This window comes from Delphinus delphis, chromosome 4, assembly GCF_949987515.2.
Source record: "Delphinus delphis chromosome 4, mDelDel1.2, whole genome shotgun sequence".
Lineage (NCBI taxonomy): Eukaryota > Metazoa > Chordata > Mammalia > Artiodactyla > Delphinidae > Delphinus > Delphinus delphis.
In genome coordinates, this window is record NC_082686.1 from 31671775 (window position 1) to 31815953 (window position 144179).

Genomic DNA, 144179 nt, shown 5'->3' on the forward strand with positions numbered 1-144179 from the left:
TTCCTCCAATGTACAGGGCCCAGAAGACACTCCAGCCATCACATTGGCATTGCCAGTGTTTACATCTTTCCCAATGCCATGGTCACCAGTGCTGCTGCCAACAGTGTTTCTGGCATTTACATAGCGATCACTGCCTGTCTCATGCCCCAACAGTGCTTGCCAACACCATCAGCACCAATCCTGCCAATGTGTCACCCTCTTTATGTCCCATAGCAATTATAGAGCAATGGCTCTTTTAAGTGCCACCTTTTAGTTTATGTTTCAGCCTTCTAGCCTGAGCAGTTGTGTGTGAGATAATGAGATCTGGCCTATGTAATAATCTCAGGGACACAAACCATGCTCAGAATCATTCTTCCCTTCTGTGTTCAATATTTGCCAATAATCCTTCAACCAACCTAACCCATCTTGACCCTCTTTTCCCCTAGGATGAATTTTTACTTTTCTAGGAGTTTTTTTTTTTTTTTTCTTTGCGGTACGTGGGCCTCTCACCGTAGTGGCCTCTCCCATTGCGGAGCACAGGCTCCGGACGCGCAGGCTCAGCGGCCATGGGTCACGGGCCCAGCCGCTCCGCGGCATGTGGGATCTTCCCGGACCTTGGCACGAACCCGTGTCCCCTGCATCGGCAGGCGGACTCTCAACCACTGCGCCACCAGGGAAGCCCTAGAAGATCTTTATTTATCATATATAGCTTTAATGATCACAAATCATATTATGTAATTTGATGTAAGTTATTTCTTACGATACCCATTTAAAGGACATGATGGTTATGGTTTAGTGAGAAATATATCTGGTCTTTGTCACTGGTTCCTGGCACAGAGCTCCTGAAACCCTTGGAATTTCTGAGTGATAAGAGTATCTTCTAGGGCTTCCCTGGTGGCTCAGTGGTTGATAGTCCGCCTGCCGATGCAGGGGACACGGGTTCGTGCCCCGGTCCGGGAAGATCCCACATGCCTCGGAGCGGCTGGGCCCGTGACCCATGGCCGCTGAGCCTGCGCGTCCGGAGCCTGTGCTCCGCAATGGGAGAGGCCACAACAAAAAAAGATCTTCTAATTAAAGTGAGAAAATACAGTCATTTGAGTCAGCAATGCTATAGACATTAAAAAACAGTCCTCTCGTTCCTTTTTTTTCTCTTTAAAGAAGATATGTAGTTCCAGCAATATATCATCCAAATCTCCCTGTGAAACACAAATAAATCAAATTCACTGAAAATGAACGGATATAACACCATTTAATGAATGCTGTTTATTTGAGGTAATGTGGTCCTAGCTACATCACGATTACTTAGAGTGGTTGCTAAACATGAAGATTCCCAGGGGCACTGGGGCCCAGGAATCTTGGTTTCACCAGTATCCCAGATAATGTGATGCACACAAAATTTAAAAGCTACTGATTGAAGTAATTGATAATAACAACATAGACTGTATGCTGGATAAACTGGTACAGATCTAATTAAATTATACTGGAAAGAATATCTTGCATTTAAATGATCATTGAATAAAATAACAAAATGTAATTGAGAGTCAGGAAAATTTTTGCTTGGTGATATTGTTGCCTTGGTATCTGCTTCTGCCCAATGTCACTGCCTGTTCCTTTCCCTTGAATCAAGATTTTACTTTATGTACCAGCTAAAACTTTAATAACTTTCTAGAGATATTAGTCAAAATGTCTAAAGCAACTTGGTTAAAACTGCAGGAGGCAATCCAGATGAGATAAACAGATATTTATACTTAAGTGCTTAATAGATACAAGACAGTAAAAACAAGTGTTTTGTCAATAACTACCAACTTTTTTTTTAAGAAAATTTTTTGGTGTAAAATATTTTCATTTTCTATGAAAGAAAACTAAGTATTTCACACAACTTTAAGCAAACTTCATTCTGTACAGTATGCCCTCTTTTCACTGAAGCATCTTTGTCCTAGCTTCAGCTTTTATACTTTGAAAAGCTTTAAAAATCTTATCTTCTTCCTTGTTGGGATAAGGAATATATATCCAATTCACAGTTAGTGTAATATGGAATACACATCCAGAAAATGAACCAGTCCAGCTAAGCAACTCTTTTTCTTCTTTGTTGGATATCACTGTAGGTTTTTATGAGCTCAGACTCCTGGGGAGCATTTTAACGGTTTTTTCCACCTCCCCTGATGACCATGTTTATGCTAAGTTTTGATACGGTATAAAGGCTTGTGTAGTAATTAGCATTCAAATGGACCACTGATTTCCTTTTCACTGAGTGGGTTGTCTATTTCCAGGCTCAGAAATGGAATCCAATGAGTTAGAGCTTACAATAATCAAGACATATTAACAATTCAAATCCTAAATTAAACATCCAAGGCACAGGGTGCAAACGGGAAGCATCACCCTTGTCACAGACTGGTTAAACCATTAAAAGGGAAGAAAATAATGAAGAGAGCGAACTTTCATGGCTAATGGTCTATGAGCAAATGTGAGTGTAGTAGCAAGAAAAATGAAATTCTATGTATAAAGTCTAAGTGATACTGAAAGATGAAATACGTTGATTTTTTACGTTTAAAACTTTTCAGCGTCTTTAACCACTGTCTGTTTTCAGCGTAGTCACTGATAAAATTCAAGTGAGAGAATAGTGAGGTAAAAATTCAGAGTACCTGCTTGATAGCTATTTTAGTATATTTTAGGGATTCACCTGATGATCTTAATGAGGAGCTGGCAATTATTCCAGACCAACATTGAGATCACAATTATTTTCAAATCTCCTTAAAACCTGTTATAGTATCTGAAAACATTTAACATTTTATATAATAATATTTGGGGACATAGATCTCCTGCAAAATCTAATAAAATCCTTGTGCCTTCTCAGTGCAAACCTTAGAGAAATGTACACCTATTCATACAAACAATAATACTCTTTTTTTTGTTTTGTTTTTTGCGGTATGCGGGCCTCTCACTGCTGGGGCCCCGCCCGTCGCGGAGCACAGGCTCCGGATGCGCAGGCTCAGCGGCCACGGCCCACGGGCCCAGCCGCTCCGCGGCATGTGGGATCCTCCCAGGCCGGGGCACGAACCCGCGTCCCCTGAATCGGCAGGCAGACTCCCAACCACTGCGCCACCAGGGAAGCCCAATACTCTGTTTTTAATCATTAAATTGAAAAGGTGTAACAGATAAAAGTGAAATGGCTTTGCACTTCAAGTGCACTTTGCACTTTAATGAAAAATAGTCATTTAATTTGTATACATATTATTGGTCTGATTATGACTTTCCTTTTTTCTGAGTGTATGCTTATACTGAATGGTTAAAAATTACTAAAACAAAGAACTTGAATGAAACTATACATTTAAAAAGTTGATTTTACCAAATATATCTCTCTCAAACACTTACAAAATAATAAAAGGATAATAGCTTTGTGGACAATAACCTACCAGATTTGCAAAAGCCCAAAATAGTCATTATTATTCACATCTACAAATGAATGGGAAAGCAGAAGAAATTAAACTCACAGTATTTTATTTAAATAAATACTTTTGCTACATTTATGCTCTACACAAATAACGTGAATATATTTTTAGCACAATCAGCCAAATACCTACGTGCCTACTTTCCTCCTCATGGTTTTAGACGTGGTTAATGTGAAATTTAATTTGTGCTAATCTTCTCAAGGTTAGCAAAGTGTGAAATATACTGTACGTTGGATTTACCTAATTTACAGTAGCATTCAATTGGTGTGAAATTTTAGAAAATAATGTCTTAGAATTTTCTAATCAAAAAGAAAAGAAGTAACATTGACGCTCCACTATTAGGGTTGAAACTATGCTAAATTTATAAAGGAGACAAAGTGTCAAGGGTAGGCCAATAGAGACTGCATATAAGAAGGAGCTCTTAAAGAGAATTTAGGAATTATAGAAGGACTCTGTTTAAAGTCACAATCACAAGTTATTTCCTTTTAAGCTGGAACCCAAGAGTTGTGGAGAAATCACCTGAGTGCTGTCCTTAATAAAAAAAAAAAAAAATCTGTTATGGTCCCAGAAACTGTATCATCACGTAACTGTCTAGGATCAGAGGAACCAAAATTTGGAGTTTCTCCTCTGTATAAGAACTGTCTTGACTCTCTCCAAACTACAAAATATGGACCTTATATTTAGGGGACTCTGTGAAACCGTTTAGGTGGCCAATCTAGTTACATACCTGCTTCATCTAAAAAGCATTAGTGGCACATATAAACAACTTTTAAATGCACAGTAGGTGGTAAGAAAAATGGGTGTGGCATACAATTTGTATTCTAAATGCACAAGGTTATTACACTGAAAGAAAATTCTACAAAACGCTTAATGGATTAAACTTGAACAGGAGTAATGATGTGAAAAAATATATAGGAGAAGAAGCAAATTGCACGCAATAAGGCAGAAAATAAAATTCAGTGAGATTTAGGTTTGTACAAACAGAGTTATCTCAAACAAGCCGCTCAGTTTGCATTCTTTTCTGGGAACTCATAAAAGAGCTATGGAAATGCAGTACGGGTTGAATAACTTGATCGTACAAAATGAAAATACGTGTTTGCGCATGTATGTCTATTTAGTTACATGATATTGAAATCCATATTTTAACAATATATCAGCATTTAAAAGAAATACAAGGCAAATAAATCAGAAAATCATTCCAAATAACTCACAGTAGCCCTATTATTCCATGATGAGCTCAATATGTTCAGTTAAAATACACAAAATTCTTTCAAATTTAAATTGCAATGCAAGTATAAGGTAATATGAAAGGTAATACTTTACATGGCAAAGGCAGGAAAAATTAATGTATTGTGAAAATAATTTTATTCTTTTATGTGACTGTGAGTACACATTTGTGGAACAAATAAATATGTTGTCTTCCTGCATAAAGACAATGGTATGAAACCATTTTTAATATAATGAGTACTTGGATTTATTATGGAAGCTAGTCAACCCAGGTATAAAAAGATGGGTAGGAAAAGAATTTCTTAGTTATATTTAGAAGGCTTTATTTATAAGAGAAGGACTTAGAGGGAAAAAAGAAAAGAAAAATCTACACGTTAATTAAAAAAAAAAGAAAGGAAAGAAAAACCTTTATTTCCTGATTTAAAAAGAGCTTCAAATTTCAGATTTATCTTATGATAGATGAAAAATTTCTCCATAATTTGTAGCACTGTGGTCTAACTTGCCTAGAAAAGATGTTGAAAAACATACCACTGGCAGCTTTTAAATTAGACTAGAAAACACACCCAATAATCTGTATCAGAGAACTTTCTAGATCAATCGGCTGGTTGGAATAATTCTCTGTTTTGATCATAATTAGGAAAACAATGTACTATTTTTAGTTTTTTAAGCAATCTCCATACTGTTCTCTATAGTGGCTATATCAATTTACAATCCCACCAACAGTGCAAAAGGGTTCCCTTTTCTCCGCACCCCCTTCAGCATTTGTTTGTAGATTTTGTGATGATAGCCATTCTAACCGCTGCAAGGTGATACCTCACTGTAGTTTTGATTTGCATTTCTCTAATAATTAGTGATGCTGAGCATCTTTTCATGTGTTTGTTGGCCATCTGTATGTCTTCTTTGGAGAAATGTTTATTTAGGTCTTCAGCCCATTTTTTGATTGGGTTGTTTGGTTTTTTGATATTGAACTGCATGGGCTGTTTGTATATTTTGGAGATTAATCCTTCGTCAGTTGCTTCATTTGCAAATATTTTCTCCCATTCTGAGGGTTGTGTTTTCATCTTGTTTGTTGTTTCCTTTGATGTGCAAAAGATTTTAAGTTTAATTAGGTCCCATTTGTTTTTTTTGTTTTATTTTGTTTTTATTCTCATTACTCTAGGAGGTGGGTCAAAAAAGATCTTGCTGCAATTTATGTCACAGAGTGTTATTCCTATGTTTTCCTCTAAGAGTGTTACGGTGTCTGGCCTTACATTTAGGTCTTTAATCCATCTTGAGATTATTTTTGTGTATGGTGTTAGGGAGTGTTCTAATTTCATTCTTTTACATGTAGCTGTCCAGTTTTCCCAGCACCACTTATTGAAGAGGCTGTCTTTGCTCCACTGCATATTCTGGCCTCCTTTGTCATAGATTAGGTGATCATAGGTGCATGGGTTTATCTCTGGGCTTTCTATCCTGTTCCATTGATCTATATTTCTGTTTTTGTGCCAGTACCATACTGTCTTGATTACTGTAGCTTTGTAGTATAGTCTGAAGTCAGGGAACCTGATTCCTCCAGCTCCTTTTTTTTTCCCTCAAGATTGCTTTTGCTATTTGAGGTCTTTTGTGTTTCCATATAAATTGTAAAGTTTTTTGTTCTAGTTCTATGAAAAATGCTATTGGTAATTTGATACAGATTGCATTGAGTCTGTAGTTTGCTTTGGGTAGTATAGTCATTTTCACAATATTGATCCTTCCAATCCAAGAACATTGTATATCTCTCCATCTGTTTGTGTCGTTTTTGATTTCTTTCAACAATATCTTATAGTTTCCTGCATACAGGTCTTCTATCTCCTTAGGTAGGTTTATTCTTAGGTATTTTATTCTTCTTGTTGCAATGGTAAATGGGATTGTTTGCTTAATTTCTCTTTCTGATCTTTCATTGTTAGTGGATAGGAATGCAAGAGATTTCTGTGTAATAATTTTGTATCCTGCAACTTTACTAAATTCATTCATTAGCTCTAGTAGTTTTCTGGTGGCATCTTTAGGATTTTATATGTATAGTATCATGTCATCTGCAAACAGTGACAGTTTTACTTCTTCTTTGCCAATTTGGATTCCTCTTATTTCTTTTTCTTCTCTGATTGCCACGGCTAGGACTTCCAAAAGCAATCCCACTACTGGGCATATACCCAGAGAAAACCATAATTCAAAAAGACACAATGCACCCCAGTGTTCACTGCAGTACTATTTACAATAGCCAGGACATGGAAACAACCTAAATGTCCATCAACAGAGGAATGGATAAAGAGGATGTGGTACATATATACAGTGGAATATTTCTCAGCCATCAAAAGGAACAAAATTGGGTCATTTGTAGAGACGTGGATGGACCTAGAATCTGTCATACAGAGTGAAGTAAGTCAGAAAGAGAAAAACAAATATTGTATATTAACGCATATATGTGGAATCTGAAAAATTTGTTATAGACTATCTTATTTACAAAGCAGAAATAAAGACACAGATGTAGAGAACAAACGTATAGATATCAAGAGGGAAGTGGGTGTGGGATGAAGTGGGAGATTGGGATTGACATGTATACACTACTGATATTGTGTAGAAAATAGATAACTAATGAGAACGTACTGTACAGCACAGGGAACTCTACTCAGTGCTCTGTGGTGACATAAATGGGAAGGAAATCCAGAAAAGATGGGATATATGTATAGCTGATTCACTTTGCTGTATAGTAGAAACTAACACAACATTGTAAAGCAACTATACTCCAATAAAAGTTTTTTTACAAATTCAAAGATGAGAAGATCAGCCGACAGGAGTGGAGTGCAGGCTGGTGGTCCTTCTAGGGCTATATCCTAAGAGGTGAAGCAGAGGAAATCAGGTGAGGAGGGAAACAGATCAATAAAAGAGTAGAGAGATACTGAGATAAGAAAGAGTGTGTGGCCTCAAGCAAAGAAAAGTTGCCTCGATGCTTTCCTTGATTCCTGACTAGCTTCCAGGTGCCTGTTTTATGAGGTCTGTCTGTACTTCCCTCCTGTGTCTTCTGTATTTCCATGCTGACCTACAGCACGCAGTACCACCCTGACATTTTACTTGTTTTTATTTTTTCAAACAGAACAAGAAATGATCCTAAGTGAATATATCCAAATATGTGTGGGTGGATAGAGGGTGGGACAATACTGTATGTATTAAGACGGCCATCCGGCATATGTGTAATAGTGCAAAATTGAAGCTGGTGTAAATAAATACTGTTACATCTACAAAACTGAATATTACAAACTTGTACATACATGCATTGAGTTTGAAATAAAGGCTAAAACTGTAAAAAAAAGAAAAAGAATGTACTATATCAAGATGTTCAACATTTAGCTACGGCTGTACTTTTATTGTCTTCATAATTACTTATATGTGTTATGTAGCTGTTGACAACTTATTTATATGTGACCATGTAGTAATCATGTAATTGTCTAGCTTAACGAGTGATTCAGATTCTCATAACACTAACTACATGGGATTTCAATGATCCATCTCTGCAAGACAAAGTAATATATATGCAATGCATCTTCTCAAGCATGACTCCAAGTTAAAAAAAAAATGAATTACAACTCCTTTTTACCCATTTAAATTCTGTTTATCTTTCAAAGATCAGCATTGAGTTTCATCTCCCTTTAGAGGCACTTTCAATATTTTTTAGCCAACACTGATTATTTTATTTCTGATCATCTAGATCAATTTTATTTAAAAATTATGATACTTATTGATTCATTAGAAATACTAGGAGAAAGTCTAGTCTAGTGGTAAAAGAAATCTGCTTAAATAAGATTGCCAAACCAGACATTTGAAAAGAACAAATAGATACATAATGGCATAAAATTTGACAAAGGAGATAAGAAAGTCAATAGACAAAAATATTTATGGAAAATTTTTACAATGCAATGACGTAAGATTGATACCTATAAAATATAAAGATCTTAGTAGTTTACTGAAGACTAAATCCAAATGTCAATAAATGTAAGGAAAGATAATCAAGCTCATTAAAATTGAGAATATACAAATTAAGTAACAATGAAATGAGGTAGGGTGGATGCATCACCCTGTGCCCCGACTTGTCAAATTTTTTCCTTCAGAGCACTTAACATCGTATGACATATATTTACCTGTTTACCTGTTATTTGTGTTTCCCTCCTAGAATATAAGCTCCATGAGAATGCAACTTTTGTCCACTATTTTAATATAATACCTAGAGCAGTGTGTGATATGTAGGAGGAACAGAAGAAATATGAACATAAAGATATTACTTTACTCGCATCAACTGGTAAAATTTAGAGTACAATTATATCTATTGCTAACTAGAATGTGGGGAAAATGATATTCATCACATTGCTAGAAAAATGTGAGTTATTAGTCATTTTGAAAAGCAATTTCATTATAGCTATTAAAATTAGACACTGTGATCTCACTCTGAATTTTATCTCAGAAAAATGAAAATATGTACAATATACATACCAGGACAGTGTTTAATGCAGCACTATTGATAAATACAAAGCAGAAAGAATTAAAAAATAGATGACTGTTCATCAACAGGGAAATGGTGGAGTAAATTTCTATACATCATGGTTATGGAACCTTTTCTTAATATAAATTTATTTATTTATATTTGGCTGCATTGGGTCTTCGTTGCTGTGCAACGGGCTCCTCATTGTGGTGTGCGGGCTTCTCATTGCAGTGGCTTCTCTTGTTGTGGAGCACGGGCTCTAGGCACATGGGCTCAGTTGTGACACACGGGCTCTAGAGTACAGGCTCAGTAGTTGTAGCACACGGGATTAGTTTCTCCGCGGCATGTGGGATCATCCTGGACCAGGGCTCGAGCCCATGTCCCCTGCATTGGTAGGCGGATTCTTAACCACTGTGCCACTAGGGAAGTCCAACAGTTATGGAACTTTAAGCAGACAAACAAACAAACAAAAAACTAGTTGAAGCTCTACTAGTTGAAATGCAAAGATTTCCACTAGAGCTGAATGGGAAAACAGGGCAAAAAAGTATGACTATATCATTCCTTTTAAAAATAATAATGCCCCCCCCAAACCTGTATGTGTACCTATACATGTGTGTTTATGAATATATGAGAAATGCAACATCAATAATGGTCTGTTAACATGGGTTATGTGTGAGGAGCATAATGTGGGGAAAGAAGGGAGGAGTGAGGAGGGGAGTGACAGGCAAAATAGGAAAAGGGTTTTTGAAGAATATACTGACAAAATTAGCATGTGATACATTATTAAGTTGATATATTTATATCAAATTATATATGGACATATAAAATATCTGAATGAAAAATATCCCAAAGCAGACAAATAATCAGTGTACTGGATTTAACAGGAGAAAAGAATAGCGTCAGAGGAGAAGTCCAGGGAAACAAACACTCAGAACTTCACTATATAGTCTATTATCTTTCAACAACCCAGCTTCACATCTGAGCTATACTTCTCCCATCTTTAATTTTCTTTACTTCCAGTATTTTCCAAATGGTATTCTAAACATGGTGTTTCCATCTCCTCTCAGCCAGCGCTCTACAAACTCCTTTCCAATCTGAGAATTCTACCAGATGTGTTGCCTCAAAAGCACTCATCCTCCTAGATACCCACATCCTCCCTGCAGTGAAACCTCCACCTTGCATGACTTCTGTGGTCCCTTGTGCTGCCTCTTTCTCTGAGTCCACTTATTCTCGGTCACGTTTGATAATTTTTCCTCCTCTGCCCACCTTACCCAGAGTTGTGTATGATCAAAAGAGAATGTCTACCTAAAAAAGAAAAAGAAAATGGTAACTATGTGAGGTGATAGCTATGTTAATTAGGTTGACTGTGGTGATCATTTTGCAGTATATACATATATCAAAACATCAAGTTGTACACCTAAATATATACAATTTTTATTTGTCAATTATACCTTGATAAAGCTGAAGGAAAAAAAAAAAAAAAAAGGTTTAGAAGTAATAGCTCCAAACTCTAAGAAAAGAGATATAGGTAAATGGAAATTGGAAACCTAATGACAAAACAAAAAACATACACTTCAAATTACAAGACCAGGAAAAAAAGTTTTCAGGGAAGTTAATATCATCTTTTTGCTTAGGGAAAAAAAAAAAGAAAAACACTGGAGATCTTTTATGATGAAAGGCTCAACAAAAAGCTTAAAACCAGCTTGGAAAATTGCCTATAGAGTAGTTTTGCTGGTATTTTTAGAAAAAGAGCTCTGAATAAGAATATTTTTTCATGGATCAGCAGAAGCAAAAGAGATACTTTTAACTGACTTTAGGAGTTAAAATTTAAAAAAGGAAAATTAAAGAAAACCTTATGAAGACAATAGTGTCAGTAAGATTGAGGCAAAGAAGAAATTAAACTCTTCCAACTTCATTGTGTACCTAGAATGTTATTGCCTTTGTGTTGCTTGTACTATGAGGCACTATTGTGATTTGGCATTTGAATTATGCAAAGAAATCAAAACCAAGTAAGCAATGTTTCTCTTTGATATGCTCTTCAAATTTTTAATATAGTTAGCCTCTAACACAATATTTTAATGCCCAATCTTAATATAGGAGTTTGGTTTTATTCTTAGCCCCAAACATTCCACTTACTACCTCCTTCTTCTAGACCCATCTCACTCCTCAACTTAACATCTATTATTCATCTATTTATCTACAGCTTCAGAGACTGTTAAAAAATAATTCAGAATGAAAGCTGATGTTTTCATGGTAAGTCAGGAGGTTTGTTCTAAAATTACCCCTCAAAGGGTTTGTTCTGAATTTTTGGAATTAAATATTTGGAATTAAAAGTGAACCCCAAAGTGGAGCAGTTTTCACACTGAACATAGTTGTCCGAAATTATTTGCTTTGTATTGTTGGCCAATATGTTTGTATATCTCTCTGGAGAAAGAACCTAACTTAAACATCTTTTTTTTTTTTTTTTAGTAACAGGAATTCTGGTGCAGAACTGGATATGGACAGACATGACTTGTTCATGGCCAAGTATGGAAGCAGATGGTCTAAGAATAGTGCCCTCTTCTCACAACAGGTGTTTGATGATTTCATGATATTCCCCAGATATTTAAATTTCCTCTGTTACATAACTTTCCAAGAAGATATCTTGATCTTCTAGCCTCTCCTAAGTCTCACAGCACAATTAAATCACTCCATGTTCTGTATCTTTCCCTCACTTTCAAAAGGTAAAAACTGCTAATCTGATCAAGTAACTTATGCTATTTAATGAAAACCGAAAGCCACTAATTTTTTTTTTTTTTTGAGCAAGGCAGAATGCAGTTATCTAATACTAGTAAACATAAGCAATACAGGCCAGCAACCTGACCCTTTTCTCTGGTAACACACACTCTTTATAGAAAAGTGCTTTAAGTCCATACATGATCTGGGTTGAGCCTGCCTGAACCGAGCTTCACTGGGATAGAACATTCTTCCTTCTCTACCTCTGCCCCTTGTTAGAGGGACCAAGGTCTTAAAAACAACTCGGCTGGAACAGATACCACACTCCCAAACCACAACCAGATTTCGAAGAAGCCATTATGTGTGAATAACGTCTTTCATATGAAAAAAAATTGTCTTTATGTGTAAAAATTCTACACCACCATCTGATAGGAGAAAAAAGATGATTCTGAGGACTTGTTTATGTGTGACTTTCTTCAGTCTTCAACTCAAAGCATATATTGAACATACAGTTAGTCCTTTCAGTTTATGTAGTTCAAGTCAATATTCTCTCCCAAATTCAGTATAGCAAGTTAAGATAACAAATAGATTTGCACTATTTTTTTTATTGTTTAGAATGTGGCATTAACCCTGGTGGGCATAGTTGTGTGAATATATGAACACTGTTTTTTGAGAGAAAGGCTCTACTCTTTCTGTGAAGAAGTTGAATGTACTAGGTGCAAATATGAACTTGAGTTAAATCTTCCTTCATTATTCATTCCCAAGAGAATTTGAAATCATCACTTTTTCCCCCTTCATGAGTTCTTTTGGGAAAAGGAGACTGATTAATTCATTTTGATTTTTGATTTTTTTCTTCTCAAATAGCTCTATAACAAGGAATAGGCATATTTCTTTTTCTATTACAACTTTGAGAATTTTTGGTCATTAAAACTATTTTAAGTTGAAGTTTAGAAGTATTGCACATATAGATTTCCTTTTGAAACATGGCTTTGAATGAAATGAGGGTCATATAACCCATTTAAAGCATTACTTTATGCTCTCTCTTCTGTTTCAAGACTTTCAAAGAATTAATTAAAACATGATAGGATTGCCCCTAAAACCAATTATCCCTTTGGTCTGAAATGCTGAGTACACATTATTGAGTTTTCAAATAAATTGAAAAAAATTTCAGTCAGGCAACAGCATTATCTTAATTTATAAACATTAATACGAGAAAATCTGATTTGTTTTAAACGTTACTCCACACTGTATTACCAGTATTATCTCTTTCTGCCCATTTAGAAGTATACCAGAATACATTCCCAATCTGTAATAACAATGCACCACCATGCATAATTTCTCTGATATTGAATAGAGTGCTCTAGCTGAGGTGCTTCCAGAATTTAGAGACAGCATTTCACCAGATTTATACTGTGTTTCAATTTCTCAGTTTATGAAGCCCTCTAACCTGTTTGTCTTTTCAATCTTGCAGTATGGAGGACTGATGGCTTCAGGGACCTTTGACTTTTAAATCCTTTTTCTTATCCTTCTAACACGGCTGTCCTACTTTCCATATACACATTTAATTTTTCTTCTTTGACATATATGCACACACACACACACAGTATGAGATTAATGAAAGTTACAGGCAGCAATTGAAATTACTTGCATTGTAGGATTTTTTCTTTTCACGATATTCTAAAAAAAAAAAAAAGCAAACTCCTTGAAAAACAGCAGCTAGTATATTTTGATGTCCTTAGCATGGCAAGAAACTGTGCTAAGAGCCTAATTGTAATACTTTTCATTTAAAGATGATAGTTAAAGCTCAGAGATGTTGAGTAACTTACTTTACGGGAGAGAGTAAGGGCAGGATTTGAATCTACAAAGTCTGATTCCAAAATCTCTCCCTATATGACTATGCCTTAGTCATAACAAACACACTTTGTACCCAATACAGAGCTGGAGGAAAAGGTTTCAAAGAATGACATGATACACTGCCTTTAAGACCTCCAGGTTCTAAGAATAATGAGAGGTCAAGAAACTTAATTACTACAGTAATTTGAAAATAGTTTGGCTCCATAAACATTGCTAAATCAGTGAATGACCGAAGAAAGAAATGAGATCTGTACAGGCAATTCTCATTTTAGGAACAGATTCAATTCTTAATGCTCAGTATTAACTCCGTTATTTGAACTTCAAATCCATTTTCATATAGAGGCTTTATCTACAGGGGTTGGAGTATGGCTTCAATAACACAGGGAGATTGTTCTTGACTTGTCACTTAAACATTGGCTTCAACAACATTGAGAGACAGTTCTCCAGTAATATTAATATATCCAATAATATTAAGATTTATGAATGTCTTAACAACTGAATTTTAGGAAATGTCCCATGTTCACTCTGACTTTATATTACAACTCCCTACATAATCTCACGTAACTCTGGTGATGTGCTCATTCATATTTGAGAATCAAAGTGATAGGCAATGGGCAGCCAAAGTAGCAAGAATACAACGTGATGAAAGTTCAGTGAAAAATGCCCCTTCTATTTCCAGTGGTTATGTTATAATATGTATCAGCGTATATAATTGCTTGGACATGATTTATTTTGTTAGTTCTTGTTTTAGAGTTTTGGGGTTTTTTTGTAGTTGATAGAAAGGATGTTGGAAGAATTTCAAGATGTTGGAAGAATTTCTTACTACTTTCATAAATCTTTGATAAATCTTTCATAAATCTTTCCAATAATTGGTTGAGAAAACAAGAAAAAAATTGCCCTAATATTTCTCTAAATTTTCACGGTTCCTTGTCTACATAACCCTGCCATATAATTTCAATAAATCTTTGAAATTTTGACAACAGAATGGTTGATTTCCACAAATACATTTTTGTCTCCTCCAGAATGGGGGGCGGGGACAGTGAAAAATATTGTCTAGCTTCCTATTTTGTCACATCCTAAAATTTCTCCATGTATATCTTCATTTTTAAACATAGTGGGATCTTCTGAATTACTTAGTTGTTTCTGGTATGTTTAGCTTTTTCCTCTGTGAGCCACCTGAGAATTGCATCAATGTGCTATTCCTGTTCACTAATGAAAATGTCAAAGATCAGGCTTAAAGATGTTAAATAAAACTAAGCTAATCAGTCCCCCACTGCTGTTCATTTTGAGGCCAACTTTATTCAAAGACTGCTTTACTCCCTGTTGTTACTTCTTAGCTAAGCCTGTAATTGTCAGTAAACATTATCACACAGGTTTGGGGATTGTCACTGTGAAATAGATGCTCCTGACTATGATCAAAAGTAACCATTCAGGGCTTCCCTGGTGGCTCAGTGGTTGAGAGTCCGCCTGCCGATGCAGGGGACGCGAGTTCGTGCCCCGGTCCGGGAGGATCCCACGTGCCGCGGAGCGGCTGGGCCCGTGAGCCATGGCCGCTGAGCCTGCGTGTCCGGAGCCTGTGCTCCGCAACAGGAGAGGCCACAACAGTGAGAGGCCCGCGTACCGCCAAAAAAAAAAAAAAAAAGTAACCATTCAAAAGCAGGATGAAGTCGAATATCATTAATTCAAACTGCTAACCAGAGTAGTGCTGAAAATACCCAAGCCACCCTCTCGAACTTGCTAAAATGTCCTCAAGGATTGATTCTATTCTATATTTCTGTTGAAAACCATCAGGAAAATAATAAAAATTTTAAAAAGAAAAATTTTAATTATAAAGGATAAGATATATTCCTCTTAAAACTTTGCTAATTCAAGAAATCACACCAGTAGAGATAACCACTGTTAACATGTCATATTCTCTTCCAAATATATTCATAAATTTGATGTTATGTATATAAAATTGTGTGTTTATATCCTGTTTTTTTCACTTAACATAGATACTGTGAAGTTTCTCACATCCTTAAAAACGTGTAATCTGTAATGTCTATGTAACTCAGGGTGTCCACAAAGTTGGGGAACAGAGAATAAACTTATTTTTAAATAATATGTAAGTTACATATTCATATAATGCTCAACATGTTTTCAGCTTAAGTGCCCCTTAATTTATAACAATGGGTTCAATGGTTAATCTAAAAACAGTACAGTAAGTATAATACAGGGTGTCAAAAGTGTCTAGAAACACAGAGAAAAAAGGTGTATTTATTGCACTTCTGTCAGATTAACAATTACACCCACTGCTTTAAATTTAGGGATGTTTCATCTGAAAAGTATCTGGAGGCTAATGAAGAATGACTGGAGTATATTATTTAAAAATATAGCCAAGATATGATTTAAAAATAAGTTTATCTTACAGTTCCCAGAAGTAGTTTCTTTAGTTAAAATTACACACCTGCATTTGGATATCAGTTTTTGGTATCTTTTTTCTTAGTGGTAAAACACATGATCTGCCATTTTATTTTTATTGGGAAAGCAAAGATAGACAAACTTCCACTACACTAATACTGGCTCTCACCCTTTTCTCTGTAAACTCTGTCTGGAATGAGATGTACCAAAATGTAAAGTGACATTTGAACTACATTCTTGGAACTCTCATGGATCCCATCCCATCCCATTAAATTGATTATTTTAATTGTCTTTTTTTTAAAATCCTCTTTGTAATACTCTTAACTGTAGAAAAGGCAGGCAGATATAATTATCAGAAAAAAAATCTTACCATTGGATCATCAAACATAAACACTGAACCAAGATGGAGTGCAAAAGAGTTGTTTATTTTGGTTTTTAAGTCCCTTATCATATCATAATTAGGCATTATTTTCACCAGTATAATAAGAACCCCACCTTCACTTTCTTGTAAAGGCTCTCTTCTGTTAGCTTGGTTAAATGTGGACCAGGACCCCGGAATAGGGCTAAACACTTCACCCCACGATGAGAAATGCTGGAGGGAAAACTCACCTGGCTAAATTTCATTTAAAAAATGATGCCTGCCATGCACCAACCCCTCTACCGAGTCATGAAGATATGAAGTTAATTAAGACACAGTCTCTGCCCTCAGGAAACTCACAGTTTGATGTGGAATATAGATAAGTAGGTCTTTGATTATACAGCATCATGATAACAAAAGAACAAGTAACACAGTGGATGAGCCTAAATCAGACTGTGAGGTTAAGAACGAATTCCTGTCACTTTGAAAGCAATTAATAGTTAGAAAGAGAAACCATATGTATCCTGTGTATGCATGTATATATGTTTGTGTGTATCTGTGTGTGGCTTGTATTGCATGGGGACAAATGACAGAACATTCCAGTCAGAGTAGAGGTGAATTTAGGGAAACCAAAGGACTCCTTATTTCTAAGTAAATAAAGTATTAGTGGAGGAGCAGAATATAAAGCAGGTAGACAGATGCTAGAAGAAAAAAGGACTTAGAACACTTGGTTAAGAAATTTATCTTTTCTCTGAAAGCTCTGAGGAAAAATTTAGGAGTTTTAAGGAGAAGCATCATATGTTTATATTTACATTGTAGCTGCAATATGGAAGGTGAATTAGACAAAGGGAGCTCTACTGGAGGCTGCAGACCATTCAGGAGAACTGCATTATACCAAGAAGGCAGGGCTGGCAGTTGAGAACAAGGCTGGTTGGCTGGTTAAGAGAGGGATTTAGATGTTGAATCCTCAGTCCTTGGTGAATGAGTGAGTTTGGTGGGGACAGTGAAAGAAAGTGGGTGTCCAGAATGATTGCATGTTTCTAGCTTGGCCTCTCTGGGACGTTAAAATAGACAATACAGGAGAGAGTGTAGGTTTGAGGGGAAATACAGTGAGTCCAGACTTGGATGTCATACTGAGTTTGAGTTGCTCACAGAACCTCCACATAGAGATGTTCTTCAAACAAATCTATGGGTTTGCAGCACAGATCTGAGATCCCTAAGAATATCAACAGTGATTAAAGACATGAGAGATATCTGATAAGGGGTTAATATCCAAAATATATAAAGAACTCATACAGCTCAATAATATACACACACACACTAAAAAACAACTGATTGTGGGCAGAGGATCTGAATAGACATTTTTCTAAAGAAGACATACAGATGGCCAACAAGCATGTGAAAAGATGCTCAGCATCACAAATCATCAGGGAAATGCAAATTAAAGCCACAATGAGGTATCACCTCACAACTGTTAGGATGGCTATTATCAGAAGGATAATAAACAAAAAATAATTGACGAGGATGTGGAGAAGAGGGAACCCTCCTGCATTATTTGTAAGAATGTAAATTGGTGCAGCCACTATGGAAAACAGTATGTAGGTTCCTCAAAAATTAAAAATACCATATGACCCAGCAATTCCACTTCTGGGTATTTATCCAAAGAAAACAAAAACACTAATTCAAAAGATATATGCACCCCTATGTTCATTGCAATAGCCAAGATATGGAAAAACCTAAATATCCATCAGTGATGAATGGATAAAGAAGATGTGGTATATGTATACAATGGAATACTACTCAGCCATAAAAAAGAATGAAATCTTGCCATTTGCAACAGCATGGACAGACCTTGAAGGTATTTTGCTAGGTGAAATAAGTCAGACAGAGAAAGATAAATACAGTATGATTTCACTCATATGTGGGATCTGAAAAAAACAAAACGAACAAAACAAAACTCAAAGATACAGAGAATAGATTGGTGGTTGCCAGAGAGGAGGAGGGATGGGGGTTAGGCAAAATGGTCACCCATTTTGATCAAGAGGTACAATCTCTCAGATGTAAAATAAATAAGTCATGGGGATGTTTAAAAAAAAAAGACATGAGAGGGAATGCAATACTTAGGAGGGAAAAAAATCAACAAGATTGCAATAAGGGAACATTAATAAGGTATGGATGAAGAAAAAGATCTTGTGGCAGAAGTAGCAAGAAAAAAATAGAAGATAAGGAAGGCAATTAGAAAAGTAGGATTTGCAACTGAAAAACTAATTTCTTTAGATTTAATATTAAAGAGGTCATTGATGATTCAGGTAGAACTGTCTTTGTAATTAATAGTTTTTTTAAAAAAAGGAAATAAAGGTAGAAAAGAGAGATGATATTTGGTGGAGAAAGGTGCCAAAGTAGGCAGGAGGGGATTGAACCAAAATCCAGGTGGAGGTATTCCTTTGGATTTGGGGACACTGCTTCCACTGTTGATATGGGTTGAAGGAGAAGAAGATGCCTCTTCCCATTTACAGCAAATCTGCACATCTCATTAGGCAACAGTGGAGAGAGAATGAAGAGCTACATAGAAGAACTGTGTGAGCTGCTTAACTCTTTCCTATAAGCCACCTTCTACATCCTGAATATCAGAAAGTTGGAGAGATATGCTACCACTTGCTTGTACTCAGGATGCACATTTATTTTACAGTGAGGCTGAACTGAAACCACTCTGAAATAAGACAAAGCAGGCCAGTTTAGAAGAAGCATTTAATGAAATAGTGGTATCTTCACACTCTGTCACTGGTTGCAGTGATATACTCTTCATCAAAATCCTTTTCAGGACCATTTTTGAAACAGAGAAATCCCAAGGCACAGTGAAAATGAAGTCACAAAAGTTGAATTATGTGTGTATTGGTGGTGGTCGGGGTAAGGGGACAATTCTGCCCTAGTTTCGATGGGGGAGGGGAGACTGATTACATTGCGCTACGCTTCCTTTCAGGGTCATTATTCGTCCATCAACAACCTTAGTCTGGAACGTTGACCCTTGTTTATTCTGCTGTAGGGAGAGCTCTCTCTAGAGTACAGAACCAGTTCTTGCATAGAAAGAAAAACTGTCCTTTTCAAATCACATGGCCCCCAAAATAGCTCTGTCAGTAGAAGATCAAATATGTCTTCCCAGACAAGCAAGACCCTCAAGGTCCTGGTTAGGTTGAGATACTGGTGATGAAGTCAGATGGCTGAAAGGAGTCGTATTGGTCCAATGGCTGTAGGGCAGGGAATACAAGGAACAGTCCAAGAGGTAGAATCTTGAGGAGAAGCAACATGCAAAGCCATGCCAATCATCCATGAGGGAACAGCCTGACAAGGCTATAGAGAATCCTAGTGGAAGGCAACATGACACAAACCAGGGGAAGGCAGAGAGTTGTGGGTCTCTAGAGAAACGTCCCGATTAGAAAAGGTAGCTAGAGGACATGTTCTTTACAGGGAGGAGGAAGTCTATAAAACTTGAGGTTCTAAACAGAACACCCAGGATGAAGTGGAAAAGTTACTCATTTTTCAGTTTTCCCTACACAGTTGGGTGTTTGATACCATATACAGATGACACAGATAGATGACAGTTTCAATTTTCATCCTGATGTAAACTGCCCTACAGACAGGACTGAAATGTGGGAACAAAACATTTTCACCAGTAGTTTAATCCTTGGTATTAACGGAAGTCTGACGATAATATTTGCGTGCTTTCATCCAGATGCTAGACTTATCATAGGTTTTTGTCAGACCTCCCCTTCTCCCTGATGGATAGTAGGAAGAAATCAGCCTAGTTCATGGGAACCTTATAGGCTTCCCCTGGACAGCTGTAGGAATAACTTTCAAAAATTAGCCCATAAGCCTATACTTCAAAAAATAGGACACACCATGGATATGTTTGTGGAAGTGTTTGGATATGTTTGTGGAAAAGTGGAAGCAAATACTGTTAAGCAAAGTTTACCCAAAGCCACAAAGCTCAAGAGAATACACTTTTGAAAAAAATAAATTTCTAAGTTACTCAGGATGGGCTCCATGTAAATTAGCATTCTCAGTGTACCTTTAGTGTTGGAAACAATCATAGAAAAAAAAAAAAAAACAGAATTTTTATGGAGGATCCCGGTTCCTAAACACTCTCCTCTTAATGATCCATAATGCAGGGTCATGAATCCCCTGGGAAAATAACAGTACACAATGTACTTTGTCAAGAACTCACAGTGGTCTGGCTATTGTTCTTGTCATGTCTTGTCCTACCATGTCTTAACTCATCTTTTAGGAAGGGAGTCTAGAAAGACAGAGCAACCCACAGAAGCATTTGGTTCATTTTATTTGCTCTGGATTTTGTATGAGTATGTACACACACACACACACACACACACACACACACACACACACACACACACACACAGGTGCTTTGAAACCCAAAGGAAAAAACAGCTCTACTGCTGCTCTTCATTTCTATTAAGAATACAATCAAAATGTATCCAAGCATTTCAGAATTCTTCCAATTAAGATCTTGTATACTTCATTCTGTAACGTACTTGTTTCTTTCCTGACCTCGCGAGTATTTTTAAATGAAGGTTATTGTGATTATAGTGTGGAATAGCAACTGTCTTCTATTTCAGCCTTATTTATCCTACTCAGAGCCATTTCTAGGCTATAGTCCAAAACAGCCTCTAACCACCTAAGCTGTTCAATGAAGTGTATCAGAAAGCAATCCTTGAAATAACTCTCGAAATATGTTCTCTTCCTTCATTTGAACATAGTTGCATGCCAATCACCAGCAAAGCAATTAAAATCCTGCCAGGATCAAAGAACTTGCCTTGCCACAGCTTTTGCCAATCTATAAAAACATTTCCCCATCTCCTTTTGTTAAGGCCCTGGCGACCTACACTACAGCAATATCCAAGAATCTATTTATTCTCTTTATAGTTCTTAATTTGTTTCCAAATATATGTCAACAAATTTCTTGCTACAAAGTACATGCTGTCAGTTTCCAGTTTTCCCCACACTGCCTTCCTCTGTTTTGTATTTCCCCATCTTTTTGTAAACCACCTGTCTTAGCAACTTTTAATATCCCACCTTTCATCTTGGATGTACATGCATTTGATTTTAAAATTTTCATTGAGGCTACAGTGCTTGAGGATTTGTCATGTACTCCTATCTATTGTGTATATCAATTTTCTTTATGTGTTCTCTCTCAGCTAATAAGATAATCCTTTTGCAGACTTTTCTGGTGCAATCTATTGAATCCAAGTACACTCTGGTATCAGCTTCCTTGAGTTAATCAGAGAATACATTGCTGTGGGAGGTAACACAGTCCCTTCCTGGATTATTCTGCCTTCTCATGGATAATCGAAAAGACCAGCTAAGCAATTTTCCATATTCTCTCCTAATCCTTTTGCTCCCCTCTGAGTGCAATTGACATGCATCTCATACTATTTTACTCAAGAATTTTGAACTTTCTGGGGGGCTCTGAGCACAGCTGCGTGACAGAATGTCAGGGAACAGACCAAACAATTTCTCTGAATCCCAAACTGTCTATGAATGCAAAGAGACACATAGAATTGCTGCAATTAAAATGAATAATTCAAACCAATAATATGTCAGCTGAAAAACCTAGGTAATTGAGGCAAACTTATGTTTTGTTTTAAATTACATGAATAATAGCTTACATGTAACATTTCGTCTATGGTTACATTCTGTATCACTGACACTGTTCCATTCTCATAATTGCTGGGGCCTGGTAAACTCTATTTTAAAGGCTTTTGCAACCTAGGCATTAGTCTAACCCCACCGCTCCAGCATTACCTTAGACTTCTAGTGTATTTCTATAAATTTATTTATTTATTTTTGGCTGCGTTGGGTCTTCATTGCTGCGCGCGGACTTTCTCTAGCTGCGGCGAGCGGGGGCTGCTCTTCGTTGCCGCACGCAGACTTCTCATTGCGGTGGCTTCTCTTCCTGAGGAGCACAGACTCTAGGCATGCGGGCTTCAGTAGTTGTGGCACATGGGCTCAGTAGTTGTGGCTCGCAGGCTCTAGGGCGCAGGCTCAGTAGTTGTGGCACACGGGCTTAGTTGCTCTGCGGCACGTGGGATCTTCCTGGACTAGGACTCGAACCCGTGTCCCCTTCATTGGCAGGCGGATTCTTAACCACTGAACCTCCAGGGAAGTCCTTCTAGTGTATTTCTAATCATTGCTTCCCAACTTTACTATCAGTCTATTTGTCTAAAGTATATTCTTCCTTGTTTATAGTTAATCAAATGTAACACCCCAGAATGTGCTTAATCCTTCAACTCTTTCATCAGATGAGCCTCAATATTAACTTTAAGAAAAAATAAACTTCTTTAAGATTTAAACATTTTTTGAAGATGAAATATCTTTTGCTTTCAATTTAATTTTAATTCCGCAAGTCTGAAACACTATGTCTTTTGGCATAATGATATTTGTTTTCATGTACGCAGATAAAATTCAACCTTATTGAGTCTTCCTCCCCCTCCTTGTCTACCCCAGCCTAATTTTCATCCTGTTATTCTACTTTTCCCTTGGAGTTACAGAAGGGGAAAAAATTTGGTCCACCTGGACCAGCAGTTCAAAACTGGGGGGTAGCATGGGTCCATGTAGAGGCATTTGGAATGTGTGTGTGTGTGTGTGTGTGTGTGTGTGTGTGTATGGGGGGTGGAATTTGACCTTTTGGTGGTCAAATTAACTGTGAAGGCAGGTACTTATTGGACAGGATCAGGCATACTAAAAAACCTTTATCTCTAATTATTGAGGTATTTTTGTTTTAAATGTTAAAAAAAAAGTGTTTGAGAAAATGTAAACAACTGTAAGTTGAAGTATGAGAAATTCAGGTTTTATATTTAATCTCCTCACTTTTCTCACAAATGTAGTCTCATTTATGGAAGTGCCAAACCCTGATATTTTATTCTCCTCCACTTGTCTCTCAGACATTTTCTTCTTAGAAGGTCGATACTTTAAAAATTATATTTCTCCAGAGAAGTTCCTGTGTCAAATTCATCTTGAACTTGTGACACTAGAAGTTCTCCACAGCTGCTGTCATTTCTTTAGAGGCTAAAAGTAGATATGTGCCATGTCACCAATGACCCTTTCATGTCCATTGTTTTTTCTGAGAACATCAAACTGCCTCAATAAATAAGTGCCATAGCTGACAGTACTCACATTATTTTTAGAAAAACTTAGACTTCCTTTTTAAAAAGCAACTACAGGGCTTCCCCGGTGGCACAGTGGTTGAGAGTCCGCCTGCCGATGCAGGGGACACGGGTTCGTGCCCCGGTCCGGTAGGATCCCACATGCCGCAGAGCGGCTGGGCCCGTGAGCCATGGCCGCTGGGCCTGCGCGTCCGGAGCCTGTGCTCCGCAACGGGAGAGGCCACAACAGTGAGAGGCCCGCGTACAGAAAAAAAAAAAAAGCAACTACATTACCTCCAGTATACTATTCCTTACTTGTTAAAAATTTCATGATCATGCTATCTTATTCTACTATGTACTATCATTTCTGTTAGATTCTATATTGAGATAAACCAAACAATTCTTTTTTGCTCTGAAAAAAAAATGGCAAACAACTTTTTTGTGCTGCTTGAATTCCTTTTAAGACTTTTTATTTTTTAATTTGTAGCAATAACATTAACTATAGTCTGAGATATTAACAAGTGAATTTTACCTTTATAATGACTTTCTGGATTCCACTGATAGAACAAAATATATTTTATGAAAATTGCAATGATTGACAGATACCTACAATACACTAATACATAGAACATCAGGAACTTATAAAATGTCTGTATATAATAATACCATAAATCTAATACAAAAGCCTTGCTGATAATCAAAAATATATTGTCTTAACATTTATCTTCACTAAATAATTACATGGTTGACATACATGATACCCAATGCTATGGTGGAGGCTGTTATTCTCCCCTGATCACTTTAAAGGGAGGGATCTTCAAGATGGCTGTATCGTATCACTCCCAGACAGAAACTGTCAATGGTTCTCCTAGTCCACAAGATGAACTTCAAGTTACATGATGTTGTCATCACGGCTGTTCATAATCTCTATCTGCATTGTCCTCATGCTTGGCAAGTTCTGTCCCAGCCCCAGTCTGCCTAACTCCAGTGTAGAGTTTATGACCATGTTCCTCTCTGAGCTCCTGCATTATTTAATTTTTTTATTCATCTAGCCAACAAGCTATGGAGCAACCATGAACTGAGACCTAAACAGCAAGGGGGGGGCAGCTGTGTGGAGAAAAGGAGGAGAGTGGGGACCATAATAAACCAAGGGAGCATCTAATTCAACAGCTTTAAGGCAAAAAGGAATTAGAATATTTGAGAAACAGAACGAAAGCAAGTGTATTAGAAGCATAATATTTCAGGAGAAAAGAGGTTAGAGGATACAGGCCTTGTAGGCAATAGTAAGGAGTGTAAAGAAATGACAGTCTAAAAGCAGCAGAGAATAGAGGAAACAACCCTTGTAGCAATATCAATCAAAATTATATTTGTATGTCCTTTGACTTAGCAATACCTACCTCTCAGATATTCTAGCACATATGTGAATGAAGTTTGAACAAGGTTATTTATTGTAGCATATTAGCAAAAGATTAAAAGCAGCTCAAATAGCCATCAATAGGGACCTACTCAAATAAATTAAGGCATATCATACAGTGAGGTATTATGCAGCTGATAACAAGAATACAAAACTCTCCAGTACTGTTATATAAACAGCTCCAAGATACACTGTTTGGTGGAAAAAGCAAAATGCAAACTGTATGATGGTATGTTGCTCTTTATACAAAAAGGAGAGGGAAAATAAAAAATATTATACCCATTTTCCATTGTTGCCATACAAATTACTACAGACTCAGCAGTTTAAAACAACATAAACTTATCATTTCATGGTTTCTGTAAGGTTACTTATGTTAAGGTCTTACAAAGATGAAACCAGTGTGTTGGCCATCCCAGTCTCTTTGGAGATTCTTGGGACAAGTACACTTCAAACTCATTCAGGTTGTTGGCAGAATTCAGTTCCATGAGCTTACAGGACTGAGGTCTCCGTTTCCTTGTTAGCTTTTGGCTGGGAGTCGTTTTCAACTCCAGAGGCCACTCACATTCCCAAGCTTAGGGGCCAGTTTATCTTCAAGCAAGGAATGGCTGCTTAGTCCTTCTCACTGCTCAAATCTCTGATTTCCCCCACTGCCTCACTTTCCTGCCTCCTCTTCTCTGATTTACTTTTATGCCATTCTCTTCTGTTCTTAAAGGGCTTCATGACCTTGGGTCCAGAATAATCAAAGATAATCTCCCTATTCTAAGGTTAGCTGATTAGTAACCTTAATTACATTTGCTAAATCTCCACAGTAGTACCTAGATTAGCATTTGGTTAAATAATCAGGGGACAGGAAATTGATGAGACATCTTTAGAATTCTGCCTTTCACAGGTATATTCTTATTTGCTTTTATATGCAGATGAAAACTCTGGAAAAAAATAGATGAGAATGTAATAACAGTGGCAAACTGGGTGTGTATGTGTGTAGTAGTGCGAAGAGGGGAAGGATGGGAAAATGGAAGGCAGGACAGAAAGATTCTTTTCTAATATTCTTTTTGTCATGTTTGGACCATGGAACAATTCAGTAATACAACATACGAGATTTTTAAAGTATAACAAAACTAGTCAAATCACATTTAAAACATTTTATTTTGCTGAAGTTAAGATTATAAGTAGGGCTTCCCTGGTGGCACAGTGGTTGGGAGTCCGCCTGCCAATGCAGGGGACATGGGTTCGTGCCCCAGTCCGGGAGGATCCCCCGTGCCGCAGAGCGGCTGGGCCCATGGGACATGGCCGCTGGGCCTGCGCATCGGGAGCCTGTGCTCCGCAGCGGGAGAGGCCACAGCAGTGAGAGGCCCGCGTACCGCAAAAAAAAAAAAAAAAAAAGATTATAAGCAACATGTATATCAAACTGAGAGACATGGCATAGTTCTTTCAAGTTTGGTATACTTTTATGACAAACAGTGTGTTACAGCATAGGTCTAGTAGTTTTCTATATTTAAAGTTCTGCAAATCCTTCTTACAGCATGCTATAATATCACTTGATTTTAAACTTGGGTAAATGGATCTTTTACATATCAACACTGGCTCTGTTCTCTTCTCTTCAGCATATGTCAACTAAAGTAATAACATTTGAGACATCCATGATGATCAAATGTGCAGAGAGAGAGACTGAAATAAGATGACTACATAAGATAGTTAAACAAATAATTCAGCATATGTTTACATCACCTTTTCTAGAATACATTAAAACTGAACAAGGAAATTAAAATTATATAGAGAAGTCTCACATCTCAAGCATAAGTCCAAATCCCTGAGAAAGTGAACTCCAATTTGTGGAACATTTACCTCAATAATACCAAATAGGAAACACATTTACATTAAAAGATTACAAAAAACATCTAATGGCCGAATCCATGAGCTTCTTTCCAGAACCATCCTATCTTCTTGCATCACGTGATATGCTGACCATACTCTCCTTCTTGAAACTTTCTGTTGGGAAACAGTCTTCCATGGGACTCTTATACATCTTGCTTATCCACACCAAGAAGGTAAGGCCTTGACCACTCTTCATAGGGCCATTCCTCAGGTTTCTGTTTGCAGCCAGCAATCTTAAGGGATGAGGTAATGTCTCCCCCTTGAATAAAAATACAGGCTTCCTTACAGGCTGCTATAAAGTGGCAAGTTCCTGAAGTTCAGAGTCTCTCTCTTGTAATATAGTCTAATGTGTGAGCAGACATCCATCTAGGTCCATAGACAATCTGGCTAGTGCTTTTTTTTTTTTTTTTTTTTTTTGCATTATGTGGGCCTCTCACTGTTGCGGCCTCTCCCGTTGCGAAGCACAGGCTCCAGACGCGCAGGCTCAGTGGCCATGGCTCACGGGCCCAGCCACTCCGCGGCACGTGGAATCTTCCCAGACCGGGGCACGAACCCGCGTCCCCTGCAGTGGCAGGCAGACTCTCAACCACTGCGCCACCAGGAAAGCCCTGGCTAGTGCTTTTTTTTTTTTTTTTTTTTTTGCTTGCGTCTCCCTCCCTCCCACCCTCCCTATCCCACCGCTCCAGGCGGTCACAAAGCATCGAGCTGATCTCCCTGTGCTATGCGGCTGCTTCCCACTAGCTATCTACCTTATGTTTGGTAGTGTATATATGTCCATGCCTCTCTCTCGCTTTGTCACAGTTTACCCTTCTCCCTCCCCATAGCCTCAAGTCCATTCTCTAGTAAGTCTGTGTCTTTATTCCTGTTTCACCCCTAGGTTTTTCATGACATTTTTTTTTCTTAAATTCCATATATATGTGTTAGCATACGGTATTTGTCTCTCTCTTTCTGACTTACTTCACTCTGTATGACAGACTCTAGGTCTACCCACCTCATTACAAATAGCTCAATTTCGTTTCTTTTTATGGCTGAGTAATATTCCATTGTATATATGTGCCACATCTTCTTTATCCATTCATCCGATGATGGACACTTAGGTTGTTTCCATCTCTGGGCTATTGTAAATAGAGCTGCAATGAACATTTTGGTACATGACTCTTTTTGAATTATGGTTTTCTCAGGGTATATGCCCAGTAGTGGGATTGTTGGGTTATATGGTAGTTCTATTTGTAGTTTTTTAAGGAACCTCCATACTGTTCTCCACAGTGGTTATATCAATTTACATTCCCACGAACAGTGTAAGAGGGTTCCCTTTTCTCCACACCCTCTCCAGCATTTATTGTTTCTAGATTTTTTGATGATGGCCATTCTGACTGGTGTGAGATGATATCTCGTTGTAGTTTTGATTTGCATTTCTCTAAGGATTAGTGATGTTGAGCATTCTTTCATGTGTTTGTTGGCAGTCTGTATATCTTCTTTGGAGAAATGTCTATTTAGGTCTTCTGCCCATTTTTGGATTGGGTTGTTTGTTTTTTTGTTATTAAGCTGCATGAGCTGCTTATAAATTTTGGAGATTAATCCTTTGTCAGTTGCTTCATTTGCAAATATTTTCTCCCATTCTGAGGGTTGTCTTTTGGTCTTCTTTACGGTTTCCTTTGCTGCGCAAAAGCTTTTAAGTTTCATTAGGTCCCATTTATTTTTGTTTTTATTTCCATTTCTCTAGGAGGTGGGTCAAAAAGAACCTTGCTGTTATTTATGTCATAGAGTGTCTTGCCTATGTTTTCCTCTAAGAGTTTGAGAGTTTCTGGCCTTACATTTAGGTCTTTAATCCATTTTGAGCTTATTTTTGTGTATGGTGTTAGGGAGTGCTCTAATCTCATACTTTTACATGTAGCTGTCCAATTTTCCCAGCACCACTTATTGAAGAGTCAGTCCTTTCTCCACTGTACATTCCTGCCTCCTTTATCAAAGATAATGTGACCATATGTGCGTGGGTTTATCTCTGGGCTTTCTATCCTGTTCCATTGATCTATATTTCTGTTTTTGTGCCAGTACCATACTGTCTTGATTACTGTAGCTTTGTAGTATAGTCTGAAGTCAGGAAGCCTGATTCCTCCAGCTCCGTTTTTCGTTCTCAAGATTGCTTTGGCTATTCAGGGTCATTTGTGTTTCCATACAAATTGTGAAATTTTTTGTTCTAGTTCTGTGAAAAATGCCAGTGGTAGTTTGATAGGGATTGCATTGAATCTGTAGATTTCTTTGGGTAGTAGAGTCATTTTCACAATGTTGATTCTTCCAATCCAAGAACATGGTATATCTCTCCATCTATTTGTATCATCTTTAATTTCTTTCATCAGTATCTTATAATTTTCTGCATACAGGTCTTTTGTCTCCTTAGGTAGGTTTATTCCTAGATGTTTTATTCTTTTTGTTGCAATGGTAAATGGGAGTGCTTTCTTAATTTCACTTTCAGATTTTTCATCCTTAGTGTACAGGAATGCCAGAGATTTCTGTGCATTAATTTTGTATCCTGCTACTTTACCAAATTCATTGATTAGCTCTAGTAGTTTTCTGGTAGCATCTTTAGGATTCTCTATGTATAGTATCATGTCATCTGCAAACAGTGACAGCTTTACTTCTTCTTTTCCGATTTGGATTCCTTTTATTTCCTTTTCTTCTCTGATTGCTGTGGCTAAAACTTCCAAAACTATGTTGAATAAGAGTGGTGAGAGTGGGCAACCTTGTCTTGTTCCTGATCTTAGTGAAAATGCGTTCAGTTTTTCACCATTGAGGACGATGTTGGCTGTGGGTTTGTCATATATGGCCTTTATTATGTTGAGGAAAGTTCCCTCTATGCCTACTTTCTGCGGGGTTTTTATCATAAATGGGTGTTGAATTTTGTCAAAAGCTTTCTCTGCATCTATTGAGATGATCATATGGTTTTTCTCCTTCAATTTGTTAATATGGTGTATCACGTTCATTGATTTGCGTATATTGAAGAATCCTTGCATTCCTGGAATAAACCCCACTTGGTCATGGTGTATGATCCTTTTAATGTGCTGTTGGATTCTGTTTGTTAGTATTTTGTTGAGGATTTTTGCATCTATGTTCATCAGTGATATTGGCCTGTAGTTTTCTTTCTTTGTGACATCCTTGTCTGGTTATGGTATCAGGGTGATGGTGGCCTCATAGAATGAGTTGGGGAGTGTTCCTCCCTCTGCTATATTTTGGAAGAGTTTGAGAAGAATAGGTGATAGCTCTTCTCTAAATGTCTGATAGAATTCACCAGTGAAGCCATCTGGTCCTGGGCTTTTGCTTGTTGGAAGATTTTTAATCACAGTTTCAATTTCAGTGCTTGTGATTGGTCTGTTCATATTTTCTATTTCTTCCTGATTCAGTCTTGGCGGGTTGTGCCTTTTGAAGAATTTGTCCATTTCTTCCAGGTTGTCCATTTTATTGGCATAGAGTTGCTTGTAGTAATCTCTCATGATCTTTTGTATTTCTGCAGTGTCAGTTGTTACTTCTTTTTCATTTCTAATTCTATTGATCTGAGTCTTCTCCCTTTTTTTCTTGATGAGTCTGGCTAATGGTTTATCAATTTTGTTTATCCTTTCAAAGAACCAGCTTTTAGTTTTATTGATCTTTGCTATCGTTTCCTTCATTTCTTTTTCATTTATTTCTGATCTGATTTTTATGATTTCTTTCCTTCTGCTAACTTTGGGGTTTTTTTGTTCTTCTTTCTCTAATTGCTTTAGGTGCAAGGTTAGGTTGTTTATTCGAGATGTTTCCTGTTTCTTAAGGTAGGATTGTATTGCTATAAACTTCCCCCTTAGAACTGCTTTTGCTGCATTCCATAGATTTTGAGTCGTCGTGTCTCCATTGTCGTTTGTTTCTAGGTATTTTTTGATTTCCTCTTTGATTTCTTCAGGATCACTTCGTTATTAAGTAGTGTATTGTTCAGCCTCCATGTGTTTGTATTTTTTACAGATCTTTTCCTGTAATTGATATCTAGTCTCACAGCATTGTGGTCAGAAAAGATACTTGATACAATTTCAATTTTCTTAAATTTACTAAGGCTTGATTTGTGACCCAAGATATGATCTATCCTGGAGAATGTTCCATGAACACTTGAGAAAAATGTGTATTCTGTTGTTTTTGGATGGAATGTCCTATAAATATCAATTAAGTCCATCTTGTTTAATGTTTCATTTAAAGCTTGTGTTTCCTTATTTATTTTCATTTTGGATGATCTGTCCATTGGTGAAAGTGGGGTGTTAAAGTCCCCTACTATGAATGTGTTACTGTCGCTTTCCCCTTTTATGGCTGTTAGTATTTGCCTTATATATTGAGGTGCTCCTATGTTGGGTGCATAAATATTTACAACTGTTATATCTTTTTCTTGGATCGATCCCTTGATCATTATGTAGTGTCCTTCTTTGTCTCTTCTAATAGTCTTTATTTTAAAGTCTATTTTGTCTGATATGAGAATTGCTACTCCAGCTTTCTTTTGGTTTCCATTTGCATGGAATACGTTTTTCCATCCCCTTACTTTCAGTCTGTATGTGTCTCTAGGTCTGAAGTGGGTCTCTTGTAGACAGCAAATTTATGGGTCTTGTTTTTGTATCCATTCAGCCAATCTGTGTCTTTTGGTGGGAGCATTTAGTCCATTTACATTTAAGGTAATTATCGATATGTGTGTTCCCATTCCCATTTTCTTAATTGTTTTGGGTTCGTTGTTGTAGGTCTTTTCCTTCTTTTGTGTTTCTTGCCTAGAGAAGTTCCTTTAACAGTTGTTGTAAAGCTGGTTTGGTGGTGCTGAACTCTCTTAGCTTTTGCTTGTCTGTAAAGGTTTTAATTTCTCCATCAAATCTGAATGAGATCCTTGCTGGGTAGAGTAATCTTGGTTGCAGGTTTTTCTCCTTCAACACTTTGAATATGTCCTGCCACTCCCTTCTGGCTTGCAGAGTTTCTGCTGAAAGATCAGCTGTTAACCTTATGGGGATTCCCTTGTGTGTTATTTGTTGTTTTTCTCTTGCTGCTTTTAATATGCTTTCTTTGTATTTAATTTTTGACAGTTTGATTAATATGTGTCTTGGCGTATTTCTCCTTGGATTTATCCTGTATGGGACTCTCTGTGCTTCCTGGACTTGATTAACTATTTCCTTTCCCATATTAGGGAAGTTTTCAACTATAATCTCTTCAAATGTTTTCTCAGTCCCTTTCTTTTTCTCTTCGTCTTCTGGAACCCCTATAATTCGAATGTTGGTGCGTTTAGTGTTGTCCCAGAGGTCTCTGAGACTGTCCTCAGTTCTTTTCATTCTTTTTTCTTTATTCTGCTCTGCCGTAGTTATTTCCACTATTTTATCTTCCAGGTCACTTATCCGTTCTTCTGCCTCAGTTATTCTGCTATTGATTCCATCTAGAGTATTTTTCATTTCATTTATTGTGTTGTTCATCATTGTTTGTTTCATCTTTAGTTCTTCTAGGTCCTTGTTAACTGTTTCTTGCATTTTGTCTATTCTATTTCCAAGATTTTGGATCATCTTTACTATCATTACTCTGAATTCTTTTTCAGGTAGACTGCCTATTTCCTCTTCATTTGTTAGGTCTGGTGGGTTTTTATCTTGCTCCTTCATCTGCTGTGTGTTTTTCTGTCTTTTCATTTTGCTTATTTTACTGTGTTTGGGGGTCTCCTTTTTGCAGGCTGCAGGTTCGTAGTTCCTGTTGTTTTTTGTGTCTGTCCCCAGTGGCTAAGGTTGGTTCAGTGGGTTGTGTAGGCTTCCTGATGGAGGGAACTAGTGCCTGTGTTCTGGTGGATGAGGCTGGATCTTGTCTTTCTGGTGGGCAGGTCCACGTCTGGTGGTGTGTTCTGGGGTGTTTGTAGACTTATTATGATTTTGGGCAGCCTCTCTGCTAATGGGTGGGGTTGTGTTTCTGTCTTGCTAGTTGTTTGGCATAGGATGTCCAGCACTGTAGCTTGCTGGTCGTTGAGTGAAGCTGGGTGCTGGCATTGAGATGGAGATCTCTGGGAGATTTTTGCCATTTGATACTATGTGCACCTGGGAGGCCTCTTGTGGACCAGTGTCCTGAAGTTGGCTCTCCCACCTCAGAGGCACAGCACTAACTCCTGGCTGCAGCACCAAGAGCCTTTCATCCACACGGCTCCTTAATTTGGGATGATTCGTTGTCTATTCATGTATTCCACAGATGCAGGGTACATCAAGTTGATTGTGGAGCTTTAATCCGCTGCTTCTGAGGCTGCTGGGAGAGAATTCTCTTTCTCTTCTTTGTTCTCACAGCTCCCAGGGGCTCAGCTTTGGATTTGGCCCCGCCTGTGCGTGTAGGTCGCCGGAGGGTGTCTGTTCTTTGGGGGTTAATGGAGCAGCCGATTCGGAGGCTCTGGCTCACTTAGGCCGGGGGTAGGGAGGGTCACGGAGTGCGGGGCAGGCCTGCGGCGGCAGAGGCCGGCGTGACATTGCCAGCCTGAGGCACGCCGTGCGTTCTCCCGGGGGAGTTGTCCCTGGATCCCGGGACCCTTGCAGTGGCGGGCTGCACAGGCTCCCCGGAAGGGGGGTATGGATAGTGACCTGTGTTCGCACACAGGCTTCTTGGTGGCGGCAGCAGCGGCCTTAGCGTCTCATGTCTGTCTCTGGGGTCCACACTTCTAGCCACGGCTCGCGCCCATCTCTGGAGCTCCCTTAAGCAGCGTTCTTAATCCCCTCTCCTCGCGCACCAGGAAACAAAGAGGGAAGAAAAAGTCTCTTGCCTCTTCGGTAGGTCCAGACTTTTCCCCGGACTCTCTCCCGGGTAGCCGCGGTGCACTAATGCCCTGCAGGCTGTGCTCACGCCGCCAACCCCAGTCCTCTCCCTGCGCTCCGTCCAAAACCGAAACCCGAGCCTCAGAGCCTCAGCTCCCAGCCCCGCTCGCCCCGGCGGGCGAGCAGACAAGCCTCTCGGCTGGTGAGTGCCGGTCGGCCCCAATCCTCTGCGCTGGAATCTCTCTGCTTTGCCCTCCGCACCCCTGTTGCTGTGCTCTCCTCCGTGGCTCCAAAGGTCCCCCACTCCGCCACCTGCAGTCTTCTCCCGCGAAGGGGCTTCCTAGTGTGTGGACACTTTTCCTCCTTCACAGCTCCCTCCCACTGGTGCAGGCCCCGTCCCTATCCTTTTGTCTCTGTTTATTTTTTTCTTTTGCCCTAACCAGGTACGTGGGGGGTTCCTTGCCTTTTGGGAGTTCTGAGGTCTTCTGCCAGCGTTCAGTGGGTGCTGCGTAGGAGTTGTTCCACGCGTAGATGTATTTTTGGTGTATCTGTGGGGAGGAAGGTGGTCTCTGCGTCTTACTCTTCCGCCATCTTCCCGGAAGTCTGGCTAGTGCTTTTGAAGGAATACTAAAGTCCTTCATCTCTGACCCAGCAGTCTTGTATCTTCTGTCAGCACCCAGAAAAGAGTGGAAGGTTAATTTGTTTGCTTGCAAGCAAGGTAAAAATGTCAGATTCTTCACAGTTCTTGCCACTTTCTCAGTACATTTCTTTGAAAATGTTCTTTCATTTTCATTTATCTCCCTGATTACTCCTCCACTCCCTCTTTCTTCCAATCTTCCTCAGCCATTTCAGAAATGTTAATACCATGCAGGGCTCTGTCCATGGTCCTGTTTTACTTTTATGTTATACTTTTGCCTTGGCAACCCTCTCTTTATCCGTCAGTTCTACTACTATATGTATACTCAGATTACTTTCAAGAATACATTCTTCAAAATTCATCTATTTCTTTAGCTCCAGCCATCTTTGTCCAACTTCTTAATAGATATTTTCTATCCAATAGGCTATAGACTCATCACACTTAGTATCATTTAAAATAATTACCATTATTTTATGTAATGTTCACTATGTTTCAAAGCGAAAAATATTGGGGTCATCTTCAGCCTCTCTGAAAATTGTAGTCATACATCTAAGTGTCGTAAGCGTCATCTTTATTTCAGGGCCATTCCTCTCTCACCTGATCTATTACATTAGCTCCTGACCAGTCCTCTTCATTTTATTCACCTCCCCCATACATATTTCATGCTCTGAACTGCTCCCAGAGTTATCTTTATTAAACACAGATTTGAATATCTTACTGTAAGTCTCCTCTATATTACCTATTAAGTAGGCTACCTTGAAATGGAAACCCAGATGCTTCACAACATTCCATATTAAAATTCTATAATTTCACTTCAAATCACTTTATTATCACCATGTTGACAGGCGCACACACAGTCACAAGGGTGCACATTCATCTTGTACTATACCTAACGCCCTTACAAGTCACAACAACCATGTCACTATTCTCACTATATTCTCTTCTCTCTTCTGCCTTTGTGCATGCTGTTCCTTCTGTCGGAATTACAGCGGCCTTCTGAATAATTGCTACTCCTCATTTAAGTAATAACTGAAATGCAATTTCCTTGCTTCTTTAGCCTCACAACTTTCTTCCTCATCTATTATCTCACAATACCATATTCTCATTTTTTATTATAAGGGCACCCAAATCTCTTACTGTTGCCCTTCAAATATTTCCACTCTAGGCCATGGCACAAAATAACTTGTATCCTTAATCTATTTTCATATGGTCTATACACTAGATTTTAACTAAACTCTACTTCTTCCCCACATCATATAGCTTCTATCAGTGCTTTCAGAGATAGCCTACTCATTATCTTATGTTTGAGTGGAGAGATGTCTGAACTGTCTTCTAGATCTCCAGGTCTGTCTCCACAAATCTATGTAAAAATACTCATGTCTTTCTGCTCTATCTACACTTATCTCTACAATTTTCTAAAGACCTATTCATATCACCATATTAATCAAAGACTCTGTCATAGTCTTCGTCTCCACCCCAAGTCTAATTGTCATTTGGGTAGCTTCAAAATCTATGTAGATAAATTTTTTTCAATACTTATTTATTTATTTTGGCTCTTAGTTGTGGCATGCAGGGTCTTCTTTTTTCTTTTTTAGTTGTGGCATACAGGCTTCTTAGTTGCAGCATGCAAACTCTTAGTTGCAACGTGCATACGGGATCTAGTTCCCCAACCAGGGATCGAACCCAGGCCCCCCGCACTGGGAGCAATGGAGTCTTACCCACTGGACCACCAGGGAAGTCCGCAAAGTGGATAAATTTATCCAAATTTTAGCCCACAGTTTGGTGGCTCCTCATCTATATCTGAGTCATTCACTCTCCTGGCCATACCTTATAACATTTTTCACCTATAACATTTACTTCTGAAATCCTGAACTCACCTAAACACTGACCACAACTTTCTGCACTTTGTAACCTTTAGTTCACGAATCACACAACTCCTGCTCTTTAACTTTATAAAGACCTATAATCCCTTGATGTCTCAATTTTCTTCCTCAAAACATCTGTTCTTTTCTGATATACCCTAAATCCTATGAATATTAAATTACTTTTCCACCACATTCTAAACTTCTTTTCTATTTATCCTAAAATGTATTCACCCAGAAAAAAATATCATATTGGCTGACATTACTATTCACTTTCATTGGTCCAAAGCCTAGTGGCTGTGTACTATGGAAGAAAATTCACACAGAGCTATCACTCCAAATGTCTGCCCTTCAATCACAGTTGGGTATCAGAGTACTGTCTGTCAAACCTTCCACTGATCCTCACTTATTTCTCTTTCAGGTGTTCTCCAATAATAATTGCTTACAGTTCTCTTCAAACCCTTTACTCAGTCCCTGATCCCAGAACTCTCAGAAGGTAAACTTGCCTATTATTTTAGGGACCACCACAATTTCCACTCTGCTATTCAAACATTTATTGATATCTCCACTCATCTTCAACTTTCTTCTAGTTTCGGAGGGTGAATTTCCCTCCAACATTTTAACACAAATATGTTTCATCTTCAGCTTTCTGTAGTGCTTAATTTTTTTATGAAAACCATATTTCCTTTCATGTGTTCTCTTTTTCACTTTCTTTCTTTCTTAATCTCTTTCTACATTCAACTTCTTTTCATCCTATTTGCACCCTCAAGACTATCACTTTGAAAAATCATGTCCCCAGACACAAAATTACCACTGAGCTCATCTTCAAGTCTTTTTCTTTCCAAAAGAGTAATCTAAACTTGCTGATTTTACTCCCTGACCTCTTATTTACTGTTCAGTACTTATTATTCGATCTGGTTTCCTCAATTCCACTGAACTTGATTTTTCCTAATTATCAAATCTAAAACACACTTTAAATCATGTCCTAGACTCTCTCTATTGTATTTGATATAACCAAACTCTCCTAAAACCCTTACTCCCTTATGTTTATGACAACAGACTCCTCTGGTTCTCTGATTCTCCCTATAACTCTAGGACTACTTCTCTGTCTCTCTCTCTCGTGTGTGTGTGTGTGTGTGTGTGTGTGTGTGTGTGTGTGTACTTTTGCCTACCCCTTAAAGCTTGGTGTACCCAAGGAATTTTTCTCCCTTTAGCCCATTGAAATTAGCATGATTCACTCTCTCTGATACCACCCATTCTGTTGGTTTTGATCACCACCTATATGCTAATGGCTCCCAGTACAAGTCTAACCCAGACTTCTAAGTTTTACATTCATACGTCAAATCATTTCTTTGTTTCTAAGTTTCAGATACATATATGAATACACTGGTAAATATCTGAAATGAATATTGCAAATACACTTTCATATCCATTTGTTGTTATATATATTGTATATAATATATTAAACGCCTAAAATGTAGCGTGAATTGTGCTAGTCACTATGTCTATGGTTACTAACAAAATAGACTTTATTCTGCCCTTCTGAACTTTACAGTCTATGTCTAAAATCAAACTCATCATTCTTTTCCATTTTCAAAAAGAAAAATCTATTGCTTTTCTTGATTTTTTTTTCCCTTGAGATCTAGGCATGAAACTGGTTCTTTTCTTTTCCTTATTCCCCTAATCCAGTTGTAATCAATCACAAATTCTTGCCATATTGGCATGATCCTTTATAATTTCTAAACCTTTTATTCATACATTCTACCACTCTCTTTAATCTGTGGTCATCACTGGCCTGCTCTAATGCATCGGTCTTGGAATTCAGCTCTCTACTTTGCATCTTGTACCAAGAAATTCAATGTCTAATATACTGGCATGATGGTGTATGAAGATGCAAATATAGTTATGCTGCTCATCTCTTCAAAACCATTTTATTATTTTTTGACCAAAGGACAAATGTCAATCTCTCTGATATGACATTCAAAGTCCTTCAAAATCTTGCCCTGCTTAACTCTCTGGTTCTATCTCTCACCACTCCCTGTATTGTGTTTTACACTATGTCAACCACAACTGCTAGTAGATCCCCCATGTACACCATGTTATTTCTCACTTTATATATATCTTTATATACAACTTGTGTTCTACCACTTGTGTTCTAACTTGCACTTGTGCTCTAACTTGTGTTCTACCACTAAGGTAATAACTCTTCCAGAAAGGTTCTCCTGATCCTTCAAGTCTGAAATAGCTCTTCCTTCTCTGTGCACCCTTCTCTGTGCACCATTTACATATCTCTACACTTACACATAATCACAATATATTACATTGATCTCTGTGTATGTCAGTTGTCCCAATATATGGTGAAATTGAGGACAGACACTGTACTCTATTTATATTTGTATCCCTGGAAACTAGCAGTGCTTAAAATGTATCATTTAGTAGATTATGGTTAAATAAATGAGTAAATGAATGCCATTCACCTTTCATAATATTACCTTCTCTGCTTTATTAGTTCCCTGAGTACATTAACTATGGCCTATTAATCTTTATACTTCTACTACTTAGCACAGTGATTGGTGCATAGCAGATACTCAGCAAATGCTTGTTCTATGAAAAGTTGTGGATGAGAATCAAAAGTAGTACAAAGCAATGATATATAGAATAGAAAAGAAGAGTTACCTCTGAAAAAAAAGAAAAAGTAGAACACTGACAACAGGCAAACGATTCTAGTTTGGTATATTAATTATTAGAAGTCATTATTTGATTATATTCTAAAAAAATAGCTCCATTATCTTAATTGTACTGAAGAGAGTTTAAATAAATCATGACAATGCCTTCACTGAAAACAAAACTGAATTATAAAATTGTTCTTTTGGAGTGGCCATTTTTAGATAGATTGATACCTGTTAGGTATTTGGTTTTCTATAAAAAACACTGACAGCTTCCATGTTTCCAAACCAAACCTATTCACTAGGTAGAGAACAAACGAATGAACACCAAGGGGGGAAAGTGGTGGGAGGGAAGGGGGTGGTGGGATGAATTGGGGGATTGGGATTGACACATATACACTAATATGTATAAAATAGATAACTAATAAGAACCTTCTGTATAAAAAAATAAATAAAATAAAATTTTAAAAAACCCAAAAAAGTTGGTCCAATGGCTTTCTCAATTATATTTCAAATCTCACATTTTATAATCTTATGAAAACCCTAGGGAAAAAAGGTGAACTGCCATTATAAATTTTTAAATAAAGCATTTAGATAATCAAAGGTATTTTTCATGCCCTCATCTCGTCAAGGGAAGATCTTTCATTTCAGCATGAATAAATAAGCAGCCTAGTCAAGAACTGTAGCTCTGACTGTTAGTAATAGGCTCCAATGGAAAATGTAGTGTAGCAACCATGAGCAACCTAAACAACCTTAGGAAAAGAATTCTGAATCTGCTGCCTCTTTGTTCTTTGTTCTTCATCACACGGTAAGGAATTTGGGTTTTATTCTAAGTGTAATGGAGAGCTATTAAAGAGTTTTAAGCAGGAGAAATTTATAATTTTATTGGTTTAAATGATTCTGATGTTGGGACATAAGCATGCACAGTTATGGAATGAGTAGCTGGGACGCTACTGAAATGGGCCAAGTGAGAGGTGGCTTAGAGTAGTGTAGTTTCAGCAAGATGAAATTAAAAGGAATAATTTTGGCTATATTTTTAAGGTACAACATGCCATTTATTGCTAATTTGTCCTATTGACTCTCAAAACTTTTTCATCCTTCTCTGATCTACTCTGCATTTAGGAGGCTGATCATCCCTACTGCATCATCCATGCTCCCTTTGTAGGTGTCTTCCATTTGGTTTTAGCCAACAGGAGATGCTGGTAGAAAATTGGAAGGTGCGAAGGTATTTCTCCCTCCCCTACACACTCCCTACTTCAGGCCTCAATCTCTGAGAGTATCTGCATTTCCCCGTGACTATGATTTCTCCCCCATATGCTCTACTTCACCTTCTCAAGACTTCCTGATTCTGATAATATTCCTTTCTCCCTTTATCCATTCAGCCCCTGGGACTTTATTGACTTCCTGCTGTTATTAATCTGTTTGCCTCACCGTTCTTTGTCTTTTTCATAATTCTTCTCACATCACCAAAACTCATCCTTTCATTCAACTGTTTTTATTTGCACCTTTTGGGATGAATTCTGTTTCCTCTGGGGACCTTGAATAAATGAACAATCGGGGCTTGTTGATACGCCACATGTGGGGAAGTGAGGAAATGTAGAGTCAAGGTCACCTCTCATATTTTAGGCTTAAGCAACTGGGTGCATAGTGGTTGCATTTAATGCAATGAAGCAGGCTGGCAAAGAAATGAATCATTTGTGGAAGCAATATATCATCATACAACAGTATACATATCACTAACATATGCCAGATGGATACTGATACAAGCACAGGATGCTGACAGCTGAGGGTCATGGCACTCAGGCTCATACTAAGTTTTGGAAGAATCTGATGTGAGTTTTATATAATTACTACACCAAATATTTCATATGTGTCCTTTTCTGCTTTTTTATATTACAGTATTTTCACAGGACATTTTTCAATGTTGCATTAGATTCATATGATCCTAATAACGTTAGAAAGCACGTGAATTTAGCATTTGATGAAAAGTGTCGAAAGAAAACACCAAACAAATTTTAACTTCTATCACATAAAGTTTAGGAAGACATATTTGTATCACATGACCTAGAGTAAGGAGAAATGTAAAATTATTGCCAAACACAAGGGTTGAGAAGGTCAGATGCGTATTTACTGAAAACGTTCAACAACAATCTAATGAGTCACTCATATCTCCAAAAAATAAGTGACATAGGGTCTTTTTATTTCTAGCTAAAATATTTACTAACACTTAACCATGGTTAGGAGTTAGGTCTAAGAACTCTTGGAAACATTTGTTCTATTTCCCAAGGAATGTTGATCAAACACTCCTTATCACAATCTTACATGATTTCATCAGAAACCTCATAAAGAGCAGTATATGTATGTTATTGCTTAGTCTAACTACTCCCACTTGTTTGCCTGGTTCAGTCTTTGTTGAAACAATCTTATCATCCCTAATTTCTTTGAACTTTATTATCCACAGTGACCTAGATTTCTTAAACACTGAATATAACTAGTGATTTTTGATGTCACGTGATAATTAATGTTTATATAAATAGGGCTAAGATAATGTTATAGAAAAGTAGTGAAAAAATTATGTACTAAAGAGATTTAAAGAGTTAACCTCCAGATATCAAAAAACAGATTTCCATATTTTATCTGATTTCTAAGCTTCCAATATAAACTCTGTCATCAAATTAACATTTAATCCAGCTTTGGTAGCTTAGACGTCAACTGAGAGCACTGTATTATCCTGGGAAGTGGTCTGATAGATTTGGTAAGTATATGAAAATCAGTTGATTGCCATATCATAGCTCCTCCTCCTCTAACCCCTATAATTCCACAAAAGCAAAGAAACTACACCAAGTACCACTCTCTCTGACAACTACTGCCAAGTTCATTGCCAGCAGGTTTCCATATTTAGTATGTTGTTTTGTCAGTTAGGGTTACAGGTACTTGGGGGTGGAAATCACCATAAATATTTGCTTAGGGATCTGAGATTAAAATGTTTGTTGAGTGTTTTGTCTTATAAAATCCATCCCAAATTCTGTTATGCTCGTCAAAAGTGACCAGTGTCTAGGGAATAATATGTGATATTTGGAGGTATTTTAAAACTTTAACTGGCAAGAAGCATTTGGCAGAGTAAATTTAAGAATCTTTTCTTGTTCATTTATTCTCCTGTTTTATTCAAGACTCTTTTTTAAGCTGATATAAAAACATAAGTATAAACCTGCACAGTAAATACAATTCTTCTAGCTCAGACTACTGCCTTATTAGTGGAGGTCCCAGCTGGGTCAATAATCATGCTTTGGGGAGAAATCTCAATATTTTCCCAATTCATGTAAGCTAACACAGGCGATGCCATTGAGGCTTCACATCTTTTTTCTGCCCTTCAAATGTTGTGACATTGCATGGGCTTTTCTAAGATGATTAATGACAGGTGTGACTGGGAGAAGTAATTACAGGGAGTGACTGGAAGTTTAAGACTTTGGGGATGAAAGTGAATGATATGAACATGAAAGTTTTAGTGATGAAGTCAACTTCTGACAAGCACAACATGCTCATTATGGAAATTCTGAAATAGAATAAAGATCTGAAGAGTAAGTTTGAAATGGAAGAACATAATTTAATCATTAACCTCTTTACTGTGGAGACTAAAGTCATATCCTGTGTTGAAAGCATTTGTGATTTGGAAACCTAATTATTTATACTCCTATAATTTTATTCTATTTCATTCCTAAGCTCCTTGTACATTCTCATGGACTGTGCAATTTTCTCTGGTATTGAGGTTGTGTAGGTGGTGGCTGACATGGTTTGGAAATACTAAATGGAACACTCAAATCATTTAATTTTATACTAGTTCTTTATAGGCATCAAATTAGCCCACATGAAGAAGCCCTATAGAGAGACAAAGAGCACTTCCAAGTATCTGTTGACTTTCTTCTTGGTTGGTCCTTTGACAGCACTGAAAACTTAATTAGATTGTAAACATCTGGAGGGCAAAGATCATATCTTATATACTCTTTCTCAAATAGCATCTAGCTTTGTGTCTCATGAATAATAGCTTTAAGATGAATGTATAGAATGAGTAACTGGCAAGATCAGATTCCTTGGAAGAAGATTTAAGAAGAAATTGAGCACATCTGAGCATGAACTTTAGACAAATGAGTTTTAATGATTTCGAAACAAAATTATTTTACCTATTTTGAATTTGCCAAGGACAGGTTTGCTTCTCACTTACTGCTTAACTTAAAGTCATAAAACTACATATATTTCTATACTAATCATTTTCCACTAATGCAAACTAATAAGAACATGGGTACCAAATTTAAGTTTTCATAGAAATTATATATATCCAGAAACAACAAAAAGATAGGAGAGTAATAATACTTTAAAAACAGTCTTTTTTTTTTTTCCTGGGGGGAATCAGGAGGGAACAAATTTACTGAGATTGAACTTCAGTTCTTCATGGCACATCTCATTTCATAGCTAATATCCAGTCACTTAAATATTTATCAGTCTGAATATACTATTTCTTTCTGGACTTCAGTTGCTTATGCCACCAGCACCCATCCATCCTAGTCCTTGAATTAATAACTGAAATTTTCTCTGGAAACTGACACACTTCCCACTTTTAACCCATGTGTTTAGGTGAGGTTTCACTCCTAGCCCCAAAGGTAGAGAATGTGAATCAAGCCTACCTAGCTGCCCATCACATTCCAATGTCTTCAGTTCTTGGACCAAGTATGTAAAAAAAATCCAATCCACTGGAACATGGTTTTGGAAGTAGTTTGGGAAAATAACAGACTGGACCCACATGAACCAATACTGCTGACACCAAACAACTTATAAGCAAGAAAAACCTAGTTCTGATCACACCATTTTAACCCTGATTCCAGCTGGGCCTGAAATTAGAGCTAACTTAACCTTTTTCAATTTTATGAATCATAAATTTCCTTTTATTTCTTAACCTAAGCTAAGTTGGATTTTCTGCCAACTGGTGCTGAAAGTGCCCTAACACTGACTTGCTCAAAGGCAACATGACATGTAGTTGTCTGTCTCTAACCAAAACCAATGACTAATGTCAACTGCAGGCATGACGGGATGGCTATGATTTTCTGAGTGAAGGATCTCCCAGAGTGAAGCTCTATTTGTCATGCCACTTGTGAACAGAATCTGGAGAGAAGCAGACAGCATGTGATTTTGGCTGCCTGCCACAAATTAGATCTAGATGAGAAACAGCTCCTTTGCTTCAATGACAACAACACTTCTCCACAGGCGACAAATTTGTCTATTATCTTTGGCATAAGCAGTTAGTAAGCAGTGAGTGAATTGTTGGTGGTCCCAAACAGTAGTGATTTCAGAGGTCCGAAGCTGGCTGGAAACTGTAGGCTTTCCTAGAGTCACCTCATGAGCATTCAAGGCAGGGTAAATTAAACTCACAGGAGAGGGTATAGAGCAAGTGACCATCAGCATCATTTCTCAAAGGAATGTCCATTGGCCATGGATCATGTGTAACTCCAAGAGTGGACATTTATTAATATCCCTTGTTGGATCAAGCATGACAAATTAAAACTTAGTCCTTAAAGCTTCCAGAAATCCACAAGTTTATATATTACTTAACTTGAAATCAAGACTCCACCCCTTAGAGAGTTCTGCTCAGAAATACTACTTCTTCAGTAAGCCTGGGATTAAAAGTTGAAGACAGAACTAGTGTGTAACTTAGCTATTACAGCCAGTGGCTGAAACCTTATTTTCAGAGAACTAGAAGTTCTTTGGCTCTGATAGGTGTGTTCCAAGAGCTGAGATTAGACTGGAGGGTGGAACTAGCCCATGGGCTTTAAAACTTGAAGTCAGGTGTTACTGAAAGATAGTTTAGTAAAAACCAAGTTCAAGAACAAGATCACCCAAAAGAATATCAACCCAAAGACTAGGCAGTAAGACTAATAAATTTGAAGTTATGGAAAAGTAAGAGGAACCATCAGGATACAGAAAGCTGGTAAGGCAGCACTAGTGGAAGGTAAATTTTTAAATCTTTTAAACGTGGGTGCAGAGAATATTTTATGAAGAATTTGGGCCTCGCCCATACTCTGGGAGCAGCTAGCAAGTTTTTGCAACTACCCTGAGCTCCAGATCATTCTTCCTTTTAGATTAGAATTAGAGTCACGGTAGTAGTTTATCTCACAGCTCTCCTATATGTGTAAAAAAGATGTGTATCCACAAGAAAAGTAGAAGTATAAGAAAAGATATGGTTCCTGCAAAATGAGCCATCCAGCTACTCTCTGAAGGATTAATAGTTTAATAGTAGTGTACCCCATTGCTATTATACGTTGTTTATTTGCTAGTATTGAGATTGCTATCAGAAATACTGCATTCATGTCTTTAGCAGTCTGTGATGAAATGGAAGAAATAAGAACAATATATGAGGTTGTAACAAAGCTGAATGTATTGAACTTAAAGGAGAGTGATGTTCTAAGATGATCATTCTGAGATGATGTTCTTTCTACATTTTCGTGTTTAAACTGTCTTTTTTATATAGAATAATAGTGATAGGAAATAGTTGTTGGCAAAATAGTCCTTGCTGTGTAAAATATAAGCTGATAACTCTGTATTGGTTTCCAACTCACACACACACACAAACACACCCCACAAGCACATACGCTGTAAGGTTCAGATATATTCTGGAGAACTCAATATTGTGACAGAAAGAAAAAAAGGAGGGTTCAGAACTGGTAGATTGATTGAATTATTCTACATGAAGTTGGTAATTATGTTTTGAAGTAGAATTGCCAGTCATCTAGGAGGTCAGAAACAATTGTTTGAAACAGATTCCTCCAAATCAAGTGAAATAAATCTCCACCAATCCCCGTATGATGACATAATATGTATTGAAACCAGCATTGCATAAATAACATATTCAATTGGCAGGCTGTGAATACATTCACAAAGTTATTGATGACCTTTCATCATGATTTTCTAACTTTGCTTTGCCCTAGCACTCTTGAGTTATAAGCTCATCAATAACTCATAGAAAACATGATGTATGTAGAGTCAGTAAACAAACATAGGTCTCATCTAGCTGGTAAGCAATGATGTCTCTATATACTACTCTTGACAAAAATTTGAGGGTCATGTTGATCACCCTCACTGTATAAATATTATTTCACAACCACATATACTTGCCTTTGATTTACAAATATTTTTAAGGTATAATGATTTGAGACTTGACAAAAATGAATATAGAAATATTAAATATACTTTCTGATACAAGAGAATTTTATTTTTAATTATCAGTTCCAATGAGTTAGTGACATTAATCCAAAACATTCTATGTAGACTATGTCTAAACATGTGGAAGAAATGAAAAAGTAAGTCAATTAATTTTTTCCTTAGCCAGATATTTTTGATTCATGTAGATACATTTCACATACATTATATTTGTGATGTTTAGTGATTTTATTATGAAAATTGAAGAAGTCTATGTTAAAATTTATTTTTTGACATCTTGTAATACCAGAAAATAAAGAAGTGCTCAGAAAATGATGAGAGTATGTCAAAAGGATACAGGAGCCAGATTGAAGGAATTCCCAATAGCCAAATCTGGGACAATTTGAGCAAGATAAGAATTAAAAATAGTACTGATTGTAATACTATAACCCTTAAAATAATATAAATATCCTTTAATCCAGATGAAGTAAGATAGGCAGATAAAGGGACTGTACTTCCTTATAGTGGAATTCTGACTAACAAATGTAGAAAAAATGACATAAACAGAAAATCATTATTTGGCAAACACACATGATTGATAGTGATGATTTCTAAATTTATGATTTACAATCATCAATAGTTGCTGAAATTAGCAGGTAAAAGTAAAATGAGAAATAGTATTTGTATAGCCTCAAAGCATCTCTTCACATAACACTTATTAATTACAATGGAAAAAATACCTTTACAGTTGGGAAACCTGCTAGACACCACCTTAACCAACTGATCAAGATTAATATCCAGTAGTGGGACATATTGATTCTATGAGATATACTGAGACATGAAACAGTGAGAAAGAATAAATACCACTTCTTGAGGTATTATTGCCAAAAATTCACAGCATGATTTCCACCTCAGACAAGTGAAAATTGAGGCACATTCAACAAAATATCTCTTTAGCACTCTTCAAATGTGAGAACTTCATTAAGACAAAAACTGAAGAAACGTCGCAGATCAGAGGAAACTAAGGAGAAATAGGACATTTGGGGAAGTAGAGAAATCTGAATAAGGTCTGTAGATTAATTAACAGTATTGTGTCAATATTAATTTCCTGGTTTTGATAACTGTGCTGTGGTTATATAAGATGTTAACATTTGGAAAAGCTGGGTGAGGGGTACAGAGAAATTCTTTGTATTCTTTCTGCAACTTCTGGTTAGTCAATTTCAAATTGGAAATAAAAGCATAAAAGGAATTTGTTACTTTTTTTGTAAGTTTTTAAGAAAATTAATGCAAAGCTCTACAGGATCATGCTAAGTAAGGACCTTGATAGGAATTTAGAGGAGGGAGCAATCCTGCTCAGCTGGAGCAAGCCAAGTTCTGTCTACAACCTAGGCCCTGCGGCCCACCTGAGGCCGATTAATCCATATCTACAAGTTCACCCAGGGAACGTCTTTAGAACCAAACCTTATCTTGGACAAGAAGGTGGTACTAAACTCTAAATCAGCACAACCAGATTTAGCATCACATCAATTGTACTGTACTGCTACTCTGGTCCTGAACCTGTACCCTAGTTCTGGTAAGAAGGTTTCTGCTTGTTCCATTAAACTCCAGGTGGCATTTCAGTTCTTCAGTCCCTTCAGCACCACAGTCCTACCTTCCTCTTGCACTGTCACTTATTTCTTAATGATAGCTTCCCAGATGCCAAATATTTGCCAACATGTTTGGGCAGACCTGATCCCTCTGATATTCCCATCTCCTATGCCATCTCCATTACTTCACATTAACCCTCACCACAAACCAGTTCCTTGTCTATGTTCCATGTTATTCCTTGTCTATCTTCTTTCAAAATCTATGAATGTTTGCCATTGTAAACTTTCTGTACCTACATCTATTTCCCCAGGTCATGCGTTATCCTATTAAGTAGGCCCACTATGGCTGGTGCCCAGACAAGTTTTAAGGCTTTACCCACTGCCTTCACATAGGTGTTATGGTTCTTCGTGTATGCAAGATGTATCCCTAACAAGCTAGACATGCAACTCCCGTAAGATGACAAAACTCATCATGACTATTCATGAGGAGCCAATCTGATAGGCAGTGGGGAAGGATTCTGTGACCATAACTTTTAACATTACTGTTCAGAACTTCCCTGGTGGCACCGTGGTTAAGAATCCACCTGCCAATGAAGGGGACACGGGTTCGAGCCCTGGTCCAGGAAGATCCCACATGCCGCAGAGCAACTAAGCCCGTGTGCCACAGCAACTGAGCCTGCACTCTAGAGCCCGCGAGCCACAACTACTGAGGCTGTGTGCCACAACTACTAAAGCCCACGTGCCTAGAGCCCATGATCCACAAGAAAAGCCACCACAATGAGAAGCCTACACACCGCAACAAAGAGTAGCACCTGCTCATCACAACTAGAGGAAAGCCCACAAGCAGCAACGAAGACCCAACGCAGCCAAAAATAAATAAATTATTAAAAAACATTACTGTTCATAACCACATTATGAATCAAATAGCTGCTGTTAATGAAACAGGTACTAGAATTAGATAACTCAGCAAACAAAATCAGGAGCAGAGGTGATACTGTCCTCAAGAAAGATATGTACTTTACATTTTCCATATAGAAATTGTATTCAACGAGCAGTTTAACCTTCTGTTTGGACTGTGAACAACTTGAACGTAACACACAGTAATTTGTACTTTTTCTGAGTTGTAGACATTACTTTGCACAAAGACTGAATTGACTGCTGAACCTGTGAATTCCAGCATGACTTTACTGTGCTCTAATACAGTGCATATGCAGCAACTCTCATCAAGGATGTGAGGACTAACATATTGCTCAAAGATACTCAACTGCAATTTAGACACTCAATTATTTGTTCTAGGGGTATTTTGGAAATGAGAAAATTGAGATTTCTTTCTCATCATACATGACTTATGTGTAAGAGCCTTGTGCTTGGCTGTATTTTATTTTTTCGCATTTCTATACACAGATATTTTTAAAGTTGACAATTTTTTCCAGGGGTAAAACGTCAATAATCTGAGAGGAGCTTTAACCTCTGCACTCTGCACTGTTCAGTACAGTAGCCACCACCCATGTAGGGCTATTTCAATTAAAATTGAAACTAATTAAAATTAAATAAAGTTATAAATTAAATTCCTCCATTGCATTAGCTACATTTCAAATACCCAGTAGCTACATGAACCTAGTGGCTACCATATTGTCAGTACACTTCCATAAATGAGAAAGTTCTATTAGACAACACTATAAATCTGGAGTGGAAAGAACTCCAAGAAATTTTTTTTTTTTTTTTTGCGGTACGCGGGCCTCTCACTGTTGTGGTCTCTCCCGTTGCGGAGCACAGGCTCCAGACGCGGAGGCTCAGCGGCCATGGGTCACGGGCCCAGCTGCTCCACGCCATGAGGGATCTTCCCGGACCGGGGCACGAACCTGTATCCCCCGCATCGGCAGACGGACTCTCAACCACTGCGCCACCAGGGAAGCCCCCACCAAGAAATTTTTGATGTCCGAAATATTTGAATGATGTCACAAAGAAATGGTTAACTCTCAAAAGACCTTGGTAACATCGTAGTGAGAAGGAGAAGCTATATAGAATGCTAAAGGCCCACTTTTTCCCTAAAAAAAATATTAATTCACTTATAGACTGAATTATGCTAAATTTCACTATAATGTCATATACTCTACGAAATGATTTTCTCTGTAATGATGTGAGTCAAAGCATATCTTTTTCTAGAAGTTTTAAACATCTAATCACAATTTTTTCCCTGATTCATTAGCAGCCTACAGTAGCTTGAAAACATAAGGTGCCTATCTTACAAAATCATGGTATAACATGTAGTGCCCCATTTACAAAAGTATATCTAGATTTTGTTCCATACAAATGTGTGTAGGTCAATTTTCTAATCTTTTCCAGTGCTGAATCCCATATAGCATTGAATTAAATCAGATCTAAAAGTAATAACTATAATAATAATAACTTTTCATATCATCTTAATCTGCAGAAAGAGAACTTGTTTCACACACGTAGCTTAAAATGTTAAACACATTGAAGATGCAAGTAAAGCAATTAAAATAAATGTGAAGCTAGAAATTTTAAAAATATATATGTATAGTCATGCCACGATTGTACTGCAGAAAAATCATTTTGGTTCTTTAATACTATTTCTCAAGTAATTTTAGTTTTGCAAAACAAATATGCCAGGCAATCTCTTGGGCTGAGAATCACAGAGGGGAATACCACACAAAAATGTCTTTTAAGAAGCTCGCATTCTGCTGAGAGACGCAGACAAAAGTGGGATGTTTTGTCTGTTCAGTGATGCTGATAGACCATCTATGAAAGTCTGGCTGACTAGAAGTCTAACAGTTTGTGTATTTTGACTAGCTGCAATTGTCAAGTTATGCTAAGAACTGACAAGTCGGGCCTAATATGTCATGTCTCAACTGAAGATAAATAATTTTTTTAACTTCTTTTTATTGATGTATAGCTGATGTATATTATATAAATTAGAGACATACAATACCTCACAATTTTTAAAGGGTATCTATACTCCATTTATAGTTATTATAAAATATTGGCTATATGCCCCGTGTTGTACAGTATACTCTTGTAACTTATTTTATACCTAATAGTTTATACCTCTCTTTATAACTTTTTGTAAGCAGAATTTTTTTTTTTTTTTTTTTTTTTTTGCGGTTCGCGGGCCTATCACTGCTGTGGCCTCTCCCATTGCGGAGCACAGGCTCCGGACGCGCAGGCTCAGTGGCCATGGCTCACGGGTCCAGCCGCTCCGCGGCATGTGGGATCTTCCCGGACCGGGGCATGGACCCGTGTCCCCTGCATCGGCAGGCGGACTCCCAACCACTGTGCCACCAGGGAAGCCCAGCAGAATATTTTTAAAGAAGAATTTTTCAAATATTCTAACAATCATTTCTCTCTGAACTCTAATATTATGTATCCCATAGATAGTTCATTTAATTTCTCATTGAGGTGGATCAGCCCTACTGAACACCCCTCAAATAGAATTGGTATTTCCCTCCTTAATTTTCTGTTACAACTTAATACAGATCACAGTTGAGGTATTTTGTATTGTATTTATTTGTTTGGATGCTTATTTCCTACACTAAATAACAACATCTCATGGAATGAATTATGTCTTAGTAGCTTTGTTCCTTACGTTTGTCAGTCTTAGTTCTTTGAATGCATAAATCAATGAATGAACTGCTACAATTAACTTATTATTTCTTTAGGCTAGATTCCTCTGTCTCCTTTGTTGTAGTTCTCACAATTATAGTTAACACTTTTACAAATTTAGGAATTTATTGTTTGTTTCCTAACTTGAAAATAGGTCCTTGAGAGCACACACTTCACCTGTTGGAAGGAATAGTAGGACAATTAATTAATGTTGTCATGTGAAAAGTGGAAATAAATAAGAAAACAGCAAGAAGACCATGACTAGGATTATAGGTTGGAGACTCACCTACTGATATTTGCAGTCTTGAAAATGTATTACTGCATGGAGGAGTGAAAAGACAGGATCAAAGGACAAGTACCGGAGGCTTGGGTAACAGCCACATTTAAGGAATGGGGAAAGAAAAAGAAAATGAATGAGAGAAGTAGAAGCAGTGATTAGAGAGGGTGGAGAATGGGAAAATGCAGAGTCATGGAAGGCAAGGAAAATATAGTTCGAGGAATGGAGATTTAATGATACCACGTGCCACAGACAGGTCAAGTAGCACTGAAGAAAGGTAATTAAATATGAAGGTTATGAGTGACATTTGAGAATTAAATGCAATATAGAAGTGGGAGTTTAACCATATACAATGAGATTTATGAGGGGACGGATTGTCCAAAGGAGTACATATTAAAGGATTTGGGGAGTAAATGGAAATAAAACATTATACTACTTTACTATTTAGTAAGAAATTAGATCAAAGATTCTAAAAGTCAAGTCAGTGGACTGACCAGATCAATCTTGCTGTGGTAGGGATGAGGCTAGTGGTAAGGATGTTTACAGCATCTCTAATGTCAGGGTCATGATGTTTATTTCCCTTACTTTGTGATCCTTCTGGAGACAGAGGAAACTCTATCACTGAACTTGATGAGTTATTTCCACATTAATGATTAGTATATTACATACGTGCCAGGAGTGAATAAAAAATCTAATTTTCTGAAAACTTATACTTAACTATAAGCAATGTAGGATATATAATTCAAATAAAAATAAAAGTTTGAAATTTATTAGCAAGTGGTGCAGTCTTTTTTTCCCCTGACCAAAGATTATAGAAAAATCTAATAAGTTACCTTGGAAATGCTTACAAGGTAAAAGTTAATACTTAATTTCAAATATGTACCATTTTAAAGGTACATATGTGCCATACAATGGAATATTACTCAGCCATAAAAAGGAATGAAACTGGGTCATTTGAGGAGACATGCATGGATCTAGAGACTGTCATACAGAGTGAAGTAAGTCAGAAAGAGAAAAACAAATATCGTATATTAACGCATATATGTGGAACCTAGAAAAATGGTACAGATGAACCGGTTTCCAGGGCAGAAACTGAGACACAGATGTAGAGAACAAACGTATGGACACCAAGGAGGGAAAACTGCGGGAGGTGGGGGTGGGGGTGGTGATGGGATGAATTGGGCGATTGGGATTGACATGTATACACTGATGTGTATAAAATTGATGACTAATAAGAAACTGCTGTATAAAAAAATAAATAAAATTAAATTTTTTCAAAAAGTACATATGTGCCAAGTTTTTAAAGTTAAAACAAAGTATATTTTGTAAGTTCAATATACATTATTCATTCAAAAAAAATTTTTTTTTTGTAAGCTTACTTTGTGTCAGGTATATCAGTGAACAAAAACAAGTAAAGATCCCTTCCCTCATGTACCTTACCTTCCAAGGAGAGTCAGACAGTAAACATAATAAATAAGCAATTATATACTATCCTAGAAGGTGATCAAAGCTATGGCTAAAAAAGTAGAGCAGAGGGGCTTCCCTGGTGGCGCAGTGGTTGAGAGTCTGCCTGCCAATGCAGGGGACACAGGTTCATGCCCCAGTCCGGGAAGATCCCACATGCCGCAGAGCGGCTGGGCCCGTGAGCCGTGGACGCTGAGCCTGCGCGTCCAGAGCCTGTGCTCTGCAGTGGGAGAGGCCACAGCAGTGAGAGGCCCGAGTACCGCAAAAAAAAAAAAAAAAAAGTAGAGCAGAGTAGGAAAGATGGGGAGTAATGGGGTAGGAAGGCAGAGTGTAGTCTCAAATGAAGTGGTCAGGGTAGGTCTTAAGGGAAAGTGAATTTGAGCAAATGCTTAGAGGAAGACTGCAAGGAAGGTAAGCCAAGGTAATACCTAGGGAAGCGCATTACCAGTAAAGGAAACAAAGGTTTTGTGATGTTTGAGAAACAGCAGAGGCCAATGTAATAGAAGCAGGGAGCAAGGAGAAACCGGGAAGAGGGGGCAGAAGATCAGAAAGGTACTGGTTAGCAGGTGTGCGTGATCTAGATCTTTGAAGGTCATTGTAAGGACTTTGGTTTTTATCACAAAGATAATCAAGTCTCCTTCTCTTTTACTAGCTCCAATCAAATCCCTGAGAGTTGACTTGGGGATACATTGTTTGGGCTTAATGGATATGTTTATGTATGTTCCAATAACTTCTGCTTCTAAGAATGGTATTCAGGAATCTTCCTACCTACACTGCAGTGACTCATCACGCTTTGAAACAGCAAGCTATATAATAATATGACAGCGTCCTATGGCACCAAGAGGTGAGATGAGGATTGAGATATATGCAGCTAGAAGCTAATCTATGAGACTGAATCTTACAGCACATCTGTGAAAGAAACTTAGCAGAAGTTTTTTCAAACTCAATCAGAAATTGACATGCACATATCAATAAATAGTTGTGAAGCTGAAAGAGAAAATTTAATAATAAAAAACAAAATTCAACTAGAGGAAAGACTAAATTATCTCTTTAGATGCTCTATAGAACATGGTAGTACCAAATTATTATCATATGAAGAGATAAAAGAATATGAAGCCAAAAATAGAGAAAAAATTGATCAAGCAGTTAATAAAACATGTTGCTTTACTGATTTGGTGATATTTGTGGTATTAGCTTTTTTTAAGTTTATAATTTGGTTGTGATTTTTTTTTGTTTACTAACTTCAGAAGATAAATTCATATTTGTTTTTTTTGAAGAGAGAACTATATTTTATAAGCTTCAATCCCTTAAGCCCTAGACCTATCCTTGCTCTGAGTAAAATGGAGAGGTATTTCAGGATTTTTAGCTGAGGAATTGGTATAAACAAAGGGCATGAGTGAGCAAGATCTCAGGTGAGCTGTAACATTAAGAAATGCCTAGAGATTATCATTCCAAGTGAAGGAAGTCAGAAAGAAAAAGACAAATACCATATGATATCACTTATTTGTAGAATCTAAAATATGGCACAAATGAACGTATCTATGAAACAGAAACAGACTCACAGACATCGAGAACACACTTGTGGTTGCCAAGGGAGAGGTGGAATGGGGGAGAGAAGGATTGGGAGTTTGGGATTAGCAGATGCACGCTATTATACATAGGATGGATAAACAACAAGGTCCTACTGTATAGCACAGGGAGCTATATTCAATAACCAGTTTTAAACCATAATGGAAAAGAATATGAAAGAGAATATGTATAACTGAATCACTTTGTTGTACAGCAAAAATTAACACAACATTGTAAATCAACTATGCTTCAACAAAATTAAAAAAAAAAAAAGAGGCAAGAAAAAAGGAAGAAGCAGCAAAGACCTAGGAGCCTCCACAAAGAAAAGCAGGAGAGGGTTTTGTGCTGGAATCCAAGTGAAGAAAACGTGTAAAGTAGGAAGTGAGCAACTGTGTCTGCTAGTGGATTTAATTTCAAATGAATCAAGAACTTGCTGTTTCTTTATTTCAGAATATTTTTGATAGACAAATAAAATGTCTTACGTTTAAATTTATTTTAAACTTTCTTAAGGGTTTTTTTTTCTTTCAAATTTTCACTCACTGTGTTTTCAAAATTATCTTATGTGTTGCCTTATAGGCTTCCCTCATTTGGCTACAAGCTCCTTGAGGAAAAAGATATGATATCATCATTTTGTATCCTCAGCCTATAGTTTGATGTCTAGGACATAACAGCTATTCATTCAGTGTTCAGTGAGTGAGAGAATAAAGGGACAAAACAAGTAAAACTGTTAGGTTTCCCATTTCAATTAAGCGTTCAACCTGAAGAGAGATAGTTTCTGGAAATATTTTTCACACTTTACCAATTTCAGAAGTCACGAGCCAGGAACACTGATATGTGCACCATCCAAACATGCCAATAAATGCATTCATGAAAACGTCCCTTTGTTCCTATTGATTGTTAATTTTGTGACTGCATTGGGTCAGGGATGGGGGAGAAGGAAGCTGGTCAGGTAGACAGCTAGTGGCCTTTAGATGATTAAAGTGGCTTATACTTCCAGAAGTTCCTTTTGTGCTTTAGATGCAAACCTTCTGTTCCCCTTTAAAAAAAGAAAAAGGAGGAGGAAAGGATGTTACATGAAGAAGCTTGGAGACCCATAGTAAAGCTACCTTTTATCTCGTGAGCTTTCTCATCTCCTCCATTGGTTACTTCCTCCTGATGCTGCCCTTTCTGCTGCATATTCCATTTCAAGGTCACCTTTCTTACATTTCTCTTTAAAGTCAAAGGTCCGTTTTTACTCTGGTTTCAAACACCATCCTCAATTGCTTACTTCTAAGGCTTACTGAAAGAGTATGTCTTCTGAAGACTAAGAGAACTGTAATCTTTATATACAGATTCTAATGCATTAAATACAGAATTTTAAGTATAGTTTAAAGATTACTGAGTTGTATGGCTTCCTCACTATTTATGTCTGGAATTGTATTTGCTATACCCAGGCATAGATATAATGTAATTTAATTAATAAGTTGCAGGGGGACAGGTACTAAGTCTTGTTCCTTATTTTCAGAGTCCTTAATGCAGGTCATGAATACGCAGCTATTTAATCATAAATTCGCAGCTTTCCAATTACTACCTGTGTGACCCTGGCAAATTATTTAACCTCTTTGTAGTTTAAAGATTCATGCTGAAAAACAGATGTTAACTAGGGTAACCATGTAATTTATTTTCCAAACAGAGACACCTTTGTGAATGGCAGAGAATGTTAATGATTTTACTCTAAGAAAACAGGCATAAAAACCAGGCCCATTCAAGAGAATCCAGGACATATGGTCTTCCTACAAGTAACAGTACCTACCATTATTAAATGAGAAAGCACAAGGAAAACACGTAGACTTAGAACTGTAGGTGCTCAATAAATATTATTGTTGCTAATATTTTAATTTATTATTATTGACCTAGGAAAACCCTTGAGCCATCTTTGGTCAGTAAGTAAGTGTAACCTTCCTGAGACAAATAAACCATCTAGGACAGTGCAGTTGTTTTCCCACTTTTGCTTCTTTTACATTTTCTTTTGATAGCATATTCCAAACTTAAGCCATTCTCACCATTAGTAATTTCTGTAATCTGGATGCAATAAATGAAATATTTTGCTGCACTGAATGATTGTTTGTTAAAATTCTATCCCCAGTAGAGATTTAGAAGAGCTGATCAGTTTTTTGAGTGAGCCCTGAAGGATTATTTTGAAACTGGTCTCAGTTTCTCACTTTAAAGGCAGAATCATTTCAATTCCTTTAATGTCTCCTCTTAAGTATAATTTTCCAGCTCTTTCATTTATATGGCTCTCCAATGAATCCTACACGAAGTTCATTAAAACCCTTAAGAAGCCTCACATTGGGCATGGTCCTCTAATAAAGATAAAATGTTAAATATAGCAAGAGGATAACATTGAAATCGCCATATGCTAATTTGGCATTGTAGTAAAACATTTTTGTGTGTATATTTAGGATCATGATTGATTTGCTACTTTCCACTGAAATAAACTTAGTCTTTGTGCCTTAGGAGCTTACAATAAAAAAATACAGGCTTCTTCAGGTAGTTAAGATCTTTATGGTAGTGTAGATACTAGATACTAGACTGCGAGTTCCACAAGGGCCAAGAATGTGTTTGTTTTTATCGCCAGTGTATAACAAGCTCCTAGCAGAGGGCTTGCCACATTATAGGCTGCTAGCAAATATTTGCTGAATAGGTGAATGAGTGGATGAACATATGAATAAATGAAGATAGACACAAATGAGAGAATACTAAATAATGCAGTGAATCACATATTAAAGTTATGTACAAATAAAAATATCAGATACTAACATCTATTTATCCATTTATTCAGGGAATATTTATTGAACACCTCTTCTGCTAAATACTAAGAATATAAAAGAATATTAAGATTCAGTCATTGCTCATTCATAGAGAAAATATTACGGATTAGATAAAATAACAAATAACCTTAGTATACACTAAAATAATAATACACCATGAACAATAAAGTTTATCCCATAAATGCAAAAATGGTTTAAAAATAAGAATTTTTTCATTCATTACATTATTAATTGAAAGGGAAAAAATCATATAATCATAGAAATAGATAACAAATGTCTTTTGATAATATCCAAGTATTTCTGGCATTTGTTTTGGCAAACTGGGAATAGAAGATATTCTTAATAGAAAAAGTAAAAATTAGAAATAATTATAGAGATTATTCTGAAAGGGTGACTCACTAAAGAGAGTCTCATTCAAGTCACAAACAAGTTCCCTATATTGCCACTATTATTCAAAAGCCTAGAAGTTGTAAATTTAAAAAAGAAAGAAAAAAAGAAAGGAAACAATGCAAAAAGAAGGGTACTTTTTTGGATACTGGAGAGGAAGAGAAAAAATCATAATCATTAGTATACCTCTGTATTTGTTTGTGTATGAAAAACTATGCAAAGATGTTCATCAAACTGTCAATAATATCTTGAATAGATGGGAAATTGAAGGAATGAGAAATTGCAACTTTCTCATTTTTCTGTTTACAATTCTATATTTGGTATGATAAGAATGGTTATAACTATATATATATAATACATTCCCTGCCCTCAAAGAGCTGCACTAAGGAAAAGAGACATAGCCATGACCAGACAATTGCCTTGTAATACCCACCATAATAGAAGCCCTTACATTGATTTAAAGAGAACAGAGAAGGAAGTAACCAACTAGATGTCAGGGAAGACTCTGGAGAGGGATGAGACTGAGAAAAAGGAAATACTTTCAAGGCAATGAAAATAATGATTGTGAGATTAAGAAGTATAAAAACAAAATTTATTTTGTGAGAGCAAGTCATACCATGTGGCAAAAAGCATAGGGTGCAAGGCAAGAAGAGAAGAAAATGGAGAGTAGTATGGTGAGAAAGAAGGATCTGATCAGATTGTAAGACTTGCTTACCATGCCAAGGAGATAAGGCTTAATTTCATTCCAGTGGTAACCATACATTTCATTCATGTTCACCCAAAATATTAAAAGCTATTTACCCTTGTAATGTAATATGTATATGTGTACTACACACTATATATAAAAATATATACTATATTGTTAAAAAACTATTTACCTGTTTTATATTTCCAATTGATATCTAAAAAATTTATCATAATTTTAAATTGTTTCAAAGAATAATTTCTGGTATATTATACACATGCATTAGTTATACAGTTGACTCTCGAACAACATGGGTTTGAACTGTACGGGTCTACCTATACACAGATTTTTTTCAAAAAGTATAGTCAGCCCTCTGTAACCTCGGGTACTGCATCCTTGGATTCAACCAACCATGGATCACAAACTTGATACACCATCAGTCGTTTGTGACTCCACAGTTTTGGAACTCATGGATACAGAGGGCTAACTATGGGACTGGAGCGTCCAAAGATTTTGGTGTCCTCAGAAGGTCCTGGAACCAATCCCCTGCAGATACAAGGGATGACTGTATTTGCAAATCTTTGAGTTCCAGAGCACCTCATTTAATTTAAATAAAATATCCTCCATGTAAGCTAAATGAAAAAAGAAGTCCTCTCATTAAAACCCATCATCCATATCAGCAAGGTAAGCAAGTAGGTATTTAGGTAAATGTGTAGGTAGACAGATAAATAATCAAGACAGACGGATTATAAAATAGAGCCTTGACAAAAATAAACTATCTGGTTGAAATAAGATAAAGCCTCCCTTTAACATTTCTCAATGAAGCCCTTTTGGCTTTTTTCTTAGGAAAATCACTCTCAGAAGCTATGCATTCTTGAAATGTCTCTTTGTTGATAACCCTGGAGATATTCATATATAGGGAATGTGAGAGATGGATGAGAAAAAAGACAAGGATAATTATGAAAAGAGTGTTGGGAAAGGAGAATTTCTAGACAGCAAGATCATTTTCTGGAAGATATACTTTAGGAGAAAATATACATTGAAGTTGAAGATCTGGAAATATGTTTCATTAAAACCTCATATTCCCTAGAAGGTCTTCCTGTGGCCAAGAGGTACAAATGTCTCAGTGTACAGATCACTTCCACTGACAAGAAAGAGTCATTCTAAAATTTTAAATTTGTAATAGAAGTGACCTGATGTTATTTGTGATTTAGGAAGATAGCTGACTATATCATCACTATTGCACTCCAGCTGCCTAATATGGTGCCAGAAACATAGAAAGGAATCAATAAATATATATAAATAGGCATCAATAAGGTAATCAACAAATGAACTAACAAACAAGTAAATTAGAAACTCTAGAGAATAGGGAGGATGTGTTTCCTATTCTTGGAACTCTCCCTGCCACAGTCTTACTTGTCTAACTATAGTATTTCTATCTTCCTACAAACTTTTATCTCTTTTGAAAAAATTTCGCTCAGATTAAGCTGCTTCTCCCAGTCTTCTTGTTAAGCCTGTTGCTCCTCGTGAATATCTCTGTCATATTATCACATCACACTGTAATTGTTGACTTAATGTCTGTTTTTTTCCTTTTGCATATGATAATATGAACCACTCTGGTCAGTGTTTCCTCAGTGCCTGGGATATAATAGGTGTTCACTAAAAATTCAACAAATAAATAATATAAAAACATAAGTGTTGCATACTTAGATCCCCAGCGTTGGTGCTGACAAAACAATTCTCTGGGTTCTTATGGGGAGATGTAGGTAAATTTAAATAATTGCACTTTCCAGAGTCTTGAGGATCTGCAGGAGACTTTTCTTTCTCATTTGAACACACAGCATAGTTATGTTCTTTCCAAGCTATTAGTCTGCCTTTGTCTTTGAAAACTGTGAATCATACATGATTACGTTTTCCTCTTTGTAATGAATAATAAAAGACTTTGAGCTGAAGAAGTGTTCATCACTAGAAAAAAAACAATACATACATATTTTATGTAACTTTATCACTGGTTTTATCTTATCTTATCTTCATTTTGCTTTTTCTTCATTTTTTCATTCATGAATTTTTAACAATGAAAAAATATCTTGTATGAAAAAATAATTTTTAGAGGTAAATAAAAATAAAATTATTATACATATAAAAGTAAAAATTTCTCTCCTACTTCTGACTCAGAGGCCTCCTCTCCAGAGTCAACCATTCTCAGCAGTGTCTTGGGTATTTTGTCCATAGGTTTTAAAGGTAACTTACATGTACAGTTGGCCCTTGAACAAGTAGGGGTCAGGGGCCCCAACCTTCTGCGCAGTTGAAAATCTGATTATAAATTTATAGAGGACCCTCTGTATCTGTGGTTCCACATCCATGGATTCAACCAACTGCAGATGATGTAGTACTGTAGTATATTTTTAGTGAAAGAAATCCAAGTACAAGTGGATCTGCACAGTTCAAACACGTTTTTCGAGGGTTGCCTGTATATAATAGCATGTGCACACTATATCCCTTTATATAGATTATGGTGTAACAACTATGACACATCTTTATGTTTTCTACTTTAGCAATAGATGCTGTATATTTCTATAGCTCATTTCTATTCTCTTTCTGTAAGAATCTATTTGACATGTTTTGGATCTTCTTATTCTATTTCTTACATTCCTTAACGTCTCTACCACATTAACGATCTGCTCCTCTCTTTTCACTTCCTTCTGGGAAATTCCTTCAGCTCTAACTTTCAGTTTATTAATTATTTCTTCCCCTCTGTCTAATCTGCTATACAAAACCTCTATGGAGTTTTTTAATTTGATTAACTATTTTTTTTATTTCTAGAAATTATACTGGATCTTTGAAAATCTGCCCATTTTCCCCATATTTAATAGATCTAATATGCAAAAGGATATCTTGATTATCATATATTCTTATTTAACTTAAAGTGCTTTGAACTAAAAAAAAATGTAGAGAACTATGTGATTTTTGAACATACAGTATTTTGATTACGTTGTAAGTAAACCTGAACTTGAGTTAACCTGAGAATCTAATCACAATTTTAAACATTTTAAGTTTTTTTCTATCAAAAAAAAAAATTCTGTGAATTATGGAGAAAGAAAAAGAAGAAAAAAGAAAGAAAAAGAATGGAAAACTTCCATTACTGATTGCTATGGTAGCATCTATTTAGTCCATGGTGTGAAAAGTTACTTTTTCTTTCAGATGCTTACTCTTTCCTCTATCTCTTTATCTAAATAGATGAAACTAATAAGAAAATAATGCATAAATATTGCAAGTCATATACTGTCTGTTTAAAACCTTGCCTGACATTGACATGTCTTTTATTGTATTTTTAATTCCCATGTTTATATTTCAGTAAAGAATGCTACCCCTTTATTTAAATATTTACTTAAATAAATATACTTATTTTATAGGTATGTTTGTGATCTTTTCAGCACTTAAATTCTCCTACTGTTTATCGAGTGATGATCACAGAGGGTTTTTTCCCCATGTGCCCTGCGACTTTTGACTACGACTTCATCTTCAGAGGAAATTTAACTGAGGCTTCTTGTTTAACCTGGGGGTTATTCCAAAGCAGTTTTGCACTTGTTTCTTCCAGTTGCTCGCATATGTAAACTACTTGGGACCACTTTCTATGTCAAAATCAGTTGGGAAAAACTGTGGAGCAATGTTTTGTTTGGAGAAATGTTTTGTTTCCGTCAAAACTCTGGCATAAAGAGAAAACTTCCTTGTCATCTTTTTTAATCTGAAGTTGTTTTATTTTTTTCTAACTCACATTTCACTCAATGTGCAGCCCTACCAGGGTTCTGGTTTATGCCAGGATCTTTGCTTTGATTTCCCTCCTATATTGCTGCAATGCCTGGTCTCTGGTCCCCATTTAAGCATTTAAACCTAAGTCAGTTGGTTGTCTAAACAGCACTTCATCTTTTCCACCTTATACTGTCTACCACCACACTGCTGAAGCACCAACTTAATGCATTTATACTCTGGCTTGCGATTTGTTGGTTCTTTTGTTAGTTTCTGTCACCTAGATATTCCTTTCATCTTTCTAAGATTAGCAGGTATTAAGTTAAAGTTTTATCTATATTTTATCCAGAATTTCTACATATTTGTACTGAAAGAATTTTTAACTTATCTTATTCCACTAAGTTGTCATAACCAGTTATAATTCCTGGCTCTTCTTACATGTTAACTCTTTCATATGAATTTTACAGTTTGTCAAAATTTTTATACTACAGTTTATTGATTAAGTTTAAACATTTTATTAGAGGCATTATTTTCCAATGTTTAATTTTCTCTTATTATAAATTGAAACTTGTAAATAATACTAAGCACAGATCTATAATTGAAACCACAGATCTTTCATTTGTAGAAACTTGTTGTTGCTACATTTAAATAGAAGTTTTACTTTCTCCTCTTCATCAAGATACTTTCTTGGGCTTCCTGGTTCCCCAAAACAGTAGTAGACCTTGTTTTGACTTTCAAGTTTTCTATGGATTCACTAAAGAACAAGTAGTCAGGACTGACCACTTGAATACATATTTAACAAAAAATGTCTTATTTCCAGCTTAGTTTATTAGATTCTAAGTTTAGGCTAGCCCAGTTCCAACTAATTATTCCTAATCATCACCAGAGTTTTAATCAATTCATTCGATCTTCTATTTTAGTTCCAGCATCACCTTTTCATTCATATCTAATAAAAGTTAACTATTTTCATTTTCCAGAATATTTGACTGCATTTGTATTCTAATTTATTCCCTTAGGCCTAATTTTCTGCTTAAGCTGCACCGTCCTTACCATTACAAGTCTTTTCTAGTTATTTGTGCACTGTTGTGTTCTACTTTACTCGCTCCCTTTGAAAAGATGTTCATTGCTACTTTAGCAATTTTGGCGTTTTCTTTCCACTCCTAGATCTCCCAACTATCTCCTGCTTTTTTTTTTTTTTTTTTTTGGCAGTACGCGGGCCTCTCACTGCTGTGGCCTCTCCCGTTGTGGAGCACAGGCTCCGGACGCGCAGGCTCAGTGGCCATGGCTCACGGGCCCAGCCGCTCCGCGGCAGTGTGGGATCTTCCTGGACCGGAGCACGAACCCACGTCCCCTGCATCGGCAGGCGGACTCTCAACCACTGCGCCACCAGGGAAGCCCTCTCCTGCTTTTTATATAAGGATATGGAACGTTCTATTCCTTCATGCTAAATTCATTTTTTACCACTCCTACACTAGGAATGGATCCCTATTTGCTGCTTTAAAATGTTATTCGCAACAATTTGTGTTTACATTCTCCCATCCCTCAGCTGCTTTTCAGACTTTTTCTTTATCTCTGATTTTGAGCAATTTGATTATGATGTGCCTTAGGGTAGTTTTCTTCATACTTTTTGTGTTTATTTTGTTTCTTGGATCTCTGGGCTTATAATTTTCATCAAATCCAAGAAAATTTTAGCCACTGTTTCTTCAAATATTTTTGTTGTCCCTGCTCTCTTCTTTCCTGCAGGGATTCTAGTTACACACTTGAATTACACTTGAATCATCCCATAGATTACTGACACTCTGTCCATTTTTTTTTTAAGTCTCTTTTCTTTCTCTATTTCATTTTGGATAGCTTCTATTATGTCTTCAAGTTTACTAGTCTTTTCTGCAATGTCTAATCTGCTTTTAATCTCATCCAGTGTATTTTTCACCTCATAGTTTTTGTCTATAGAAGTTCAATTGGGGTCTTTTTTTTTTTTTTTTACTATCTTGCATCTCTCTTTATATTTTTGAACATATGGAATACAGTTACAATAACTGTGTCAGTGTTCTTATCTGCTAATTCTAAAATCTGTCAGTCTGGATCAGTTTCAATTGATTGATTTTTTAATTGAAATTTTTATTCACTTAATTGTAGGTTCCCATACAATTGTAAGAAATAATACAGAGAAATCCCATGTATCCTTTACCCAGTTTCCCCCAGTGGTAACATCTTATAAAACCAGTATAATATCAACCAAAATATACTGATACAAAGCACTGATGTTGTTCAAATTTCCCTAATTTTACTTGTACTCATTCATGTGCGTGTATGTATGTTTAGTTCTATACAATTCTATCCCATGTGTAGGTTCATGTATCCACCACCACAGTCAAGGTACAGTTCCATAACCACAAGAATCCTTCATGTTGCCCTTTTATAACCACACCCACTTCTATCCTGACTCCACCATACATTTCTAATTCCTGCAACAACTATTCTATTCTCCATTTCTAAAATTTTGTCACTTCAAACATGTTATATAGGGCTTCCCTGGTGGCGCAGTGGTTGAGAGTCCGCCTGCTGATGCAGGGGACACGGGTTCGTGCCCCGGTCCGGGAAGATCCCACATGCTGCGGAGCGGCTGGGCCCGTGAGCCATGGCCGCTGAGCCTGCGCATCCGGAGCCTGTGCTCCGCAACGGGAGAGGCCACAACAGTGAGGGGCCCGCGTACCGCAAAAAAAAAAAAAAAAAAGTTATATAAATGAAAGCATACACTTAAAAAAAATTGTGTGTAAAGTAATGAGGCTGAGAATTCATGACCTTCTGCTCTTGTTGGAGACTAAGATGACTACAGAGTTATTATTTACTACTAAATTCTGTGCCTCAAAAATTAATCAATTCTAAGAGAAAATCATAAAGTTGTATTCATGAAGGGACTCATCAGAAACCAGTCATCACTATGTGGATTTGCCTGGGATGGGTATCTAAAATAATCTGAGCTCTGATTTTAGAGAATGCCTGCACAAAATGAGAGCTTGGATAATTTATATTTATGCAAATACCTGCTAGTAAAATATGTCTTTTCCAAGATTTTTTCTAGGTAAATAAAAATGGTAAGCAATTTAATATCAGGAGTCATGGTTTATTAATATATTTTCCACATCACCAACTTCACTGACATATTCACAGTCACCCTTTAATAAGTACTAATTGAATTAAATTCTTTTAGAATTAGCCCACCGAACATTCACGACATGCTCTAGATTCCTGAGCCCTTCAACTCAGGGGTATTGAGTTAGGAAGGTCAATTGTTAGGTACTTTACACATCTATCTGGACCACCATAACAGCTTTTGCAAAACTGAAACAGATGAGATCTATATGGAAAAATGTCCTGAAATCACTTCTGAGTAGCCGTACATTTATTTTTTCCTGATATGCAACTTACCCAATGATTCTCATATAGAATCACCTGTAAAGCTCATTGAAATACTGATCGCTGGGCCCCATCATCAGAATGTCAGATTCAATCAATTTGAGTTAGGACTTGAAAACTTGCTTTTCTGACATGTTCCAAAGTAATGCTGATGCTTCCCGTCCTAATGTCACACTTTAAGAATCACATTACAACCATATGCACTACTTTTTAAAATTTTATTCTTCTCATTCCTGAACCTCCCCATATTAATTTCTTTTATAGTGCTATACTTTTTATTTGAATATAATATTTAGGACTCCATTATTCAAAGATTAGAACTTTTCTTTCTATTCTTTTCTTTTTAACCCCCAGAACATTTCTGAGATAACTGGTCACTATACAATGGATCAAAGATGACTATGGATCAAAGTTTGTATTAGGCTCTTATTATTTAGATATTTATTTCCCATCCTGTTCCAAAATTTGAGGCAGATAGATCAAAGCAAAGCTAATTAAACCACAAAGTTATTGAAATCAGGACCTGATTTCCTCAGCCCCTTATTGTGGACTGAGTCATCTTGCTTCTAACTGCCTTCCCACAACTCAAGTAACCACACTGGCCAAGGCAACAATCATGATGATGATGGTGGGGCTGGTCTGAGACTCTGGCCTCATTTTCTAACATATTCCAAATACACTGTCTACAGAGTGCCTGATTTTACTACATTACACTCAGCAAGAAAGTCACCTTAACGCCTCCATCTATCTGCTGCCTGCCACAGAGGAGCTGCAATGTATTTACCGTCAACTGAGAAAGAAATCTATATTTATCCGGATATGGAAGATGCTGAATTTACTGACAATTGACAAATTAGTCTGGAATGAGAATGCATATGGAAATAGCCTGCAGTATGCCATTAGGTTGTGACATAAATATATGGTCTCTTCCTTCAACTTATGCCAGAAGTAAATGAACAATGTTTCTTCAACATGAGTAATTTCTCATCTACATTAGTCTGCCTTTATTGTTTTTCTCTCAGTTCTTAACAGCTATAAGGGGATATCCTAATAACCATAGTGAAATTTACACTTTGAAATCCATGTTAGCTATTAGTAAAATCTCCAAACGCTGTGTAAAATTACAATAGAAAATTTGATTTAAATTTACTCTTTCTCTCTCCCTCTCGCTCTATATTTAGGTGTGTTGTGTATATATATACATGCATATATGTATACACACATAGCTCTATAATAGCAATATACTACACATCTTAATATAGACTGGTTAGGCTTTTCATAACGTTGTCAGACAGATTTTTACTCTAACTGTAAATGGATTTATGTCCCAAATCTAGTCATTTCCAATGAGGTGATATGGTCTAGCAATTAGGAACATAAATCAGAAGTCCTTGTATTAAAAACCAACATTGTTCCTTGCTCTCTGTAAGGAGCAATGACTATCCTTTCACAATCTAAATGGACTATCCTTTCACATAAATTGACTATCCTTTCACAATCTCCCTTTCCTTACTTTTGAAGCAGGTATTAAATATGCAACCTTATTTTAGCTATTAAATTCATACTATATACAAAGTGATAACAATGGCTGGTACATTGTATTTAATATTACTGAGTTATTAATAGTACTATTAGTAATGATTATTGGGTATTATTAGTAGTCGAATAAATATATTAAATATATGGCCTTATTCAGTATATTAGTCATCCTGTCCATTGATCTCAGTGTGATGAAAATTTTGTTTATTTTCCTTAAGGATCAGCTATGTGTAACAACTCTGATACCACTCTATAAACTAGAAACCCATCAGCCTTGTTCTTTTTGATCTTACACAGCTTTGTTCAACAGATATGTAAGTTTAGTTAACTCAGTAATAGCCAGTTCCTACTGAAGCCAACGTGATAGATCTTTCCTATTACCCCTTCCATAGAGTATACACTGTACTCTTTTTGTTCATCAACTACATAACAAACACTAAAGTTTACAAGACCTTCTGAATACCACAGAGACCGCCTCAGTGAGTGCTCATTTCAAACACTTATTGACTAGTAAAAGAGAAGCAAAATCAGCACAAATATACTGCAAACAGGAAAGAACACACGTTTTTATTTTTATTGTGCACACATTCTTTCTGGGTAATTGTCACTGCACAACTGGAAAAGAAAGCATTTTCAACATACTAATGATAGTCAACTTTAAGTCAAAATTTTTCTGTCTGAGGCAGGACAGTTGCTTAATTTCAGAGTAATTTATTAATCATGAGAGCTGTTTGTAGAAACTGGGCATTTTTTTTGAGAAATAATTTATCTAAACCTCAGTAGAAGGATTATGCCTATATTTTGATCCACTTTTGTGAGTGCATCCAGACCTCAGACAACATTTACAATAGTTCCCAGCTTTGAAACATCTACCCTCTGTTGATCCAACTCAGCATGAATTGCTTGTCTTTCAAAGAGCAAAGGTAATCTCATAAACTGGTACGCTATGTTTAGGCAACTCTAAAAAAATCATTTTAATTTTGTTTTAAAAATACAACCTACATTTGTATTTTAAGATGCATTGATATTTTCAATTTTTCTTGATTAAATACATACAAATAAACTTCCCAAGTCATCTTGCCAAAGATATTCATGAAGGAAAAAAAAAAAGTTAAAAAAAGAAAAAAACATTGAGCACACTTAGCATTCAGAGCTTAGTTTCTAATTCCATTCTCCAATACAAAAAGCCAGGGCTCCTTGTAGAAATGTCTGATTCTAGCACTGGGCAGGAAATATATAAGAAGAGCCTGGAGCATCTTGTAGTTCCAGAAAGCAAGGAAGTGCAAAACAAAAACAGACGAATCAAAAATCCCCGCACAATAATAGGATATATAAAATGGGTATCGGTGCCAACTGAAAGAATTCCCAATGGCCAAAACTGGAACAATTTCAGCTAAATACAAAACGTACATATATACGTACATAAAAGTAAAGGAATAGTATTGGTTAATATCCCAAGGTATAAAACGAACATCCATGAGTCTGTACTGATATAAATAAACTACTAAATAAAAAGGTAAATGAGATGAAGATACAAATCTCCAGTGCAGAAGAATTCCAAATGATGTATGTAGATACTCTGCCCTCAAGGAGAAAGAGCACAACTTCCCATTCCTTATGTATGGGCTGCTCATTGTTAACTTCCTTCTGAACAGTACACTATGAGAAGGAAGGAGAAAAAGAGTGACTTTACAGTGGAGAAACTTGACAGAACTACGTCAGCCAAGTGATCAAGGTCAACGTCAAGAGTGGAAAGTCATGCTGATAGTACGTACCCCTGATACGACATGATGAGAATGGCCCTTCTGTGGTTTTCCTTCCTGAAACCCATAATCCCAGTCTAATCATAACAAAAACATTAGACAAATTCCAAGTGAGGGACGTTCTACACAACACCTGACCAATACTCCTTGAAATTATCGTTATCAAATACAAGGGAAGTCTGAGAAATTGTCATAGCCAACAGGAGCCTAAGGAGACATGATTTCTAAATGTAATATGGTATTCTGGATGGGATCCTAGAACAAAAAAGGAACATTAGGGAAAAACTGAGGAAATTTGAATAAAGTATGTAATTCAATAATATATCAATGTTCATTTAGTGATTGTGACAAATATACCATGCTAATGTAAGATGTTAGTAATAGGAGAAACTGAGTCTGATGTATATGGGAACTCTCTGTACTATCTTTACAATAATTCTGTAAATCTAAAATGTTCTCATATAAAAGGTTATTTTTTAAAAGAGTTATATTTGAACAATTTAATATGAATTTCATGAGTTTCAAATTCAGGCAATTTTCATCAAAGGAAGAATTTTCTGTTGTTTTCTAAAGTCACACAACTATATAGGTAGCAGTCACTTCCATATATTGACTCAATGGCATGCAGATATTTAACAAATTATTTGAGTGTGGTGTAACTGAGCAGAAATAGCAGGGGGTGCAATTTTAAGCATCATAAATGAAACAGCAATTGATTTCCAGTAACTCTCCTTCTGAGCTGAGTGGGTTTTGTATTTGAAAATTGCTCTGAGAGAAACTAAAGCCAAAAACTGACCTGATATATTATTATTGATATTTTAAGGGAGAGGTAGAACCTCCAAATTACAACTAATCGGATTTCTCTCTTCCCTCTTTTCCTGAGTTACACTGAAGGTTAGTATTGAGAGTGTAAGCAGTTCTATGTGTAAAGCCTTTAAGAAAACAATTCATAATTCTCTTAACAACAAGAATCCTCTTCTACATTACTCATTTTCCTGAAGCAATTTCCCTCCTTATTTGGTTATACAATTAACTAGAACGATAGTGAGTGTTATGCCTTTAAAATAAAACTAAATTAAATGGTAATGCAGTAATCCATCAATTACAGTGGGGCTACTGATGGATCCAAATGGCTTAGTATGAAAATATTTTGTTGGATTAATAATATATTTAATGCTATGTACTCACCATTACAGCAGGGAATAAAATACTGTTTTAGTTAATCTCTCACTGTCAGTGCCTGGAAATTTTTACAATCAAAAGGATTATTCTTTACCAGCAAATGAAGATGGGCAACAGTATTTGACAGCCCCCTTTAAAATAACACAAATTCTGGATTCACAGCAACAGTAAATGGTGGGGGGGAAGGCCATTTAAACTTAGTATCAATTACCAAAATGACTATTTATAACCAAATGAATTATGTATTACATTCTCATTTTTTTCCACTGCAGTTTTTGTAAGAAGTGTTTCTAATAGTTTTGTATTTGTACATATATGTAACATAATTCTAACATTTAAAATACAGCTCTGCAAACATACTGTACAAGCAAACTCTTGTCTTCAATATGCTTTAGCTTCACATCAGACAAAAATACCTAGCCATGCACAAATGACTTTTCATCCATAGATGAAATGGTTTCATTGATGTTTCTCCACTTCAACTAAACAAAAGTCATTTTCATCTGAATTTTTAGGAATTCTAAAATTGTAGCACTTAGTTCAGCAAAGGCAAAATAATATCCGCCACAGTCTAGAATTTCTGGGAATCTTCAAAGCCGTAAGTTGTCTTTAAAGTATCTTTAGTCCAGAACATTCAACACTTAAGGCCACATTTTATTAGCTGTGTTACATTTCCTGCAAAATTCAAATGGGGATACTTCAAATAGCAAACCATATGGTCTGCTCCACATTCAGAAGTTCTTTTTTTTTTTCATTTCCAGAGGAATTTCTCTGCATCAAATATGTACAGAAATATCTGAAAGTACTTTCTGTACAGAAAAAGAAACAAATTTGTGTGGCTTTACCTCTCCTTAACATTAAGACTATGAACCACAGGCGGAGAGTCAGGAGGAGGGGATCAACTTCCCAATTCTTTTCATGGTTTACAGGAAGCCTTACAGAGCCCTCGCACCCACTGTAAAAGACATGCTCTGAATAGTGTGGTCATATATTTTTTTCCCCAGTGAACCCCAATTATGGGTCACTTACACTGAAATGGAAGGAAGTCCTTTTCTTTCTTAATTGAAGAACACCAAAGGAGGAAAGGAGACACAAGAAAAATGACTACCATGAAAAGGAAGTTAAAATGATTTTATTGAACTGGCTGCATTCCTAGCCACCTAGCGTATGAAGTAATAACAATCAGTCACATTACGGTACATGATTAATAACAATGACTGATCCTCAGATCTCCCACCATCTATCTATCAGTATCTAAAGGAGGCATATTCATATTGATTCTCAGCTGTCTTCTGTCGCACCATTGTAATTTCCTCTTCTTGGTATCATACACTCTGCAAAATGCAGCATTTAACTTCGATAAGATTGGTGGAGAGTGGAAACTATCTTTAAATGGTGTGTATAACTTTTTAAGAGACAGTGGCATCTGTCCCTTAAAAAGAGACACCTTGATACACCTTGATTTTGAGGTGCATCTGAATTGTGACATATGGCTGTAATTTATCACAAAAGAACATGGGGAGAAAAAATAAATTTTAAAAAATCTAAGTTCTCTCTTCGGCGCTCTCACAACACATTGTTGCCCTCATTGCACCTCATTTCCTTTCCATTTTTAATAAGAGTTTAGGAATAGGTTTGCAAGTGCCCCAGAGTTCAGGTCGCAGCATCCTTTAATATTTCAGGGAATAGCAGCCCATAGTAGCCTTTAAAATTTGGGGGAACAATAACCCATAAGTTATGGGAGTACTGATATTAGATTTCATCCATAATAATAATGCTGCTTAAAATTTCACAGTACTGAAGCATATATTATCTGATTTGAGGGGCAGGTTTTATTTTTCCCTTTTTTTTTCAGAAAAGTTTTATGGTTTAATGGATGGAGTTAGATGATCCGATTTGCATTAAGCTTTGCAGAGTACATTATTAATATTATTTTTATAACTCCAGCTTTTCTTACCTTTTATACATCTGCATCCCTGGTCTATATATTGGAATATAAGTTTGAACCGTGGCATGGGTTTTGAGTAGACCTTTAGTGTTAACCACCGTGCATTTGCCAAGAACCTCAGAGGGCAACCGTATATTCCCCCACCGCATCCTCAAACTCTCCCAGCCACAGAGGTACAAACAGCCCATTAGGGGTGTCCTTCCAGAGGAGGACCTCTGAGTAGCCGTGCTCTCCTTTCCCATTACAGGAAAAGGCAGTGTCTTCAGTGGTTAAGAGGAAAGGTCTTGGAATCAAATGAATCTGAATGCAGAGTATGAAAAAAAGGAAGTTGAGAGATCACACAACTAGGAAAGTGTGGGATTATATTAAATCTCAGATCTTAACTATAAATTTTGAGCTATTTTTACTTCCGGTTTCTATGCACTGTTAAGAGAACAGCATTAATTATAATTCCACAAGCCACCTTCATTCAACAAAAATACCTTTATCATAGAGAAACTGTTAGTAAGTGCCAGAGCCATGATCCTTATTTAGTATTTCCACACGGATTGAATTAACTGGAGATCGACCAAATTATTCTTTAAGAAATGTCCTATTCCACGATTTTAAATAGTTGTAATGGCAGCAGAAAGACAGTTCAGCATTTGTGGTTCTATGTAAGAATCCAGTTTTCCACCACACGGCACGGACTTTTGCAAGTTTGAGAAAAGCACTGTTACACTACTCTCAGGCTCTCAAGTGAAGCTCTACCTCATCCACAAAGAGCTGTCCAAGAGAAGTGCACGAAGTCTTAAGAGCAGCTGCTTGCACATGCTGCATACAAATTAAGACCTAGAATTAAAATAAAAACTCTCCCAAACCTTTTTTTAAAGACCCGAGTTAGGAGTCAAGATATCCCATCTCACATCCTTCTCACTATGCCATTTATCATCATTGAAAGTAGGGGCTGAGTCCTCACCTTTTTCTGTTTGTCTTGCCTTTAGCAGAATCAGACAAGATACATTCTTGGTGGTGGGACAAGCAGTGACCAAAGTCAACTCTGTCTTTTTTTTGTTTGTTTTGTTTTGTTTTGTTTTGCGGTACGCGGGCCTCTCACTCTCGTGGCCTCTCCCGTTGTGGAGCACAGGCTCTGGATGTGCAGGCTCAGTGGCCATGGCTCACGGGCCCAGCCGCTCCGCGGAATGTGGGATCCTCCCGGACCGGGGCACGAACCTGCGTCCCCTGCATCGGCAGGCGGACTCTCAACCACTGTGCCACCAGGGAAGCCCTGTCTCTTTTTAAGTGATGCAAGTTATTCTTTGGCTCTAAGAATGCAGTGTAATATCACCATTTGTGATTTTGACTTCATGGAAATAAGAAACTTGAAATAATTACAGTGCTTCTGTCATTGCTGTTGTTACTCATATTGATCTGAGAAAAGACCAGAAAAACAACAGAGGTAATATCCTAGATAAAAGCCGTACTTTTGGCATCAAGATTGGCCCAGCTTTGATTTGCATTTCTTTAATGATTAATGGTGTTGAGCATCCTTTCATGTGTTTGTTGGCAATCTGTATATCTTCTTTGGAGAAATGTCTACTTAGGTCTTCTGCCCATTTCTGGATTGGGTTGTTTGTTCTTTTGAAATGGAGCTGCATGAGCTGCTTGCATGCATTTATTTTTGATGAGAGCAACTAGTCTTTTCTCTTCTCTATGTTACTTTATTGATTAATTGGGCAGATAATGAGGGTGATATGATAAATGACTCCTTCTTCAATTAGCTCTAATTCTTGTGAAGTACAGTATTCCAGTAAACTTTTTAAGCTAAAGTTGCTTCCGCTATTGTGACTGGAAAGTTTTCTAGAATGTAGAATCCTTGTGGAATAGATCTTTTTTAGAAGTGTAGTTCTAGTCTATAGCCCATCCCCATTCTTCCCCTAAGTGGCACTCAAAACCATTTCCCTATCCCAGCAATGAGGCCTTGGCTGCCTTGATTGTACTAAATGACCCCGAGGAGCAGAAATGGGTGAAACATTGGAGAAGTTGGCAGAAAACCTCCAATATTCTTTGTGAAGAGCAAGAGAGAATAAAAGCGTTGAATAGTAAATTACTGTAACATTGTGTACTTTGATGAGGTCCAGTTGACAGTACACTTTGAGTTCCCTATTATGTGATTTTATTTTTTCCCCCCAGCAGTATTTATCTGACCAGGGCAAGCACAGAGAAGACAGATACCTGATTTGGGGTTTTTTTTCCTGGAAAATGAGACTAAGGAAATTCATAAAGATATTCAGACATACAGAAAAATGCATAGAGATGGAAGATAACTCAGAGGGGAGGTAAGTAGAGGAAAAGAGTCAATGACTAGGACAGTCCAATGAAGTCAAAGAACAAGAGTTGCAGGAGTGGCTGAGCATAATCACTGGGAGGATAGAGCTGCTGCTGGAGAATAAGAAGTGGTACGTCTTTAATATTTCAAAGATGCAGCAGTTTCATGGGATAGAAGATTCAGGTTGTGACTCTGTCAATGAATGAAGAAAGTAAAATAAAGTTTGTTGCCATTAAATGGCTGTTGAGTAATTGGGATGTTAAATTGGTCATCCCCATGAACATGATTATCATCCACAAGATTCTTTTGATAACCGGTCATGTTATCAACATAGTAACTTAACATCTTTTGCTTCTTTTTTCCCAGCATTACAACTTCAGTTCAAGCCCTCATAATCATTCATTTTAATCTGACATTTTATCCTAACTGGTATCCCTGATTCCTGACTTACCCATCTCCAATCAGTCTTATACATAGCTTTGTCCATGAGCTTTCTAAAATCCAATCATTTACTTTATTCCCAATTAAAATCTATATTGTATACCTAGAGGAAAAAGTCCAAATCCATCAGCATGACATGGAAGACTCCAAACCAAACCTTGTTTCCTATCCAACAGACTCTTCTTTCCTTCTCCCATGTCTATTTCCAGTGCTGTCTGTACCTGGATTGATGCCACTCTCAAATCCTGGCATGACTTAAGACTTGCAGATAGGACCTCCTTTATCTGTGGAGTATTTCCTGTGTACCCCAGTCCTTTCCTATTGTCAGGAAGTGACCAACATGCCCTTCTTTCAGTCTTCCATCATACTGAGTACACATTTCTTTTGTGGCACTACACTGTACTGATTTATTTCCATGACTTTTTCCCAGCTAAATGGTACCTTGAGGCCAGAAATTTATATTATTCAACATTTGACTTTGAGCACCAGCACAGTGTGGGGCATGACAGACACTCAATAAAGTTTCAAGGGGTTCTTTAAACTGAAATAGCAGGATAATGGAAGGAATGTGTTCAAATCAACATAAATTTGAAGCCTGTGAAATTGGAAAATAGATGGTGGTTTTGAAAGTAATGTGGAAATTGAGGGTTGATACTGATTTGAGGTGTAACATGAGTGCTTTAGGGCATGCTGAATTTACGGAGAAAAAAACCATTTTTGAGTGAAAATGAGAGACCAATGGTATTGGACAGGGAGAGAATGCAAGGTGTCTTGTGCAATTAAGAGTCCCAGGGAAAACTCTTAGTAATAGTCACGTGAATACCTTTTTCTCTGAGACACTAGGATGCAACAATAGGAGAAATGTTACTTCTTTCTGAATTTCAAAATCTCCCACCTGATTATTTATAATTGAATTATGATTACTATGGATCTAAATATTTGAGATTTTTTCATGGATACAGAAAACATAATTCTCATCATTTTTTGGCCAAAAACATGCTTAATCAGATATTTGAGATCTATCAGAGAATCTACAAAATGGATACAAAAAAAATCCAATTATCCTTGATCATAAGCCATTTTTTTTTTATCAGTAAAGTCTATCTATAGCTCTAACACAGCACTGCTCAACTCTTTTATGGGGTTTTACTGGAGAAGATGTTAATAAAAGTCCTGCGGAAAATGTGGCTCAGAAGCAGAGTGCTGATCAAACAACTTTAGAACTCTATAAGGGTTCCAGGAAATAATGCTGTCAATAAAGCTCTTTAACTTTATAATTTCAACCTTTTTTTTCAAAGTTCTTCTATTAACATTCTAGAACAATTTTCTGAGGACTTTATCATATTAAATTTATCAAGTGATCTTCTTTCATTTTACATTCCATCATCAGGAAAAACCATCCAAATAACTAAAAATATTCATTTCTTTGATGATGTTTGTTGTTGGAACTTAACCCCCCAAAATGGATTTTCTATTGTTTCTGTATTGAAAACCTTATTTTTATAAAACGACCCTGTGTTATAATTGAGAATGATTCGGATTTGAAGTATTTTACTAAGTGCTGCTTATTCTGTGCCCTAGTGTTTTCACTTGCGTTGAAAAGAGAGAAAGAGGAAGAGAGCTATAAAAAGAGAGAGAGCGAAAGAGAGAAACAGAGAGAGAACGGGAGAGAAACATATACATATTTCAAAAGGCAGTACTTTGAATGATAAAACCTAGTGATGTTACCTAAAGAGGGACATGAAATAAAATGTAAGGCATGAATTTAAAAAAATAAAGTAATAACAAATGACAGTGTGACTTATGAACTAAAATTAAATCTAACTAAGACAAATATAAGAACATCAGTCTCTTCAGACATACAGACAGATGCAGAGTTATTTTATATATTGCCATGCAGAATTTGATTAGCCAGCCTTGTTTCTGTCTGTGCTTAAGGGCTTTGAATTAAAGTTTTATTGCTTCAAAATTTTAACAGGAGACTAAGCTTCTGTTTTCACATGCAATCCATCTTTAAAAAACACCCATTTACATCTCAGAATTATTTCACTACTCTTTCTAATAATTAAGGCGTCCCATCCGGATCAGCAGTATGACATGGTGAAAGGAATGTGGCTACCAGAATAAGAGGACCTGGGCTTAGCACTTGCTTTTTGTTTATCTTTGGCTTGTCAGTTACTTTATCTGAAACACAAACTCCTTATCTATAAAAAATGTGATAGAGAATAAAAATAGTTTCTAGGTGGCAGAATTTTTTTAATGCATATGTTAATTTAATGAAATACTTTGAAAACTCTAAATTGCCAAACAAACATGAGTTATTGTCATACCAGAAGCAATGGTTGTACAGAAAAAAGAATACAGTATTTGAAGAAGGAAAACTGGCTTTGAGCTCTGGCTCTACTTCTTGCCAATTGTGGGCCTTTCTGCTCTGCTGTCCCATCAGTGAGGCTGATACTACCACTCACTTTATAGGTTCCTGGGGCTTCCCTGGTGGCACAGTGCTTGAGAGTCCGCCTGCCGATGCAGGGGACACGGGTTTGTGCCCCGGTCCGGGAGGATCCCACATGCTGCAGAGCGGCTGGGCCCGTGAGCCATGGCCACTGAGCCTGCGCGTCCGGAGCCTGTGCTCCGGAACGGGAGAGGCCACAGCAGTGAGAGGCCCGCATACCGCAAAAAAAAAAAAAAATAATAATAATAATAAATATAGGTTCCTGTAAAAATCAAATGAGATATTAGTGACAGGACAATCACCCCCTGAAGAACATTTTAGGAACCCTAAGTCTAGGCAGAACTCAGTTTTAGAAACACTGTAGTGAGGTGGACCTCAGTTGAAAGCCACACATTGAAATAATCTATCAAAATTGTAACCATTTTTGAAAATATTGAAATTCTTTATTTGTTAATTAAAGATAAGAATTTGGTGGTCCACCAGCAAGATAGCCTCACAAATAAAAGAGTGTTAGAGAAATTTTAAAAGGTGCTCTATGTACATTTTAGTTGATTTATTAATCACAAAATTTTACCTTTCCTTCTCTGTCATTTCAATCTCCTTCTCTTGAAATGGACACACACACACAAATGTGCCTACATATGATTTATGGTTCCTATATGCTACCAAAAATGGTCTGCTCTGTTGAGGCAAAAGGCAAGAGGCAGCCTGTTGTAGTTTCAACATATCCTTGAGATATTTAATTTTCATGGGTCTTTTATATGCAGTCATTGCAGAAGCCAGCCTCATGTGCAGAGATGCTATGTGCTGCTTATGGGTCTCCTTTGTTTCCTAACGTGTATGCTTATTGTCTCTACAGCTTGTACCATCCTAGCCTTGACGCAAGATCCCCAGGTCTAACTGGGTGACAGCTTTATATCCGTGGTGGCTTGTCAGCTGATGCGTTTTTCTCAGAATGTGAATCTGAGTAGTATTTTTTAGAGGAATAGGATCAACAGAGTGTTAAAATACTGCTTTGACTTTTTCTGTTTTCTATTTACTTTCCACACCCATATATACTCTCATACACTTGCAAATTCACTCTCCTGGTAGACACTTTAAAATGAAATTGCTTTCTAATTCATGCTTGCAATAGTATAATGCAATATGACTATAACAATTTTTATAGCATCTCACATTGTTATCATTCCTATTATCCCAAATATTAATGTTGAACTACATCTATCATTCCAAATCAGCAGCACAACTAAATTTTCTTTTTTTGAATTTTTAACCATTTTTTTCATTGAAGTATAGTTAATTTATAATGTGTTAGTTTCAGGTATACAGCAAAGTGATTCAGTGATATATATATTTTTTTTTTCAGAATCTTTCCCATTATAGGTTATTACAAGATATTGAATACAGTTCCCTGTGCTATACAGTAGGCCTTTGTTGTTCATCTATTTTATGTATAGTGGTATGTATGCATTAATCCCAAATTCCTAAGTTATCACCCCCTGACTCCCGCTATCCCCTTTGGGAACCATAAGTTTGTTTTCCATGTCTGTGAGTCTAATTCTGTTTTGTAAATAAGTTCATTTGTATAATCTTTTTTTAGATTCCACATATAAGTGATATCATATAATATTTGTCTTTCTCCGTCTGACTTACTTCACTTAATATGATAATCTCTAGGTCCATCCATGTTGCTGCAAATGGCATTATTTCATTCTTTTTTATGGCTGGGTAATATTCCTGTGTGTGTGTGTGTGTGTGTGTGTGTGTGTATCTCACATCTTCTTTATCAATTCATCTGTCGATGGACACTTGGGTTGTTTCCATATCTTGGCTATTGTAAATAGTGCTTCTATGAACACTGGGGTGCATGTATCTTTTCAAATTATAGTTTTCTCCAGATACATGTCCAGGAATGGGATTGCAGAATTATATAGTAACTCCATTTTTAGTTTTTTAAGGAACCTCCATACTGTTCTCCATAGTGATTGTACCAATTTACATTCCCAGCAACAGTGTAGGAGCCTTCCTTTTTCTCCACACCCTCTCCAGCATTTACTATTTGTAGACTTTTTAATGATTCCCATTCTTACTGGTGTGAAGTGATATCTCATTGTAGTTTTGATTTGCACAACTAGATTTTCTTTACCCTCAAAAAATATGGCTTGGGCTTCCCTGGTGGCGCAGTGGTTGAAAGTCCGCCTGCCGATGCAGGGGACACGGGTTCGTGCCCCAGTCCAGGAAGATCCCACATGCCGCAGAGCGGCTGGGCCCGTGAGCCATGGCCGCTGAGCCTGTGCGTCCAGAGCCTGTGCTCCGCAACGGGAGAGGCCACAACAGTGAGAGGCCTGCGTACCGCAAAAAAAAAAAAAAAATATGCCTTCATCTTTGAAAATTGTTTAATAGAATTGGAAAATAGTTTGTTCTCTACTGTTAAAAAGCACACATCTGTGGGAATATAACAGAGTATGCATGATCACTCATTCCAGGACCAAAGAGGCTGATCCTGTTGCTCTATAAAGAGTACTAAACACTGCTCTGAGGCCAGCAAGAACAGTATCCAAAATGCTTAGACAAAGCCTGCAGACAGGACATCTCCTAAAGATGTTTCACTGAAGGGCCATAACAACATTTGCAATTTAAGAAGAAGCTAGATCTGAGACAGAGTGAACTGTCTGAAACGAAGTCATCAAAACTAAGAGGAGGAAATGAATGGTGAACAAGGAAACAGGGTGATTAAGGGTTAGTGGTTGGAGCCTTGTAAGACATTTGGTCCTATTCAAAACATCTTTTTATAAGACATTTTGTCCATGCCAAAAGGTCCTTGATATTCGGTCCTATCCAAAACCATTTAACATGGACCAAATATGCTCATGAACATTTTGGATATGACCAAATCTCAAGGACCTTTTGGCGTGGACCATTTTGGACAAGACTAAATATCTGCTAACCAGTTGGGGAAGAAATAGCTACAGTGTAATTTTCCAAGTTAAGCACAGATGACTGAGATTGCTTTTTTACTTGCATGAAGATAAGGAGCGAAGAAAAAATGGTAAGCAGACAAATATGAAGAATAAGTATCCAAAATGTATTAAGAGCAAGTGGAAAGATCATCAATAGAAATTTAGAAGCCATTGCTAGAGGGTCACTTTATTGCTCAGCGTTGCCCTGTCTTTCAGGCCACCTTGAAGATCTCCTAGTACTGCCTTGTCCTCTGACTTCTAGACCCTTGTTCAATGCACTGTCATTTTTATTCCCTACCAGTCCCCAGCACCACTACCAGAAGCCATAGGAGATTGAGGCTTAACCTTATACAATCAAACAGTCCTGACAACCAACCAGATTGACATGACTCTGTTAAGAAAGAACGTGTGCCAACATCGCAATGATAAAATCAACCACCAAACTGAGAAAAAGTCTAGACCTCTGTTACTCTGAGACAAGTAAGTATTAATTCCTCCATAAAAGTTTTATAAAGTATTTCTATGATTCAGTCTGTCTTTTAAAAAGCAACCCTTTACAGCCCTTGAGGAAGAAAATGCTGAAACTAAAGGCAGTGGTTAAAAAAAGGAAAGTCTCGATTTTTAAAATCTAGTCCCTCACAGACATTGGTCCCAAAGGAACTCTGTGATAAATCACCTGCATACCAATCTTATATTTTCAAAGTCTGTCTTATTAATCTGACTTGCAGAAGTTGGTCTGAAAAATGGTACTAGAAGGCAAATACCAAAGTAGGATTTTGGTGTTGGATGACCAACCTCTAGACTTTTACGAGGATCTCATCACCCAGGTGAAGCACTGAGACCATCCTGGCATGCAATGCTGGTATAATTATTAAAATATTCACCAATAATGCACTGGGAACTGATACCAGTGAAAGGGAAGGGAGTGATGATTACAGTGCTTCAGGTGTTTAAGAAGTGCTAGAAACAATAGTAATTATAAGAACATTGAACTTGGGGATAATCAATGCACTGTTAAAAGGCACTAATAACCAATTAAAAGCTAACTGTGAAAGTCAGAGGGTTTTCCTGGCAGGAAAGAAAGAAATTCCCTTCTTATGTAACCAGATGACCATTTTTTCCTGGTTGAGGACACTGTTTACCAAAATAATAAGAAATGCCATGGTGAGATGGGCACGAGTATCACCAAGAAGCTCAGTCATGGTACTCCTTTGTAGGGTAAAACTAACAGTATGAGATGCTTTTATAAAACTAGGCTCAATTGGACTGATAGATTCTCAGAATAATAAAGGCCAAGTAGTACACTTAGCTGCAGAAGCCAGGTGTGAGCAATGATCCTGCTGAGTGATAAGGTTGCAGTGTCAGCCTTGGGGGCCTGACCCACAGATTGCTATGGAGATGCTTAATAGGACTAAAGAAACCTAGGATGCCCAATAAGTGTTTGCTCAATTTGTACAAACATAAGAATTCAAGTGTAGGTCAGAAGGCTAATGGAAGCAATCCCATTTAACATTCATAATAATTTCCCGATATCCAGAACTGAGTTTTCAGACCCAGACCCCCTGAATGAAGCACGGGCTTTATCCCCGAGAGGAAGGACCTTGTTCAACCCTTATACGTGTATTTTAATTCCTCAGACTTATTCCAAAGGGCTTGTAAACATATTGGGGTAAGGGATAAACTCATACATTTCAAAGACTGTTGGACATACAGTTTGAATCATTACAGGTTGAGTTCCTTGAAAAACAGACATTAAGATGGAATTTAATGTGCAGGATGTTTAAGGACACTAAGAATCTAAACCTATGGAAATGGGAGGCAAGAAACAAGAGCGTCAGAAGTAGAAGTCAAGTGTTATGATGGTCCAGCAACAGACTAGCCCTTCAGAGTTGTCTTAAGTTGACCCAATATGGTACAGTCTTTATACACTCTCACTGATGAGAAACTGGAAGTGGACTGCCCAGAGAAAGGGGATGACTTTTGGTAAAGTGGCTTTCTAGAGCTAAGGCTGTTCCTGAAGACACACTCAGCAGCTGGGGCAACAAGTTCCTTACTGAAGGGGATATGGATGGCATTTCGCCATGTCCACCATAAAGCTGACTTTGATACCTGGTAATGATTCCTCCAGTCCTTCCACAAAGGGTCCTAAGCAATTTATTCAGATAACATCACACTGGGGTCAAGGGACTACCTCGTCATTCTGAGGACATTTAGACACAATTTTCTCTGACAGTGATATTTGGATATTTGAAGGATCTGAAGCATCATCACTGACCCTCTGTTAGAGTAGACACATATAGGATCCAAATAATACATTAGTGAGTTCAGACCCAGATCCAACTCAGAGCAGCTCCACTAGTTCCACAGACCCAAGGTTCATTTCCCAGTTCCAAAATGTAAAATTAGGATGAACATACTTAGAGGTGAGTAGAACCCCCAACACTGGCCCCTTGACCTCTGTGGTAAGAACCATCACAGTGAGAAAAGTCAAGTGAAAGTCTCTATCAGCACCTACCCCACCTCTGGCCAAGAGAGTATATCAAAGACAATACTGTATCCTACAGGGAATAATAGAGATTATTGTCATCTATTAATATCTGAATAATGCAGAGATAGTAGTTTTCAATATACATCCATTTAATTTACTATCTCGAACTCTATAAAAGCCAAAGAGATAGAGAAGGATGACAGTGGATTACCGTAAACTCAGCCAAATAGGAAACCCATTAAACCTGCTGTACCTGATATGATATCTTTGCTGGAGCAGATTAACAAGTTCTCCAGTACATAGTATATGGCCATCAATCTGGTAAATGCATCCTGTTCTATTCCTCTCAAGAAGCAGGATCAACAGTATGTATTCATGTAGGACAAACAAGAGTATGTGTACATTTACCATCTTTCCCCATAGCTATGATTAATCTTCTTAGCCTCTATTAAAACATAGTCTGAAGGGACCTGGAGAATCTGTATATTATTCAGAAGTTTATAATGGTCACATTTTATATATGATAGATTGATGACATCATGTTAATTAGAGTGGATGAGCAAGAAGTAGCAAGTATGTTGGAAATCTTTATAAAACATAGGTGCTCCAGAGTGTAGGAGATTTCACCAATGATGCACTGGGAATTGATATCAGTGGAAGGGAAGGCGCCCACAAGATCAATGAAATTTTTAGGGCTTCAGTAGTCTGGGGCATGCTGAAACATACCCTTCAAACTAAAAGAAATAAAGTAAAAGAGGATAAAAGGATAAGCCACAGACTTGGAGAAAATATTTGCAAAAGACATAGCTGGTAAAGTTTTACTATCCAAATACACAAAGAACATGTAAAACTCAACAGTAAGAAAACAAACAACCACATTTTAAAATGAACCAAAGACCTTAACAGAAACCTCACAAAAAAAGACATACAGATGGCAAAGTTATATTAAAAGATACTCCATATCATATGTCATCAGAGAAATACAACTCAAAACAATGAGATACCACTACATACCTATCAGAATGGCCAACATCCAGAACACTGACAACGCCAAATGCTGGTGAGGATGTGGAGTCTCATCTTCCTGCTGAGACAGGAACTCTCATTCATGCTGGTGGGAAGGCAAAGTGGTACAGTCACTTTGAAAGACAGTTGGGGAGTTTCTTATAAAACTAAACATACTCTTAACCATATGATCCAGCAATCACATTCCTTGGTATGTACCCAAAAAAGTTAAAAATATATGTCCACACAAGATATATGCCAGCACACAGATGTTTATAGCAGCTTTATTCATAACTGCCAAAACTCAGAAGCAACCACGATGATGCTCTTCAATAGGTGAATGGATAAATAAACTGAGGTAATCCAGACACTGAAATAGCAACACTAAAAAGAAATGAATTATCAAGTAATGAAAAGACATGAAAGAAACTTAATTGCATATCCCTAAGTAAAAAGAAGCCAATCTCAAAAGGCTATATACTGTGTGATTCCAACTATATGGCATTCTAGAAAAAGCAAAACTATGGATACAATAAAAAGAACAGGGGTTGCCAGGGGTTAGGGAGGAGAGAGGGATGAATAGGTGGAGCACAGAGAATTTTTAAGGTAGTGAAGATACTCTGTATGATACCATAGTGGCAGACACATTATAAATCTGTCCAAAGCTATAGAATGTACAAATCCAAGACTGAAATCTAATGTAAACTATGGAGTAGGGTGATAATGATCTGTCATTGCAGGCGCATCAATTGCATCAAATGCACCACTCCAGTGGGAGATGTTGATGAGGTGGCTATGCATGTGTAGGGGCAGGGGAAATATGGAAAACCTCTGTACCTTCCACTCAATTTTGATAATTCAGAACCAAAAACTGCTCTAAAAAATGTTTTTAATTTTTTAAAAGATAATAATACTTATGTAGACCTTGTCTCATGCGCCAACAGCAGACTGCACCACAACTCTGGGAACATCGAAGACCTCAAGTGGAAATTATTTGTAAATACTATAAATGTGTGAATAAAGTTAAAGACTTTTTCCCCTCAAAATATTATTTCTTAGGAATAAAAAAAATATTCTGTATTCAAATCCTTTTTATATAAAAGGATAGACTCATTTTAATACAATAGCTTCAAAGAAACTAAATCTGTGCTAATTTCAGATGCTTTAGAAATCAGTTCACAGAATTGTAATGTACATTTATGGTTTGGAATACTCCACTACTAGGAATAATCAGTGTGTAGTCTAATGCCAGGGAGCCACAGTCTATTTGGCAAACAGCAAAACTTGCTGCAAAGCATGAGCCCAGTCCTTTAAAATAAAATAAAATGTGTGGGTGTGTATACGTTTATGTGTGTTATGTATAGAATAGCGACTGAGAGAATATATGCCAAAATACCGACAGTGGTTACCTTTATCCATAATTATATTTTATATTAAATTTCTATGTATTCCTTTCATCAGAAAACAATTCATAATAAATGTGATGGTTAAAGTGCAAAAAAAAATTAATTCATAGAATAAATTAAAAAGAAGACTAAAGGCTTAATACAGGTTTATTCATTTTTTCTGTGGTTTGAATTCAGAATTGAAAATGTTGAACTATATTGTAAACAATTTTTAAAGGTCATTTTCAAAAGTACCACTGTGAGGGTTATAATGGAAAGATCACAAATATATACCTACTGGATGAATTCTTAAAAAAGACAATGTCCTAATCCAAAGTTTTTCAGTCTTGGCTCTATTGACATTTTAGACCAGAAAATTCTGTGTTGTGGGAGACTGTCCTGTGCACTGCAGTATGTTTAGGAGTTTCCAGGCCTGTACCCACTAGATGCCAATATCACCCTGCTCCCAGTTGTGATGTGATGGTCAAAAATGTCTCTAGACTTTGCCAAATGGTCCCTGGGGCACAAAATCCCACATACACCCCACTGAGAACTAATGCCCTAAAGTTACGGAATAAATTCTGTGACTTGAGTTAAAATTTAGTGACAGCATGAGATACAAATTCAAAAAGGGCTGTTATCTCCATCTACTCAGGCGATAGTGAAGCTCCTGTGCTCCAGAAAGTAGAGGACTCTAGGGATGACAAAGACATGAATATCGAGGTGAACAGGAAAAGTCTGAATAAACTTGTTTTATGAAGTATGAGTTAAAAGTAATATTTTAATTAATATATTTTTAGAGCATGTAATTTTAAACATATGATGCAATTAAACTAATAAATTATCTATCAGAAGTAGATATTTGACTCTTTTATTGATACCTCTAAATTTGAAAGTCTTTTTTACTGGGGAAATAAAGAATCAATTTGTATTTTGGTTTTTCCTTTATTGAGCAATGTAGTTTTCTGTTGCCTTGAAATCATGGAATTTAAGCAGTTAGAACTGCACTGTCCAATACAGTAGTCACTAAGCCACATGTGGCTATGAGCAAGTCCAAATTTAGATATGCTATATATGTAAAATGTACCCTGGATTTCAAAGAATTAGTATGAATAAGAAGAATGTTAACTTACATTTATAACAATTAACATTTATAATGTTAAATTACCATTATAGTATCATTTATATTGCTATAAATGTTGAAATTATAATATTTTAGATATATTCATTTAAATCAAGAATAATATTAATTTTACCTGTTTCTTTTTACTTTTTTAATATGTTTCCACTAGAAAATTTAAAAATCATACATGTGGCTCACATTATATTTCTTTTGGACATCACTGCATAAGCTCTAGTTTGAGAACTATTAAATGGACCCCCTGAACCTTACAAGAAGCCATTTAATTCACAAATAGCAATTGATTAAAACAAACAAAACAAACCACTGTACTTTCTCAGTGAAATATTCCACTCCAATATACTTGTTTTTTAAATCCAATTTCAATATGAAAATTAGTCACTCCTGTTTCACCAACCCCTGCAATCAAATTATAACTAATATTCACGCCTTATTAAAAAATTATAACCACTATTTGGTGAGAGATTGGAAAATAAAGACTGTCTTTTCATGGAACACCAATAAAACATATGCTGTATAAATAAAAATAACACTCATGAAAAAAACTGTAATCAAAATCTTTTCTGAATATATTACGATAAATTATGTACTCTTTTTAAAAAATGAATTACAATCTAAGTATTTAAAGAATTCTAGATCAATATGCATAATATTGTAACTCTAAAAAACTAAAAGGAGATGCATATAAATAAATAAATATGATTTATTGGATAACTGTGAAATAACTATTATAAATAACTATTAAATAACTGTGATAACTAGTATTTATTGGATAACTGTCATTGATTGGATAACTGTGAAATATAAAAATCTCTGTAAAATGAGATATACCATTAGGCACTAACTAATATCTAGACCTTTTTGTCCTACAGCTCATGAGCATGGACACAAAAGAAACACACTGACTAAGGCCTATACAGTAAAGGCATGGCTTGCAGACAAAAGATAAAAGCCAAGTGGAAAAAAAAATGAATGCTGCTGCCAATTACATATCAAGTAGTATTTTTTAAATGCTTAATGCTTTTAAACTAAGACTTTAGAAAAGAGGCAAGAGTGCCTGGAATCTCATAATTCCATGAAATCTTAACTTTTTACCAATTTCTTTTTCCGTGCTTCGCGAAAATGGAAAACACTTCGCAAATTAAAGTGTTTTATACAAGTCAGATTTTATTCAGACTCTGTCCTGACATTTCCTTCTCCAGCAGATTAACCAATAGCCACCTCTGTACAATAATTTAATCGTGTTGATTTCCAGGTTTTGGTTTGATTGTGCCATGAAATTGGTCCACCGCTCAGTAGAAAATATACAAAACCCTCCTGACTGAGACAGTTATTTGACTTGGTTACAGGACAACTTCTTCCCTTTTTTTCTCGTGTCTACTGCTTGGGTTATTTCCATGAATTCTTCTGCATTATTGTCTTCAAGATTACAAGATTAGATTCCAGATCCCCTGTTGCAGATACTGCTGGTGGCCCGCCCAATATCCTTTCCTCCACTCCTTCTTCCACACTAACGGATTTCTTTCTTTCCAGAGTGGCAATGAGACCAGTTAAAACATTCTATTTCCCAGCCTCTCTTGAAGCTAGGGTATCTATTAGCAGAATTCTGGTCAGTAAGATGTAATTGGATTTCTCCCGGGAAGACATAAGATCCTACATTTTTTCTAAGAGAAAATCCTTTGGGTTTTTGCTCTTAGCCCTTAACCCTTGTTCCTATTTCTTATCTAAAATGTTAATGCAATGCCTGGAGATATAGCAGACACCTTGACATCATAAGCATGTGAGCTAAGTGTAAGGAAGGTAGAGAAAACAGAAAGATTCTGGGTCATTGCAAAATCTTGAACAGTTGCACCAATTCTCAACTCTCTACTGCAGATTCTTTGTTATGTTATTAAAGTCACCTCTGACCTGCTTACACTCTGCATGTTATCTGATACATAGGTAGTGCAGTCCCTCATTGGTCTACTATTCATTTCTGCTTTCCTGTGTTGTGACTTCACCCTGGCCCTATTCAGTGAGACATGTAAGTATACCCTGTTCTGGGAACCATCATTATTGTACATCATTTCCCTGCAATGCACCTCTGATGCCACATGGGCAGCACCCGGCACTGGTTGTTTTACAGTGAGTCAACTTTACACACGTTGGATCCCTCTTCTTCAAGCACCTGAACCGGGCCAGCTTCCCCAGTAGTTACCCCACACAAGTGGCCAGAGTCAGGTTTCTATTCCACCTAAGTTATGTCCAACATGTCTTGAAAGATGTCAGCCCCTGAGTCACTTGGTCTTCCTCATTGCTTTATTTTAGAATTCCAGTTTCGTAAATAAACTTTTTATCTGACTGTGTTCTAGCTGTAAAACTGTAAGTTCTCAAATGGGGGTAATTTTGACCCCAGGAAAACATCAGGCCATGTCTAGTGATATTTTTTGTTGTCACATGGTTGGGTGCGGGGAGTTACTACTGCAGCTAGTGGGTAGAGGCCAGGGGTGCTGTTACATATCCTATAATGAACAGGAAGAACAGCTTCCCACAACAAAGAATTACCCAACACAAAAGATCAATAGTGCTGAGACTGAGGTAGTCTGCTCTAGGGCAATGATTTCTACCTCAGCTGCACTTTAGAATGAAATGGAGAATTTTAAAACAGTCTCTCTACACCTGGGCTCAACCCCCCGAGATTGTAATGTAACAGTTCTGGAGCGGGGCCCACACATATTTGAAAGTGCCCCAACTGACAGCCAAAGTTGAGAACCACTGAGGCAAGCATAACCCTTGAGTCTAGGGTACAGGCTGTTAAGAGAGTTGGCCAGGACGGTGAAGATAGCATCTGGGCCAGAAGCAAGGAAGGAAGTCAAAAAGTGCAAACACAGAATCAGAGCCATAAGAGGGCTTTCTGTAAGAGAATTAATCCAAGGTGAAAAGCCAGGAAGGAAAGGAAAAATTACCAAAGAAAGTGTTGTGTGTGTCACGAAAAAAAGTTCAAGAATTAAGTTAGAGCATAAATAACTCAAAGGTGTTGGAAGCCCTCTTTTTAAATTATGAAAATATATGTCTGGTTATACATCTATAGTTATACTTTTATGTTTATGGCTAAAACTATCTAGTTGTCCTTCTTTAGCCCTGATTATAAGAGTGATGCAGATGGATAATTAAAAGCAGTTGTATGCTAGGGTAGAATTTGGACTAGGCTCTTTTTTATTAAAAAAGTTCTTTAATATTGTTGTATTATATGACATCAATTTTATAAAAATTTAAAAGTCAAAATAATATGGCTTAGTGTTAAAAATCTGAAAAACAAAATAAACAAAAAATAGAAATTAAATAGAATACCAGCTTATAGAAATACCCATCAATTTTTTAATTAATTAATTAATTAGTTCATTCATTCATTCGTTTATTCATTCATTAGCATAGACAGTGTAACCTAATGGCTTAATGGTACAGAGCAGGAGCCAAAATGTCTTCTCCACGTTCATTTTCACATTCTGACTCCAAATAATTCTGCCATAAATACCTCAATATCTGAAACTGGTATAATGTTTCTATCAGCTTATAATCACCAGCTTATTTTCATCTCATAAAAAAAGCTGAGTTTAATGTCACATTCTCCTAGTGTAATATAGAATATTGCATGTACTCTGAGTATAAGATTTTTACCAGTGAATCCATGCCCTGAGTCTCTGTGCTCAGGGATTTTTTTTCAAATTCACAGTAACCTGGTTCGGTTAAATATGGTGATTGCTTTTGCAAATTCACAGGAATGCAGTTCAGTTAAGTTTGTTACATGGCCAAACCCATCTTAATTTTGCAGTATCTACAGCCTGTATTACATCTTTGACTTCTGTTTAGTTTCATAATTCATCTGAAATATGGTTATGAAATGAAAACCTGTGCCTGTAATATTCCAATGCTAATTTAGTAATAGCCAGTTTCTTCTCTCAAGGATGTTTTTCACTAAGGATTGATACATAGATCCCTGACAGTGAAATGATTAAGTCTAACACTTCATTTTTCATCCTTATGAGCAATTCATCAACCATCAGTGAAATCTTGTTCTCAGCATTGAAAGTGGGCCACTTGATCATATTCATTGTATATATTCTAAAATATAGATAAAATACAGTAAATGAACTACTGACATAAGTAATAAGAGTATACACACAGTGTTCTTCAGTTGCCTTTCATCCAGTCCAATGGCTTTTCAGTAATGTCTTACCAAAACATACAGTAAGAAATTCAGTTTTCCTTGCAACCTAGTATATATAAGTGAAGCAATTTTTTCCATGAAACATATCCTTAAAGTAATGCATGAGAGGCACTCTAATATTTTGTTCTGTAGTTATAAATTTTTAAAATTCCCTGCTGCTAATTAGTGAATTTCAACCTGTAGTTGGAAAAACACTAAACAAGATCACGTAAAGGAGACTTACAAACCACGAAGAAAAATTTTTAAAGCAAACAAGGAAAAACAGTGAATAATGGAAATGGAGATTACTAACACTGAACAGTGTAATGAATAGTTCAACACTTTAAAAATTGTTATAATTCCTTCAAAACTCAACATTATGTACATAAGTGTAATAGAGTTATGTATAAGCTGCCCATAGGGTGATGTACTATACCAATTACATTTTAACCTGTTGTTAATATCTTCTAAATTATTCTGTTTAATTTTCTATGTAGTACCAATATTTATATACTCTTATTTATTCATACATAAACTCCAAAACTGAAACATTGAGATTTTCCTTTCATTCTGACTTGCTATCTTCACTACTTCTAATTATGGTTAACAAAGGACTGAAAAAACAGAACAATGTTCATGAAGAAATACCTAAGGAAGAGAATAGATACATCCTCAGTATTAATTAAGAAGATTCCAAGTCACAAAATATATGCTTGAAGAATGCATTACATTTGACAACAAAAAAGAATCATTAGGACACACAAATCTGAGAGGAAATCTTATTAGTTTGTCTTATTGATAAACATATTTGTCAAATACTAAATGATTTCTTTTCATGTAATTGATAGCCTATTGTGAATATTTTAATTAAATATGAAACATTCACCTGTCCCAGAGAAAGTGTTCAGTAAATAAGTTGATATTATTAAAATTAAATAATATTAAGATTCTTGACATTTTTCTTTCATTAAATGTACATACAGAAATTAACAGCATAACTATTTCCAAAAGAAACTAATTATAATCATACAAACAGCTTAAAACTATGCCTGTAACTTCCTCTTATTTAAATTCTTACAGTATCAAACATTCTACACATGTATATGTGAAATTACAGGAAAAAGATTCCCTAAGAGAGTTCAGAGCAAAAGAATAGGCAATTTTTAGCAGCAGCTTCTTAACATTCATTTTAATTTAGAGTAATCTTTTGAAAGCAAACTACTGTCTTATCCTCTGCTTATGAGTCTTTTTTACTTAGGTAGACTCTCTGTGATTTTATACCTTTCATATCTTTCTATGGATTTGTTTTCATTTCTTCATATCTTCATTTCACATTAGTCTATCTCTCCAGAGTGACACCAGATTATTCAGATAAGAACTTATGAAAATTTAAATTATGTTTTAAGAATCGTTCTCTTTAATTACTGAGGTAAAATTCAAAGTACTATTTGATATAAGGCAAAGGATTCATCTGTTTTCTTTTTCTATTTTAAAACTATTGAGTTATTTTTAAATAAAAAAAAGTTTTAATAAGTCAGAATTTATGCATCAAAGAGTGTTGAAGTTTTAGAGTTGGGCAACATTCAACTAAAAATTTGTGACGGTGACTTGTGTAGGAACAAGAAATCCCTAGATGGTCTTTTTGTCATTTTCATACAGAAATTTAAGAATATGTTTCCCTTTAGCTGAGAATTTAGAGTAAAATAAATAATTTGAAGGTACACCAATTTCTTAGCAGAGAATACCTATTGTAAGCTGTGTTTAAGAACAAAAAAAGAACATAGAAGTATCCAAAGACAACACCATTTACCTGGCACAGCAATGAAAATGTCAAATATGTGAACCTCCAGAAAAGATGCCACTATTCTCAGGTAATACACCTACGTTTACTTAAAAAGTTTGTATATTTTCAAATACATGCATATATACGTGAATGTGTGTGTACAAATACATATTTTTTAGCCTTTATTTTGTTTTTGAAAGAATTATTGCTTGTTGGTTAATAAGTTTCAAGTGCTTTCATATTTCAAAATACATATGTGATTGTGCTAAAGGTAAAAGCTGACAAGCAAGGTGTAAGTTCCACTGGACCTTGGAAGTAATGACTGTTGGCCTTTGTATAACCTCCTACTCTCAACACTTGCACACACACAAACACACTGAGTCAACCTCTGTCATCAGTTACTCACTCACAACTCCAAAGCTGATTTGGGCCCTCAGCGGCACAAACTGAGATTCCCCAAGGAGTCAATTAGAATTACATTGCAACTGCACAGGGCAACATCCGGACATGGAATTTTACCTAAGATAGTGGCAGCTGACTTTGTCCTAGCATGTCCATATTGTTCTCATGACTCCTGACAAAGGGAGAGGTAAGATGTTCAAGCAATTAAAGACTGTGTTTGCAGCTGACATTTAATATTGACATTGGAGATGTGCTTCAGCATTTGAAAAACAGAGATGCTATTTAAAACTTTACCACAAATTTAATTTGATGACTTTCCCCCTATGGCAATTCATAAGGAGAAACCAATCTCAAAACTTAAATGAAAACTATTGAATAGAGTCAGAGAAAAAAAAAAAAATGCTTTTTCCATGTCGAGTCACAGACGTTTACTAGTCCAGCAGAGACCAACCTATGTTGTGTAAAATCATTTACGGCCAACTCAATTTAGTTTCACACATAATTAAGATTACTTTTGTCTAATATAAGTTTAAAATTTGTTTGGCACGTAACTTTAATAATTTAATGGTATTTAATAAAGCACCTGTGACTGAGATAACTACAACTTTTAACTGAATAGATAATTGTATAATATATATATACACACACAGAGAGAGAGAGAGATCTCCTCAACTTCGTCTGTTTCAAATCCAGTTTTCAAAGATAGTGATCACAATTTGCACAATCAAATACCAATCTTTCTTCACTCAAATATCCCCTTTTAGGTGATAACTTTCCTCATGATCCTTTTAAAAGCTGCATTACCTCTTTCCACAAAACTTCAAATCACCTGCCTCCACCTTAGTCTTCTTTATTGCAACTACCACCACCTGATGTATTACATCTTTTCAGTTGTATTTTGTCTATCTCCTACTAGAACATAGTCTCGAATGTTTTTGGTGTTCTGTTCACTGGTATATCCTCCATGCCTAGAACAGTGCCAAAACACAGAAGATGCTAAGTGAATGTTTGTGAATGCATAAATAAAAGATCACTTTCTACAAACAAAGGATTTTACCTAAAATCAGGCATGTTTGATTTTGGAGATGGTGAAACTGATAATAATTTAGCTCAATAACTCTTTCACTAGTTAAGATGAAGTAAGCACATCCTACCCCTTCTCTCCTAATGACTGCAGCTATGAAATCTGGAGAAAATGAATGAAGCCACCATTTGAGAAGTCTGGAAAGGAAATAATAGCAGGAAATTGTAGTAGAACAGAGTTAAAGGACCACAAATCCAGTAGTGAATTTACCTTTTTTTCCCCCTTTAGTATCTTCAAGCTTGGTCTCAAGGCAGTGAGAGCCCAGAAGTATACATTGGAACAGACAGAATACTAGGAGAAGCCCTCCTATTCCAGTTTGAAACATAGAAAATAAGTGTTAGTTTCCAGTGCATATGGAACATTCATCATAACAGATGGTGCCCTGGGATATTAAACAAACCTTAACATATTTAAAAGAATGTATATCATACAAAGTATGTTTTTAAACCGTAATGGAATTAAACTTGAAATCAATAACAAAAGATACAGAAGAATCATAGAAATTAAAATGCACATATGCTTTTAAATACCACATAAATAAAACAGGAAGTCTCAAGGGAAATTAGAAAATATTTTGAACTGAAAAAAAAAATGAAATGCAACACGTCAAAATTTGTAGGATGTAGCTAAAACAGTATTTCCCTGTTAAACTGTTAAACAGAGAAACGGTGTTTTAAAAAGTCAAATGCTTATATTACAAAAGAAGAAATGTTTCAAATGAATAACCTAAGTTTCCACTACAAGAAACTAGAAAAAAGAAGAGGAAAAAAAGCCCAAAGAAAACAGAAGAAAAGAAATAAAAGAGAGCAGAAATAAATGAAGTGGGTGCCTTTATGATTCCATTTATATGACGTTCTCAAAAGACAAAACCATAGTGATGTTGAATAGATCATAAGTTGCCAGGGGTTAGAGAAGAGGGAAAGAGTAACTACAAAGGTATAGTACAAGGAGTTTTGGAGGATGATGGAAATTTCTGTATCCTAATTGAGGTGGTGGTTATACAAATCTATACATATATTGAATTTCATAGAATTGCACACCAAAAATGTCAGTATTACTGTATGTTAATTTAAAAATAAATTTTAAAGTAATATTCCTTTAAAATTCTTACTCATGTATTCATTCTGTCTAAGAGGGGATATGAGAATTTTATAAATGTAAAATATGTTATTAATTCTCTATTCAAACACTGGCTTTCAAATTACTAACTTTAGAACCCTTCTGCAATCCCTTCACTCTAAGCTTTGCATCCCTCATTCTAAAGGCAGGGATAGTACCAGTTGCATACAGGGTGGTGATGAGCAATCCTGATCTGAATGGTTCCTGGCTGAATGGAGTTTTACCTCATTCTACTACTCAGGAAATCTTTCCAATGTATCTGAAAACCTTATATTTAAATCACAGTCAAGAAAAACTCACCTACATTTATTTTAGAGAATACACTGTTGTCATATTTTAAAAGAAAGTTAAAGTAAGGATGTTTCACCAAATGGCTACCAAAAAGTTTAAGAGAAAACTGCCCAGTGTGAAGTTTTATATAGCCACAGGTGTGGTATAAATTAGTAAAATATGTTCCTTCTCTAGAAAGAAATGTAATCAATAATAAATAGTTTCATCCAGCTGTTTTTTTGTTTGTTTTTGTTTTTTGTCCTGAGACATCCTTCTGAATCACAATTACAGTATTCTAAATATGTGTTTAGAATTGGGAAGAGTTTCTGTATGATAGGTTAACTGCCCCTGCCGTTTTATGGTTTCTTTTTTTCAATAGCTTCAAAATGTGGACAAATGCCTATTTTTCATTTATTACCACAAGATTTCCTTCCTAGACTCTTTAACATTCTCTATCTTCAGTCTTATTAATCATAAATAGAAGTCTCCTTTAATCCTGAGCAAAGGCAAATAATTATTTCAGCTGCCTTTCAACAAACCTTCTGGGTTAACATGTGACTTGTAGAGTTGAAAATTATGCTAAACAATTCAATAAACTTCACTGGTGAACAAGAGAGCTAAATCGTCAACTAACTGTAAATATGGACTGGAAAATTATTTTAAACTGATATTTTTACTCACACTGGAACTGAATTTAATACATATCTCATTGTAGTCTGTAAAATCAGCACACAAAATAAGCTGGTAAAATTACACTTTCAAATTTTATATCCCCTAATAAATCATTCAATACCAAACTTTATTTACAGTTATGGATTTATACAGATCAATTTTTAAAGCATTCTACCAGAAAATGAAAACCAGAAGTTGGCTCAAATAAAAACTAAATCAAAGTAATTACCTCCTGAATTACTTCTTTACATATGTGTATTATATTTTCCAAAGACATTATAAACTGTGTTTGGCAAAACAGGAGAAATCATGTCTGAACTATAACATTTAGTACTTATTGTGTCACAAGGACAGATAAACTGGATTTAAACTGGAAATTTATTTACCTTACATGAGTAAAATTTTAGAAGTAGTGCAGGTCTTTCATCATGACTTCACAGCTGAACAATGTTACCATAGACCAAATTCTCTCTGCCCCTCCACATTGCTTTTCATGCTGTTGCCTTATCCTTAGGCTCAGTAAGATGCCTCTTCCCAAAAGTTCTAGACACTCCCTCTGATTGGAATCAAAATGGCTGTAATAACATCACAGTTCATATCCACATATCATACAATCCTATCCTAGGGAGGAAAAAAATCTCTTCTAGTAAGTTCTTTGAAAAAAGAAGAAATTTTCTCTTTCCCAGGATTCTTCTTGCTTCTCATTGCCCTGATTGGGTTATAGGCTTATTTATGGGGGGTGGGGAGGGGTAGTCACTTTGGCCAAGACCTATCGTTGCTCCTTGACTGGAGTCAATAATACTCCATGCCTAGTACTTGGGTGGATTCAACCTACCAAAAACCATATTGATTTTAGAAAACAAAAAATTTTAGAAGATAATTGTGTGTGAGCAATACCAGAATATATTCAAGATTCATAATGTTTGAGATTAACTTTGCCTGCTTCTAGAATTTATAGTCATTATGTGACAAAAGAATCAAGTAAACAATACAAAATTTATATTCAAATCTCTTTTATCAAAAAACATTTTATTGTGAAAAAAATATTTTATTTTGTGTATACTGACATGAAATCCTAATTACATATGTTGACTGAACTTTTTAAATGCTGTAGTTAAATAAAACATTTTATACTTTTCTTTAAACAACATATGTTCAAAATTATTAATTTATCAAATATTTATTGTGTACGTACAATATGTTTTTCACTATTATGAGTGCTATTGATGTAGTGGTAAACAAAACATTCCGTCCTCACAGAGCTTACATTCTTATGGTAAGGCTTATATTCTAATGAATGACTTGATTGTGTTAATACAGGCATCATTATATAAAAATCTAAAAATTATGGTGAGCTTATTGAAGATGGTAAATTTGTTGGTAAATTTTCCCTATTAAAACTCTGAGGTTCGTTTCTTTAATCATTCTTTTAACAGGTAATATGTTATACTGATTATGAGTTCAAACATCCTCAATACCTAAGGAAACAAAGGGGAACAAGTGAACAATATTTTTCCCAGAAATAATTGTTCAAGAGAAAATATATATTGCAAATCTAAAAACATTACAAGTAATTTCATTTACTAAAATATTAGTTTTAAGTTTTTCCAAAAGTAATTGAAAATCTAAACAATTACAATTGTCACCTTAAATAAGATATACGTACATCTAATACATTTTTACATATAACAGAAAATATATACATATATATTAAAAGTCTGTGGATCACTTTTATATGAAGGTGTTGCTTCAGCTATTCACAAACCAACCTCATCCCTCTTTTCCTAAACCCCTGTGTATCCATATGTAGTACACATATCAACAGAGGTGCTAGGACAAACACTAGTATCCATAGTTCTTATAGAGGAATTTCCAAAAGGGACATTCTCTTGGATGGACTCTTTCTAAAGAGGGTGTAATTATCATTGATATAGAAAGTTAAATTCAGAAAATCAAAATTTTATCTACACACAAGACTTTACATTTGGAAACAAGAAACATTTTCCACCTTTGTCCCATTAGTTGACACTATGTTCAGGAAGCCAAAAGAATAGAACCTTTGTGAAGCCCCTATTTGCACAACTACAATTTTCAAGGTCAGGAAAAAGTCATAATTGTTCAGTATGGATTAAAAGGGTACATCATAACTTATTATAATTTAGCCAATTATATTTTTGTCCATGAAATAAAATGCAGCCATTAACAAGAAAAGGTAAATTTTTATGTGCTGAGATATAAATATCTACAGGATATATTACTCAGTGAAAAAAAGCGAACTGAAGAACAATACATGTAAAACTATTATATTTCTCATTTTAAAGAGAGAGGAGCAAGAGAATTTTACCTCTGCTACATATACAAATTTCCTGGAAGACTGGGGTATAAGGCAAGAAAGCAGGCAGGAGCCAAATTATACAAGGTTCTGTGGCATTAATGAGAAGTTTAGAGTTTACATTAAGGACAAAATGAGCCACAAGAGGGTTTTAAGAGGAGGTCAATACAATCTGACTTTAAATTTTGAAGGAAAATTGTTTGAATTCCACTTCTGGCCAAGTTGGAAAAACAGGAACTGGTTATAGCCTTTGCCTGAAACAACCAGAGCAGGGAAAAACTGTCAAAATATATGAATCAACAGTTTCCAAGGCAAAGGATATTAGGAGTGAAGGACAGTGATGCCCAAGAAATAGGAAACATTCAAATCCACCCTGTGATTGCTCTAGTTTACTATCTTGAGAGAGATTCCAGGCTACATTGAAGGGAGGGGGAAAGCCAGTAGATACAGGTAGCTGCCTTGAGTTTAGGAAATGAAGCTATGTATTTAGGGAGACCAAGGAGGCTAAAGTTTGCAGGACGTAGTACTGGATAGAAGAGGACTATACACAGAGAGAATCCAAGAGATCTGCAGAGAGTCCCTTTTGAATATTCAAGAGAGTATTGATCATTGCATGCATGTGAAGAAACTACTCAAGTTTGGGGAAAGAACAACCCAAAAGCATGGGAGGGAACAGTGACCAGATATCACAAAGGGTTAGGAATAGTGCCTTTTTCCACTATCCAACTAGAATAATTCATAATTCACGAAGGATTGAGTAAAGTATTCTAGAAGATATTGACTCAGAAGTCCTAGACTGATCACTATTCTGGAACTGCCTAGAAAATTGTAAAAGCAAGCCTAGAAAGGATCAAACTCTTTCCTAGAAACTTGTCTGCACTCCAGAACTCAAGAATATTTATAGGAATACAAAAATATCTAGCACTCAACAAAATAAAATTCACAAGCCTGCCATGTAACCAAATATTACCAGGCATACAAGGAAGCAGGGAAACAGAACTTGTAATAAAAATGATCAATTAGTTGAAATGGAGCCAGAACTGACACACATGCAAGAATTGAGACAGGAAAAGTAGAAGTTACTCTAATCATATTTCGTATATGCTAAAAGTTAGGTAGAGACATGAAAGCTATAAACAGCACATATAAAACTCCTGGAGATGAAAACTACAAAGTCTGGTATAAAAAAATGCACTGAATAGAAATAACAACAGCATAGACAAATTCATAAGATTAATGAATTTGAATACATAATAATAGGAAAATGAAACACAGAAAAAGGAGTTTTTAAAAAGTGCATCAGTCTCCTGTGAGACAACTTCAAGTGTCCTAATAAATGTATAATTGTAACCAATGATAGAAAGAAGGAAGGAAAATAGGCAAAATATTTGAAGAAGTAATGAGGAAAATTTGTCCAAATTTGATGAAAACTATACACCCACAAACCCAAGAAGCTCAACAAACTCCAAGCACAAGAAACAAGAATAAAAACACAATAAGGCACATCATAATCAAATTGCTCAAAACCAATAACAAAGAGATAGTCATATAAGCAGCAAAACAAAAAGACACATTACACACAGGAAAAAAGATAAGGATACAGTAGATTTCTCATTGAAGATGATGTAAGCAAGAAGATAGTAGAGCAACAATTTAAAGTACTAAAAAAAAAATACCATCCACGTAGTATTTTATGCTTGGAAAAAAATATTTTTCAAGGACAGGGACAAATAAAAATAATCGCAGATGCACAAAAGCTAAAGCAATTCACTGCCAGCAGATGATTACTATAAGAAATGTTAAAGGAAATCCCTCTGGCAGAAGGAAAGTGACCCAAGGTAGAAATATACATCTACCAAACAAAAAACTACAAAATAATAATTATGTGGATAAATATGTATGATTTTTCTTATTATTTAAATATCTTTAAACAATAATTCACTATAAACAAAATGTAAGTAATGTAGATATTACAACATATACAGAACTAAAATTTCTTACAATGGGGCAGTGGTTGGGAGGGGAGAAACAGAAGTATGCTGTTAAAAGATTCTTTTACCATAGGTAACACTTTATATATATCACTATATATATATATATATATATATATATATATATATATATCACTCTCTCTCTCTCTCTCTCTATATATATATATATCACTCTCTCTATATATATATCTCACTCTCTCTCTCTCTCTATATATATATATCACATGAAGGGAGACGTTAAATATATAAGTGAGAAAAAAATAAGTGAGAAGTTAAATATATATATTACAAACCAAATAACCATCACTGAAATAACATAATAAAAAATTACAGCTAATAAGTTAACAAAGAGATAAACTGGAATAATAAAAAAATATACAATCCCAAAGAAGTCAGAAAAGGAGGGAAAAAAATAACAAAAAGGAAATGGAACAAGTAGAAAATAAATAGCAAAATGATAAACTTAAAGCTAACCATATAAAAAGTCACATTAAATATAAATAGTCTAAAAACTAGAAAACTTTTGGGAATGATGGACAGGTTGACCACCTCAACTGTAGTTATGCTTTATCATGTTGTACACCTTAAAAATGCAGTTTACCGTACATAAATATACCACAATAAAGGTGTTTAAAAAAGAATACACAAGAAACCATTAATAATAGCTATAACTAGGATATGAGAATGGGAGTAGATACGGCTAACAAGATTTCTGCTGATATTTCTAGAGTTTACCTTCTACTTTATACATTTTAAAATTGTTTATAAGATATACTCTTTATTATTCAAAAAATTTTAAACTAGTACAGAAAATGCATGACAAATTAGGAATATATTCATAAGTCGCTATACATTATATATTTTATATATAAAATAATATGCATGGCAATAACAATATTATTGTAAAAAATTTCTTGAAAAATAAGAAAAAAGTAGCAAAATTTCAAATGGCTAAAGAACATGAAAAATAATCCAAGATGAACACAAATGGTCAATAAAAATATGAAAAAGCTGCTCTGCTTTTTATTACTAAAATTATACATTTAGAAAACAGTGAAATAGCCTCTTTTACCTATCTAATTGTCAAAGATTTAAAAACTAATCATGTCTAGATATCAGTGAAATTGTAAAAGATACACAATTCTAAAGACAATTTTAACTTTTATATCAAAAATTTTAATTAACATGTTGACAAATTATTTTCTCTTTCAAGAATTTTTAGAATCCAACAGAATAAGGGATGCTCATTGAGTACTGTATAAAAGAGCAATAAAATTTAAACAATCCAAATGTTCATTAATAGGACTTGGTTAAATAAAGTGTGATATCCTTCTATCCATAATATGGAATACTGCAGAGTGTTATAAATAGGAGAATGGGGGTGAGTTAGACCTAGATCTATAAACCCACAATATACAATTTAGTGAATGGCTTCTGAAATATCAATAGTATGTATTTCATGATCTTATACATGAATATGTGTGTATATACATTTGTAGGTAAAGCTGAAATATATATACTTTCCAATCTTTTTTTTTGGTGGTACATGGGCCTCTCACTGCTGTGGCCTCTCCCGTTGAGGAGCACAGGCTCCGGACACGCAGGCTCAGCGGCCATGGCTCACGGGCCCAGCCGCTCCGCGGCACGTGGGATCCTCCCAGACTGGGGCACGAACCCGTATCCCCTGCATCAGCAGGCGGACTCTCAACCACTGTGCCACCAGGGAAGTCCTCCAATCTTAACTGTAGCTATTTCTTGGCAGTAAGGAGAGGGTTGGGCAGGAAGAGGGAGTAGCATAACAACAGAATTTTCATTTGTTACATATTTCTCTATAGTTAATTTTTACAATGGACAGATACAATAAATATATAAAGATACTTTCATTTTAGGGGGAAAAAAATCAATCCAGCAGCCTAATGAAGACAGAATAAGACAGCCCTTTTGGGAGAATGCAGGCAATCTACCTTTGTGAAAATAGAGCAGAATTTAGAATCACACAATGGAATGCAATCTTTCTCTACCACCTACTAGCTGTGTGAATCTGGAAATTTATTTAAATTCTCTGAATCTCAAATTCTTTGTACAGAGGAATACCACTATCTACCTCAGAGAGTTATTGCAATGATTACATAAGTCAGTATCTATAAAGTACCTACTGTGGGTGTTGAAGAAATGCCACTTTCCTTTTAATGCCAAGAGGATACCATTTAACGTCATCATGAAGTCTTTAAATAATCGAAGTATTTCCTAAATATCTGAAATACACCCAAGAAAAGTCTGAATAATACACTTGAACTTCCTTAGAATGCCAGGCTTTAGAGGTTAGACAAGGAAATAAGTTCACAATGTAGCATTTTGATTTCAGGAGCTGTATCTGGAAAATGGGATTTAGGAAGTATAGGCTCACACTGAATTCCATCTATACTAATGACATTAGGCAGAGTCCCAGTGGGAGGAGAAATGTTATTGAATTCTCACAAACCGCATACGAATAAAGGTGGTACCAAAACTACAAAAATATATAACAAAGAGTAAAAGTGTCTATCTTTTACATGGACACATGCCCTTTTCCTGCTGTTGCCCAGAAGCAGGCAGCATACACTGGTACAGGTGGTCCTTTATAATTGTGTGCATAAAATAACTGAGTCATTTTCTGATTGGTAAATAATATGCAATGTCAGACTCTCCACACCATCTGTGTCACTCACCACCACAGTTTTCTGCAAAACTGCCAGCAGCACAGGCCCAGCACCTCACTGTCGGGGAAGTCACAGGAAGAACTACTTGGCATCCTTGGCAAAGCTTAAATCTGCTCTCAGTATTGAACCTGACATATGCCCCAAAGCAGAACGTGTATGCTACTCTAATGATCTCTCCTGCTGTTTTATAATCAGAGACATAGATGGAAGGAGTGCTGCCATTTTTTCATTTGGCATCAGTCAGCCTCCTGGACTGTCTTTTTGGCCAAAAAAAAAAAAAAAAACCTCTCATATTTAGGAAAATTAATGTTCAGATCACTAAACACAACCATTTCACTAATTTTCATCGCTTCCTAGATGTAAGATTTGTGCTTATTTCTAAAACCTTGCTTCAGCTTTCTTCAATTTTGGGGAATCCTCATCTATATCGTTTGAAAGAAGAGTTGCTAACTAACAAATCAGACAGACTTGAAGTCTGGGAGAGCCTAGCTGGTAGCTGCCTTGTCAACTTCTCTTTTCATTTAAGGGAAGGAACACTGAGTCAGAGGGCGTCTCTTGGCTTCCTTTTTAAGACGTCTGGTATTGACAGAAGCTAAAAATCAAAGCCTCAGCATGCATCATGCAGGGAAGTCCTGGAAAGACTTCTCCTTCCATCCCTCTTTTTTGTTGTTTTCTTTCTTGAGCCATATCCATATGGTGGTAGCCCCAGATCCAGGAGTTATTAATTCTGCAAATCTCTTTTACACCAGGGTTTTCACTTTGTTTTTTGGTACTAAAATCAGCTAAAAATGTTAATATGCTTTTGAGGGGTCCATGATTTCTATGTAAAAACTCCGTACAAAAGTTAATTCAATGGAGAAAAATGGAGCTTTGATCATAATTATTTTTTAACAATCCACACAGAATTCATACAATTCTAAATGATAGATTCCATAGGCTAACGCAATAGCTAAAACAGCTGATGATCTAGATCCAAGAAAATTAAAAACCAGGCAAGGGACACATATATACTGTAACAAACCTGATATAAAGGCTTGCTTTGGAGATCGCTATTCACTTTATTTTTTTAGTGTGATAAAAGTACATGTCATGATTATTATTTTAATCCATCTAATGCTCAACACGGTTTGGAGTTTGCTTTACTAAAGATAACTCTGCAAAAAAATGATATCTGGAAAAGAAGCCATCATGATATCACTGTACAAAATTCCATGTTCCTTATAATATGGACTAATCCAATCAAAAATAAGGAAATAAAATTAAAGCTGCAATTAAAGTTAAAACAAAAGGTACAGGAAAAAAGTTACAGCTCTCAGCTTTATAAACTTAATATCATACTAGTTATAATCCACATTATCACACGTTATTTTCATATAAATCAATAGAGATGATCTCTAGAAAGTGCATACTCTAAAGACAGAAATTATGGGAATTCCCTGGTGGTCCAGTGGTTAGGACTCCATGCTTCCACTGCAGGGGGCCTGGGTTCAATCCCTGGTCGGGGGACTAAGATCCCGAAAGACACGCAGCATGGCCAAAAAATTAAAAAATAAAAAATAAAGACAGAAATTATTTGACTCTGATTTCTATCAGGCTGTGGGACTGTATCCTTGAACATGTGTTTATGAATATCTAGCTCCTATATTCTTATTCTCTCATCGAATTGCTGGAATTTTGTTGTTATTTTGTATTTGTGGGTTTGTGAAGCAGCTCTTTCAGAACTTTTAGTTAATGATCTTATGCAATCATTAGCTGAGTGTCAACACTAACTTGGTCCAGGTCTTAACTGTTCACTTCTCCAAGACAGCTCCTTAGAACTGCCCCTATTCAGTTCACAACCTCCTTCTGCAATTAGCTCTTCAGACAAGCATCTTACAGGTGAGGATGGTGTTGCCCGTGTTAAGATGCAGTTGAGATGTAAATACCCGCAACATTCTAGTGCATGCGGAAATAGCTCTTACCCTAGGCTTGCCCACAACCAAAAAATCTTTGAGGAGACCAAGAACTGAGGGCCTGTAGGTAAACCAGGTGTGACACAGAGAGGTATATGAGAGCCATCAATAGAGACGAGTGGTGGAAAAGTATTCAGCTCCTCCGGTTACCTACAGTAGCGGGTGAGGCCATTAGCCCCAACAGAACTGTGTGAAACCTAAACCGGTACAGCAACTCACCACTCAGATCAATCCATTACTGAATTAGAAATATGACTGAATTTAGCAACAAATTTGTGCCAACATTACTTCTAGCAGCAGTAGGTTTTCAGCAGCAGATTGGCACTGTGACAGGGTCCATAATTTTCACAGTATGTGTTTCATAATTTGTCATGCACACTCTGATTGCTTGGCATATTGGCAGAGTCCACAGTGCTCTCTAAATGTCACCAAACGCATTTGAGGATTTGTCATGCACAGTCTGAGTAAGTGACACAACACAGCAGAGTGGCCAGGTTCAGAGCTGATTTTTGCACTCACTGTAAGTAAGTGTTCTCGAGCTCAGCCACCAGTGATGAGGGCCTGGTGGGAGCTGCATAGCCCTTCTCTTGGAGCTGCTGATTTTTAATTCTGTGTCAAGTGATCATATGCCAGGAGAAAATACTATTACACTGCAGGTGTGACACACACAGCATAGGATTTCTGCCTGATAATACTCTTTTCAAATCATTCCTTGTAGCGTACTTAACATTTTTTCATACAAGCACAAAGAGCATTTCACAAATTCGGAGTAAGAAAAAGGAGAGTAATAAATATGAATAGAGGGTGGAGAAAGCTATATTCAAGAAACTATCCAGTTAAGAGACTAAAAAAACAAGATGTCTGCTGTTTTTAACAGAAAGGTGGAATTGTGTCAGGATCAGAGAACCCTGGGCTAGTTGTCACAACACCTGGTTTCTGTAGGAACAACTTCTGAGTTTAGGCAAAACATCCATCCTAGTTTTGGCCTCAGTAAATGAAGAGGTTTGATGAGAGCACCTCTAAGGGTGCTTTCATGTCTAAACATTCCATTGTTCTAAGAGAGGAGCATGAGTTTATTAATATCTTTCAGTCATCTTGCCCGTTTGCCTGCAATCATTGCATAATGCTCTTCCAGCGTTTAGTAAAAGCTTCAAGAGCTACATCTGCTGGAAGCTTTTAGTTGTCTAGGATTCCAGCCATTATCTTATCACTTTTAGTCACTGTCTTTTAGGAGGAGGAAGGAAATTAGTCTTTTTTATACATTTAGGTCCCATGGATGCACCTGTTACTATGAAATCTGTTTGATGATAAATAACTCACATATGCTCAAGAGCGTTGTCTTGACATGTGCAGTGAGAGACCTTCACAAACATATGTTGTAAAAAGCAATAGCTGTGACTTTGTATTGGCTCATAGATCAGTGAAAGTAGAGGAGTGAGTAGAGGCTAACAAAGACTGTTTTGGCAGGGAGAGAAGCTGAGGCTTTTACTAGGAAATTTGGAAATTTTGAAAATTTCACACCTATATACTATGCACAAAAAACAGCTATAAAAAGCACACAATACTCACAAATATACACAAATACTCACAATTATTGGCCAAAGCAGTCACATATAAAGCCATGTGAAACATATAGAATCTTACCTCTAAAAAATCCAGAAGACTAGAATCATTTAAGATTTATAGCTTTTCGGAAAACAAAATATTCTCTCTTCCAAAAAGACTGCCAGGATTTTGCCTTTATTGAAAGTGTTGTTCATTCTAATTTTCTGTTATCAACTTGATGGGGACAAGCAGAACCATCACCACTCTTCCTTTATTTCTAGGAAATAGTGCTTTTTTACTAACCTGTCTATGTGGACAATTTTCTACCATTCACTCATACTGCCAACACCCGGCTACAAGTCAGGTGGCCATTGAACCCTCATACTCAAATCTCACCACAGTACACAGGAACAAGTGAAGATTCAATTAGATCCTATTTTTTTCCCCTAGCATCTGATGAAAATTGGATATCTTACTTTTCAAATTCTATCAGATTGATTCATATAACTGAACCTTACCTTTTATTAACTTTTGAAATTGATTTGTTCTGATTCTTAAAGTTTCCATTGTATTATTCTAGAATATAGCACCATTCTGTTTTCCAAATATCCTTTTAAAATTTCATCCCAAAGTAGAAGACTATATAACTTTCATATAGATATAGATACTCTTCATATGCAAGTAGTGAACCACCCAAAAATAGTATTGAACTGAATGAATTAAGAAAAATAGGTTTAATAATTTTACACCTAGTGTCTTTTCTGACATGCCATTCTCATAAAATGTTTGTGAAGATCTCTATAATGTTCTGTAGCTCCTGCACAATTAACCACACAAAGCCCTTAAATCTATAAAAATCTTTACATATACACTTAGAAAAGACACCCATCTTCAGTTATGCCTTACACACACACACACACACACACACACACACACACACACACGCCTGTCTAAAACTGTTTGGTCAATAAATGAATAAGATGAAGTGTTTGCTTGATTTGAAATAATATTTGCTTCCAAATTTTTATCATTCCCTCTATCCACGCTGCCTAAACAATGAAGAGATAGAAAGCAAAAAGTCAAAAAAGAATATTAAGCACACATTGAACTGAAATAAAGCAAAAGAGTTGATATTTTAAGTTGTCAATCTAATTCTCAGAAGAGTGTGAGTGTATAACACGAAGAATTTGATAACTTTAGAGTCTTTTTTATTTTTTTAACTCAACAAAATCTGCATTAGCCTATCTTACACCGTATTTCTCCCCATTCCATCCCCAATTGTTTATTTACCTTCCTATAAACACTTAGTGTTCACAAGTAAATGCACGATTTTCCTCCTACCCTATTTTCCTGTGATTTCCCACTTGAATTAAAGGACTGGATAATGAGTATATCTCATTTATTTGGTGTTGTTTCCTTAACCAAAATTGTACTAGCTCATCTCTTGCATTAGGTTTAGAGGTCTAAATTTCCATTTAATTATTTTTGTATCTATTACTCATTCCCTGGATAAAAGAACTACATAAAGACATTTTTGTTAGAGGCATGCTATCTTCCATGACTAAAGAAATAAAATAAAAATAAATTAGCTTCTAGAAAGATTATCAAAAATGTGCTTTATATTAAGAACCAGAGGAGGGTATCTTTTCACAAAGCCTCCCAGCAATAACGATAAAATCCCTTTTGCCTCTATTTCAAGTGCCTTTATAGTATAAAGTCTTGAGTTTTCAAATAGCACTTAGTCTACCAATAGATTTTTCTCAGAGCTAGTGTTAGTTTTTGTCAACTTTTCACATAAACTGCAATTGCACAATCCTGTTAGAATCATAGTTCTCTCCATTGTGAGTGATACATGAAGGTCACATTAGGCATTTGTAGAAGTAATCAGGAAATAACACGTTTTTTTCTTATACACATTACAAGACAAACTAAGAAGGAAAAAACAAGTTGAAGATAAATTTTAAAGATTTTCTGTACCTATTTAGCCAATAATTGTTAATCTTCTTTTTTGCAATGTAAATATAAACAAGGTTCCTGCTATCATGGAGTTTATATGCTCATGGGAAAGACAGATAATAAATAAATCATTAATTTATGTATATACATATGGGTATATAAATATGCATATGCATACCATGCATATTATGTAACACATATGCATACACACATTGTATACATACGTACGCATATACATCATAATACATATGCACACACAAATATGTATACATAGCATGTAAAATATGTGCATGTATGTATTATGTAAATATTGGGTAGTAGTAAATAATTTACAAAGAATTTTCAAGTGGATGGCAGAAAACAGAATGTGTCTGGTTTTCTCAGAAAGCACATGTCATGCACTGCGTTGAGGGGGACATGAGGAACTGTAGGAAGGAAGAAACAGTGCTTTGATCTTACTTGGTTGGCCTCCTCTGTTCATCTGTGTGGCAGGATGCATATTGGAGATCAATGCAAATCTGCCCTTCCTCTACCTTTTCCTCTCCATTCTGCCTTCAGAAGGGGAAAATTGTTGCACCCTTTCCATAACCTAAGATCCAATATTCCTAGTGTTTCATGATGTTAAACCATACTTCTGTCTTTTATGACAATTTCAATGGCAAACTGGAGGAATGTGAATCACATACTATTGGCTAGCCACTCCCTTAATTAAATGTCAGTAATATTTTTAATATTCTGAGTGAAACCATTCTAGCAAATGACGAACTGTGAAGATGACATATACCTTTAGTTTGAAAACACATTATTGTGAATCATATTCAATACACAATATTAGGTTGTACACAAAGGGAGCAAGTATATGGTCAAATGTTTATTAGTCTATACTTTTTGTGATACTTTTGTTTAACCAAGGCAAATACTTCGGGTCTCAGTAGAGAACAAGTGTTGTACTGGAATGGTACGCACTATTTGTTATCTCTTTACTACTTAAAACTGGTTCTGATCAAAAGAAAGAATCGGTTACTATTCCACTGTCTTTTTCCCATATTTAAATCAATATTAGGAAGGATCACTCAGTCTTAAGACAGACCATCTTCAGTGCCTCATCGTACACTGCTCCAGTTTTCAGTAGAGCCACAGGTTCTCTCATACTGCTGAATGACTGTTTTCCTGGACTGCCAACTGCCTACTGGAAATCTTCACCATTCCGACAGGTATACCTTGTACTCTATGTGACTGAAATCCATTATCATTTCCCCACCCCCCAAAACTACTCCTTCTCTACAATCCTTTTCTCAGTGAGTGGGACCAGCACCTGTCAAGTTACCTAAGCCAGAAACCTCACTGCCATCGTAGACTTCTTCCTCTTTCTCACCTTGTCCATCAGTTCCCAAAACCTACTGCTTCTAGCCCCTGAAGTCATCTCGCACATTCTTGCTTGCCCCACAAATATCTGGACAGCATTGTTGGGTTTTCATCTAACACTCATTCCCTCACCCCTCTGATCCTTTTAGGAGAACCATGATTTTGTTCACGTAGAAGGTTATGTGCTTCAAGGAAGACTGGATCCCTCCTGGACCCTGGGATGTGAGTCTTCATATATCTAAACCAGCTCTATACAATAGAACTTTCTGCAGTGATGGAAATGAATTATAATCTGTACTGTTCAATATAGTAGCCACTAACCAGAAAGCATTTGAATTGTACCTAGAGCCAATGATGCATTGAATTCCTAATGGTATTTAATTATTTTAAATTTAAATAGGCACATGAAACTAATGGCTAATTGATTAGACAGCACAGGTACCAATCAGACTATTTCCTTAACCCTCACCAGTGATTTGTGTAGGAATGGATATCTGACAGAATTTTGGATAGTTAGATATCAGAGTCGGCCAGAGGACTTCTGGCAAACTTCACCCTCATAAAAACAGGAAAAAGAAAGGGACATTTTTCTGTCCTCTGGATGTTGTGCAACGCTATGATACTTAGAGTTGTTGTAGCCATCTGATCCATGAGGGGACAAACCTCAGGACAAATGCCTACATACTGAGGAGATCCAATAAGAAATATGGAAATAATCTGGGTGCTCAATCATATCTGAAATAGACTGCTGAATTAACAACACTGGAAGCTCTTTTCTTGTGGATTTATTTGTGTGAGGTAATAAACCTCCTTATTTTAAAAGCTGTTGGCTTGGAACTTCTATATCTTTAGGTAAAAAGCATCCTCAACAGTGAGAGCATTTAAAAAATTCAGCACCTTATTTTTTCGCCCAGACAGATGCAGGTTGCCCCCTTCCTGATCTCATTTCCCTCCAATCTATCATTCATACCTCCTTCAGAGTGCTTTTTTTTTCTTCACAAGACTTCACATGGTTTATAACAAATATTTAGTGATTTAGTTGTATGCTTATTCTTGGTCTATCCCCACACCAGCTTTTAGCCTCTGTACAACAGATGTCACAAATGCCTGGACCATCATAGTACACATCCTGGCAGTATATGGTCTTTCAGCAAACAGATACTGAATTAATTAATCAATTATAAAGTACAGTTCTGATCATGATTCTGCTTTTTTAGATGCTTCAATTTTTCCATACAGATTATCAAATGAATTCCAAATTTTCTAGTCTAACATACAAAAGTCTTCACTAATCGGCCAAGCCTGTCTGTGTATCCTCTTCTATCACTACCTTCCCATAGCCTTATGTACAGTCTCAGTAACCATAACTACCCAGCCTTAGATTATTCAAGAACAGGTCAAAGACATTAAGGGAGCAATTCTGCAATCTGTTTAGGTAATTTGCAGGCAAATAATTTACTCACATGTGAGGGAGTCAGCTGTAGACTAAGGCAAAGAAAAAAAAGATAAAAATAGGATTAGTAAGTGAGAAAGAGGAAGGGGATGGGAAACTGCACATGGCCTGAAAATAGGGAACCTCGTTTACAAATTTATTTATTAAACCAATTATTTGGCAGCCAGCAGAGAGGACAGTATGGGCACTAAGCCCAGTTTGACTAAAGGTATAAAGAAAACATTTTCATTTGCTGTTGATTCTCTAACAAGCCTTGACATTTTAGTTGTGGAAAAGAAAAGTCATATCTGACTCAGTATTGTATTAGCCAGGGTATTCCCATGGGCACCTCAACTTTAGTAAATCCAAGTTTCCACCAATTCTCTAATCAGAATTTCTCAAGATTCATCCTTGATCTCTCTTTCTATGGAGATGACACATCCATTCTTCTAAATCTAGTGTTTTTCACCTGTAGATTTTGGATATTTGATACCTGGCCTCTAAAATCTCTTTATCATCATATATATATGATCATCATATATATATATATATTATATATATTTATAATATACAACATGGCCCAGCAAGCATTTATTGAATAATACTTTACGTCAAGAATTCTGTTTGTTACTACCTAGTAAACTAGGTAGATTCAGTCACTTATAACCTGCAGGTGGATACACCTAATTTAAAAGGTTAATTAAGAGTGAAAATAAGCCATCATCTGGCACTGGTACAACGTACTGGTCACAGCAGAGTTAGTATATAGTTAAGACTGAAAAACATATCAACTAGCAAGACATTTTCAATCTAATCAAAAGAAAAGACTAAACTGCTATCCAGTGAAAGTTAACTCCAGGGCTTAGGAGTTAGGTGAGTTTCTGTCCAATATGCTTTTCTCATCCTGAGTTCCATCCTGAGTAGAAAGAGAATCCATGAATGGCTTCATGAGGTTCATGGATTTTAGCACAAAGTCTGGCTCTGAATAAGTGATGGGTAGATGATCATTATTATTCTCCAAATTATAATTTACTACAAGTTCCAGTAGGTATAGGGCAAAGAAAGATACATATATCAGGTGTTGCCAAGCCCTAAATTGAGCATTTCTTAGTCGATTCAGCACCGTCTAGGGAGCACAAGTACTTCTCAGAATTTACAAAACAAAAACACCTCTCTCAAAACTATCCCACTAACATTATTGCCCTCAATTTTTCCTTCTGCTATTTTATTTCTAAAGTTGATTTTTTGCCACTTCAAAGTTTTGGGTCATTGTGGTAGATGGTGTTATTTGTTCATAATAATCTGCTTCATCCCTGACTTGACCATACTTCATTATGGTTGGAAAATGCTTGGCTACCTCACTGGCTTTGGGTTTGATCATGTGACTTTGGTCAATGGAACATTAGTGGATAGAACTTACACCATTTTCAAGCAGAAACTTTAAATGTACTTCTGTAATTTGGCTTTACCTCCTTGAACTTCTGCTCCCTGCTGCAATAAAAGCATGACCCAGATAATGGCTATTCCTTCACCTTGAGCTCTGGAAAAAGAGCCACATGGATCCAAGCCCAGTCAAGGTCTGCCTAGACCAGCGGAACCCAGCTGAGCCTAGCAGTGTCATAGCTAACCTATGGTTTTCATGAAACCACAATAAATATTTGTGACAAATAAATATTTGTTGTTATACGCCACTATGATTTTTGGAGTTGTTTGTTGCTACAGCAAAAACTAGTTCTATTTTCCATTTTAAAAAATCTGCTAATCAAATTAGATAAATGTTATGCTTCATTCAAGCCATTTTTTCATATAAATTTTACACATAATTTGCATTGGTTAGCAGTGAATACATTCTTTAAAATAGGCCTAATACAGGTCTTTTTTTTTTTAAAAAGCAATCCCATGTTTAAGGAAATAAATTTGATTTATGAGCCTTTGAGACAACATTCAATGCCAAGCATATACAGTATTTTAAGGTTTTTAACACAATCCAGATAAAATCATTGCATTGCATTCTTAGATATATGCTTTCTACCAACTTCCTCCAAATAAACACCTTCTAATGCCTAATAAACCTTTCCTTGGGCCTGGTCTTAATCCTTCAAATCTTGAGATCAGTCATCTCCCTCCTAAACCTTCTTAATTTCTCTCTAGGAAATCATGAAATTGACCATATAAATATTTTTCCGCTTCCTTATCTTCTTTAACCCACCGAGAAAGGTAATATCTTTAAGTGTTGACAAAGGTTGAAGTATTGAAGTATTTCAGTAAGGTGATAGCTCTGCAAAAGCCACCCATCAAAACACCCATGAAACACAAACCTCCCTATAATTAGTCATCAGAAATAATAAATCATCACCACGCCAGCCTTGACAGTCTCCAGCAGCACTGACCTGAAACATCGCCTGTCCCCTGTGACTGCCAATCAAAGCCAGACAGCCCTGTTGGAGAGCTGAACGGAGTCAGCAAATGTGGAAACAGGACCACAGCTATTTAACGTTTAGTCACAAAAAATGCTTCAGAAAAGAGAGATCAAAATGTAGCAAAAGTTAGCGGAAAACCCATAGAAATGGAAACTTCTAAACACATACTGGTGTGAAAGTGCTGGTCTTGAGTCTGGAAAACTGGGCATAGTAACTACTCTTGGGAGGCTAGGCATTGTTTATCTTCCCCTTGGTTTCCTCAAATTCACTTTTATCTCCCATTATACAACTTTCATGGGGCTGCTAGTGGATGACTGAAGAACCTAAATTCTCTATCCACAAACAAACACACACAATGTGAATGTAAATTTCCTCCCTTCTACTGGGAAGTGGGGAGCTATTGCCCCCTGGCAGTTCTGTCCTGCTGGACTGAGGCCCTACTATGTCAAAGTTAAAGTCTGTCACACTGCCTCAAAAATCTCTTCCAGGACCCACTACCTGAGTCTCAGAATTGGTCATTAATTTGGTTGGAACAATCTGGAGTGTATATGAATATTATTAAATACATACTCCTTTGTCATGGTTATTATGGTAATTTTAAATGGAGAGATATTAACAGCTGAGATCTTTGGGGCTGAATATTCCAATGATTCTTTTCAAACAAACTAGATCTAAAACTGACACTCCTGAGGGTGTACCTAATTTTGACTTTGACTTATTTTGCAACCTAAGGCTAGTGAACAAAACCTTTCAATGTCCATAAGGGAGCTGTAAAATTTTGATGAGATGCTATTTTACAGAAGTTCTGAACAATGAACCCTTGCCTCATTTTTGCCTTTATCTTTCTCAGATATTCTGAATATAATCCCACTGATGTCTAGTCCTCACCCCTACTCTCAGACGCGCACACACACACACACACACACACAAATTCTGTCCTATCTTGGTTGTAAAACACAATAGACATGTATCAGTATCTCTCACAGTATAGAAGGAAAGGACCTCAGTCGCTCACACAGACTCAGTGGACACATTTAGATCGAGGTTTCCATGCAGCCCCCTAAGCCTTTGCCCTGACAAGAAGGCCTGATGATCCTAGTAACAAAACAACCCCATACCCTGCTTTCTAGTTAATTCATTAGGTCCATGCTTCTGATCAGCTTCACCTCCTGGGTCAGAAAAGTAACCTGGCATTGTGGTTAAGGATAGAATCTTGGAGACTTCTGCCTGGGTGCAATCCCAGCCTGCTCATTTTGGGGCTGTGATGTATTTCAGTTCCTCAGCCAGTAAAATGGGAAGAATAAAAATAATAGAACCGGGGCTTCCCTGGTGGCGCAGTGGTTGGGGGTCCGCCTGCCAATGCAGGGGACGTGAGTTCGTGCCCCAGTCCGAGAGGATCCCGTATGCCGCGGAGCGGCTGGGCCCGTGAGCCATGGCCGCTGGGCCTGCGCATCCGGAGCCTGTGCTCTGCGACGGGAGAGGCCACAGTGGTGAGAGGCCTGCGTACCACAAAAAAAAAAAAAAAAAAAGGAATAGAACCTACCACCCAGGACTGTTAGGAGGCTGAAATAAGTTAGTATCTGAAAGCACATAGAACAATTCCAGGCATATGACAAGCACTACACGTTTGCTAAAGAAATGCAAAGGCTTGTTAGTTTTTTATTCCTACTGCCCATTTGGACACTGGGAGCTTCCTTTACTCTTAAGACACTCCATGAGGCTTTAAGGGAAACAAAGTTAACATGCCTTCCTGAGTTTGCTACAGATATGGGGCGCTGGGCCTCACTTGCCTCTTCTTACCTGAGTGTTTACCTTAATTCTTTGCTGCAAAATCACCAACATTAACATTGCCTGGAAGCTTATTAAAAATGCAGAATTTCAGACCTACTCAATCAGAAACTGGAGTTTAGATGTCCACCCAGGTGATTTAGATATATACTGATTTGAGAAACACTGCCTTAGCACTTATTTCCTAATGTAGATCTCCACTGTGAAATTCTGAATACTCTGAACACATAATTTGTTACTAATAATGCAACACCAAAGTTGGAAAATAGTTATGAGAAAATAATTAGACCAAAGTAATTTCTTCAATTTAGTCATTCTCCCTTTCTTGCATCCCAATATAAATGTTATTGAGTGAACGGAGAGAAAGAAGTAGAATAACTGTTTGCATACTGGGAACTGAAGTTAAGGGCTAGGACATGAAGGATGGCTTGTCAGAAGTGAATGGTGCCCATTCTGTGTCTCTCTGTAGGGCAAGAGAATGGCTGAAAGGCACTGCCCTATGCATGACTATCAGAAGTGTTTTCAAAATCTTTCAGAAACAAATGATTGTGCCTCTTATCCAAATCAACCTTCAGATATTACAGAGAGTATTTTACAAAACCCTGGGCATAAGAAATAGCACATTATTTATTTCCAAATGACATTTTCTATTCCCACAATGGTTTCCCTCATACCCCTCCCCCCAAAAAGATAACATATGGTTTACATGTTCATTTTTTTAAGTTTTAAGAATAAATATAAGCATGAAGAACATAAAATATCACTTACTGTATCAATATTCAAATATAACTTTTATTAATATAATTATTTTGATGTGGATGTACTCTCATCTAGTTATATATATTAAATAAGATAAAATCATGCTATTTTTGTAACCTACTTTGAACATTTAATAATGATAAATGCTCATGTGACTTTTTAAATGTTGTTTTTATAAGCTATGCTTTACCTAAAAAACCTTAAGTTACCAAGTGAAGTATTCAAAAAAAAAATAACAACTTAAACTATGTGCACATTAGAATACGTATCTATTAAAGAGGAATATCCACACGTATTTCATTACTTTGTAATTCACCATCCTCAATATTACATAAGGAAATTGAAGGTACTGCTCAGTATCAAACTAACAGAAAGTTTGATCAAAAAAAAAATTGTACCAGGCTTCCCTGGTGGTGCAGTGGTTGAGAGTCCGCCTTCCGATGCAGGGGACACGGGTTCGTGTCCCGGTCTGGGAAGATCCCACATGCCACAGAGCAGCTGGGCCCATGAGCCATGGCCGCTGAGCCTGTGCGTCCGGAGCCTGTGCTCCGCAACGGGAGAGGCCACAACAGTGAGAGGCCCGTATACTGGGGAAAAAAAAAAAAAAAAAAAAAAAAATTGTACCAAAATTAAAAAATAACAAAACTGATTCTAGCTCCTAGTAAAATAAACAAATACATGTATGAAGAAAGCCTTTCGAGCAGCAATTTTGTGCTCTATACTCTAAATTCTTTCTTGGAATAAATAGTTATGGTTGATTCACCAAAAAGCCCAAGGCAGCATCCAGATAAAATGATCACAGAGCTGTTATTATAGTTTTTAATATAGTTACCTCAACAACTTCTTACCAGAAACCTAATAATTTATTGTAATGACATGAAAATCCCTTGGCGGATAGACAGGTCTTTCCTCTTTGGTCCATTGTGCTGTTAATAATCATTTTTCTTGCACAGTAAAATACAAACAAGCAAAAAACCCCTCTGACTCTAACATGAACAAAGAATATTTATAGTATCCTATAAATAGAAGTCTTAAAAAAATCATCTCTAGTTTGTGTAATGCAGAAATTCAACAAAATTACATCAGGTATGTAGTTTCTGTCAATTATTAGTTCTGCTTAATTCAACATGTTGACTATACCATGGTCACAAGATGGCTACTACACAACAGTGTCCAGTGAAAGGAGGACAATGTTACAGGCCCATGCCTAAACCAATCCCCGGCCAGGGAATGAGACTATCATGATTGGTTTATTCTATAATGTTTCACGGCCTGGGGCCCGGGGCTGCTGCCCCACCACAGCACATCACTCTGCTGAGGAGGGTTGACAAGTAAACAAGATAAGATATCTGTTGGAAAGGTGGTAAGGCCGTGGGTAGTCGGTGGGAAGAGAAGCAGTGGTGTCTGCCATATCTAACAACTTTATGTTGCTCCTCAGATGCCCAGCACCCCACAAGGGAACACAACACACTTTGCCCCTGTGAGTTTGTCTTCTAGACTATGACATTCTCTTTTCTGAAGATATGCTATCTGAGCCAGGCTCTTGGAGGTACTGTGCTGGGGATACAAAGGAACCACACAGTATTCACGTATTCATTTAACAATCATTTATTGAACACTTGTTGTGGCAGTTTCTGTAATAATGCTAGGTTCTTCAGGTAGTTTATGGGCTAATGAGGAGGGCAGGCACGGAAACAAATAATGGTTCTTTGTTTCACCAACAATTAATAATGAGAAAATAATAATAAATTACTGAAAATAATAAAAATAACATAGTTATATAGAATTTTCAATATGCTAGGAACTATTCTAAGTACTTTACATATAAGACATTTGATCCTTATAACAAACCTATGAGGTAGATACTGCTATTATCTCCATTTTACAGAGAAAAATGAGGCTTGGAGAGGTATAATTGCTTGGTAAAAGAAGCATAATAACTTGTCCAAGACATATCATTTGTAAGTGAAGAGCCAGAATATGAACGCCTGTGGGTTGGCTCCAAATTTTACATTATTAACTACTACATTGTAATGCCCTCTGTGTATGACAAGGTTTATGTACAAATAACTAGGGCATAGAAGACTAGGCATGAGGAGTTGGAAGAGCAAGGCAACATGCAGTTCATGAAAGATCTAGTCTGCTTCCCTGAAATGTGGAAAAATGATTCTTCATCCAAAAGCCATATGAGCAGAAAATACTTTAAAACCTGTGGTCAAATATCCCCAGTCATATTACAGAGTCACTCTTTTCCCGGGTCTTGGCACTTCCACAAGTCACTATGATTTACAAGGTTACTATTGTCTCCGAACCCATAGACTCTCTCCCTTCTCTTGCATCCTGTAACGTTTTACTAGTCAGGTAGATCTCCCTTCTCACTCTTGCTTTTCAAAGACACTCTGGCTATACCTTTAAACTCCTTTCTACATTTTATCTCCATAAAAGTTTTCTGAAATCTCCTAAAAACTCAGCACTTTAAAAATGAATCTAGAAAGACTTGCAGACGACCTCTGCTTTCTCCCCAGCCAAGTGCCTTCCCTGAAGCAGTGGTGTACAGAAAGAGCAGTTCTCCCCCCTGAAGTCAGGAAAAGGACTGGGGAAATAAACAGGAAAACAACATAAATCAAAGCCACAAAGAGTTGATAGTTTTTCTTACAGCATTGGGGAGCTCCTGAAAAGTTTCAAGCAGGTGACTAATATGATTGCATTTGGGTTTAGGGTGATAAATCTAAGCATAGTAATGGAAAAGATCAACCTGGAAGCAGAGAGACCACCAGTGTTAGAATAATCCAGGACAGAAGTAGCTCATATACTGTTAGGATTGAAAATAAAGTGTGCCTAAGAGAGATATTGAAGGGGCATGATACTGACTTTCACAGAGCTTACAATTTATTTAGGAAGATAATAATAGCTAGATTTATTGAGCTCTTCTTACATGCCAGGTTCTCTGCTAAGTGCTTTACATGAAGTAATTTAAAATATCTCGTTAGTAATTTTCACGCTGATTATATGTTGAAATGATAATTGTTTGTATATACTGGGATAAGTAAGCTAGATTATCTAAATTAATTTCACTGTTTCTTGTTTTATTTTTAATGTGGCTACTTCATATGTGGCTTGCATTTATGGTTTTCACTTTATTTCTATCGGACAACACGTATCTAAAATATACAACCCCTTCCTTCTCCTATAGTCTATTTCTCCTTTGGTTTATTCCCCTTAACTACAATGATGCTTTTCCATCTTTGGAAAAACAAAATTAAAAAAAGAAAAAAACATGTCCTCAATCCTTCCTCTTTCATTAAGGTGTCCCATTTCTTTTTATTTATTGCCCAATTCTTGAATAAGGAAGATAAGAGAATGTTTTATTTTTATTGAGAGGCACCTACGTGCCACCATCAGGGCTAGACACTCCATCTGTCATATCTAATTGTTACAACAACCAGATAAATTCTGCTAATGACTCACATGAAGAAACTGAGTCTTGGAGAAATTAGTGATTTTAAACAGGGTCTCACAGAAAATAGGTCTTTTTGATTCCAAAACCCATCCCAATCCTTCCAGATTCATGATGTTATACTTCTTGGAAAGAAATTTCTATATCTGCTCTCCTACTTTTTGCCACTTATTCAATCATCTAAGTGAAAATGTTGCTTTCCATTTTCACTATTTTAATAATATAAATTTTTAGTTCTCATATCTCTTAAGATGCCACACATTTGCCAGAACTGACCACATCCCTGGATTTTTCTCTCTAACTTCAGAAACACTCCAATCCCTTGAAAGGGAAGTTATTGACTTGCTGCCTCTGTAACCATATATTCTTTTATTTTTTTATTAAGGCATTGATTACACTGTACTATAATTTAACTGTCTGTACTCCTTAACATTGACCTGCCTATTTGAATGCATTGTGTTTCCATCATATTCATATCCTAAGACTCTAGTATTGTACATAAAAACATAGCAAACATTTGATAAGTTATAGTTAAATTGGAATGAAAAGACATTCACATTCAATCAATATTACCTATGACTTCCACAACTTGAAAAAAAAGTTTGATTCAAAAATAATCCATAGTTTTAAATCTGCCTTATTAGGAGAATGGCAGTTTTTACAGGCAGGGAAGTTGAGAGGGAAGTTTTTTCAAGAGAAAAGATGATATTTTGTCTTGAATGTGTTTTATCTGAGGTGATAATGAGATATATAAGTGAGCATATACATCTGCTCAGTCTGGATTCAGAAGTTCTGGTGACATATATATTAGGATGGCCATCAGGGCATAAGAAGCCACGAGTAATAGCTAAAAAATATTGAATTTTCCTACTAAGGGCCTGGGTCTGAAACAAGAACATTACTGGTTTATTTCATGCAATATTCACAGAAATTCTGTGATGTGGGTGTTACTGCTCTCATTTTACAGATGAGGAGAATTTAACATAAATTGCCCAAGACCACACAATTGGTAAATGAGAAAAACCAGGATTTAAATCCAGTTTCATATCCCTTGGACTGACCCAATTCACTACAGAGCATAAGATCTGAATCAGAACTGAGAAACATGCCAATGTTTGATCAATCTATTTGTATGCTACATTTTTTTATTGCTTTTGTTTATTAGAAGAATGAAAGGATAGAAACTTTTGGTAAAATTACCCACTACTGTCCAGTTCTAATCACACTTGCTGGAAGTAACCTCTTAATCATTTTGCAGAGTATGTTCCCAGAGGCTTAGCAACTTGTTTTTTCTTATTTGTTTAAAACTGTGAATTGAAATGGTTACTGTGTCAGGATGTATAACCTTCCTCATTGCTCCCAATGAATGCCTAATATTCCATAATATATATGTATATATTTATGTAACTTTTTCAATTGATGGTTTCCAGTTTCATGCTATTATAATTAATATTATAATAATCATTCACAGACATAAATCTTTGTACACTTACATGTCTGTAAGATAAATTCTTAGAAGTTGTATTTCTAGGCCAAATGATATGAATTTAAAATTTTGGCACATACTGCCATTTTACCTTCCCCCAAACCTACAGCAACGTACGTTCCCACCAAAAGTGAATAAAAATGCCCGTTTCTGTAGGGATACTTTCAAAAGATCCAGTTTTATGCTTTCATGACCATTTTGCAAGGCATTATATGCAGGGCCTTTTCTGGTTATTTGGGAGGTAGAAAGCTCCATATAAAAAATTTAAGTCACCGGGCTTCCCTGGTGGCGCAGTGGTTGTGAGTCCGCCTGCCGATGCAGGGGACACGGGTTTGTGCCCCGGTCCGGGAAGATCCCACATGCCGCGGAGCGGCTGGGCGCGTGAGCCATGGCCGCTGAGCCTGCGCATCCGGAGCCTGCGCATCCGGAGCCTGCGCATCCGGAGCCTGTGCTCCGCAATGGGAGACGCCACAACAGTGAGAGGCCCGCGTACCACCAAAAAAAAAAAAAATTTAAGTCACCAAAAATCATCATGCCATCCCCATTCTGACAACCCAATCTCACACTACCCTGGAAAGAAATCTATCTTTCAGGCAAATAGGAGCAACCTGCTCTCTAGGCCACTCTTCTTGAACCAGGGGCAAACTACAGAGTACTGGATAATCCCCATAAGCTCAGTTCCTGAAGCTCCTAGAGGGCATCTGATCACCATGAAGGGTAAAGGGTCACAGAGCACCCAAAAACGGAGAAACAGGGACCAGAGACCACATGGGTACACTGCCCCAGAAGGCATTGTTGCCCCCAGCTGGTCCAGTCACTGGAGAGAGGGAAACTTAACACATTTTAAGGAAGGTACTCCAAAATGCGAGCTCTTCTGAGGAACTGGGTGGGTCAGTGTCCCCCTACCCCAGGGTTTGCCAGGATCCAAGGGGTTGTCAAGTATGCTGCCTAGCAAGGAAGCCATGGGAATGAATTAATTCTCTGGGGGAAAACATTGTTGAAATAAACACTCTAAACAAAAACTTGGATAATGGAAAACACTGACAGGTAGATGAAATAATATTACCTAATAAGAGATAACAATTATAATAGAAAACTGCAGATTGATATGCTAAAGAGATCTAAAGAAGCAATTTAAGGGCCACTTCTTTCAGAAAAGCATCCACATCTCCAAAATACCTTTTCAGAAATAATTATACCCACTTGTCTTACCCTTTATGAGGAAAATGGCAAGAAATTTTGATCTAGTAGAGAGTATGGAAAAATGCCATGGAAGTTTGATTTGACAGGGGTGAGCCTTTATTATTATCTGGTATATTATACTTAACAATTGTCTGTCTATTTTACCCCCAGGTAGTATAGAAAGTTATGAAATTCATTCCATTCAAACTAACCTTTCTCCTGCTCAGACTCCCATGACTGAGGGCTGAGGCCAGGACAGGCGGAACACAGGCATGGGTCTAGGTCCTCTCTGACAAGTCTTACTTACTCCCCATTATATTGTTCAGATTGAGATTGTCTATTGAGATTGAGTTTATGTACTGATAACAATGGTGCGATCGTTAATATTATATGTCAACAATGTCCAGATATTTGGTCAAACATTTTTCTGAATGTTTCTGTGAAAGTGTTTTTAAGATGAGATTAACATTTAAATGTTAATGTTAAGTTCATTGTGAGCAAATTATCCTCTGTCTTAGTTCAGGATGCTACAACAGAATACGATAGACTAGACAGCTTATAAACACAGAAAATTATTCCTCACAGTTCTGGAAGTTAGAAGCCCAAGATCAGGGTGCCAGTATGATGGGTTTCTAGTAAAGACCCTCTTACAGATTATAGACTGCCAACTTCTCACACGGCAGAGAGCAGAGAGCAAGGAAACAAACTCACTTCTCCTCTTCAAAGGTCACCAATCCCATACATGAGGGCTCCATTCCATGACCTAATCACTTCTGAAAGGCCTTACGTCTTAATACCATCACAGAAGGGATTAGGATTCCAACATGTGAATTTGGGGGGGGGGGGACACAAACATTCAGTCCATAACACCCTCTAATCTGTGTGTAGCAGAAAAGACCTCACAAAAACATTTTAAGGACTTAGGAGAGCAAAGACTGACTTCCCCTAAGCAAGAAGGAATTCTGCCAGCGGACTGCTTTTGGACCTGAACTACAACTCTTCCCTGGGTCTCCAGCCTGTTGGCCTTCACTGCAGACTTTGGACTTACCAAGTCTTGCCAACTGTGTGAGCCAATTCTTTAAAATAAATCTCTCAACATATATACACATCCCATTGGTTCTGTTTCTGTGGAGAACACTGACTAGTAAAAATGGCTAACATTTATTGAGCATCTATAATATAACGACTACTTTTCCAATCATTTTACAAGTATTAACTACCTCATTTAATCCTCACAACAACTAAGGGGTGGTTAGATAGATAGTGGTTACTGCTAGCTCCACTTTACAGAAGAGGAAAAGGAAACACTCCCAGATTAATTGGCCAAAATTGCACTGTTTGTGGTAAATTTGGTATGTAAACACAGGCAGTCGGATATTAGAGCCCATACACGTAATCACTGTTTCATCCCTTGCCAAAGTCCAGAGTATTAAAGGAGACAATACCCTCTCAAAAATGGACACTGGTCAAGTAGAGTAATTTTCTTATTGCACTTAGGAAATGCCTATTTTGGAAAATATATATTTATGTTGTTAATTAAGTAATAAAAAAAGGATGTTTTGTACCAGGACTGCAATCAGCCCCATTCAAGACTTTAAAGTTCAGAGCCTGAACGGAGTTGACTGCAGGTAAGACTCAACATTCATCAGATAATCAAATCACTCCATTTTTTCCTAGACATTTTCTTATTTAACTGAACCATAAGTGATATCTTCAGGACAGATGATATTTCAAATTTTTTTTCCTCCTAGTTATGCCTGGTTGAAGCATTGTTGTAGGCCAGCAAATGGGTTTCCACAACCTTGAAAAAGTAAATGACCTTATTGTAAGCTTTGACCTTGCTTGCAGCATCTTCCCTGTTGATTTGTTAGCTCTGAGTGTGGTGTATTGTTTCAGTTGGACAAGGTCTTTGAAGCTCCACTTTTTGCCACCCCTCCCTCCCTAATGATTTCAAGCTGTTCAAAGAACTGCTTTGAAACACAGGCGGGAGCCAAATGTTTTATAGTAAGGCTGATTTAAAATAAGCTTCAAATAATGCTTGCTTTCAGGGAACTAGGGGGGATATGAATAAAAGGACAGTACATGCTCCTTCAAAATGTTCCGTTTGCTTGATTACTCAGAGATAGGTTTGTCTTTCATTATGTGCAGCATGAAAAAAAACACAGAATTCTGGAATTTATAACAAAACAATAATGTAATACTTGCTTTACTAGGATTTAAAAGCAGTACACATGAGATTTTTATAATATGCAGCAATTTCAGGGCAACGGTGATGCCAGCAAACGAATGAAATCATTTATTTGTATTGATTTTTCTCTCTATGTAGGGAAGCCTACAAGGCAATATATTTGTTTCTTTAAAAGACGCAACAAAATCAAAATTTAATTTGTGTAGACAGTCCTTACCAAATTAGAGCAATAGGAAAATCACTGTCATATTACTTTTATTTAATACATATTAAATAACAACTATGCCTAACAGTGCCTTCAAAACAGAAATACCAAGGCCTAGATATTGCTTATTAGAACCTGTCAATTAGATTGATATGTTACAGAAAGATGGCTTTTCTATCAGTTCTACAATCTAGACACTATTTCTTATACATCTATGTGTAGCAGTACATAACATTATGCCCTGCACATAGTGGGTGCTCAGCAATTGTTTCCAGAATGAATGATTTTAGACAAAATCAAGAACAGACTTTTTTTTTTAAGCCATAAGAAAACAGAAGGCTCTCACACAAGAGAAGTGTAAAACTGGAAGCAGGAAAAGTAAATAAACCTTTTTAGAAGAACTAATGTTCAGCACCAATCTCTAAATGACATGCCTAGGATTGGTAAGAATTACTTTCCCTTATGATCACACAAATTCACCGTAGGAAAGGGTGGGGTAGAATTATAGTGGCTAACTCACCATGGTGAGGAAACATTTCCATGAGAGAGAGAGAATTAAAAGGTGGAAGGAAGACGTAAGAAGGAAAGAGAAGGCATGAATTAATGGAGATACACGTTTCCAGCAATGGTAGCAAATAGAGGGTATATGAGTTTCCTATTGTTGCTGTAACAAATTACTGCCAACTTATTGGCTTAAAACAAAACAACATTTATTACTCTACAGTTCTGTAGATGAGAGAAGTCTTCAATAGACTTTACTAAGCTAAGTCAAGGTGCAAAAATGGCTGCATTCCTTCTGGAAGCTCCAGGGGAGAATCTGTTCTTTGCCTTTTTCAGCTTCTAGAGGCTATCCATAATTTTGGCACATGGTCCCCCTTTATACTGAAAGACATCAATGGTTTGGGGTTTGTAACACAGATATAATAAAAGACAAATACTACTTCTGATAGGAAGGGTTCTCAAAGACCATCTGGTGGTAGCTGAAGTTATGTTTCCAGAAAAAGGAAACAGGGGATTTGGGCACGTGGCTATCTCTGTTTTTTCTATTCATTTTCTGTCTGTACTCGGTAGAAAGTAATCTTCATGAGAGATCTGGCACATAATAAGTATGCAATAGAGAGTTTTGGAGTGAATGACTTGATGAGAACATGGATCATGGAATAAGTAGAATATAACTAGATGTCTCCAGGTAGCTGGTTTCCCCACCATATCAGAGTGCTTGTCTGCAGTATGAAAGAAAGAGACCAGTGGCCAAGAAAAGCTGAATAAAGAGATGAAGGGAGAGAAAGATAACTTTTGTTTGGGTCCCTGGATCTAAGCTCGTCCAAAGTTAGAAAATTTCTCAACTACCAAATTAAATTCACCAGTAAGTTGTATTTCATGCCTAAGTTTGTTGAGTTTCTGTCTTCTATAACAGAAGGAGTGCTGGTAATACATCCACCATTGCCCTAACAAGTTTCTTTCTCTCTCTTGAAATTAGCACCAGTTTTCTATTTCACTGCATTATGAATACAAAGATGTTGTTGGTTAGAAATAAATTCAGCTTTCTCCTCTCGCACAATGCACTGGAAGTTTTAACAAAAAATAAATACAAGAAAAAGAAAAGTCTATGCCATTTTATTTCATCTTCATAGGCTTTCTTGAATGCCCTGAACATGTAGGAATATGTTAATTTTCATGGCTGCTACTGTAATATATAATGATGATTTAAAATGAGACAGGGAAAAACCTGGATGGGATGCAAGTTCAAGCTTCAGAAGAGGGACTGCTTGAAGTTAAGTCCCCAAGTCTAAGCCTCTTGGACTTTAATTATGTCTCTTAGTGAAAAGCACCTGAAAGTTTTCAGACCCTAATCAGTCCTATCCTAGTTGTGACAACGCAAAAAAAAAAAAAAAAAAAAAAAAAAAGTCCGCTCACATTAAATGCTATTCTTGAAAATGGTGCCCAATAAACTTTATACTTTCTGAATCCTTCTGTAAATATGTCAGCACTTCAGCTTCTACTCTTTGTTTCTCTTCACCCCCAAGTACCAAGATCGAAAAAACATTAGGGAGAAATGAATATGCTGTACATATCAAAAGATATACTGTATGCATCTGAACAAAAGACTTGTAGTGCATCATTTTTTGAACCCTTATTTCATTTCAGAAGCTGAGTGGGAAGAGGACCACTGCAGATCTATCAAGTATGTGGACTTTAATACTTACTTTAGTCATAAAGAGCAAGTGACATGATGAGGACTCACTAGCATGGTTGTCAGTACCAGAAAATGAAATTTTTATTTATGGAAGTTTTAAGCTCTAGAAATAATATGTATTATTTTTCTGTCCCTACTGATTTATAGATTAAATGTATTAGTAGTCACTAAGTTGCAGTTTCATATTTTTTCTCCTTGGAAACCAAGATTTTAAAAATGTCTAGGTGGAAAGTTTTTCAAGAGACAAGAGATAAACTGATTAAAATGCCTAAACTTTCTTTAGAAGAAAATGACAGAATCACCATGAATACAGATTTGGAGAGATATAGCTATTATGCTTTGGTTTTCCAGATAATAAATAATGTTAAATAGTCCTTTTTCATACATAATATGTGAAATAAATATAGTTTCTTTTTAGAAATGGCATTCACTTTCTAAGTCTCTCAAGTTTAAAACAACGTTCTTAGGCTACAATGTCTATATTATTTCCATTTTTAAATGGATAATTTGAACTTTATTATACCACTTGTTTGAATAAGAGACATGCTTCTGTTTTATTTTGAAATTCTTTTTATTAAACCATTCTGGTTTAACACCTTACTTGCACAAAAAGAACATCTGAAACTACTTTATTAACAAAAATACATGCTGTTGGAAAACACAAGGAAAAAAACACTGAGAAATTAGTGTGCTTACTTCAGTTGTTAATTTTAGCATAAGTATTTGCTGGTCTCCTTATCTAATATTTCTGAACAATGCAATTTGAGAAGAATAATCTTTTTTCTCTTTCATTTAATTTCTTAATGGAAGAGTGGGATAAGGACTCCACTATATGCCAGGCACTATTCAAAGAATTTGAGATGTAGTGGTGAATAAGGACAGGTTTTTTTCTTCCTGGAGAGCATCAATTAGAGGAAGAAAAAATAAATAAGTAGTCAAATAGACACTATAATTACCAATTATAATAAGTATCATGACCTGGGTGATACATCAGAAGGTAATTGGCTGAGGAATAGACAATACTGAATTAGATGAGATTGTGAGAGAAATCCTTTCTGAGGAGGTGACACTGAAGCTGATTCACGAAGAATGAAAAGGTGCCAGGCATGTGGTGAAGAGGTGAAAAATATTTCAGGTAGAGGGAATAGCAAGTGCAAAGGCTCTGAGGTGGGGAGAAGCTTGGCAAATTTACAAAGCTGAAAGGAGACTGGTTTGAACGCATATACTAAGAGAGTAGTGATGAGAGGAAATAGAATAGATAGGCTTCAGCCAGATAATTAATACCTGGCTGCTACGGTCTGATTGTGTCCCACCCAAACTTCATATGTGGAAACCTAACAACCCCCAAGGTGATGGTCTTAAGAGGTGGGGCCTTTGGGACGTGATCACGTCATGAGGGCTCTGGGATTAGGGCCCTTATGAAAGAGACTCAAGAGAGAGCTCCCTTGCCTATTCTGCCATGTAAGGATACATAGAAAAGTCTGTGACCCAGAAGAGGACCCTCACCTGACCATGCTGGCACCCTGATCTTAGGGTGCCAATCTCCAGAACAGTGAGAAATAAATTTATGTTGTTTATAAGTTACCCAGGCTGTGGTATTTTCTTACAGCAGCCCAAACGGACTAAGACTCTGGCCTTATAGGCCACAAGCATACGTCTGGATTTTATTCTAAGAGCACAAAAAGTAAAAGCAGTACAACTTCAAAAAAAAAAAAAGTTATAAATAAAAGTAAAATGATATTAAGCACGGGACTATGATATGCTTTATGATTTGAAAGTCACTTTGGAGATCTCTTTCACAATGTAAATATACTTAACAGTACTGAACTGTGCACTTAAAAATGACTAGGATGATAAAAAAAATTTTCAGTGTCCTTTTTTCGAAAATTCTGTCTAAATACAGAAAATATTGCACCATTTTTAAAAAGTCATTGTTGTTTGGAGAATAGATTCTGGGAGAGAATAAATGGAAGCAGGGAGACATATTATATTATATTATCACCATGATCCAGAAAAGAAACAACAGTGACTTGGATTAAAACAGTAGCAATAAGAATGAACAGAAGTAGAAGGATTCGGGACCCATTTTCGGGAAAAAAATAACCAAAAAGAATATTGATGGAGTGAAAGTGAAAGGTATTTGATGAATAAATGAAAGGAAAAGGCAGGAATCAAAACTCGCCTGTATTCAAAACATCATTGTCACAAAGGATAAAAATGATGGGATGGTGAGATTACTCTCATAGATCAAAGACCTATGACCACCGGAGGCATCCTTACTTGAATACTAGATCAAAAAACAAAAGGAATAGGATTTCCAGCAATGGCAAGAAGTTGGCAATGTTTTTTTCCCATAAAAAGCCTATAAAACTTGATTCAGTTATCAAAACAACCATTTCAGGACCCTGAAATCAACTGAAAACAATTAACTGAGAAATATTTATTCATGAAAATTTTCTAAACTTTGGGAAAGAACAGTGGAGTCTGTGGCTCTCTTGCCTGGGGCTGCTGCCATCCTCCCCTCCAGCCCAGATGGTACTGTAGCTCTACCAGGGTGGGGCTGATCAAAAATCATCAGCTTTGCTGCTGGAAGGGCTGATTTCATTTGGACCAAAGGGAGAAAAATCAAGGGGTTTTGTCAGTAAGAGGAGAAAACTTGGCAGTAGACAAATGGGAACAGCATATAGTTCTGAAAGCCAGAGGTTTAAGACTTGGTTGGAGTCCGTAGGAGACCAGTGCTTAGACATAAATTAACACAGACATCCTGACAGTGAAAAAGCCATAGCGGGACTTAAATAGGCTGTCCACACAGCCCTGGCTGACTGAAAGGCTTTGTACATATGCCGAAGAGACCCGAAAAGGCCCAAACTATTTACACCATCCTGAATGACTGGAAATCTGCTCATTGGCAGAGGAAAGACATGAGAGGGTCCAGAAAATTATGCTCCCAACTCACATACATCTTCACTGGCCAAAAGCAGAAGACTAACTGGTTCCAAGTGTTTGAGCACAACCTCTGATTAAACATTGGCTACCTGTGAAGATATATAGATACAGAGGCTATCCCTAAGAATCCAAGATAAGAAATAAAATTAATAATGACGTCAAATGCTGGCAAAGATGCAAATCAAAAGTAACTCTCATTTATTGCTGGTGGAAATGCAAAGTGGTACGGCCACTTTGGAAGACAATTTGACTGCTTCTTACAAAACTAAATATACACTTACCATACAATCTAGCAATCGTGCTCCTTGGTATTTACCCAAAGGAGCTGAAAATTTACATCCACATAAAAACCTGCACGTGAATGTTTATAGCAGCTTTACTCAAAACTTGCAAACAACCAATATGTCCTTCAGTAGGTGAATATATAAATACTCTGTGGTACATCCAGACACCGGAATATTATTCATTGCTGAAAAAAAATGAGCCATCAAGCCTTGAAAAGACATGGAGAAACCTTAAATGAATATTACTAAGTGAAAGAAGCCAATCTAAAAAGGTTACATACTGCATGATTCCAACTTTACGACATTCTGGAAAATCCAAAAGTATGGAGACCATAAGGATCATCGGCTGCCAGGGGCTGAAGGGGAAGAAGAGAGATGAATAGGTAAAGCACAGAGCTTATATGTAAGCTCTTATATATAAGAGCTAAAACTATAAACAACTAGAAGAAAATTTAGGAAAAAAATTGTGACTTGTGTTAAGCAAAGATTTCTTAGATATGACACCAAAAACATGATCTATAAGGAAAAAAAATAGAAAATATGGACATCATCAAAATTAAGAAAATAAAGACAAGCCACAGGCTGAGAAAAAAGTATTTGAAAATCACATATCTGATAAAGGAATTGTATACGAAATATATGAAGAATTTTTATAATTCAATAATACGAAAATTTAGAAATCAGTTTAAAAATAGGCTCAATATGTGAATGTACATTTCACCAAAGGATACATACAAATGGCTGACAGTCACATGAAAAGATGCCCAATATAATTAGTCATTAGTGAAATGGAAATGAAATCATAATAAGATACCACTACACACCCACTAGAATTGCTACATTCAAGCAACAAGGACTCATGAAGATTGGAGAAACTGGATTCCAAGTGAGACGGTATATTTATGCAATGAAACATTATCCAGCAATAAAAATGAATGAATTAATGGTTCATGTACCAACATGGATGTACCTCAAAAGCATTATGTTAAGTGAAAGAAGGCAGACACAAAGATTATATATTTTATGATTTCACTTAAATAAATTTTCAAGAAAGGATAAATGCATAAAGACTGAAATCAGATTACTGGTTGTCTGAGGTTGGGATTAGGAATAAGGATTGAATACAAACGCATATGAGGGAATTCCTTAGGGTGATGGAAATGTTCTAAAACTAGAATGTGGTGATGGTTGCACGGCTCTACTAAAAGTATTAGATTGTCTACTTATATTGGGATATTGTTATGGTATAGATTAAAAGTACACCTCCATTTTTAAAACAAAAAAGAGCTACAGAGGACAGCTTGGGATCATTTAAGGAAATTTTGACACGAACGTTATATTAGTTAATATTATTATATCAATGGCAAATTCCTTGTGTTGTTGTGGGCAAATATTCTTATGCCTGTTCAAAGTATTTACAGGTGAAATGTGATGATTGCAACTTATTTTCAAATGGTTGAGTCAAAATAAAAAGGAATATAAATAGAAAACAAATGTTGCAAGTATATATTAACAAGTCTGTGTTTGCCATATTATTCTTGGAACAAGTCTGTAGGTCTGACATTCTTCAAAAGAAAGAGTTGGCAGGTAAAGCAATCCTTTCTAGGTTTGGTTGCTCTTTTTACATACTTTGAAATGGGGAAGACTGGTGGAAGAAGAGGCTGGGTGTGGAGCCGGAGAGAAAAGTGTTTTCTTCTGGACAAGGCTCAGAGGCTGTGAATCATCCAAGTGCTCAGGGATGATACATAGAGAAAGGATTTTGGAGCTTTGAGTGTTAAAGCCTTGATACTATAGGGATCACCTAACTAGGTAGTACAGATCAACACCAGGCGGGAGTTGCTAACTGTGCCATATGGCACTGAAAAACTGCATGTGATAAAGAGAAGGGTGTCTGTTGGGTTTGACCACATGAAGATTGTTAGTGACATTAATTATAGTTGTTTCAGTGGAATGAGTAAGATAGGAGCTAGAGTGGTTTAAGAGTGATGAGTGAATAGGAGGTGAGACCATGGGCCTACACAACACTTTAGAAAGAACTTCTCTGAACAAGAACATGTAAATAAGATGGTAACTGTAGGAAGATTTGAAGAGAAGAAGATATAATTTTCTTTTTTTTGTGGGTTTATTTTTTTGTTTGTTTTGAATTGTATTTATTTTTTATACAGCAGGTTCTTATTAGTTACCTATTTTATACATATTACTGTATATATGGCAATCCCAATCTCCCAGTTCATCCCACCTCCACCCCCGCCCCTGCTTTCCCCTCTTGGTGTCCATATGTTTGTTCTCTACATCTGTGTCTCTATTTCTGCCTTACAAACTGGATCATCTGTACCATTTATCTAGATTCCACATATATGCATAAATATACAATATTTGTTTTTCTCTTTCTGACTTCACTCTGTATGACAGTCTCTAGGTCCAACCACATCTCAACAAATAACCCAATTTCGTTCCTTTTCATGGCTGAGTAATATTCCCTTGTATATATGTACCACATCTTCTTCATCCATTCATATACCAATGGGCATTTAGGTTGCTTCCATGACCTGGTTATTGTAAATAGTACTGCAATGAATATCACATGTGTCTTTTTGAATTACGGTTTTCTCTTGGTATATGCCCAGTAGTGGGATTGCTGGGTCATATGGTAATTCTATTTTTAGTTTTTTAAGGAACCTCCATACTGTTCTCTATAGTGGCTGTATCAATTTACATTCCCACCAACAGTGCAAGAGGGTTCCCTTTTCTCCACACCCTCTTTCAGCATTTGTTCTTTGAACATTTTCTGATGATGCCCATTCTAACTGGTGTGAGGTGATACCTCACTGTAGTTTTGATTTGCATTTCTCTAATAATTAGTGAGGTTGTGCAGCTTTTCATGTGTCTCTTGGCCATCTGTATGTCTTCTTTGGAGAAATGTCTATTTAGGTGTTCTGCCCATTTTTGGATTGGGTTGTTTTTTTTAATACTGACCTGCATGAACTGCTTATATATTTTGGAGATTAATCCTTTGTCCACTGATATGTTTGCAAATATTCTCTCCCACTCTGGGTTGTCTTTTCGCCTTGTTTATACTTCCCTTTGCTGTGCAAAAGCTTTTAAGTTTCATTAAGCCCCATTTGTTTATTTTGCTTTTTATTTCCATTACTCTAGGAGGTGAGTTCAAAAAGATCTTGCTGTGATTTATGTCAATGAGTGTTCTTCCTATGTTTTCCTCTAAGAGTTTTATAGTGTTTAGTCTTACATTTAGGTCTTTAATCCATTTGGAGTTTATTTTTGTGTATGGTGTTAGGGAATGTTCTAATTTCATTCTTTTACATGTACCTGTCCAGTTTTCCCAGCACCACTTACTGAAGAGACTGTCTTTCCTCCACTGTATATCCTTGCCTCCTTTGTCATATATTAGTTGACCATAGGTACGTGGGTTTAACTCTGGGCTTTCTATCCTGTTCCATTGATCTATATTTCTGTTTTTGTGCCAGGACCATATTGTCTTGATTACTGTAGCTTTGTAGTATAGTCTGAAGTCAGGGAATCTGATTCCTCCAGCTCCATTTTTTTCCCTCAAGACTGCTTTGGCTATTTGGGATCTTTTTTGTCTCCATACAAATTTTAAGATTATTTGTTCTAGTTCTGTAAAAAATGCCATTGGTAATTTGATAGGGATTACATTGAATCTGTAGATTGCTTTGGGTAGTATAGTCATTTTCACAATATTGATTCTTCCAATCCAAGAACATGGTATATTACTCCATCTGTTTGTGTCATCTTTCATTTCTTTCATCAGTGTCTTATAGTTTTCTGATTACAGGTCTTTTACCTCCTTAGGTAGGTTTATTCCTAGGTATTTTATTCTTTTTGTTGCAGTGGTGAATAGGATTGTTTCCTTAATTTATCTTTCTGATCTTTCACTGTTACTGTATAGGAATGGAAGAGATTTCTGTGCATTAAGTTTGTATCCTGTAACTTTACCAAATTCCTTGATTAGCTCTAGTAGTTTTTTGGTAGCACCTTTAGGATTCTCTATGTATAGTATCATGTCATCTGCAAACAGTGACAGTTTCACTTTTTCTTTTCCATTTGCATTCCTTTTATTTCTTTTTCTTCTCTGATTGCCAGGGCTAAGACTTCCAAAACTATGTTGAATAATAAAGGCGAGAGTGGACATCCTTGTCTTATTCCTGATCTTAGAGGAAATGCTTTCAGTTTTTCACCATTGAGAATGATGCTTGCTATGAGTTTGTCATATATGGCCCTTATTATGTTGAGGTATGTTCCCTCCATGCCCACTTTCTGCAGAGTTTTTATCATAAATGATGTTGAATTTTGTCAAAAGCTTTTTCTACATCTATTGGGATGATCATACGGTTTTTATTCTTCAATTTGTTATTATGGTGTATCACACTGATTGATTTGCATAGATTGAAGAATCCTTGCATCCTTGGGATAAATCCCACTTGATCATGGTGTAAGATCCTTTTAATGTGTTGTTGGATTCTGTTTGCTAGTATTTTGTTGAGGATTTTTGCATCTATATTCATCAGTGATATTGGTCTGTAATTTTCTTTTTTTGTACTATCTTTGTCTGCTTTTGGTATCAGGTTGATGGTAGCCTCATAGAATGAGTTTGGGAGTGTTCCTTCCTCTGAAATTTTCTGGAAGAGTTTGAGAAGGATGGGTGTTACCTCTTCTCTAAATGTTTGATAGAATTCACCTGTGAGGCCATCTGGTCCTGGACTTTTGTTTGTTGGAAGATTTTTAATCACAGTTACAATTTAATTACTTGTTATTTGTCTGTTCATATTTTCTATTTCTTCCTGGTTCAGTCTTGGAAGGTTATACCTTTCTAAGAATTTGTCCATTTCTTCCAGGTTGTCCACTTTATTGGCATAGAGTTGCTTGTAGTAGTCTCTTAGGATGCTTTGTATTTCTGCAGTGTCTGTTGTAACTTCTTTTTCATTTCTAATTTTATTGATTTGAGTCCTCTCCCTCTTTTCGTTGATGAGTCTGGCTAATGGTTTATCAATTTTATTTATCTTCTCAAAGAACCAGCTTTTAGTTGTACTGATCTTTGCTATTGTTTTCTTTGTTTCTATTTCATTTATTTCTGCTCTGACCTTTATGATTTCTTTTCTTCTACTAACTTTGGGTTTTGTTTGTTCTTCTTTCCCTGGTTCCTTTAGGTGTAAGGTTAGATTGTTTATTTGAGATTTTTCTTGTTTCTTGAGGTAGGATGATATTGCTATAAACTTCCCTCTTAAAACTGCTTTTGCTGCATCCCATAGGTTTTGGATTGTTGTGTTTTCATTGTCATTTGTCTCTAGGTATTTTTTGATTTCCTCTTTGATTTCTTCAGTGATCTCTTGGTTATTTAGTAACGTATTGTTTAGCCTCCATGTGCTTGTGTTTTTTTCCCTGTGATTTATTTCTAATCTCATAGCATTGCAGTCAGAAAAGATGCTTGATATGATTCCAATTTTCTTAAATTTACCAAGGTTTGATTTGTGACCCAAGATTTGACCTATCTTGGAGAATGTTCTGTGTGCACTTGACAAGAAAATGTAATCTGCTATTTTTTTGATGGAATGTCCTATAAATATCAATTAACTCTATCTGGTCTATTGTGTCATTTAAAGCTTTTGTTTCCTTATTAATTTTCTGCCTGGATGACCTGTCCATTGGTGTTAATAAGGTGATAAAGTCCCCCACTATTATTGTGTTACTGTCAATTTCCCCTTTTATAGCTGTTAGCATTTACCTTATGTATTGAGGTGCTCCTATGTTGGGTACATTTATAATTGTTATATCTTCTTCTTGGATTGATCCCTTGATCATTATGTAGTGTCCTTCCTTGTCTCTTGTAACATTCTTTATTTTAAAGTCTATTTTATCTGATATGAGTATTGCTACTCCAGCTTTCTTTTGATTTCCATTTGCATGGAATTTTTTTTTTTTCCATCCCCTCATTTTCAATCTGTATGTGTCCCTAGGTCTGAACTGAGTCTCTTGTAGACAACATATATATGGATCTTATTTTTGTATCCTTTCAGCGAGCCTGTGTCTTTTGGTTGGAGCATTTAATCCATTCACATTTAAGGTAATTATTGATATGTATGTTCCTATTACCATTTTCTTATTGTTTTGGGGTTTGTTTTTGTAGGTCCTTTTCTTCTCTTGTGTTTCCCACTTAGAAAAGTTCCTTTAGCATTTGTTGTAGTGCTGGTTTGGTGGTGTGGAATTCTCTTAGCTTTTGCTTGTCTGTAAAGCTTTTGATTTCTCTGTCGAATCTGAATGAGATCCTTGCTGCGTAGAGTAATCTGGGTTGTAGGTTCTTCCCTTTCATCACTTTAAATATATCGTGCCACTCCCTTCTGGCTTGTAGAGTTTCTGCTGAGAAATCAGCTGTTAACCTTATGAAAGTTCCCTTGTATATTATTTGTCTTTTATCCCTTGTTGCTTTTAACAATTTTTCTTTGTCTTTAATTTTTGTCAATTTGATTACTATGTGATGCAGCATGTTCCTCCTTGGGTTTATCCTGCCTGGGACTCTCTGACCTTCCTGGCCTTGGGTGGCTATTTCCTTTCCCATGTTAGGGAAGTTTTCGACTATAATCTCTTCAAATATTTTCTCAGGTTCTTTCTCTCTCTCTTCTCCTTCTGGGACCCCTGTTGCATTTAATTTTGTCCCAAAGGTCTCTTAAGCTGTCTTCATTTCTTTTCATTCTTTTTTCTTTATTCTGTTCCATAGCAGTGAATTCTACCATTCTGTCTCCCAGGTCACTTATCCATTCTTCTGCCTCAGTTATTCTGCTATTGATTCCTTCTAGTGTATTTTTCATTTCAGTTATTGTATTGTTCATCTCTGTTTGTTTGTTCTTTAATTCTTCTAGGTGTTTGTTATTTAATTCTTCTAGGTCTTTGTTAAGCATTTCTCACAGCTTCTCAATCTTTCCCTCCATTCTTTCTCCAAGGTCCTGGATCATCTTCACTATCATTATTCTGAATTCTTTTTCTGGAAGGTTGTCTTCCTCCACTTCATTTAGTTGTTTTTCTGGGGTTTTATCTTGTTCTTTCATCTGGTAAATAGTCCTCTGCCTTTTCATTTTGTCTGTCTTTCTGTGAATGTGGTTTTCGTTCCACAGGCTGCAGGACTGTAGTTCTTCTTGCTTCTGCTATCTGCCCTCTGGTGGTTGAGGCTATCTAAGAGGCTTGTGCAAGCTTCCTGATGGGAGGGACTGGTGGTGGGTAGAGCTGGCAGTTGCTTTGGTGGGCAGAGCTTAGTAAAACTTTACTCCATTGGCCTGCTGATGGGTGGGCATGAGTTCCTTCCCTGTTGGTTGTTTGGCCTGAGGTGACCCAGCACTGGAGGCTACAGGCTCTTTGGTGGGACTAATGGCAGACTACAGGAGGGCTCTTGCCGAGGAGTGCTTCCCAGAACTTCTGCTGCCAGTGTCCTTGTCCCCACAGTGAGCCACAGCTGCCCCCCACCACCGCCTCTGCAGAAGACCCTCCAACACTAGCATGTAGGTCTGGTTCTGTCTCTTATGTGGTCACTGTTCCTTCCCCCCGGTCCTGATGTACACACTACTTTGTGTGTGTCCTCCAAAAATGGAGTCTCTGTTTCCCCCAGTCTTCTCAAAGTCCTGCAATCAAATCCCACTAGCCTTCAAAGTCTGATTCTCTGGGAATTCTTCCTCCCGATGCCTGATCCCCAGGTTGGGAAGCCTGACGTGAGGTTTAGAACCTTCACTCCAGTCGGCGGACTTCTGTGGTATAATCATTCTCCAGTTTGTAAGTCACACACCCAGTGGTCATGGGATTTGATTTTATTGTGATTGCGCCCCTCCTACTGTCTCATTGCAGCTTCTCCTTTGTCTTTGGTTGCGGGGTGTCTTTTTTGGTGAGTTCCAGTGTCTTCCTGTCGAAGATTGTTCAGCAGTTAGTTGTGATTCCAGTGCTCTCGCAAGAGGGAGTGAGCGCATGTCTTTCAACTCTGCCATCTTGAACCAATCTCCAAGACGTTTGGTTCTGAAGGCTGCAAGTCTGAGATCGAGGTGCCAGCATGTTTGGGTGCTGGTGAGAGCCCTCTTCCTGGTTGCAGATTGCCAAGTTCTTGTTGTAGAAACTGGTAAAAGGGGTGTGGGTTTGTGTTTAATGTGACGTACTATAACATGGTTTTCTAGAGGATTTTGAGACAGAGTGGGGGAGAGAAAGCAGGAAGGACAGAAAGAGAAAGAGATACACAGAGAATGAGAGAGAGTGGTGATGAGAGGGAGAGACCTTGAGACAGAGTGAGAAGACGACTGATAGAGAATTTTCTCATTGCTCCTTATTGCTTTTAGTGAGGTGTCTTTTTCATTCTACAAGTATTTTAAATAACAGCTGAAGAATGCTGTCCATTAAAATCCAAATACAATTTCTTTGAACCCCAACCTAAGTTCAATGAAAGTCTCTGAATACCTCCCAAGATATCCTAGAGGATACAGATACCGTGAGAGGAAAATTATCTTACATTTTTTCTTAGATATTTCTTTTCTGCATTTAGGCTTCATTGGTTTGGTATATGGGCCATCTCCCCTTCCTGAGCTCACTGTATTGCCTAAATCAAGAAACACAGTCCTCATTTTTGTGATTTACACACACACACACACACAAATTAACATACATATGAAAATGCATATGGGTTTGTAGCAGATTTTGCTGAAAATCTGATTATGGTAGAACATTCAAACAACTTAAAATTGAATATAATTCTTTTTAATGCTTCTTTACATTTCTCCCTTTTCAGATCTTCATTATTACCCACAAGAACAGTTCTGCTAATTTTTTATTTTATCCATTTTATCATCCCTTTCCAGCCAGGGCTCACAGATACTCATTTTCCAATTCTAACTGACTTTCAGAGGATTATAAGGAGAGAAAGAAGGGTGTTTTACTGAACAAAAACACTTTCTTCCACAATCAATTTATGATATTCTCTGAAAAGTTCTTTTTTTATCAGACCACCACAAAAGTTGGTATTCCCCTTTCTAGCCATAGCTGGTATGTCTTCCCACTCTCATGCAATGTAATTAATGCCAAATAAATTTGGTCTTAGTAAACCACGACAGTTTTCTCTGTACAAAAACTTCTGAAGACTAGCCAAAATCTTCAGTCTGTGTAAAATGCAGGTGTCTGTTAACAGCTATTATAATAAATTGGAACACCTGATAAGAAGTCTGTATTCCAGCTTTCTCTTTAATTCCAGATGCAATTCAATGTCTTCACATATGCATTAAATATGCCAGAAAACATTACATGAAAGAATAAGCCAGTATTCTCATCTGTTTCTAAGCAGGGTTTTCAAATCTGTGCCTTCCTTCAATTTTGCATTTGTGGAAGGACTTCCAGAATACTGAGCAAGTGGTTTCTGAGGATTTTATAAAGCATATGGTGGTTCAGTATTTTGGAGTATTATTTTTTGTGTGTTTTCCTTTTCCCTTCTTATTGGCATAACTCCCAACTTCTAGTTGTAAAAGTCAAACTCATACATACAGTTATAGTATGTATTGTTTAACACAAGCATGTTAAGTGTAAAATTATTTTTAGTTGTTTTGGGTTTCATAAGAAATTCTTTTTTTTTTTTCCCCCTTCATTTCCCATGAAATGAGTGAGTCTTTGGGGAAAGAAGATAATTCTAATATAAATAATTTATTTTTCACTTTCATTTGATGCACATTTTGCTTAAAAGTGGAGTAATTCATATATTTATAAAGGCATCTTGGTAGGCTACATTAAAAGAAAAATCATTTACATATTTTTATGAAATATATAGTATGGTAATTTTGAAATTTTCCCTAAAACTGGACATAAAGTTAATGAAAGAAATAAGAATCTTGAGTGAAGATGCTCTTGTTAGTAGAATAAATAATATGCAACATTCTTATCTATGTCAATACAATTAAGGTTCCGCTCATATATCTGTTTAATATAACATTCACATAAAAAATGGATGGATGATTGTTACTAAAATTGATGGCATATTTGGGATGGTTGCCTTAACGTATTAGTTTTGTGGTTATAGGAGGATCTCACATTAAGAGTCTCTAGTTGACTCCAAAAGTTTTTTTCCTTAAACAGAATAAGGTAGCACATTATTTAAAAGATACCAATAAGCTAAAGTTTGAAATGTACACTTATTTTCAATTTTGCTCTAATTTTATGCTTATCGTTCCAAATATGTATTGATTATTTCAAAGCAATCTATTATTTTTTACTATGCCTATTATAGCTTGATGACAAATATGCAGAGCTAAAAATTTTAAAATAATAATTTCAGGAATCCAAAGATGGTCTAAAAGAGAAAACAGGTTGAGAGCAATATGAGTTGAAAACCCCAGTGAAGGGCAAATGAAATTGATGTTTAACATGAGGACAATTTGGCAACCAAGAGGGAAAAACATGCCTTCTCAAAGATAACCAAGACTGCCTGTAAAATGCCAAAAATGATTGAGCACCAGCAGAAATCATCAGTCATCTTTCAGAGCCACTGAAAAAAACAGTTCAAGATGTCCAACAGGGCAAGACACAGCACATAAAGGAAACTGAAACCCCAGTACACATGAAGGCTGCTAGGCTGCTGATCATGCAAAACATGCCATGGTGTTAAGATGCCCGGGACCGAGGAAAATAATAGAGTTTTAACTACGAGCTCAGACTCAATTTGTTATGGAATTTACTATCATCTTAGTATCTGAAATTTGCCATTTTCATTTTGTCTTAAAGTAGAAATATGTGCCTACATCAGGAGTCAGTAAACTCTTTCTGTAAAGGACCATATAGTGAACACTTTAGGATTTGCAGGACATACAGTCTCTGTGGAATTTTCTTAACTCTGGCACTGTAACATGGAAGCAGTCATAGGCAATATATAAAATAAATGTTGTGGATGTGTTCCAGTAAAATTTTGTTTATGGACACTAAATTTTGAATTCCATATTTTTCACATTACATGAAATAATTATTCCTTGAATTTTTTTCAACCATTTAAAATATAAAAGACATTCTTAGTTCATAGCCATACAAAAACCAGTGGTGGGCTGGGCTATATTTTCTCACCCCCAGCATAAAGATATATACTGATATGATAGAAAGATTATGTGGATCTAGCTATTGAGTGGATCAGTTAGTTTTTGCTCAAAAACAAACCACCTCATAACTTTAATGGTTAAAATAATCACCACATTGCTTTTAGTTTTCAGGGTCAGTAATCTGGACTAAGCTCAGATAAATAGTTCTTACCTGGGGCAAGCTAGAGGGTTCTTAGTTAGGCTCACTCTGGGTTCAAGACCTCGTCTGGGAATAGCACTTTATTCCAGGCCAGTGGTTTATTTAGTAATAGTCCAGGACAGCTGCTACTATTAGAGCTTCTGGCAACATGACCCCTCATTTTCCAGTAGGCTCCCTGGAATTGTTCATAGGGCAGTTAAAGGGTTCCAGTATCATGAGAGCAAACACTGCATGGTCCCCTTGAGGCCTAGATTTAAAAGATGTACAGTGTCACTTCTGCTGTGTTCTATTGGTCAAAAGCAAGTCACAAAGCCAGCCCCAATTCAAGGAGTAAGGAAAGAAACTATCTCTTAAAAGGAGGAGCTGCAAAGAACTGTGCCATTTTTACAATATACTACACTGAGCACCCAAAGGGCTTTAAAAAAGTATTACTGGAGCAACCTCTGAAATTGAGGCAATTTTAAAATAATGCATGAGGGTCAACCACGACAGATTGCAATGGGATGGAAAGATTCACATTTGTCCCCACAAAACCAGTACCATAGGATTCCTTGGAATTATCCATTTGCTTTTTTCTTTTTTTTTTTTTTTGGCTGCGTTGGGTCTTCTTTGCTGTGTGCGGGCTTTCTCTAGTTGCTGCGAGCGGGGGGTACTCTTTGTTGCAGTGCATAGACTTCTCATTGCGGTGGCTTCTCTTGTGGCGGACCACAGCTCTAGCCGTGCAGGCTTCAGTAGTTGCAGCATGTGGGCTCAGTAGTTGTGGCTCACAGGCTGTAGAGCGCAGGCTCAGTAGTTGTGGCACATGGGCTTAGTTGCTCCGCGGCATGTGGGATCTTCCTGGACCAGGGCTCGAACCTGTGACCCCTGCATTGGCGGGTGGATTCTTAACCACTGCACCACCAGGGAAATCCTCCATTTGCTTTTAAATGTCTTTCATTCTGAGCTTCAGGTTTGCCATGACCTTTGCTACATCATAAGCTTAGTTCTTCAAACTACAGGTGTTGATCTGTAATTGATCTGCTTTCCCTATGGGTAACACTGCATTAACTACTTCAAAGTAAATAGCAGCAGATATATTTCATTACTGCAGATAGTAGAATGACAAAATTTTATATAAAAGAGCCTTATTAGAAGGATGCAAATTATAATTGCTCTATAGTAATTATAGGAATTATAGAAAATCATTAGAACATCAATCTTCATTTATTTTTAGTATTTTTATTAAATGTTATTTAACAGTAGTTAAGATTTACCTCAACCAATGACAGGTATTTACAGCTGGGTTTTTGTTTGCCTTTTAAAAAAAAATTATTAATATAAGTCCTTCATATTCATAGAAGAATTTTTCTTCAAGGGCATGGTAAACTAACTTATAGAAATAAGCCCACTTCATCAGTAGTCACTGACTGCCACCACTCCACTCTAAGTGACTGCTAGGAATGAAGTATTTAATTAAATGGTATAAATCTGCTTCATCACCATCACCAATCATGGCACCATCACACTCAATAGTACAGCTTCAGGGGAACCACTGGTACAGAAATGGGGACATTTGAGGACCCAAACCCTAATTTCATCATCTCTCACTTGTTTTCATTATCTACACACTCCGCTGCCCTTTGGATTATGACTCAACAATCCCAGACCCTCTTGTGTTTGCTCTGCTCCCAGCCCTGGCATTTCTGGTCTGTGCCTCTTACTCTGAGTTCTGCCCTTTCTTCCAGAAGTCCTGGTGCTTCTGCCCTTTTGAACTTGTCCTTTTTTTCTTATCATCTACTAGTTTTCTTTTAGTTTTTTGCATTACAGAATATATCAAACCTATAGAAATGTACAGATATAACAGTCTTCCATGTACCCACAACCCTGATTTAAAAGATGTGGACCTTTCCTAATTCTCCCTGCAAATCACTTTAAAAGAATAACTAAAATGAACATGTTCAGCTAAAGCCTCTCATTCTTTCTCTGCCTCCCTTCTCCACTATTATGAAGTTGATCTGCATCATTCCCATATGTGGTTATTATAGTTTGGCATATTAAAAATATATACCCACTATTTTCTGCTTAATACCTTTATTTTAAAAACAAAAGAAATTATTAGGGGAATAAAGTACATATGATACTTGAAGATAGCAAAAACTGTGAAAGTCTTATATGAATGACTGAAACTTGGGGAAGATTTCTTCTAAATATAGCTATCTCCAGGAGATTGTAGAAAAATAAGCCACAGCCAGCTATTATTACTTCAATAGTGGTCACAACCTCAGTCTTGTCCCTCTCTTACAAGCATACCAGTCATTCATAATAGATCATGGAACTCTTTCTTGGTGATACTAAACATGATTGTCCCCCAACACCATGCTTCACTAAACCACTACTAAAGTGAAAGATTTGATGTGGAAGTCAAAATCTGTTTGCCACCTTAACATGAACTTGTTTTTCAACACCATGGTTGAGAAAGATTTAATGTAGAGATGTGGGAACTGGGGGCGCAGCAGGAAAGTGGATGGCAGAATAGAATCTGCAGGTACGGGGCACAGACTGTCAGAAGGAACAGTGAGGGTGTTGGGTATTCAAGGTGAGACACTAGAACCAAAGCAGAAAATAGGCAAGTCAGATATAAATCTGACAGTGTAACTTTCCTGCTTCCAACCATCTTAAAGGCTTGTTGTTTTTCATAGGATGAGGTCCAAATTCTTTAGCTGACATCCCAGGCCTCCATGATCTTGACCTGGGCTACCTACCCATACATTCATCTTCAGCAGCCCACCAGTATACCTTTTCTCTCATATGCAATCTGCCTTCTCATCACTGGACTATTAGCTGTTCCACACATTCTGTGTATGCTTATGTCTCAGAGTTAACTTGGTATCTCTTTACAAAGAATCCTGGCTAGCTATCCTGCTCCTGCCTTGCCCTTACCCGACCCTGGCCCATTCTATTCTCTGTCCACAACAGTCTATTTCTTTAAGTCTTAGCCCAGACATTAACCCACAGAAAATACTCAC